Raw genomic sequence first — 121,896 nt, forward strand, 5'->3', positions numbered from 1 at the left:
GAATTTATCTGTGGCTACTGAGGGGATGCTCCCAGGATATGGAGATTTAAAAAAAAAAAACACATAGTATTCCTGATCTTATTTTGATATTGTCAGTCCATGGGAAGGCTTCTCAGTGAGGTCGTAATAGAACCAGGAAGGGAAGTGAAATTATCCAGCTCCTAGCCTGCTGTTCAGTTCTCTACCTGAATTCCAGAACTTCCCCTGTTTTTCTTTTGTATGGCTATCCTGGTTTACACAAATGGTGAAGCTTCACCTAATGCCAATAAGGGTCTTCTGGCTGAGTGAGATGCCAGTTATAGGGCAGTGCTCAGTAAAACTCCTGCCTCCTCAAGGCATAGAAAATGGGGTGGAGTGGTAATTTTAGAGAGGACGCTGGAAAATTGAAGGTGCAATTGGCAGGTCTGAGATCCATTTTTTTTTTTTTTTAACATCTTTATTGGAGTATAATTGCCTTACAATGGTGTGTTAGTTTCTGCTTTATAACAAAGTGAATCAGCTATACGTATACATATATCCCCATATCTCTTCCCCCTTGTGTCTCCCTCCCTCCCGCCCACCCTCCCTATCCCACCCCTCTAGGTGGTCACAAAGCACCGAGCTGACTGAGATCCATTTTTGGGCGAACTTCATTTCTTTCCTACGGCTCATAAACTGTGTGACAAATAATAACCACTCTGAGAGTGCTTTCTGTGTATCCTTAGATAAAAATAATGTTTGGCAGTACATAACATTTTCCCTGAGGTTTAGCTTTGTGATAGCTTCCTCCTTATAAGTATTTTATTTAAATCTTGAGGCAAGAATGACTATACTAAACTTTTTTGTTCAAGTATGGAAAAGATTGGTAATTGTCTTCCAATGTCCATTCTTCCTTTCTTCTTTTTAGTATTAGAAAGCATCCCATAGAATGTTAGAGACAAATGTAGTTTTCCTTAGAGCCAGATATGGCCATGTGATTTCCTTATCATTGGAATATGGACAAAAAAGACATGTGCAAGACATCTGCATAAATTTCCTAAATAAAAACACTTGCCCTCCACTTTCTGCCTTTTCCCTAACTGGGGCCAGGGTGCAGTTGAAGTGCTGGTGAGGCAGTTTTGAACATGTGGACAAAGACCACCTCCCTGGGGGAATGGATGATGTCATGGAAGAGAACCACCTGCCCATCTTGGAACCTCCACTTACCACTGGGCTATCATGTGAAGAAATAAATTTCTGTCTTGCTGCAGCCCCTGCCTTTTTGGATCCGTTTATAATAGCAGCTTAGCCTAAACCTTAACTAATAATACATCAGGGCTTATTTCAAAGTCACACATGACAATTGACTGTTTTGTGCAAATTTGTCTGAGAAGCTCTCCTGTAATCCCTAACTTCCCATCTAAATAAACAGACCAAACAAAATATTTTATTGAAACCAAACAAAATATTTTATTGACCAAACAAACAAAATATTTTATTGACCAAACAAATAAGCAGACCAAACAAAATATTTTATTGAAAATCAGGTTTTGTATTAATTTTATGTGCTTAAATGGAAACTGAAAAAAGAAATGAACATATATTCTAATATGTGTTTTTTGGTATTATTTCTAGGATGATTTTCTCATTCATGTGTTTTGCTTCCTCTCCTTTTTTTAAATCACTATTTTCCATACTTATGGTTCCCACACTGGTTGCACACCAGATTGTGTGCAAGATAGGACAGAGAAAACACTCATGACTTTATCCTCCTCTTCTTTACAGTTGTTCTCAATTATTCTATGTGAATTGTCAAAGTCAGGAAGTATATTTTCTGATTTACGAAAGAGGGTCGGTTTATACACTGTTGATCTTCATTTTAAACACATTAACTTAGTGAATGTGACTAAAATATAATATGCAATATGACAGAGTAGGAGAAATAGAATTCTTGGGAACTAATAATTTGAACCCCATTACTCATTGTTCAAACACTTATTGAACATATAATGCTGTAAGGGTGTGGACTCAGTGTTTCATTAACACTCAAGCCATGGTTTCTAGGAGAAATGCCTTTAATGAATAGAAGGGAAGAGAGTGATTTGCACATTTCTTGTATAAAATGATAAGTGATGGAGTAAAGGCTTCTGTAAAACAGCATCTCAGGAGAGCTCCTGATGCATTCTCCCCCAGCCTGTCACTAAAATACCTAGCGGCTTTGAAAAGGATTTTTAAAAACCACCAAAAATTAGGAGTAACAACTATTGATAGCATTGGAGGAGTTTCTAGTTACTACTAGTTCCATGCAGTCAGAAACAGGGCAAACCTGCCTGACTGGAAATACACAGGAAGCCCTCTGCCCTGTCCCTGCCTGAATATCCATGTGCAAAAAGAATGAAATTGGAATCTTACCTTACACCATAAAAAAAAAAAAGAACCCTCAAACTGAATCAAAGACCTAAACAGAAGAGCTAAAAAGGTAAAACTCATTGAAGAAAACATTGGAGAAAGTCTTTATGACATTGGATTTAACAGTGAGTTGAGGAAGTTATCCAGGGAATGACATGCTGTGTCAGAGGTGGTATTATTGCCACAGATAAAGCATTTTAAGTGGGGATAGAGACATGAGGCAGCCAAGCCCTTGGGCATTAGAGTTTCCTGAATCGATGTTCAGTGTCAGAGAACTGGATCATGGGGCTGGTGGTAGTAGGGGCAGGGAGTGGAGACTTCACTTCAGCCAGGTGGTTCCCTGTATTAGACCCACTCTCACCATCTACGGGTGTATAGGACTGACTCTTGATTTCACTCTCTATCTACTTGGACAAATTTCTTTCTCAGTACTAAGCCTGGATACTGTCCTTGTCCAAGTCCCAAGACTGGATAGATTTTTCCTTTTGTGCAGCTATATTGTGGGGAGGAAACACTTGATAAATTCTCCAAGAACTAAAGAGAAAAATGACTTAAGATAAAAATAAAGAGAAAGAGCACAATAGATAAAGAAGAAAAAATGACAGTGATTCAAGCTAAGAATTATGGATGTTTCTGATGAAGGAAAAAAAAAATTGAAACAAAAGAAACAAGAGTTAAAAACATAAGTCTATAAAACTTTCTTAAAGTAAAAAAACTGATTACAAATCTCAAAAGAATCACAATATTCTGAATTTTAAAAAACCTGTGAAAGAGGTTTGCTCTTAAACATATCCTAGCAATAACTTCTGAATTATGAAGATAAAGAAAAAAATCCTGTATGTATCCTGACAGAAGCGTAATAGAATATCAAACAGGACATTTTCTATAGTGTGTTAGTTTGGGTCTTCCAAGAAGCAGACTCCAAGATGGAATTAGATGTGGAAAGGATTTACTGGGGGAAATGGCTGTAAGAAGAAAAGGGCAGGGAGCCAGAGGAGGTAGTGAGAGCCTTCAGACTGTGATGCTGGTCTGACCTCTTTGTAGGAGGGAGGGAAGAGAAGTGGGCTGGAGAAGAAGAGTCCCAGACTGCAGTGCCATGTTAAGAAAACTTCTGGCAGGCCAATGAGAAGCCCTCCAGCCAAAATTGCCTATCAGCAGAGTCCTTCACAAGACTTTCATTAACATCACTGCCATGCTTGTCATTCATTGGCTGGGAACAGCCTACAGGGTGCATGGCCTCAGTGTTAACACTGTGGTAGACTCAGAGCAGCACCTGAGGCTGTCAGTCACTTGCACTCACTGAAGGGGGAGATGGGACTGATGCACATTTTCAGGGCCACCGAATGCAATCAGCCACAACCCTACACCTGAGGACCATAGATGATAAGTATCAACAATCTAAAAGTTTATTAGGCACATATAAGCAGGATTTAGTAAAGACAACAAAAGGAGTCTAGAGACTTCTACCGCAACCAGGCTCTAGAAGAGAAGGGTACAATTTGAAATTGAAAGTTGAAATCACTCATTGATCCATGGGCTGCCTAACGGATGTTACATTAGCAGGCATGAAAACAACATGAATCGCGTCGAACACCTCCACCAAAGCTCTTGGGGTGACCAGGCGCATTGTCAATGAGCAGTCATATTTTGAAAGGAATCTTTTTTTCTGAGAAGTAGGTGTTTATTATAGTGGGCTTAAAATATTCAGTAAACCCTGGCTTTGTTGTTCCTGTGTTGCTGAGCACAAGCAGAGTAGACTTAGCATAATTCTTAAGGGCCCTAGGAATTTTGAAGTGGTTAATAAACATTAGCTTCAACTTCAAGTCACCAGCTGCAAGGGAGTCGGACTGTCCTTTGAAGCTTTGAAGTCAGGCATTGACTTCTCCTCTCTAGCTATGAAAGTCCTAGATGACAACTTCTTCCAATAGAAGGCTGTTTCATCTACATTGAAAATCTGTTGATAATGTATAGCCACCTTCATTCATTATCTTAGGTAGATCTTCTGGATAACTTGCTGCAGCTTCTACATCAGCACTTGCTGCTTCACCTTGCACTTTGATGTTATGGAGACAGCTTCTGTCCTTAAACCTCATGAACCAAACTCTGCTAGCTTCAAACTTTTCTTCTGCAGATGCCTCACCTCTGTCAGTCTTCATAGAATTGAAGAGAGTTAGGGCCTTGCCCTGGATTGGGCTTTCGCTTGAGGGAATGTTGTGATCTTCTTTCCAGACCACTAAAACTTTCTCCATGTCAGCAATCAGGCTGTTTCACTTTCTTATCATTCATGTGTTCACTGGATTAGTACTTTTAATTTCCTTCAAGAACTTTTTCTTTGCATTCAGAACTGGCTGTTTGGTGTAAGAGGTCTGGCTTTTGGCCTATCTTGGCTTTTGACATGCTTTCTTCACTAGGCTTAATCATTTCTAGCTTTTGATTTAAAGTGAGAGATGTGCAATTCTTCCTTTCACTTGAACACTTAGAGGCCATTGTAGGGTTATTAATTGGCCTAATTTCAATATTGTTGTGTCTCAGGGAATTGGAAGGCCTGAGGGGCGGGAGAGAGATAGGGGAATGGCTAGTCAGTGGGGTGGTCAGAAGACACACAACATTTATTGGTTAAGTTCACCTTCTTATGTGTATGTGGTTCTTGGTGCCCCCAAACAATTAACAATAGTAACATCAAAGGCAACTGATCACAGATCACCATAGCAAATATAATAATAATGAAAAAGTTTGAAATATTGAGAGAATTACCAAAATGTGACATAGAGACACAAAGTGAGCAAATACTGTTGGGAAAATGGCACCAATAGATTTGCTTGATGCAAGGTTGCCACAAAAATTCAATCTGTAAAAAATACAGTATCTGTGAAGTGTAATAAAGCAAAGTTCAATAAAACAAGGTATGCTTGTAGTCTTTTACTCCAACATAATATTCATTTTTCAAAAGGATTCACATTTTTTCCCTAGCAGTTCATTTGTTAAATTTGCAAAGTAACAGGTAAAATTACAAACACTCATGGACTAAAACATCCAGAGAGTGACAATAAGTTTTAAGCTAATGTTGCCTGCACAGTGTTGGATTTTAATAAGTAATAGCTCTTGATCACTATCAATAATAAAATCTTACTATGATGCTTAGCTTTATAGTACTATGTATTTTTATTATGGTGAGATATACATAATGTTATCTTTATCTTTTTAACCATTTGTAAGTGTATAATTCGTGGCATTAAATATATTCACAGTGTTATGTAACCATAACCATTATCTATACTTAAAACTTTTCATCATCCCTAGCAAAGCTTTGTACCCAGTAAACAATACCTCTTTTCCCCCTCACCCCAACCCCTGGTAACCTCTAATCTATTTTCTGTCTCTGTGTATTTGCCTCTTCCAGGTAACTCATATAACTTCATACCATCATACAATATTTATCTTTTTGTGTCTGACTTATTTCACTAAGCATGATGTTTTCCAAGTCCATTCATGTTGTAGCATACATCAAAATTTCAATCCTTTCTATGACAGTAATATTCCATTTTATGTATATACCATGTTTTGTTTATATATTCATCTGTTGATGGACATTTGGGTTTTTTCCACCCTTTGGCTATTGTGAATAATGTTGCTACAAACACTGGTATATGAATGTCTTTTTGATTCCCTGTTTTCTATTTTTATGGATATATACTTAGGAGTGGAATTTACTTGGTCATATGGTAGTTCTATATCTACTCTTTTGAGAAACCACCAAAATGTTTTCTACAGAGCATCATTTTACATTCACTCCAGCAATGCATGAGGGTTCCAATTTCTCCACATCCTTGTCCACACTTCTTGTTTTTCATTTTTGTTTTTGATTTTTATTATAGTTATCCTAGCAGGTACGAAGTAGTGTCTTATTTTGGTTTTGATTTGCATTTCCCTAATGCCAAATGATGTTAAGCATCTCTTTAAGCTTATTGGCCTTTGCCTATCTTCTTTGGAGAAATGTCTATTCATGTCATTTGACTATTTTTGAATTGGGTTGTTTGTTTTTTGTTGTTGAGTTCTTTATATATTCTGGATATTAATCCTTAATCAGATATATAATTTTCAAGTATCCTCATTCTGCAGGTTGTCTTTTTACTATCTTGACAGTATCCTTTGATGTACAAAAGTACTTAATTTGTTGAAGTTCAGTTTATTTTTCTTTTGTTGCCTGTGCTTTTGTTGTCATATCCATAAAGTCATTGCCAAACCCAATGTTATAAAGACTTTCTCCAGTGCTTTCTTCTATAAGTTTTATATTTTTAGCTCTTATGTTTACATCTTTGATCCATTTTGAGTTTATTTTTGTATGTGGTGTAAGGTAAGGTTCCAATTTCATTCTTTTACATGTGGATAACCAGTTTTCCCAGCACCATTTGTTGAAAAGGCTGTTCTTTCCTATTAAATAGTCTTGGCACTCTTGTTGAAGTGATGGTTCAACCATTATGATGGTTTATTTCTGGGCTCTCTATTTTATTCTATTCTATTGGTCTATATGTCTATCATCATGCCAGTACCACACTGTTCTAATCACTTTAGCTTTGTAGTAAGTTTCAAAAGTGAGAAGTGTGAGTCCACCAGCTTTTTCTTTTTCAAGATTATTTTGGGTATTTGGGGCCATTTGCAATTTAATATAAATTTGAGGACTGGCTTTTCCATTTCTGTGAAATAGGCTGTTGGAAGTTTAATAGGGATTGCGTTGTATGTATATCACTTTGGGTGACCTTGACATTTTAACAATTTTAAATCTTCCTATTCATGAACATGGAATGTCTTTCCATTTATGTAGGTCTTCTTTAATTTCTTTCATCAGTGTTTTGTAATTTTCAGCACACAAGTGTTTCACCTCCTTGGTTAGATTTATTCCTAAGTATTTAATTCTTTTAGGTGCTATTGTAAATGGAATTACTTTCCTAATTTCATTTGCTGATTATTCATTGCTAGTGTATAGAAACACAACTGATCTTTGTGAGTTGATCTTATATCCTGCAATTTTGCTAAATTTATTTATTTATTTTTTTAACTAATAACTTTCTTGTAAATTCTTTGGGATTTTCTATATATAGGATTATGTTTTCTGCAAAAAGAGATAGGTTTATCTCTTCCTTTCTGATTTGCATTTCTTTTCTTTCTTTTTCTTGTCTAATAGCTCTGACTAGAGTTTCCAGTACAATGTTGAATAGCTGCAATGAAAGCAGGCATCCTTGTCTTGTTCCTGCTCTCAGGGAGGAAAGCTTTCAGGTTTTCACCATTGAATATGATGTTAGCTGTGGGTTTTTCATAAATACTCTTTATCATGTTGAGGATTTTTCCCCTTTATTCCTAGTTTTCTGAGAGCTTTTATCAATTAAAGGGTATTGAATTCTATCAAATGCCTTTTCTGCATCATTTGAGATGATCATGTAGTTTTTTTTCTTTGTTCTATTCATGTTCTATTCCTTTGTTCTATTACATCAACGGATTTTCTTATGTTGAAATAGCCCTGCATTCTTGGGATAAATCCCACTTGGTCATGGTGAATAATCCTTTTAATACTCTGTTGGATTTTGTTTGCTAATATTTTCTTGACTATTTTGCATCTATATTCATAAAGATAGTAGTCTGTCATTTTCTTTTCTTGTGATGTCTTTATCTGGATTTGTTATCAAAATAATGCTTTTATAAAGTGTTTCCTCCTTTTCAAGTTTTTGGAAGGGTTAAGAAGGATTGGTTTCAATTCCTCTTTAAATATTTGGTAGAATTCACTGGTGAAGCCATCTGGTTCAGCACTTTTGTTTGGGGGAAGGTTTTTGGTTATTTATTCAATCTCTATTTTCTATTTCTTTTTGAGTCAGTTTAGGTAATTTGTGCATTTTGAAGAATTTGTCATTTCTTTCGGGTTAACTACCTTTGTATTATTCTGTTATAATCCTTTTTACCTCTGTAAGATGGATAGTAATGTCCCCACTTAGGTTTCTGATTTTAGTTATTTGCATCTTCTCTTTTTTCCTTTGTAATTCTAGCTAAAGGTTTGTAAATTTTGTCAATCTTTTCTAAGAACCAATTTTTGGTTCCATTGATTTTCTTTATTGTTTTCCTATTCTCTCTTTTGTTTACCTCCACTCTGATCTTTATTATTTCCTATCTTCAGGTTTAGTTTGCTCTTATTTTTGTAATCCCTTAAGGTATAAAGTTAGGTTATGGATTTGAGATTTTTCTTCTTTTTAAATGTAGACATTTGTAGCTATAAATTTCCCTCTGAGCATTGTCTCATTGATTGCCATAAGTTTTGGTACATTGTATTTCTGTTTTCACTTAACTCTAAGTATTTTCTAATTTCCCTTTTGATTTATTTTTTGACTCATTAGTTGTTTGAGAGTGTGTTATTAATTTCCACATATTTATGAATTTTTTAGTATTCCTTCTGTTATTGATTTCTAATTTCACCCCACTGTGTTCAGAAAAGATGCTTTGTATAATATCTATCTTTTAAAGCAATTGAAACTTGTTTTCTGGCCTAACATTTGGTCTGTCCATGGAGCAGTCTCAGGTGTGCTTGAGACTGATGTTGTTTGGATGGAGTATTGTGTATATGTCTGTTAAACCTAGTTGGTTTATTGTGTTGTTCAAGTCTTCTGTTTCCTTACTTATCATCTCTCTGGTTGATCTATCCATTATTGAAAGTAGGGTACTGAAGTCTTCAACTATTATTGTAGAACTGTCTAGTTCTCCCTTCAATTCTGTCAATTTTTGCTTTATGTATTTTGAGAATATGTTATAGATGTGTGAATGTTTATAATTATTGTATCTTCTTGCTGTAGAAAACCTTTTACTAATATAAGATCCATTTTTATCTCTTGTAAACTTTTTTGATTTAAAGTCTATTTGTCTGGTATTGGTATAGCTGCTTCAGCTCTCTTTTGGTTACTATTGGCATGGAATATCTTTTTTCCTCCTTTCACTTTCAACCTGTATCTTTAGATCTAAAGTGAGTCTCTTGTAGATAGCATATAGATAAATCATGTTTAAAAAAATCCATTCTGCTAATCTCTGTCTTTCTGTTGGAGAGTTTCATTCTTTTACATTTAAAGTAATTACTTATAAGAAGGGATTTTCTTTTGCCATTTTGCTATTTGTTTTCTATATGCCTTAAATTTTTTTTCATTTCCCCCATTACTGCCTTCTTTTGTGTTTAACTGAGTTTTTAAAATTAATTAATTAATTTATTTATTTATTTTTGGCTGTGTTGGGTCTTCGTTGCTGCATGAGGGCTTCCTCTAGTTGCGGTGAGTGGGGGCTACTCTTTGTTGAGGTAGGTGAGCTTCACCTTGCAGTAGCTTCCCTTGTTGCGGAGCATGGGCTCTAGGTGCACAGGCTTCATTAGTTGTGGCACACAGGCTCTAGAGCACAGGCTCAGTAGTTGTGGAGCATGGGCTTAGTTGCTCTGTGGCATGTAGGATCTTTCTGAACCAGGGCTCAAACCCATGTCCCCTGCATTGGCAGGTGGATTCTTAAGCACTGTGCCACCAGGGAAGCCCTTTTAATTGATTTTTGTATGAAACATTTTATTCCTTTCTCATGTATTTATGTATATAAGTTATAGATATTGTCTTTGTGGTTTCCATAGGGATTACACTTAACATTCGAAAGTTATGACAATCCAATTTGAATTTATACCCACTTAACTTCAATAACATATGAAGACTCTGTTCCTATACAGCTTGATTCTCCTCCCCCCACATTTCTATTATTGATGTCACATCTTTATACATTGTGTGTTCAATAATGTAAATTAAATTTTTTACATATTTATTTTTTGAATCACATAGAAAATAAAAAGTGGAGTTACAAACCAAAATTACAATAGTACCTGCTTTTGTAATTACCCATGTATTTACTTTTACCAGAGATCTTAATTTCTTCAAATGACCTTGAGTTACTGCCTAGTGTCCTTTCATCTTAACCTGGGTTCCTGTTAGCATTTATTACAGGGCAGATATAATGGTAACATACTCCTTCAGCTTTTGTTTATCTGGGAATGTCTTATTTCTTCCTCACTTTTTTTTTAAAAATTTTATTTATTTATTTATTAATGGCTGTGTTGGGTCTTCGTTTCCGTGCGAGGGCTTTCTCTAGTTGCGGCGAGCGGGGGCCACTCTTCATCTTGGTGCGCGGGCCTCTCACTATCGCGGCCTCTCTTGTTGCAGAGCACAGGCTCCAGACGCGCAGGCTCAGCAATTGTGGCTCACGGGCCTAGTTGCTCCGCGGCATGTGGGATCTTCCCAGACCAGGGCTCGAACCCGTGTCCCCTGCATCGGCAGGCAGATTCTCAACCACTGCACCACCAGGGAAGCCCCTTTTCCTCACTTTTGATGGACAGTTTTGCTTGATATAGAATTACAGGCTGACAGTTTTTTTCTTTCAATACTTTGAATATGTCAACCTACTGCTTTCTAGTCTCCAAGCTTTCTGATGAGAAGTCAGCTGATAGTCCTATTGGAAATCTCTTGAATGTGACAAATCACTTCTTTCTTCTTTTGCAAGATTCTCTCTTTGTCCTTGGCTGTTGACAGTTTGATTATAATATGCCTTGGTGTGGATTTCTTTGAGTTTATCCTGGAATCTGTTGAGCTTGTTAGATTTGTAGATTTATATCTTGCAAAAGATTGGGAGAGTTTTTGTACATTATTTCTTCAAATAATCTCTTTGTCCCTTTCCCTCTCTTCTCTTTTTGAGACTCTCACAATCTGTATGTTGGTCTTCTTTTTTTTCTTTTTTTTTTAACATCTTTATTGGAGTATAATTGCTTTACAATGGTGTGTTAGTTTCTGCTTTATAACAAAGTGAATCAGCTATACATATACATATATCCCCAAATCTCTTCCCTCTTGCATCTCCCTCCCTCCCACTCTCCCTATCCCACCCCTCTACTGTTCTCCATAGTGGCTGTATCAATTTACATTCCCATATGTTGGTCTTCTTTTTTTTTTTTTTTTAATTTTATTTATTTATTTATTTATTTATTTATGGCTGTGTTGGGTCTTAGTTTCTGTGTGAGGGCTTTCTCTGGTTGCGGCAAGTGGGGGCCACTCTTCATCGCGGTGCGCGGGCCTCTCACTATCGTGGCCTCTCCCGTTGCGGAGCACAGGCTCCAGACGCGCAGGCTCAGCAATTGTGGCTCACGGGCTTAGTCGCTCCGCAGCATGTGGGATCTTCCCAGACCAGGGCTCGAACCCGTGTCCCCTGCATTGGCAGGCAGATTCTCAACCACTGCGCCACCAGGGAAGCCCTATGTTGGTCTTCTTGATGGTATCCCACAGGGCTCTTAGTCCCTGTTCATTTTTCTTCTTCTTTTTTTTTTTTCTTTTTCTTGTTATTCAGACTGGATAATCTCATTTGACCTATCTTCAGTTTCATTGATTCTTTCTTCTTCTTGGTTAAAAACTGCTCTTGAGCTCCTTGATTGAAGTTTCATTTTAGTTATTGTACTGTCAACTTCAAATTTTCTATTTGGTGCTCTTTTTAGAATTTCTGTCTCTTTATTGATATTATCTATTTCATGAGATATCATCCCCATACTTTCCTTTAGGTCTTCAGACATGCTTTCCTTTGGTTCTTTTAACATATTTAAAATAGCTAATTTAAATCTTTGTCTCATAAGGCCAAAGTTTAAAAGTCCTTAGGAACATTTTCTATTGACTATTTTTTCTGCTGTGTATGGGCATACTTTCTTGTTTCTTTTCATTTCTCATAATTTTCTTTTGTTGGAAACATTTTAAATAATGTGACAACTCTGAAAAAAAATATTTTCCTGCTTCTTCAGGGTTTGTTGTTGTTGTCATTTGTTTGCTTAAATACTTTTCTGAACTAATTCAGTAAAGTCTGTATTCTTTGCTATAGTAGCCACTGATGTCTATGTTCAGGTAGTTTATTGGTCAGCTAATGGTTAGACAGAGGTTTCCTTAAATACCTAGAATCAGTAAGTTTCCCAGTTTTTACCAAGGGGTTCTCTGTATGTGTTGAGGCACGCCTTCAACACATCCAGGCAGTTGACAATTCTGCCATAGTCTTCACATCTGCCTTGAGCAGTGCCTCAAGATTAGCTAGATGTGAGAGTTTAGGGCCTTCTCAGTTCTTTTCTGAGCATGTGTACAGCCTTAGTCATGTGCATAGCTGTATACATGCATGTAGCCTTCTAGATTTTTGGAATATGTCGGAGCTTTTCAAAGCCCCCCATAGATATCTAATTCCTGAATTTTTCCCTTTAAGCTTTCTGTTGAGCTTAATGTTTGTCTCGAATGTTTGCCCACTGCAGGCAGTTGCAATGTTAAACAATTGCCTATGATTGTTTTCAACCAGTACCCCTGGGGAAAGACTGTTTGCACTGAGTCAACTCTGAATCTGGTCAATAAAGACAGCCATGAGAGTAGCATCTTCCAGGGAATCACCAGATAGTTCAAATAATGACAGTTCTCTCAGAATGAGGCTTTAAAGGAATTTAACACTTTTATGCCTCATTGAGTGCCTGCCAGACTGCTGGTTTTCACCACTATACTAGGCTGTTGATTTTTAAGTCTACTGCAGAACTGAGGAGAGGAAAATGAGAATAAAGCAAGTTAAAATGCCATAAAGCTCACTGATTTTTTACAGAGATTTGTCTATTTTTCTTGAACAAACACTCCATTAATTGCTGCAAGATTTTGGTTACTTTCTTGAGTTCTGAAATAGTTAATTCTGACAATGTTTCCAGTGTTCACATTGGCTTCATGGAGGAGAAGATTTTCAGTGATCCTGGCTCTGCCTTCCTTCTGGATATCTGGTTTTTGACTCTTGATCAATTTATGATGTGCTGATTAAGGTCTGAAATTTTCCCTGGAGACCCCTAGGGTTAGTTTCTTTACTGATGGTTTACAACTGGATTTATGGGTCTGACTAACCTGGCTTGATTATTTAAAGAGCCTCCCTAAGAGTTTCTCCTTTGAGCTTTCTGTAAACAAGATTCCTTTCACAGACCTTGGTGGTTCAAGCTGGTGACATAGCATGGCTCACTCATGCAAATAAGGGCCCTTGGGTAGCTTGCACATGGGATGTCTCTCTGACTTCCAATGCTTGCCTGTATTCTCTTTCTCTTGCTGCACCATACTGTTTTCCTTTAAATAAAAGCTTAGATGAAAATACCCTGTGAAAGTTGGCGAATCCTTTCAAATAACCAAACTGGGGAAATCTTTGCAATGGTATGTACATAAACAATATAATAGCATGCAGCTGCAGAAAAGAATGTGAAAGATATCTGTGGACTGATATGGAAAGAAATCCAGGATATATTGTTAAATGAAAATGCAAGGTGCAGAATTGCATATTTAGTATACTATTTTTTAAAGTAGGAAAGAGGAGAAATACAAAGGTATATAATTGTATTTGCTTGATTTGCATAAGGAAATACTGAAAGAATACAAAAAAACTATGAAAATTGTTAACTGTGGAAGTAGTGGAAACAAGATACAAATTTTCATATTGTTTCAGTTTTTGAAACTTATGAATATATCACCCATTCAAAAAAATTAAAATTTCAAAGTAAATGAAGAAAAAAGGAAAATAAAAATTAGGTCATGTGACCCAAGGGTGATAATAAAGTGTTACAGAGGTTTATAATAAATACCAAGAAAAAAGAAGATGGAAAAATAATAGACATGCCAAAGAATAAGCATAAATAACAAAAGTAAATAGCGACACAAGATACCAAGGAGAAGTTTCCCTTGGGTAGCATATAAAAGGCTTGAATTATTGTTTAGCTTAGGATTTCTGAAGGGCAGCACTGGTGACATTTTGGGTGGGGTACTTCTTTGTTGGAGGAGGCTGTCCTGTGCATTGTAGGACATCTAGCAATACCCTGGCCTCCACTTACTAGGTACCAGTAGCACCACCCCTGCAACATTGTGACAACAAAATATGTCTCTAAACATTGCCACATATCCAGAGAAGGGGGCACCAAAAGTGATTCTCCCCAGCTGAGCATCACTGCTCTAGCTGATCTGAAGAGTGAGTAGATTTTCTGAGCAACTCATTAAAACTTTTTTTTCTTTTTAATTTTCTAGTGACGTTTTCCCGGCAACTGATCTGTGTCCCAGAACTACTCTTTCACTGAGATGTCAAATATTTCATATAAGAGTATTTTCTAGCTCTTTAAAAATTATTAACATAAGCATGACTCAACCAGTATGTTATTTTGCAACTTCTTTTGAGTGACATTAATGATTTATCAGAAATATTTTCCCTTTAATAAGATATTTAAATTGTTCAACCATTTGATGTAGTTTTATTACTTTGAAACTTTTTGTGTGGTAGCCAATCTCTATTTCTTTAATGATATTGGAGAAATGGAATTAAATAATCAGATCCACGTATACGCTTTTCAGTAGAGTTTTTTTTTTTTTTAAGGTTTGCATTTTTTTTAAATTTATTTATTTATGGCTGTGTTGGGTCTTCGTTTCTGTGCAAGGGCTTTCTCTAGTTGCGGCAAGCGGGGGCCACTCTTCATCGCGGTGCGGGGGTCACTCTTCATCACGGTGTGCGGGTCTCTCACTATCGTGGCCTCTCTTGTTGCAGAGCACAGGCTCCAGATGCGCAAGGCTCAGTAATTATGGCTCACAGGCCCAGTTGCTCTGCGGCATGTGGGATCTTCCCAGACCAGGGCTCGAACCCGTGTCCCCTGCATTGGCAGGCAGACTCTCAACCACTGCACCACCAGGGAAGCCCTTCAGTAGAGTTTTTAATTTAAAATTGAGGGGAGGGACACCTCTAGTAGTTTTGTTACTGAGCCCTTTTCTTTTCCTTCCTTTTCTTTCCATTTCCTTTCTTCTATTTCCTTTGTTTTTTAACCTTTCCTTGGGAGTCTGGAATCCATCAAAATCCTTCAAGAAATTGTCCAGGGAGTGGTAAGGCCAATAATTAATTAGCTCCATATCTGTGGCAATCCCCATCTGGCAATGACCTACACCCAGAGGGCCCTGCTAGCTCAGTAGCTCACAATTCTGACAGTCTGACTGGTGTTAAGTCCTGTAGAGGGAAACGAAAGGAGCTTCTCCTCCCTCAGCTCTACCCAGAATCTTCTGAGAGTAATGCATGTGGTCATAATTATTTTTAAATATGATTGTTCCATTTCTGAAGAAAGCAAACCAAACCTGTAATCAAGAGACTGGTCCACGGATTACAGCACAACCATCTGCATGAGCTTGGTGTTAAATCTCCTTTCTCCTCCCTGTCTTGTTCCGGAGGTCTTTTTGTTAATGTGATTAATTTCAGTTCGAGGAACTGGGAATATCACATTTCCCAGGAGAATCACTTTCGTTTACCCTGTCTCTGACCTCAGGTGGAAGGGTTTCCTCATTGGAATGGAGATAACAGTTCCAAGCAGAAAAGCGAAGACCATTTTATGGCTGCGACGGAAAAATTCTCTTCATTCTGAAAAAAACTGAAGGAGTCTAAAGACGGGATACCCTCAAATAAATCATCGGCCAGCAGCAGGATCTTTAATCACCTCTCTTCCCCAGCACCTCCTGAGTATTTGCAATGCCATTCTCATTTCACTCGAGTGCCTGCTCGCAGATTGGGAACTCGGCTCACAGGACGCGGAACTCTCCCAGAAGTATCCGATAAATAGCAAACAGATGCCGAGGATGCCAAAGACCTCGCCGACTAGGGCACCGCCTGGGAGATGAATTCCAGCCGGCGGTTTCCTAGTGGAAAAGGCTGGCCACCGGACTGTATTATTCTCTGTGCTTGAAACCAGTAGGTTTCGAAAGCAGGGCGTCCTCTTTCCCCGGGCAGGGGTGCGGAGAGCCAGACGCTGCCCCAGGACTGGAAACCCCATCCCTGGCAGTTGCGGATCTAAGAGGCGGCTTCCTGCCGTGCCCCTTCCCAAGGTAAAGCGGCCCTCCACTCTCCTTCACCTGGAGACGCAGACGCCACGCTTTCCGGTTTTTTGTCGTCCCGTCTTCCAGCTCCACTTCCCAAGCTCGGAAAAGGCTCCGGGACACCCCTGACCTTGTTCCCAGCCTCGCACTTGTTGCCTGGGCCACGCGAGGCCCGAGCTTATGCAGGAGGCGAACGTAGGGCCAAAAATTTGGCTCCGGAAGTCAGTTCAGACAGCGCGGCTGTCCCTAGCAGGTTCATTTCAAAGCATGTGCCCCAAAGTCCCGGTTCGTAAGCCCTCACCCCAACCCCTAGCGCACGAATCCCTAGGTAGCGGCCGGCAAGTGTGCAGCCCGCAGCTCATCACTACACTCAAGGAGTTGAGGGTGCTCTGTACCTGTCTCTTTTCCGACAACACCCGAAACCGCACCGGGTCACGCCCAACAAATCCCGTGAATCCAAATACCCCCCGTCGGAGGTGCCCAAATTCGAGTTTGGTCCGACCGTCCCCTCCCTGCGCCTACTCTGGAAGCTCCTCTGCGAGGTCTTTCCCTTCAGACCCAAAGGGGCGCGCCAGGTCCGCCTCTTCCCCAGGCCCTGGCGGGGGCGGGGGTGGGTAGGCAGGGACCTGGATCTGATTAGCTGGGAGGGGAAGCCAAGGTCCCAACAACTCTCTCCTGTCTCCCAGGCTCCTCGACGAGGAGGGAGGGACGGTACAAGAGAGGAGGGGTGGGGGTCCCATCACTGAGCACCCAGGCCGGGGGTCTGAGCCGCCGCTGCCGCCGCCGCCGCCGCCAGGCTCTCACCTTACCCCCAGCCCCGGGCTGCGGCCATGGGACCCCCTTCCAGCTCCGGCTTCTACGTGAGCCGCGTGGTAGCCCTGCTGCTGGCCGGGCTGGCTGCCGGGCTCCTGCTGGCGCTGGCCGTACTCGCCGCCCTGTACGGCCACTGCGAGCGCGTCCCGCCGTCGGAGCTTCACGACCGCGGGGGCCCGCACGCCGCGCCCTCCCCGCCAGGCAGGCAGGAGCCGGCGCGGACCCCGAAGCCCGGCCCCACTCTGGAGACGGAGGTGGCGCCCACCCCGCGCAACTGGCGACCCCCGGGGCCCTGGGACCAGCTGCGCCTGCCGCCCTGGCTCGTGCCGCTGCACTATGAGCTGGAGCTGTGGCCCCGTCTGAGGCCAGAAGAGCTCTCGGCGCCGGCGTTGCGCTTCACTGGCCGCGTGAACATCACCGTGCGCTGCATCGCGGCCACCGCGCGGCTGCTGCTTCACAGCCTCTTCCTGGACTGTGAAAGCGCCGAGGTGCGGGGACCACTGTCCCCGGACGCCGGAGACGCCACCGTGGGCCGCGTGCCGGTGGACGAGGTGTGGTTCGCGTTGGACATGCAGTACATGGTGCTAGAGCTCGGCGAAGCCCTGCAGCCCGGGAGCCGCTATGAGCTGCAGCTCAGCTTCTCCGGCCCGGTGTACCAGGACACCAGGGAGGGACTCTTTCTCAATCTCTACACGGACCAGGGTGAGCGCAGGTAAGGGCAGGCCGGCCCTGGCCTCCTCGGCCCCCGCCCCGCATTCCCCGCGCGCAGGCTGCGGGTTCAGGTGCTTAGGTGCGCGTCTCCTGCCCTTTGCAAAGAAACCCACCCCATCTTTCGCGAAGTTTTCTTCTAGAGTCAGAGGGTGAGCGCCTCCTTCCTCCCTTTCCCTCTTCCTTTGGCCAGGTTTCAGCCCCATCCCTGCCCATCCAGTTCGTTTCTATCGTTGCCCCTTTTAAGGTCGCTGCTACCCCAAAAGTTTATTGTTCTCTTCAGAGAACCCCTTTGTTCTCTAACCCAGAATTTACTCAGGGCAACGAGCAAACCCCTAGCTACTCAAAGTTTGGTCCAAAACTTTGAGTTGCTGGTCCGCGGTCCCAACGTAACATCTGGGAGGTTGTTAGAAATGCAGACTCTTAAGCCCCACCCTCGACCAAGGGGATCCGAATATGCGTTTTACCAGAGCTCCTCGGGTGATTCACCCGCGTTAGAGTTGGATAAGCACGGCGCTAGAGCACCGTTGCCGCCCTGCGATTCCTCCCCAGCGCCTCTCTGCGCTTTTCCTGCCCTGATTCTTTTGCCTGGGCGCAACGTAACTGCTGCTCTTGCAACAGATAGACCCACGTCGCGGCTGTTCGTTTCACAGTTTTTTTTCTTTTTGCTAAGGTTCTCCAAAACTTCAGAATCCCCTTTCATTCCCGCCCTCCCACCCCTGCCCAGGCCCCGCGTGTCGTTTTGCGGGTGAGCACCGGCATCCCCTCCCCTCCCCGCTCTTTGACCGGCTATGTGCGAGAGTCTCGGGATTCAGAAAAAAAAAAAAAAAGTAAAAGCGATGACAAGGGACCTCCCCTCTGAGTCTGCAGGCTCACATAGTGTACACGTGTTCTCTTTACACTCGTTTGCGATAGTGTCTCCCACACGGAATGCTTCCAGCCCAAGAATTGCCTCTTTCCACGCTCTGGGACCACATTACTGACCCCCGGCAAGCGCCAGGGAAATGTTCTTTTTTCAAACTGGTGAGCTCCTGCTTCTCTCATGCAGTGGTGGAGCCTTTGCGGTTTACACAACTGCATGTACTTTGCCCTTTATTATTAGAGAAAATGTTCTCAGATGTTCTCTGAGGGAAAGAAACCCACTAAATTACCCCCTAAATCTTCTCCTGCACTGTTTTCAAAACTTCAGGGGTTTAAAATAAGTTTAATAAGCTGGCCTAAGTGAAGCATAATCTGTAACTTTTGTTTTTAAGGACAGTATGCTTGATTTTTCTCTCAAAAATGCATCAACACCTGAGAAACAGTTTTGAAAAGTTTCTCATGAGGATAATGTGTTACTGGACTTATGGGCTCTGGAAACCTTTTGAAATAACTGTGTATTGTTAAGGTGCAGGATTTTTCAGAGGGGGAGAAAAGGATGCTTTTTTGCACACCTACCTGACAGTGTTTTCTGCTGATAGTTAGTAAATCTTCCTCTCTTCACCATCTCTTTCTTCTTCCTGTCTTAATGGGGCTGTGGCCTGGACAAACTGCCCTAGCAAACACGGGAAAGGAAAGTCCCTTTCCATTTTTCTATTGTGCTGCCAACTCTAGTAGTAACTAGAAACCATATTTTGAGAGCTTTCAAATTCAAATAAGCAGAAAATTTAATAAAGTCCTACAGATGTTCATAGATCTAGGTGGAGCTCCAGAACTGTGGCATCTTGAGAGAAGCTGTCGCCTGGAAGTTGTTCTTCTGAGTCTCTGCTTCTGAAACCAGGAAGAAGAGAAACCTGCAGCTGAGCTTGAAGCCAAGGTCACAAAGAACCTGAACAAAATGATGACTTATTATGAGGCAGATTTTGGAAGCCCAGCAGGCTTGAGTTTGGGCTGTGTGACTTGAGCCAGTCCCTTCACCTCTCTGAGTTTGTTGCCTCATTCATGGAATAGACATAATGTGTCAACCTTTAGAATGTTGTGAGAATTAAGTGGGAAAGGGGGCACTGTGACTGGCATATAATCTGTGCGGTGATGGCTACTATCATTAGCTTGGGGTAAAATTATCCTGTTATCTAAACACGGAAGCTGCCACGTTCCTGGTAGATATGATTCTGAGAAGGTTTCTATATGCAGAGAAATTGCCCACTGTTTTCACATTTTTCGTGGGGTGTCTGTAATTCCAGCTGCAGCGGTTGGAACATGTTTACTTCTGTTCTTTGATGGTCCCTAATTACAGTCCAGACAGGCTAATGTATTTAAATAATTTTACTCAACTCTAACGGAAGAGAGAAAGAAGGTCAGTCCAGAAAATACAAAGAGCATCACTATTTGACACTTCTAAGGTTTAGGTTACGACTTGCTAGCTTCACAGGTTGCTGGGGATGCTTTCTACCTGTGCTCAGCCTTTCTCTACCTGACAGGTGACTTCACATTTCTGCCATAGAGGAGCCATCTACTGGATACCTTGGACATGTGCATCTTCCATGTGTGGAAAGTTGAGAGCAAGATCCAAACGTTAATGTCCCTCTAAGCAGTATTTCCCAAACTTCATTCACTGGCATATGACTATTTTCAGATTTTGCCATATTCACATATCTCTGGCCCTATTATTTGCTAAAAAAAGTTACTTGATTTAAACAAAAATGTTAAGTAGATTTATTGAAAAGCAACTCTATACCATTATTATAGATGGAAAACCATTTGAAATTTATAGAAAGGAATGGCACAGACTAATACAATGCAAACAAAACCTTGTTAATAAGTTCTAGCTATCATTATTGTCTGCTGAAGGATCTGAAGGCTTTGAATCTGAAGGCTGCTCTCTCGTTCTTAAAAAAGGGAAATTAGAATTAGATGTTCAAGATAAATAACACCAAAGCAATGCTTTCTCTTGACCTAATCAGAATGATTCATAAATCTGAAAGGACTGACTTTATCATGTGTGAGTCTGATCTATGTAATAGTGTGTGTGAGGGCTACCAAAAATCCTTCTCCATCTATACTTTGGGAAATCCTGCATTAGAGTAGTGGTTCACACTTTAATGTGCATCAGAAACACCAAAGGAGCTTATTAAACATGTAGATTCCAGGGGCACACCCTCAGAAATTCCAGATCAGTACACCGATGTTCATAACAACACTATTCACAATAGCTACAAGGTGGAAGCAACCCAAATGTCCATTGATGGATGAAGGGAAGACACGAAATGTGGTCTATACATACAATGGAATATTATTCAGCCTTAAAAAGGAAGGAAATTCTGACATATTCTACTACACAGATGAATCTCGGGGACATTATATAAGGGACCTAAAGTAGTCAAATTTATAGAGACTTAAAGTAGAATTGTGGTTGCTAGGGGCTGGGGGAGTGAGGAGTTTTTCTTTTTTTGGCTGCATTGGGTCTTTATTGCTGTGTGTGGGCTTTAGTTGCGGCGAGCAGGGACAACTCTTCGTTGCAGTGTGTGGGCTTATTGCGCTGGCTTCTCTTGTTGTGGAACATGGGCTCTAGGTGCACAGGCTTCAGTAGTTGTAGCACATGGGCTCAGTAGTTGTGGCTTGCAGGCTCTAGAGTGCAGGCTCAATAGTTGTGGCACACGGACTTAGTTGCTCCGTGGCATGTGGGATCCTCCTGGACCAGGGATCGAACCCATATCCCTTGCATCGGCAGGTGGATTCTCAACCACTGCGCCACCAGGGAAGTCCCAAGTGGGGAGTTTTTGTTTAATGAGTACAGAGTTTTAGTTTTGCAAGATAAAAAGAGTTCTGGAGACTGGTTGTACAACAGTGTGAATGTACTTAACACCACTCAACGTTATACTTAAAAATGGTTAAGATGATGAATTTTATGTTTTTGTATTGGGTTGGTCAAAATGTTCGTTCAGGTTTTTCCATAAGATGTTATGGAAAAACCCAAAGGAACTCTTTGGCCAACCCATATTTTCCACAATTTAAAAAATTTTAAAAGCAGAAACTTTCTAGAGCAGTGAGTTTTGAGTGGCGTTTGGAAATTTACATATTTTAACAATTGCTGCAGATAAACATCTTTTCATGCTTATTTGCCATCTGTATATCCCTTCAATGAAATGTCTCTTCACGTCTTTTGTCCATTTTCTAATTGAATTGTTTTTTTATTTTTTTATTTTATATTTATTTATTTGGCTGCATTGGGTCTTCGTTGCTGTGAGCAGGCTTCCTCTAGTTGCGGCGAGTGAGGGCTACTCTTCATTGCGGTGCACGGGCTTCTCACTGCGGTGGCTTCTCTTGCGGAGCATGGCCTCTAGGCGTGCAGGCTCAGTAGTTGTGGCGCACGGGCTTAGTTGCTCTGCGGCATGTGGGATCTTCCCAGACCAGGGCTTGAACCGGTGTCCCCTGCATTGGCAGGCGGATTCTTAACCACTGTGCCACCAGGGAAGCCTGCTGAATTGTTTTTTTACTGTTGAGTCCTGGGATTTTTTTAATATAATCTACATCTGAGTCCATTGTGAAATATATGGCTTACAAATATCATTCTGCCAGTCTGTAACTTGTCTTTTAATCTTCCTAATAAGGTTTTCAGAGAGCAAAAGTTTTAATATTAAAGAAGTCCAATTTATCGGTATTTTTTATAGAACATACCTTTGGTGTAATGTCTAAGAATTCTTTTTTTAAAGACTTTGTTTTTTTTTTTTGGAGATGTTTTAGGTTTACAACAAAATTTAAGGGAAAGTAGAGAGATTCCTCATATATCCCCTGCCTCCACACATGCATAGCCTCCCCCATTATCAATATCACTCACTAGAATGGCACTTTTTTTTTTTTAACTAAGGATGAATCTGTATCGGCACATCATAATCACCCCAAATTCACAGTTTACCTTAGGGTTTACTTTTGGTGGTGTTCTATCTGTTTGGACAAATATATACTGACTTATAGCCATCATTATAATACCATACAGAGTATTTTCACTGCTCTAAAAATCCTCTGCTATCTGCCTATTCATCTTCCCACCCACCCACTCTGCCCAGCAACCACTGATCTTTTTATTGTCTGCATAGTTTTGCCTTTTCCATATGTCATATAGTTGGAATCATACAGTATATCACCTTTTCAGCGTGGGTTCTTTCACTTAGCAATATGCATTTAAGATTCCTCCATGTCTTTTCATGTTGCAATAGCTCATTTCTTTTTAGTGCTGAATAATATTCTGTTGTCTGGATGTACCACAGTTTATTTATCTATTCACCTACAGAAGGACATCTTGTCTGCTTCCAAGTTTTGGCAATTATGAAAAAAGCTGTTATAAACTCTGTGCACAGGTTTTTGTGTAGACATACATTTTCAGCTACTTTAGGTAAATACCAAGAAACATGGTAAACTTATGTTTAGTTTTGTAAGATACTGCCAAACTGTCTTCCAGAGTGGATATACCATTTTGTATTCCCACCAGGAATGAATGAGGGTTCCTGTTGCTCCATATTCTTGTCAGCATTTGATGTTGTCAGTGTTCTGGATTTTGGCCTATATTCTAATAAGTATCTCATTGTTTTAATTTGCATTTCCCTGATGACATACGATGTGAAGCATCCTTTCATATGCTTTTCTGTATAATTTCTTTGGTGAGGTATCTGTTGAGGTCTTTGGCCCATTTTTTAATTGAGTTGTTTGTTTTCTTTTTTAAAATTTATTTTATTCAAGTCTAGTTGATTTACAATGTTGTTAATTTCTGCTGTACAGCAAAGTGATTCAGTTAACATACATAGAATGGAGTTGTTTGTTTTCTTTTTTTTTAAGATTTATTATTTATTTATTTAATTTATTTTTGGCTGCATCGGGTCTTAGTTGCAGCACGCGGGCTCTTTGTTGTGGTGCGTGGGCTTCTCTCTAGTTGTGGCATGAGGGTTTTCTCTTCTCTAGTTGTGGCGCACAGGCTCCAGAGTACATGGGCTCTGTAGTTTGTGGCATGCAGGCTCTAGTTGAGGCACGCGAGCTCAGTAGTTGTGGCATGCAGGCTTAGTTGCCCCTCGGCATGTGGGATCTTAGTTCCCTGACCAGGGATCGAACCCACATCCCCTGCATTGTGAGGCGGATTCTTTACCACAGGACCACCAGGGAAGTCCCTGTTTGTTTTCTTATTGTTGAATTTTAAGAGTTCTTTGTATATTTTGGATAACAGTCCTTTATCAGATGTGTCTTTTGCAAATATATTCTGCCAGTCTATGGCTTGTCCTCTTATTCTCTTTATATTGTCTTTGACAGAGCAAAATTTTTTAATTTTAATAAAATCCAGCTTATCAATTATTTCTTTTATTGATCATGTCTTTGGTGTATTATCTTAAAAGACATCACCATACCCAAGATCATTTAGGTTTTCTCCTATGTTATCTTCTAGGAGTTTTATAATTTTACATTTTACACTTAGATCTATGATCCATTATGAGTTAATTTTTATGAAGGGTGTAAGTTCTGGGTCTAGATTCATTTTTTTTTGCATGTGGGTGTCCAGTAAGAGATTTTCTTTGCTCCATAGTATTGCCTTTGCTTCTTTGTCAAAGATTAGTTGACTATATTTTTGTGGGTCTATTTCTTGGCTGTCTATTTTATTCCCTTGATCTGTCTATTCTTTTGCCAACGCCACACTGTCTTGATTATTTTAGCTTTATAGTAAGTCTTGAAGTCATGTAGTGTAAATCTTCCAGCTTTGTTCTTCTCCTTCGATACTGTGTTAGGTATTCTGGTTTTTTTGCCTCTCACTATAAACCTTAGAATTAGTTTGTCGAAATCCATAAACTTAACTTGCTAGGATTTTAATTGGGATTGCACTGAATCAATGGATCAAGTTGGGAAGAACTGATACGCAGATAATATTGAGTCTTCAGATCCATGAATATGGAATAACTCTCCATTTATTTAGTTCTTTTTAAAATTTCATTCATCAGCGTTTTCTATTTTTCCTTATCTAAATCTTGTACATATTTTGTTAGATTTATACCTAAGTATTTCATTTTTAGGGACACTAATGTAAATGGCATTATGTTTTTAATTTCAGATCCATTTGTTCACTGTTGGTATATACAAAATAAATTGACTTCTGTATATTAACCTTGTATCCTGCAAATTTGCTATAATTGCTTATTAGTTCCAGGAGGTTTTTGTCAGTTCTTTTGGATTTTGTAGAAAACACAGATGATCATCTTATCTGTGAATAAGAGTGTTTTAAGTTCTTCCTTCCCAATGAATATATCTTTTATTTCCTTTTCTTGACTTACTGCATTTGGAAGGACTTCCAGTACAATGTTGAAAAGGAGTGGCAAGAGGGGACATCCTTGCCTTGTCCCTGATCTTAGTGGAAAGCTTCAAATTCTCACCATTTAGTATGAAGTTAGCTGTAGATTTTCTTGTAGATGGCCTTTATTAATATTAGGCAGTCCCTCTCTATTCTTACTTTACTGGGAATTTTAATTTTAAATGGGTGCTGGATCTTGGCAAATGCTTTCTTTGCATCTATTAATGGGTGATCATGTGATTTTTCTTATCTAGTCTGTTGATGTGATGGATAACATTAATTGATTTTTGAATGTTGAACTAGTCTTGCATACCTGGGATAAATTCCACTTGGTCGGGGTATGTAATTCTTTTTATGCGTTGTTGGATTTGATTTGCTAATATTTTGTTGAGGATTTTTGCTTCTCTGTTCAGGAGAGCTATTGGCCTGTAGTTTTCTTTTCTTATAATGTTTTGTTCTGGTTTTGGTGTTAGGGTAATGCTGGCCTCATAGAGTGAGTTAGGAAGTATTCCCTTTGCTTCTATCCTCTGAAAGTGATTGTAGAGAATTGGTATTCCTTAAATGTTTGGTAGAATTTACCAGTGAACCCATCTGGGCCTGGTGATTTCTGTTTTGAAAGGTTATTAATTATTGATTCAATTTCTTTAATAGATATAGGCTTTTTCAGATTGTTCCTTCTTGTGTGAGTTTTGGCAGATTGTATCTTTCAAGGATTGGTCCTTTTCATTTAGAGTATCAAATTTGTGGGCATAAATTAGTTCATAGTATTCCTTATTATCTTTTTAATGTCCATGGTATCTGTAGTGATGTCCCCTCTTTCATTTCTGATATTGGTATTGATATAATGGATTAATATATACCATATCTGTTACTGTTTTCTATTTTTTTGCCCTTGCTCTTTTTCCCATTTTTGTTTCCACTCTTTTTCTGCCTTTCTTTACTATGTTGAATTTTCCAGTCCATGAACGCAGAATATCTGTTCATTTATTTAAATCTTTGATCTATTTCATCAGCATTTTATCATTTTTGGCATACAAATCCTATACCTGTTTTATTATATTTATGCCTAAGTATTTAATTTTATTTGAGCAATTGTAAATGGTATTGTTTTGTTTTTTTTTTTTTTTTTGGCTGTGTCGGGTCTTCACCTCTGTGTGAGGGCCCTCTCCAGCTGCGGCAAGCGGGGGCCACTCTCCATCGTGGTGCGCGGGCCCCCCACCATCGCGGCCACTCCTGCACAGGCTCCAGACGCGCAGGCTCAGCAGTTGTGGCCCACGGGCCCAGCCGCTCCGCGGCATGCAGGATCCCCCCAGACCAGGGCCTGAACCCGCGTCCCCCGCATTGGCAGGCAGACCCCCAACCACTGCACCACCAGGGAAGCCCAAGTATTGTATTTTTAATTTTAGTTTTTATGTATCTGTTTCTACTACAAAGAAATAGTGAGTTTTGTGTGCTTATCTTGTGTCCTAGGACTTGGTGATCTCACTTGCAAGATCTAGGAGTTTTTGTTTTGTTTTTATAGATTCCTTGGGATTTTCTATGTAGATCATCATGTTATCTGCATACAGAGACAGTTTAATTCCACTATTCCAATCCATATGCCATTTCTTTTCTTACCTTCCTTTGCTGGCTGAAATTTCCAGCACTATGTTGACTAAGAGTGGTAAGTGTGGACATTCTTTTTCCCTAATGTTAGGGAGAAAGTTTTTAGCCTTTCACTGTTCAGTATGATTTTAGGTGGAGGTTTTTTGTATATGTTCCTTATCAAGTTGAGGAAGTTCCCCTCTATTCACAGTATTTCTGAGTTGCTTTTTTTTTTTTTTAATCACAAATGGGTGTTGGATCTTGTCAGACACTGACATTACCTGTTACTGGATAGAACATAATGGAGAATGGAGGATACAACAAAATTACCAAAAGAGTGCCTGAAGAAGATCTCAGAGCAAGACCCTTGTTCTTCCCTTTATGGTTAGCATGGTCTGCAACCAGTGTGGCTTCTAATTCATAGAGTAGAAATGGCTTAGGCCAATGGGCCCTGGATTGTGCATGTTTTAGTTGTGATCTATTTGAGGTCACAGGAGATCTAGAATTTTGCACATGGGATAAGAACATTGACTAGGGAGCTAAAGAGGGGCCACCATGCCAGGGATCGAAGTAAATGTGTTGCAGTGAATGCTGTGGAGTGGCTGTGCAAGATGTGGTCCAGAGGGAGTTGCATCCAGACTCAGAGGACTGGCCATGTGAGCAAGAGCCCAGATGAGTGCCATGTTATCAGTGGGAACTACTGAGCCTTGACTGTTGTGAAGGAATGGTTTACAAGTCATACCAGTCAAGAGAATGCAGTCACATCAATATGGCAAATCCAAGAAGTCCTCTCCTGTCAAGAGGTCTCCTCCTTCTCTGCCCTTCCGCAGTCTGGCATCTGGGTGTAGGAGAAAGCTTCTTAGTTCTCATGCCTGTAGGAAATAAAAGAGCCCTGAAAGGGAATTTGGATTTTAAATGACTATCCCCACAAACAAGACTGTTTTAAAATCAGTAACAATGAGTAACCTGTAATTGGCAAGCTTGCGTTCTTTTCCTCTACCATCAGTGAGAATATGGGTTCCAGAGTATGAAGTTATAGGACAGATTGCTTTACACATCTGAGTTCTGGTAAGTAAATTTTGACAGTTAATTCTCTTCATGTAAAATAAATGTTTCCTCCAACACTAATGACTAGAGCTTATAACATTCCAATTCATCCAAGCTTTCCAAACAATTATTACCAAGGACTCCATAAACCAGTGTACTCCAAAACTATATTTTGTACCAGTTGCTTCTGACCTTTGGAACCCATTGCAGAGAATACTTATGCTAAAGACCAGTTTCTTAGCTCATCAAGGTCTGATTAGTCACCTGGTAAAAGAGGTACTAGGAACACTGAAATAAAAAATATCTTGTGTTCTTTCCTTTCCTGATAAGTACAAGTCACTCAGATGGCCCTAGACTGTACAGAATGGCTAATAGGTTGTCTTTGGCCATTTTAAAGATGTAAGGAGGCCTTTTCTGAAATATCTTCCTGAGGGTAAAATTGGTTACAGCAGTATTGAGAATATTAGGGGACCATGCTCCACTAGTACATCTTGCAAGATGAACTTGGCCTTCCCTGAGACCCTTGTTCATAATCACTAACCCCAATTAATAAATACACACCTTTGGGGTCTCTTTCATTAGAGTGATATTATACCATTACTAGTTATGAGAATTTTTAAATATGCACCTCTTCATTTACTGTGTGCAAGATTTATGTACAGTATAGGATGGATGTGAGAAGTATGGGATCTAACTCCATGAAAAACAACTTAAAAACATGACAGTAATATCACAGTTTGCAGATGACATGATACTATACATAGAGAATCCTAAAGATGCTACCAGAAAACTACTACAGCTAATGAATAAATTTGATAAAGTAGCAGGATACAAAATTAATGCACAGAAATCTCTTGTATTCCTATACACTAACGACGAAAAATCTGAAAGAGAAATTAAGGAAACACTCCCATTTACCATTGCAACTAAAAGAATAAAATACCTAGGAATCAACCTACCTAAGGAGACAAAATACCTGTATGTAGAAAACTATAAGACACTGATGAAAGAAATTAAAAACGATACAAACAGATGGAGAGATATACCGTGTTTTTGGATTGGAAGAATCAACATTGTGAAAATGACTATACTACCCAAAGCAATCTACAGATCCAAAGCAATCCCTATCAAACTAGCAATGGCATTTTTCACAGAACTAGAACAAAAAATTTCACAATTTGTATGGAAACACAGCAGACCCCAAATAGCCAAAGCAATCTTGAGAAAGAAAAATGGAGCTGGAGGAATCAGGCTCCCTGACTTCAGACTATACTACAAAGCTACAGTCATCAAGACAGTATGGTAGTGGCACAAAAACAGAAATAGAGATCAATGGAACAGGATACAAAGCCCAGAGATAAACCCACGTATATATGGTCACCTTATCTGTGATAAAGGAGGCAAGAATATACAATGGAGAAAAGACAGCCTCTTCAGTAAGTGGTGCTGGGAAAACTAGACAGCTACATGTAAAACAATGAAATTAGAACACTTCCTAAAACCACACACAAAAATAAACTCAAAATGGATTAAAGACCTAAATGTAAGGCCAGACACTATAAAACTCTTAGAGGAAAACATAGGTAGAACACTCTGACATAAATCACAGCAAGATCCTTTTTGACCCACCTCCTAGAGAAATGGAAATAAAAACAAAAATAAACAAATGGGACCTAATGAAACTTAAAAGCTTTTGCACAGCAAAGGAAACCATAAACAAGACGAAAAGACAACCCTCAGAATATTTGCAAACAAAGCAACTGACAAAGGATTCATCTCCAAAATATACAAGCTGCTCATGCCGCTCAATATCAAAAAAACAAACAACCCAGTCCAAAAATGGGCAGAAGATCTAAATAGACATTTCTCCAAAGAAGATATACAGATTGCCAACAAACACATGAAAGGATGCTCTACATCACTAATCATTAGAGAAATGCAAATCAAAACTACAATGAGGGATCATGTCACACCAGTCAGAATGGCCATCATCAAAAAATCTACAAACAGTAAATGCTGGAGAGGGTGTGGAGAAAAGGGAACCCTCTTGCACTGTTGGTGGGAATGTAAATTGATACAGCCACTATGGAGAACAGTATGGAGGTTCCTTAAAAAACTAAAAATAGAACTACCATATGACCCAGCAATCCCACTACATATACCCTGAGAAAACCATAGTTCAAAAAGAGACATGTACCACAATGTTCATTGCAGCACTATTTACAATAGCCAGGACATGGAAGCTACCTAAGTGTCCATCAACAAATGAATGGATAAAGAATATGTGGCACATATATACAATGGAATATTACTCAGCCATAAGAAGAAACAAAATTGAGTTATTTGTAGTGAGGTGGATGGACCTAGAGTCTGTCATACAGAGTGAAGTAAGTCAGAAAAGAAAAACAAATACCATATGCTAACATTTATATATGGAATCTTAAAAAAAAAAATCATTCTTATGAGCCTAGGGGCAGGACAGGAATAAAGACGCAGATGTAGAGAATGGACTTGAGGACATGGGGAGGGGGAAGTGTAAGCTGGGACAAAGTGAGAGAGTAGCATTAACATATATACACTATGAAATGTAAAATAGATAGCTAGTGGGAAGCAGCTGCATAGCACAGGGAGATCAGGTCTGTGCTTTGTGACCACCTAGAGGGGTGGGAGAGGGAGGGTGGGAGGGAGATGCAAGAGGGAAGGGATATGGGGATAAATGTATACATATAGCTGATTCACTTTGTTATATAGCAGAAAGTAACACACCATTGTAAGGCAATTATACTCCAGTAAAGTTGTTAAAAAACAAACAAACATGACAGTACTAGAGCTACCTCCTTTCCTTATTGGCATAAGTCGATTGAGAGGGTTTAGACTGTGTTAAAAAAACAAAATTCAACTGAGTACATGTATTCAGTGATGCATAAATCAGGCAGCATCCCATATAGCAAATAGAAAGGTGCTCCCAGGAGCTGTACAAAGTGAAAGACTTTTATAGGCAGAAGGGGGCAGGACAAGGACGTTATACTAGCAAAGACTGATTGTTCACGGCAAGGTCACCTTTCTTTAGGGGTGACTGTGGTCTATCAGACATATAACCTCACTAGTGCTGACTAGGTAATTCCAGGTTGAGTGGTTTAAGATTCCATTCCTGGGAGAAGGGGAAACTGTAATTAAGTATCAAGTCTCGGTTTGGTGATGTGTGGTATAGTACCAATGACTCCATTTTGGGCCTGTTGTCTTGTTTTTAACAAATGAGATCTTTTAAGTTCACTGTGAAGAAAACGTCTTCCTTCTGTTTGAAAAGTCTGAAGATTGAATCTACATTAGAAATGGCAACCCGTACTTAACCTGCTCATAGCACTTTTGAGAGAATGTGCCCTACACAGGCCACACTCTATACCAGTGATCTCTCCATATTCCTGTTCCAGCTTTCTTATGATTACTACTTACATGATGTATCTTTTTCTAAACTTTTACTTTTAATCTATATGTGTCTTGATAATAAAAGTGAATTTCTTATTGAAACATAGTGTTAGGTCTTACAGTCTGACAATCTCTGCCCTTTAATTGGGGTGTTTAGACTATTTACATTTGATGTAGTTATTGAGTTGATTGGATTCAAATCTACCATCTTGCTATTTGCTCTCTATTGTCTAAACTGTTTTTTTTTCTCTTCTTTTGGATTGAGTAGTTTTTAATATTCCATTTAATATTAACTTGGCTAATTAGCTATGTCTTTTTGTGTGTGGTGAGGTGAGAAGTAGAGCAGGAGGATTGCTCTAGGTACAATATGTGTCCCAACTTATCACAGACTACATTCAAATGAAACTATACCCACTTTACATATAATATATAAATCTTAGAAGCACATGTTTCTGTTTTTCCCCTCCTATCCTTTGTGCTACAGCTGCTACACATCTTACTTTTACATAGGTTATTAACCCTACCATATGCTGTTATTGTTTTTCCTTTAAACAATTAATTACTTGAAGATAAATTTTTACAAGAGAAAAAATTTTTATTTACTTACATATATACCATCTCCAGGGCTCTTCATTCCTTTGTGTACATCTAAGTTTCCATGTTGTATTATTTTGTTTTCACCTGAAAGACTTTAACATTTCTTCAAGTTCAGGTATACTGGTGATAAATTCTCTCAGTTTTTGTCTGTCTGAAAATTTTTATTTTTCCTTCATTTTTGAAAAATATTTTTGCTCAGTATAGAATTCTAGATTGGTGGGTTTTTGTTTTTAATTTCAGCAGTTTAAGGATGTTATTTCATTGACTTATGGCTTGAATAATTTCTGAAGAGAAGTCTAGGGATTTTAATTTTTGTTCCTCTGTATGAGATTTGCTCTTCTGTGATAATCATATGATTTTTCTTTTTTAATTTGTTACTATGGCAAATTATACTGCTTGACTTTCTAATATTAAACTAAGTTTGCATTGCCATGATAAATCCCACTTGGTCTTGATGTATTATCCTTTTATATTTTGTTGCATTCAATTCACTAAAATTTTGTTTATAATTTTTGCATCTATGTTCATGAGACATATAGACTTGTGGCTTTTTGTTTTGTTTTGCTTTTTTTCTTGCAATGTCTTTGTCTGGTTTTGGTATCAGAGTAACACTGGCTTCAAATAATAAATTTGGAGGTATTCCATCTTTAATTTTCTGGAAATATTTATGTAGAATTAGTATTATTTCTTCCTTAAATGCTTGGTTGAGTTTCACCAATGAAGCCACCTGGGCTTGGAGCTTCTTTGTGAGATGGTTTTTAACTACAAAAGATGCTTCCTTAATAGATATAGTGCTATTCAGGTTATCTATTTCTTTATGAGTGAGCTTTGGTAGTTTAAGTCTTTAAAGGAATTTGTCCATTTAATCAAAGTTACCAAATTTAAAAGTATAAAGTTGTTCAAAATATTCCTTTCTTCTTACTATTTTAATATCTGTAGAATCTGTAGTGATGTCACCTCTTTCTTTCCTGATATTGGTCATTTGTGTCTTCTCTCTTTGGGGAGCTGGAGCCCTAGTTCTGTTACCACCCCTGTCACTTACTAGTTGTCTAACCAGTTGCATAAACTCCCAGGGCTTCAGCTTTTACATCTGTAAATTAAGAGAGTAGGGCTCTGCAAAGTCTCTTCCACTTCTGATAGTCAATAAGTTTGATCTGTCTGTCTAGAGATTTATCTACTTTATTAATCTACTTGTAGAACCAGTTTTTTATTTCATACATTTCCTCTATTGTTTTTCTATTTTTTATTTCAATACTTCATGCATTAATCTTTATTATTTCCTTTCTTTTTGCTTTGGGCTTCATTTCCTTTTCTTATTCTATTTTCTTAAGGTGGGTGCAAGGTCATTGATTTAAGGTCTTTTTTCTCCTCTAATATAGGCATTTAATGCTATAAAATTTCCACTAACTACTGCTTTAGTGACATGCCACAGATGATGTTATGTTGCTTTTTCATTTTCATTCAGTTGAAAATACTTTCTAATTTCCCTTTTGATTTCTTCTTTGACTCATGGGTTACTTAGAACTGTTCTATTTTGTTTCCAAATATTTGTGCATTTTCTCATTTTTTTAATTGAACCCCTGATATTTTAAATTTTATGTTGCTGAGTGCTGCATTTTGTTATATTGCTTTAACGAATGCTGGCCTTTTTTTTAATAGGCACATAAATTACTTTGTGATCCTTTTGATCCTCATTTGATCTCTTGAGACTTGTGTTTAAGCACTTTGAGAGTAAAGTCGCCTTTACTCTAGGACTAGTTTAGTTCACTATGCAGGCATTACCCTTCTGGTCTCTGTTGAAAAATCCAAATATTCTGGAGATGTCTATACTCTGGTTTCTGGGAGCTTGAACAACTCCTAGCACTATGTGAGCTCTGGGATTTGTTCAGCTTTCCCCTCCCTAGTAGCTATTCTTTCCCTGACAGATTTTCTTTGCTTGACCTTCTGAAGTGCAGATTACTATTTGACCAAAGACTCAAGGGGGATTCTATGCAGATTTCTGGATGTCTTTCTCTGCATACCTACTCCTCCCTTGTAGTCTACCCTGCAAATTCTAGCTATCTAGGTCTCCCTGAGCATCTATCTCTGCCTCCTCAACTTAGTGAGACAACTGAACTCTGTTTCAGTTTTCCCTCCCTGTGCTGCAGTTTAGAAATCACTTCCAGATAGAAAGACAAACTGATTGTAGAGTTCAACTTCTTTGTTTCTCTTCTCTTGGGAATCACAGTCCTGTGCGTCCTGTTATCCAACGTCTGAAAACAGTTGTTTCATATATTTCATCAGGTTTTTTTAGTTGTTTTCAGCAGAAGGCTAATTCTAGCCTATGCTGCTTCCTCATGCTGGAAATAGAAGTCTTATCATCTCTTGGTAATGTTATTGATTATAAAGTTAATCCTCAGTCATCTTCACGATATCTTACTTTAATTTTAGTATTTGTGACATTATATACTTCAAGCAGGCAGTGCATGGAAAGGACCCAGGGCTTGGGAGCTGGAGCCCTGGTTCTGGTACCATCCCTACCACTTACTAGTTATCAAATCAGTTGCATAAATTCCTGGGTATCAGCTTCCCCATCTGTAAACTAAGATGGTGGAACTCTCCAAGGTCACTTCCAATTTTGAAATTCAATGAAAGAGAGAATGTATGAGAGAGCAGACAACAGAAGCAAGAAGAACTACAATCCTGCAGCCTGTGGAATGAAAACCACATTCACAGAAAGATAGACAAAATAAAAAGGCAGAGGGCTATGTGCCAGATGAAGAAACAAGATCAGACCCCAGAAAAACAATTAAATGAAGTGGAGATAAGAAACCTTCCAGAAAAGGAATTCAGAGTAATGATAGTGAAGATGATCCAGGACCTTGGAAAAAGAATAGAGGCAAAGATCGAGAAGATGCAAGAAATGTTTAACAAAGACCTAGAAGAATTAAAGAACAAACACCTAGAAGAATTAAAGAACAAACAAACAGAGATGAACAATACAATAACTGAAATGAAAAATACACTAGAAGGAATCAATAGCAGAATAACTGAGGCAGAAGAACGGGTAAGTGACCTGGAAGACAGATTGGTGGAATTTACTGCCGCGGAACAGAATAAAGAAAAAAGAATGAAAAGAAATGAAGACAGCCTAAGAGACCCCTGGGACAATATTAAACGTAACAATATTCACATTATAGGGGTCCCAGAAGGAGAAGAGAGAAAGAAAGGTTGTGAGAAAATATTTGAAGAGATTGTAGTCAAAAACTTCCCTAACATGGGAAAGGAAACAGCCACCCAAGTCAAGGAAAGGCAGAGAGTCCCATACAGGATAAACCCAAGGAGAAACACACCAAGACACATAGTAATCAAATTGACAAACACTAAAGACAAAGAAAAATTATTAAAAGCAAAAGGGAAAAATAACGACAAATAACATACAAGGGAACTCCCATAAGATTAACAGCTGATTTCTCAGCAGAAACTTTACAAGCCAGATGGGACTGGCATGATACATTTAAAGTGATGAAAGGGAAGAACCTTCAATCAAGATTACTCTACCCACCAAGGATCTCATTCAGATTTGATGGAGAGATCAAAAGCTTTACAGACAAGCAAAAGCTAAGAGAATTCAGCACCACCAAACCAGCTCTACAACAAATGCTAAAGAACTTCTCTAAGTGGGAAACACAAGAGAAGAAAAGGACCTAGAAAAACAAACCCAAAACAATTAAGAAAATGGTAATAGGAACATACATATCAATAATTACCTTAAATGTGAATGGATTAAATGCTCCAACCAAAAGACATAGACTAGCTGAATGGATACAAAAACAAGACCCATATATATGCTGTCTACAAGAGAGCCACTTCAGACCTAGGGACACATACAGACTGAAAGTGAGGGGATGGAAAAAGATACTCCATGGAAATAGAAATCAAAAGAAAGCTGGAGTAGCAATTCTCATATCAGATAAAATAGACTTTAAAATAAAGACTATTACAAGAGACAAAGAAGGACACTACGTAATGATCAAGGGATCAATCCAAGAAGACGATATAACAATTATAAATATATATACACCCAACATAGGAGCACCTTAATACATAAGGCAAATGCTAACAGCTATAAAAGAGGAAATCAACAGTAACACAATAATAGTGGGGAATTTTAACACCTCACTTACACCAATGGACAGATCATCTAGACAGAAAATAAAAAAGGAAACACAGCTTTAAATGACACAATAGACCAGATAGATTTAATTGACATTTATAGGACATTCCATCCAAAAACAGCAGATTACACGTTCTTCTCAAGTGCACACAGAACATTCTCCAGGATAGATCACATCTTGGGTCACAAATCAAGCCTCGGTAAATTTAAGAAAATTGAAATCATATCAAGCATCTTTTCTGACCACAGCGCTATGAGATTAGAAATCAATTACAGGGAAAAAATGTAAAAAACACAACATATGGAGGCTAAACAATATGTTACTAAATAACCAAGAGATCACTGAAGAAATCAAAGAGGAAATCAAAAAATACCTAGAGACAAATGACAATGAAAACACGATGGCCCAAAACCTATGGGATGCAGCAAAAGCAGTTTTAAGAGGGAAGTTTATAGCAATACAATCCTACCTCAAGAAACAAGAAAAAGCTCAAATAAAAAATCTAACCTTACACCTAAAGGAACTAGAGAAAGAAGAACAAACAAAACCCAAAGTTAGTAGAAGGAAAGAAATCGTAAAGAGCAGAGCAGAAATAAATGAAATAGAAACAAAACAATAGCAAAGATCAATAAAACTAAAAGCTTGTTCTTTGAGAAGATAAACAAAATTGATAAACCATTAGCCAGACTCATCAAGAAAAAGAGGGAGAGGACTCAAATCAATAGAAGTAGAAATGAAAAAGGAAAAGTTACAATGGACACCGCAGAAATGCAAAGCACCAAAAGAGACTACTACAAGAAACTCTATGCCAATAAAATGGACAACCTGGAAGAAATGGACAAATTCTTAGAAAGGTATAACCTTCCAAGACTGAACCAGGAAGAAATAGAAAATGTGAACAGACTAATCACCAGTAATGAAATTGAAACTGTAATTAAAAATCTTCCAACAAACAAAAGTCCAGGACCAGATGGCTTCACAGTTGAATTCTATCAAACATTTAGAGAAGAGCTAATACCCATCCTTCTCAAACTCTTTCAAAAAATTGCAGAGGAAGGAACACTCCCATACTCATTCTATGAGGCCACCATCACCCTGATAACAAAACCAGGCAAAGATACTACAAAAAAAGAAAATTACAGACCACTATCACTGATGAATATAGATGCAAAAATCCTCAACAAAATACTAGCAAACAGAATCCAACAACACATTAAAAGGATCATACACCATGATCAAGTGGGATTTATCCCAGGGATGCAAGGATTCTTCAATGTATGCAAATCAATTGATGTAATACACCATATTAATAAATTGAAGAATAAAAACCATATGATCACCTCAATAGATGCAGAAAAAGCTTTTGAAAAAATTCAACACCCATTTAGGATAAAAACTCTCCAGAAAGTGGGCAAAGAGGGAACCTACCTCAACATAATAAAGGCCATATATGACAAACCCACAGCAAACATCATTCTCAATGGTGAAAAACTGAAAGCATTTCCTCTAAGATCAGGAACAAGACAAGGAGGTCCACTCTCACCACTCTTGTTCCATATAGTTATGGAAGTCCTAGCCATGGCAATCAGAGAAGAAAAAGAAATAAAAGGAATCCAAATTGGAAAAGAAGAAGTAAAACTGGCACTGTTTGCAGATGACATAATACTATATAGAGAGAATCCTAAAGATGCCACCAGAAAACTACTAGAGCTTATCAATGAATTTGGTAAAGTTGCAGGACACAGAATTAATGCACAGAAATCTCTTGCATTCCTATACACTAACAGTGAAGGATCAGAAAGAGAAATTAAGGAAACAATCCCATTCACCATTGCAACAAAAAGAATAAAATACCTAGGAATAAACCTACCTAAGGAGGTAAAAGACCTGTACTCAGAAAACTATAAGACACTGATGAAAGAAATCAAAGGTGATACAAACAGATGGAGAGATATACCATGTTTTTGGATTGGAAGAATCAATATTGTGAAAATGACTATGCTACCCAAAGCAATCTACAGATTCAACACAATCCCTCTCAAATTACCAATGGCATTTTTTGCAGAACTAGAACAAAAAATCTTAAAATTTGTATGGAGACACAAAAGATCCCGAGTAGCCAAAGCAATCTTGAGGGGGAAAAAAAGGAGCCGGAGGAATCAGACTCCCTGACTTCAGGCTGTACTACAAAGCTACAGTCATCAAGACAATATGGTACTGGCACAAAAACAGAAATATAGATCAATGGAATAGGATAGAAAGCCCAGAGATAAACCCACACATCTATGGTCAACTAATCTATGACAAAGGAGGCAAGGATATACAATGGAGAAAAGACAGTCTCTTCAATAATTGGTGCTGGGGAAACTGGACAGCCACATGTAAAAGAATGAAATTAGAACACTTCCTAACACCATACACAAAAATAAACTCAAAATGGATTAAAGACCTAAATATAAGACCAGACACTATAAAACTCTTAGAGGAAAACATAGGCAGAACACTCTTTGGCATAAATCACAGCAAGATCTTTTTTGACCCACCTCCTAGAGTGATGGAAATAAAAACAAAAATAAACAAATGGGACCTAATGATACTTAAAACCTTTTGCAAAGCAAAGGAAACCATAAACAAGACAAAAAGATTACCCTCAGAATGGGAGAAATATTTGCAAACGAAGCAACTGACAAAGGATTAATCTCCAAAATGTACAAGCACCTCATGCAGCTCAATATCAAAAAAACAAACAACCCAATCCAAAAATGGGCAGAAAACCTAAATAGACATTTCTCCAAAGAAGACATACGGATGGCCAAGAGGCACATGAAAAGCTGCTCAACATCACTAATTATTAGAGAAATGCAAATGAAAACTACAATGAGGTATCACCTCACACCGGTTAGAATGGGCATCATCAGAATATTTACAAACAACAAATGCTGGAGAGGGTATGGAGAAAAGGGAACCCTCTTTCACTGTTGGTGGGAATGTAAATTGATACAGCCACTATGGAGAACAGTATGGACATTCCTTTAAAAACTAAAAATAGAATTACCGTATGATCCAGCAATCCCACTACTGGGCATATACCCAGAGAAAACCATAATTCAAAAAGACACATGCACCCCAATGTTCATTGCAGCAGTATTTGCAATAGCCAGGTCATGGAAGCAACCTAAATGCCCATCGACAGACAAATGGATAAAGAAGAGGTGGTACATATATACAATGGAATATTACTCAGCCATTAAAAAGGAGCAAAATTGGGTCATTTGTAGAGACGTGGATGGATCTAGAGTCTGTCATACAGAGTGAACTAAGGCAGAAAGAGAAAAACAAATATCATATATTAACGCATATATGTGGAATCTGGAAAAATGGTACAGATGAACCGGTTTGCAAGGCAGAAATAGAGACACAGGTGTAGAGAACAAACGTATGGACACCAAGGGGGAAAGTGGGGAGGTGGGGGTGGTGGTGGGATGAATTGGGCGATTGGGATTGACATGTATACACTAACATGTATAAAACAGATAAGTAATAAGAATCTGCTGTGTAAAAACAAAATTAAATTAAAATTTTAAAAAAACCAACCGAAATTTAAGAAAAAAAGAGAGAGCGAATGTATGAATCCTATTCTTGTTCAGTATCCTTTAGGAATACTTGCATTTCTGATCACTCCATTTCCTTTTTAAAAGATAAGAAAAAATATGGTAGTATTTAGAGAAATGAAAATAGAAAAATCAAGAGGTGGGAGTGGCTTGTTAGTATGAAGTGCCTGAAGAAAATTAAGATCTTTATTTGGGACAAATTAAGGTGAAAACAGCATGATGAAGATCAATCATTTTGTGCAGGTGTCCAAAGAGTGAACAGTGAATTGAAAAAGACTCCCTTCCAGTCGCTGTTTATGCAGGAAATCTGGCACAGTCCTCAGGGTATGACACACAAGAGAGAAATTATATTAGGAAAGAATTTAGAAGTCTCAAAACAAGGTCAGTGAACTCAAGTGCCAAGCACATGATATCGCTGGTGTCACAGAGAAAAGAGGTCAGTTCATTACCTTATAGAGCTGTTGAACCCACACATTTTATGTGGCTGAGCAGTTTCCTCTGGGAGATGGTTTGCTCATCACAGGTTTAGATCCTGTATCTTTTGAAAACAAGTGTAACTAGCATATTGAAATACCACACCTCATAATTCAGTAAAAATGCAATCATTTTTCTCCCACTGTCCTTTTACAATTTAGTCTCTGGGATAATAGCTCCTGCTCCTGCATGAATACTCTAGCAACCCATAATTTCCTGCTAATTCTTAGGTAATAGATGATCTATGGTCACGAAGTTACAAACATTATCCAGACGCAAAAAACTTAGGAAATCCAGTTCTGGGTGATACTCAAAACTCTGAACTTAAGTTGCTGTTAAATCTCCCTTTTTCTCTCTCCAACCTCACTTCTCCGAGCTTGGGCTGACTTCAGGATAGAAGCCTGCAGTGACATAGAGGGTAGTGGTCCTTCCATCTCTCTGCCTCCTATTTCTAGTCCTCCCCTTCCATCTTGAGCTGTTATTTAAACCCTACCAGGTCCAGTGGGACTAGTAGAGACAGGGAGAGGCAACACACAGGGCAGCTCTTACTTGAACCAGTACTCTCATCGCTTGGTCTCACTCTGGTCTAGCAGATGCCTTTTTCCCTTGAGATGTCATTTTCCTGGATGCCTCAGAGCTTTCTCACTGTTTCTCTTTCTCCTACAATTCTCTTGTCCTTACAGGATGCTTCTCTTATTTCTCTGTTCTGATTGTCACTTGTGACTCCTTCCTCGGCCCCTAGACACACAGTAGTGCATCTCCAAGCTCCTCCAGGCAGCTCTATTGGACAGAATCTAAGATTCTGTCTCAGGGCCCACGGCTTTTCCAGGGAACACTCATACATCCCTTGCCTGGGACTGATGTGGGTCCCAGGGCAGCAGCACTCTCCTGGTTCTGGCTCCAAAACAGTATAGATTCCCACCTGATAGGAGTTCGACTCCAGCCAGTGTCAATTTCAGCTTTCTCAGGAGTGAATTGGGTACCAGCCTCTAAGTCTCTCAGCCTTAGGAAACACTTCCACTGCTCTCAGGGATTTTCTCCCCCTGTCTCAGGTTTAGAGGGTTGCACCTCCTCCCAACTCCCTGAGTGCAGGAGGACATGGCAACATAATGTCCCTCCCCACCAAGGAATCTTTTCTCTGATCTCTTTTATCTACGTTCTCTGACCCTTCTTCTATGTCCTCCATGTAGCTGAGAAACCCAAGAGTGGCTTGAAGGTTCTTGAGGCCATTTACTTTCAAAATCTTCATAACATGGTTTGGCACCTTTGTTTGGAATTTTACATCTATTATGTTTTGTCGTCTGGTGGAAACTTCAGTTTTAAGATCGTATTACACAAGTAATAAACAAACATGATTCACGGGCCAATCCAGTGGTGTAACATCTGTCTTTACTAAACATTTTGATTTCTGAGTGTTGTTACTGTGTTAAAAAAAATCAGGGGAGACAACTCTCCAAAGAGTCTTATTTAATCCTTGACCAGCTATGTTATTTAGCACTTCTTAACTAGAGCTGTAGGCGTATGGAGTTCATAAAATAATTTGGAATGAAATACTGTACTGAATGAATATTTTTTATGTGGTAGTAGATGGATCCCCAAGGGCATCACGTGTCTTGCCTGCTGAGACCTTTTCCAGCACAAGAAAGTGGTGAGCCCACCATTCTCTGGCTGTACAAGAGGGCAGGAAAGTGGCTTTGCAATAGTGAGCCACTAGGAGACAAATTCTCCCAAATTAACTCCCTCACCAGCTGACCACTCTAAACCCAGACTTCATAGGCACCATAATAACATGTTTCTGTGAGGTTTGAAGGGAGAAAGGATACCCTTACAGGGTTGCTTGAGTCCAAAGCAGAGAGAGAAGGGAAATAAATACCAGCCTTGGGTCCAGATGTGGCATAACCAGATTGTGTGTGCTGCCGGCTGGCCCTGACCTTTGGAGTTAAGATTGAGAGCCAGAAAGGCTGTGTGTTGTAGGGATTTTTCCCTTTTTGTTTGCTTGTATAACACTAGGGAGGGAAATAGTTGAGTAAAATCCAAGCGTTTCTTTTATTTCACTTCTCTGGAGACCTCAGTCATGGAATTGGAAGGACTTGCTTGATGCTTGATTTGTTAAAGCAGTGACTCCCTAAGCTGGTGTCTCCCCGCCTTTTTAAACCTGCACCTTTGGTGAGCATGAAAGTTTCTCACCTCCTTGAAGAGGCTGATTTTCTCCCTCCTCCCCACCTTGCCACCTCCTTGAGATTCACATGCTTTGGGGAGTTATGGCAGCAGAGATGTCATCAAGCTGTACTTTCTATAGTTTCCATTACAAAAACAATAGGCATGTGTTGGCTTTCCAAATATATAAGCATGTATTATATAATTGAATGCACTTTTTCACTTTACATTGCACTTTTCATGCTAACAGATCACCATTTGTACAAAGTGTCCTGTGATTTCAGAAGGCTCGCAGATCTGCTGAAGGCTACTCAGCATGAAAACTCCCAAGGGGGCTATTTCTCTTCATCCTAGATGACTCAGTCATGGCCACCTCAAGGGCTCTTCTCTCCATCCTGTTGGAGTCTTTATCTCTGTTGGAATCAGTTTTAGAGCTCTAAGTGGACTTAGAGATCATCTAGTCCCATCCTGCATTTCATAGAAACGGATGTCCGAAGAGTTTAAGCAACTTTCCCAAAGTTACACCCCTATGTTTACACTGCAGATCGTGAGCAACTACTCAGGTTGCTGAATTCCCTGCTCATTCTTTTTACTGTATTGTCAATTGCTTGAATCTTCTGTACTTTATCCCATCCCTTTAAAAGATACCAACCAATACTACAAAACAAACAAATGCCAATGTGGCAAACTCTGCAAAGTACTTCATGTTCTTCTGTACATACTAACATCAAGCTTCCTTTACTTTATAGTGCCTCCGAGGCTGAGAAAATACTTATTTGCTATGAACCCATATTTTAGCCAAGTATTTTAAATGATACAGAAGAAAAACTACGTAACCCCTAATTTCTCATAGTTTAAAATTAATTGGGGAGACAAATGTGGTTCATATTCAGCTTGTGGCCAACCTGTGATCTCTGGAAACTTTTTTTTTTTTTTTTTACAATGTTGTGTTTAATTTCTGCTGTACAGCAAAGTGATGGAACCTTTTTAAATGCATTTGTAATTTCCAACCCTCCACCCTTACTCTGTAACTTATTCTTCCTTGAATTCTTCTGTAGTTCATCCATATCAAGAATAATCTGTGAGATTGGAAGGAATATAGGCGAATTCACAGGGCGTTTATTGCTAAATGTAGTTACTAATAATATAAAAGCTCATCCAACGATGAAATATAGCTAGTGTCATTTTTTTCTAGATGGGGAAACAGGCTCAGCAAGACTACGTGACTAGTTCAGGGTTGCTCAGCTAGCGGTAGATGGAGCAGAGTCTTGCAGCCAAAGTGGCTGCTTGTCAGAGCCCACAAGCCCCCTTTCAGCCAAGAAAGCAAGAGTAGAATAAAGTAGGGAAAAGCAAATAAAGCAAAGTAGGCTTGTTGAAAATTACAGTTTTGTCACAGTGAGGTTATGAGCACATCAAACTAGCTGACTGTGAAAAGCTTTTGAACATGCCTGCTGTTCTGTGTGCTCTTCCTAAAGCTGTGTGAAGTTTTATGTGAGCAGGGCCCTTATCATGGTGGAGGAGGGATTTACAGAGGTGAATAATGGATAGACAGGGCTCTCAAGATATCTGTGTTGAATTCTCCTTTTATTTATCTAAGAACTGGGCCTGAGCTGGGGTAAATGCATGAGAGACATTAAGTCTCAGCACCTTCGGAGAAAAAAAGGAATTTAGCATCCACAGTTGTCATCTAAAAGCAGTTCCCAGGTCACAGAGTCTTGGAAAATGGGATAATGAGACTGCAGGTTTCTTTGGAGGGGAAAGTTGTTTGATAGGAGCCATGCTCTTGTCAGACTCAGGCAGTGTTTACAGAGGGTGAACCTGGAAATCTTCTTGTTTGCTCACGGTACTCTTGTCCCTAAGCTTTTCCCTATAAATCACCAGTGCATGGTGGGATCGTGTCACCTTTTGTATTTTTTCTTGGAGATGGAGGAAGGAGCAGTAGGGATTCGATAAATCCATCCATATGTAAATGAAAATTGTTTTGTTCAGTTGGGATGTGTCCATATTGTTTAGCCCCAAGGGTATGCAAAATAAAACTTTTTAAAGTTTTCAAGCAAGAAAAAGAGGAACATGTGAGAAAAAGATAAAAAACATACATTCTTCTTTTGAATTGCACTTTGATGGAGGATGAAAGCAATAGACCATCCCCAAAGAAGTAATCCTAGTTTAAAAAAATCCATGGTTCTCAAAAGCCTGGCATTGCATGTTTGTTATATTTGTTCCTATTTTGTTTGTAAAAGGTTTTAAAGGCATATGATGTAATGAAGTAAATGTTATTTTGCAGTTGAAAATTAAAGAGTTCTTTTGTATTTTAGGTCTTACAGGAATTCTCAGGGACAGTGAGAACTGGAGTGTGTATGTATTATGGGGAGGGCAGTGAGGAAGATGAGGGGAAAACATTACAGCTCCTTCCTGAAGATAATTATAAGCCATAATCCCTCAGTATATATATATTTTTTGCTTCCTCTGGTTTGAGATAAAAATAGATTTTTCCCAAAAATGTATTTCAGGGCCCTCTTAGCATCTCAGATGGAACCAACATTTGCCAGGAATGTTTTCCCTTGTTTTGATGAGCCAGCTCTGAAGGCAACTTTTAATATTACAGTTATTCATCATCCGAGTTACGTGGCCCTTTCCAACATGCCAAAGCTAGGTAAGTAATGTTTCCTGTCGTTGTATATGTATACATGTACCTATATGTATATGTGTATATAGATATACATAACATATAATTACATATGCACATATACATATTATATATAATGTTATATATTATATAATTATGTAATACGTTTATCTGATTATATATTTATATATTTGTATTTATATGAATTATATATGTGTATATAAATTTAACTCTGTAATAGATTTTTATATCAGTAGATTTTTCTAGGCAGTGTGTTGAGAGTGTGTTATGACTGTAGTATAGTATAACCAGGGAGGGCAGTCACATGGGATATGCATCAGTGCGCATATCTTGGTGATGGTAAATCCTGATTCTTTTTGTATTAGGAGCTGAGGACACTACACTGTTCTCATACATTGGCAGCCTGTCTGCCCATTAATCTGGGCCTCAACTATTGATCATTAGTGATAACAAGCTAGTGAACTTGGTCTGAATCTGGTACCTAGAGGTGGGTTTGGTTTGCTTTTGTTTTCTGTTTTGTTTTTGGCTCACAGTCGTTTTTTCTTTTGATTGACTTGGCATCCAATTTCTTTTAATTCAGAGATTCCTCATAAAAATAAAAATTCTTACTTTTTTTGGGAAACTCAGAACATCTGACAACACTGGCCCTGCACTTCCGACATGCCAGTGATAGGTGCCGCTGAGAAGGGGCTGCCTCCTGCAGACCAAGCCCATGCCTCCGCCTGCCGTGGTCCCCACCACTCCCTGTTAGTGTACACCAGCCCGTTCACATCAAGTACCCGGCCCTCCCAGGCGTCTGAGTTTGTGATTTCAGGTTTAAAACCCGCAGTGTGACTCCACTGAAGACCTGCCCGAAACCTGAGAATGGCAGAATTGTACCTTGTTGACCTCCCATGGGCCTGGGAAACTCTAGATTAAGTGCTGAGAGAGATGGGCTGGACTAGGAAACAGTCGTGGATGGGAAAGAGAGGAGGTAGCTCATGGGCCTAGTTTACAGTGCCCATAGATTTGCCCTCCATCCAGACCATGTTATTCAAGGTGCTAATTCAGGACCGAGATACTGTCCTTAGGCCTTCCTTATGTGGTTTTGATAGCTTGGGGGTAGACAAATCCAAACTGCTGCACTCTGGGGAGGAGTTGGGAAGAACTAGCTGGGTGACAGTCGACTTGACAAATTATTTCAAAGGTAGATAGTTGTGCTTATTATTGCTTATTTACAGTGATTTGGACTAAAATCAATTTCTCTAGGTCAGTCTGAGAAAGAAGACGTGAATGGAAGCAAGTGGACTGTTACTACCTTTCACACCACGCCCCACATGCCCACTTATTTAGCCGCCTTCGCCATCTGTGACTACGAGCATGTCAGCAGGACTGAAAGGGGCAAGGAGGTGAGTGAGGGAGACCCTCCAGGTAAGGGGACATTTGTACTGGCCGCGGACCGCTCAGGCACTCCTGCATCAGGGGCTATGCCTACATACCCCACCGTCCCCTCCTGGATCTCCCCCAAGCCCTGTTACCACTCTCAGCGCGGAGTTGCAGAACGGGATGCAACGGTTCCCACTGCGGTTCTGCAGATGGGTTTCTATGGAAAGGCTCCCCATTAAGCCCACTCGAGGCAGGTTCTGAGCCTCCCCCACTTCCCGGGCTTTCGCTGCCTTTCGGAGTACAGGAGAGAACAGGGAAAGCGGCCACACTAGCATCTGGAAGCTCAGGTTTACCTGTTGTTTACTTCGCCTACATCCTACTGCAGCCTTGAAGCCAGGGTGCTGCCCAAAATGTCTAGCAGCCACTATGACACAGACACCAAACAACCCAAACTGACACCAGCTGGGACAGCTGCTCTGGCTGAAATGCTGCAGGCAGGTTAAGCATTAGCCCTGTCAAGGAGCAGGTCCGCTGGGTTCCTCACCTCCGGGGCATGAACACTTCCCTAGAGTTGTGTAAATAGGTGCTCTGTCCTGAAGCACCCAGTTTTTCACCCAATTATGCTCTCTTTACATAATAATCCTTTAGGGAAATATCAAGGTTATTGTAACAGTACTTAATAGACTGGTTCACTCCCTACGCTAGAGTGTGGAGGTAAGTAGGGCCAGTGCCTTAGGCCCAGTTCTTCCTAGTAGGATCGACTTCACCAGGCTGAGGAGAGTCAGGCCCTACAGCAGGCGGAGGCTCTCTCCTGGGCCCATGAACTTCCAGGCTTGTGCCATTGACTTGTGGAGGCAAGGAAGCTGTGGATGAGCCAAGTCTGTCACCAGGGGGAGGATCGTTCAAAGCCCCTCCTCCTAAGGATGAATTAATAATACCATGTTAGATGCAAACAACAGCTCATTTTCCTCAGCTGTTGGCTCCAGCCTGATTTCCCTTATTGAATAATCATTGGTAGATGCTTCATATCCACAGATATAACATGAGCCAAGTCAGATGTTCATGGTATATATTGATAAAATCTACTCAGGCATGATGTGGAAGCCCATGGTTTGTACCTGGCATGAAGGAGTGGGCCCGGAGCTCACGAGTGACCCAAGGTGACTGTCAACATCCTCATCTCCAGTGGCTTGTTGCTCTCAATGCTGCTGCACAGTGAATAATTCTTATAAAGGATCATACCTGTTTCTTCATGAGAGATCACCCTGAAAGGAAAGCCAGCTGCCACAGAAAGCAAAGAGGAAATGGAACATGCCTAAGAAAGTCATGGTCTTAGCCAGAAACTTGAAATTTGGGATGAGTTTATCAGTGGAATGTTGCATTTGGCTCTGGCTCAGCTCTGGGAAGCGAAGGAGTCCACCATATACTCTACAGGGAACCAGACTGTACTCTTGGAATAACATCCAGACTCTACAAAGATGACTCATTAAGTAAGAGATAAAAATTTAGTGAAGTTGAAAATGCGGTTCATGCGTGGCATGAGGATAAACATAGGACACGCATAACTAAGGTTGGAAATAACATATTTTGAGTAGAATTTATCACACGTGGGCATGTGTAAAGATATTCCGCTCTTAGATGTTGAGGTCTGCTGTGTCTAAGGAGGGCCACAAGGACACACTGGTGGGCTAGGTGTGACTTTTTTTTTTTTAAAGATAGTAGTCATCTTTTCTTTTTAAAATTTATTTATTTATTTATTTATTTGTGGCTGTGTTGGGTCTTCGTTTCTGTGCGAGGGCTTTCTCTAGTTGCGGCGAGCGGGGGCCACTCTTCATCACGGTGCACGGGCCTCTCACTATCGCGGCCTCTCTTGTTGCGGAGCACAGGCTCCAGACGCGCAGGCTCAGTAGTTGTGGCTCACGGGCCCAGTTGCTCCGCGGCATGTGGGATCCTCCCAGACCAGGGCTCGAACCCGTGTCCCCTGCATTGGCAGGCAGATTCTCAACCACCGCGCCACCAGGGAAGCCCTAGGTGTGACTTTGAAGGAACTTTATGGCTGCGTTCCCGAAATGTTCTGCACCTGTTTGTGCTCCTCGCTGCCCTGCCTCTTCCCCCACAGCTCGGAATCATCATTTGCCTCCTTTTGGCTTAAAGAGTGGTTGTTTACGGGAGGAGCTTTGTAACCTGGAAATTTACATTCAAACATTAGTTGTTACTGCCTTTTTTTCCCCCAAGACTACAGTTAATTTGCACACATTATCCTGAACGTGGGGAAAGGTGACTGTTATTTCCAGTCAGTAGCGTGAGCTCTGGTTTAGATGTCTTCCCGACCTTGCCGTGGAGGCGAGAGCTTGAGAAGGGGCAGGTACGGGTAGCGTTAGGGGCAGGGCGGAGTCCTGGACCCCTCTTTCCCAGGATAATGGGGCCTGGCGGGGAGGAGGCTGCAAGGAAGGAGGGGCTCCAGGCAGGAGGCTTCCAGAACAGGTGGCTGCATTTTGTGAAACGGGAGCGTTCCTGAAGCCCTCAGGTAATTCAAAAGTCACTTGATTCAAGACAAATTCTCCAGCAGAAGTAAAAGCCAAGTCAGGTGAACGTGGTCTTAGAGGTCAGCAATCTGCAGATATTGTTGTGTTGCTTTTCGTTTTCTTTGCATTTTCTTTAATGTTTTGCAGAGAGCTCTTTCTCAAATTAACTGTATTCACATCAGTATAATTATCTAATTCCCTCCTCGCTAACTTTCATTCTAGGGTTATAAGTTTCATACGTGTTTTTTAGCTAACACTAACAACTCCATTTAAAAGTGCTCAGGTGGCATTGGGGATACCATGACTTCATATTAAAATACCAATGAATGTTAAAACAACATCACATTAGTCACCAAAGTCACACAAAGAAGTTCAAATGCCCAAATGACAGCACGGTTGTGTTAAACTAACTAAACACGGCAGGGATTTCTTTTCAGGTACTAAGGAGGAAGTGTCATAAACAGAGAATATAATTCACTTGCTTCAACAACTATAAAGTCATAAGACTTTTGATGAACTTTTTAAAATTAAGGAAATTAACCTTATTTCAAATTTGGAAAATAAGATGGGACTATTCATGTTTTCTTTAACAAACCATTTTAAATTTGCATGATTCAAATTTGCTTAATATGTTCTATACTGTTTAACCCCTACTAACTGCCCAATTCTGGTTTGAATCATTGGAAATATGTCCTGAAAAGGGAAGCAAGGATCCAAGGGACCCTTTTACTCCAGCATAGAATCGACATTTTCTGTGGGGGGTAGATACCATTCCCAGGATTATTTTTGAACTACAAAATTTTACGTGTTATTGCAGAAGAGTGAAATAACACACTTTCTGAGGAACCACTGTTCTCAACTTAGTGAAGAGCCTTAGTGAATTAGATAATTATACTGATGTGAATACAGTTAATTTGAGAAAGAGCTCTCTGCAAAACATTAAAGAAAATGCAAAGAAAACGAAAAGCAACACAACAATATCTGCAGATTGCTGCCCTCCAAGACCACGTTCACCTGACTTGGCTTTTACTTCTGCTGGAGAATTTGTCTTGAATCAAGTGACCTTTGAATTACCTGAGGGCTTCAGGAATGCTCCCCTTTCACAAAATGCAGCCACCTGTTCTGGAAGCCTCCTGCCTGGAGCCCCTCCTTCCTTGCAGCCTCCTCCCTGACAGGCCTCATTATCCTGGGAAAGAGGGGGGCCCAGGACTCCTTTCTCACTGTGTGGACACATTCAAACCTTTTATTATGCAGCTTCCTCTGAAAAGGTAAGCCTTTGGCTCCAGAGCATCAGGGAACTGGAGCAAGCAGGCTGCCACTTTCCAAAAATCACTACTGCTTTTCCTAATCACTGCCTAATTGTTTCTGTTTAGATACGCATCTGGGCCCGGAAAGAAGCCATCGCAGCTGGAAATGCAGACTTTGCTTTGAACATCACAGGTCCCATCTTCTCTTTTCTGGAGGATTTATTTAATATTAGTTACCCTCTTCCAAAAACAGGTGAGGCATCTTCCCTTACAATGCATTTGATTTCCTATTATGGGGGCCCTGGATTGAGATCAAAAGGTACCTAGACGGGCCTCCAAGGACCCATTGGCACTTTGCTATTTTTGCAGTTTCGGAGTTAGCCCCACTGGCTTCCCATCATTATGTCCTACACCTTCCTAAGCACACAAGGGCCTGTCTGTTCTTTCTCTGCATTGTTCCGTGTGACCAGTAAGTGCTCGGAGAGCTCCCTGGCTTTAGATCCCTCCTGGGTACTCACTGGCAACTTACATCCTCCAGACCCTGTCTTCTCTCTTGCATTCTGTCCTTTCCTCTCATAACGTGAGTGTGCAATTCAGTGTTCTGCATCCTTTTAGCCGCTTGTGTGAGTTACTCCAGTTCCCTTTAGTAAGGTTTTGTTGGTTTTTCAAAAACTATTCTTTAGCTGTGAGTCATTGGATTAGGACCTGGGGGTCCCATCTGTGAATTTTTGTTGTATAAAATTGGGATCATGTGTGAACATAATATGATCCTCGAAGGAATATGTAAACATTTTATTTCTCATAGATCTGTATGGAATGTCCTTAAAATTATGTGAGCCACTCAGCTCAGAAAGTTGTTCCATGTTTTTCCTATCAAAATTAAGGGTATCACGTAAGTGTGTTTTGTTCCTCTGACAGGTTAGTTAGTTGAAGTCTTGGGGAAAAGTATGTTTGGCCTTTCCTGGCATATAGTAGAAGGAAAGTGGGGAGTAAAAATTGGGGAGCTCAAGCCTCTTGAACCCTGGGAAGCCAGGGGCTCTGCAGCTCAAGCCTTCTGGCTGAGGAGGGATAGGGAGTGCAGGAATGGTGACTAGCCTTGGCCCCCTCATGGATCCCAGAGGTGATACCCGTCATTTAGAAAGTTGGAGGTGGCAGGAATCTGGGCATGGAGACCAACTTCTGGCACTTCTGCGGCTGGAAGATCTCAAGATAAACCTTGTCTAGGCAAGCAAATTTCCATTTGTCTTTATTTAGATAAGGAGAAGTCCAGAGTTATTCTTGATATCCTGTTCTGTCAAAGCATCTCCGCCATCCAATTAGTCACCTCCTTATTATCTCCACATCCATCCACTTCTTCCTATGCCCCTCATTCTCCCTAGTTTACGTCACCAACAGCTTGACCACAACAGCTCTAACTTAGTTTCACCACCTTCGCTCTTGTCTCCTCCAATCCATCTTCCACACTGAGGCCAGAGGGATTTTTCCAAAGCAAAATCTGATCATGTTACTGTCCTCTAAAACCTCTCTGTGGCTTCCCATTTGAGGATAAAGTCCAGGCTTTTAACAGTTTCTCAGAGTAGGAGGGATGCTCTAACACCATCTCTATCCTCTCCTACACTTTCATCTTCCTCTCCTCTCCTTCAGGCTCTTGCACATGCAGTTTGCACATCCTGCCATACCTTTTACCCAACAGGTTGATTCTTATATTTCTCAACTCAGGGCCCCCTCCTCCAGGAAGTTTCCCCTGACTCCATCTCTCACGCTTCCACAGCATCCTGTGCGCCCCTGCATTCAAGCTCTTGACCTACTAGATCCTAATCATCTCCCCCAGTAGGTCGAGGGCAAGTTGCGGGTCAGGATCTGGACTGTCCTTTTTAAAGTACTCTCAGAGCCTATGACAGTGCTTCTCTCAGAGTGGTAAACAGCAAACATTTTTTTTTTTTTTTTGGTGGAGGAATAAACATATGCAATGAGTTCAGTAATTCCATGTAAATTCTGGCTAGATTACCAACTCTTGGAAGTCAGGGTTATATTGGCACTTTGTTTGTATCTTTCATAGCATCTCAGCCAATGTTGCTCTATGAGCACACACGCAGGTGGTGCTTAGTCAAAACCGCATTTTGATAGATGATTAAAATAAAGGAGTTTCTCTATTACTGCATCTTTAAGAGAAAGATAAACTAATGTTTCCTAATTACTTTAACTTTTGGTTGAGTCATTTAAAAACAAAAACAAGAACAAACACACAAAAAAAGCAAGAGAGCCAAACCTTCCCTATCGGCATTTCCCACATACGCCTTACCCTTTACTCTCAGTGAGTCAGGTGAAAAGCCTTTTTATTTATTTCTTCCATGGTGTTCTTTTAGCTTACCTTCTTGTAGCTTGCTCAGTTGAATTCTAAGCCTCAGAATCTAAACCATGTGTATATATCTATTACATAGAATAACATTTTTTCTTTCTTTCTGCTCTTTTTTTATTTAAGTATAGTTGATTTACAATGTTTCAGGTGTACAGCAAAGTGATTCAGTTAGATACATAGCTATTCTTTTTCAGATTCTTTTCCATTATAGGTTATTACAAGATATTGAATATAGTTCCCTGTGCTATACAGTAGGTCCTTGTTCTATATCTATTTTACATATAGCAGTGTGTATCTGTTTATCCCAAATTCCTAATTTCCCCCTTTCCCCCTTACCCCTTTGGTAACCATAAGTTTGTTTTCTGTCTGTGAGTCTATTTCTGTTTTGTAAATAAGTTCATTTGTATCAATATTTTAGATTCCACATATATGACAGTTGTCTTTCTCTGTCGGACTTACTTCACTTAGTATGACAATCTCTAGGTCCATCGTATTGCTGCGAATGGCATTATTTCAATTTTTTTATGGATGAGTAATATTTCATTTTATATATATATATATATATATATATATATATATATATATATATCCACACACACACACACACACACACACACACACACACATTCATCTGTTGATGCACATTTAGGTTGTATCCATGTCTTGACTATTGTGAATAATGCTGCTATGAACATTGGGGTGCATGTATCTTTTCAAATTAGAGTTTTCGTCTTTAGAACAACATTTTTTTTTCTGGTGTTGCTATCATTTTAATTCACTCTGTTTAAAGTCAGAAGTGGACTGAAATATCAAAATATTACAGAGATGATAGAGTTGGCTGTTTGGGTTGTTGTAAGTTTTGAAAGAAAAAGTGGCATCATGATGCTTTTAGGAATAAATATGGGCATTTGAGATTTGCAAACTTTTAAAATGGCAACTTCCCTTTTAAGTTTTTATTTTACTCTTAACTTGTAACTATACCAGGCTAATGATATGTATTGTACATCCCAGCATGATCTGTATTTTTATAGTAGTAAAACTCAAGTACAATATAAATCATAAAGCAATGAAATAATGACCATAATCAATTAGAAGCTACTGAGTAAATGAGAATCACCTGTTACTTTCCTAGGTGCTCTGTGAATGCAGAAGAAGTAGATGGCTGAGGCTCTGTTCAAGTAGCTCAGTTAGGGAGATAGCTTCTACGTGTTAAAAGCAAAAGCAACAAATTGCTAAGTATGAGATAACGTACTGGCTAAAAAAAACTCTTAAAAGAAAGAGGATTGATAACTGGTAATGGGAGTAGCCCAAATATATAAAGAACACCTACAAATAAATAAGAAAAATAACAATAGAAAAAAACAAGTAAAAGATATATGAATAGCTGTTTTACAGAAAAGGAAACAGATGTGACTAATAAACTTATGGAGAGATACTTAGCCTCATTAAGCAATCTGAGAAATGAATATCCAAGGCCACAGTGAGGCACCATTTCATACCACTCAGTTGTCAAAGAGTAAGCATTCTGACAAACGCCAGTAGAAGGTGACATTGTTGAAGGGAGTATCAGTTGTTACAACTTTGAAACTTATTTGTTATCTTACAATGTTGATCATTAGAATACCTTAAAACTCAGTAATTCCATTGCTAGATATACCCCAAGAGGAATTTGAGCACATATGTGCCAGAAGACATGTGCAAGAATGTTCATAGCCACACTTTTCATACTAGCCCCAAACTGAAAGCAACCAAAGTGGTCACCGATAGGAGAATGGATAGATAAAGTGTGGTTCATTCACACAACGGGAAACTATCCAGCAATGAAAATGAAACACTCTTTCTAAAGTTTAAAAACAAAAGAAACCTAAACAATGTAATATTTAGGCAATATTATATATAATATTAGGCAACTACATATATATTCCCTTGCTTTTTCTTAAACAATGGAATGATAAACACCAAGTGCAGGATAGTGGTGAATCTCTGGAAGAATAAGCTAAAGGATGAGTTGAGAAGGAACACAGAGGAAGATGTAAGTCAGCTGTTCCCAAATGTTACTGTGTGTTGGAATCACTTGGAAGGCTGGTTAAACCACAGATTGCTGCTCCTGACCCCAGAGTTTCTGATTCAGTAGGTCTGGGGTTGGTCCCAGAATTTTTATTTCTGATAAGCTCCCTGGTGGTGCTGATGCTGCCAGTCTGGAAATCAGAATACAAGTTATTAATAATAATCTAAATTAGGCACAGGCAAGCAATCAAATCTGGCCCACTGCCTATTTTTGTATGGTCCATGAGCTAAGATTGGTTTTTACAATTTTAAATGGTTGAAAAAAATCAAAGGAAGAATAATATTTTGTGATACATGAGGATTGTATATAAAACTCATATTTCAGGGTCCATAAATAGTTTTATTGCACCACAACATGCTTATTTGCTTACATAGTGTGTGTGGCTACTTTTGTGCTGGTATGCCTGAGCTAAACGTGTTACAGAAAACATATAGCCCGCAAAGCTGAAACTATCTACTAATCTGGCCCTTTACGGAAAAAAATTTGCCAACCCCTGTTCTAAAGGGTACGTGGTAGAGTCATGGGTTTTGTATTATTATTTTAAAATAATGAATTCATCATTAAAGTAAAATAAAACAGGGTCATGTGTGAAGAAACAAGAATTCTTCTTACTCCAGTTGTATGCATCTGAAGTAAAGAAAAAACAATTTTTTTATAATAGTCATCAGGGTTGGTTAGAAATGGCTTCTTAAAGTTGGTTAGATTGGACCACAAGTATTGGTGGCATTCATAGACTGAGCAGAGGATTTCCTGGGATAGCAAACAGCTCCAGCAGAGAATGACTCAGTGGTTGTAGAGAACAAAAGGGATTGGCTTGAGTGGAGTAGAGCAGTCTTTTGTGAGGAAAGTGGGTGGGTTGCTGGGTAGGATGGGTGCTGGTGGAGGAAAGGATAGATAGGAAAATGGGAGACCTAGGCTGAGGCAACTAAGTATACCCAAAGATAAAAGAGCATTACCTGGTGGAAGCTATGTATCCACTACCTGGATACGCTTTACTACGTACTGTCAACTTCAACCAAGTGTAAAGTCAACTTAAATTACTGAGCATAGCACAGCGTAAAACATTCATTAGGCAAATGTAGCATGGACTATAGGAATGATATTTCTTACATTAGCAAAAGAAAATTTTAAGACTTGTTCTAGTTTTAGAAGCAATAATGATCACACTGTCGAAAATGTGGAAAGATAGGGAAAAGCACAAAAAAGAGAAGCAAAATCTCCTGTTTTGCTACCATGCAGAGATAATCATGGGTAACATTTTGGTGTATATATTTCCAGTGTCTGTCTTTGTCTCAATCTCCACCTTTCTTTGTATTTGCTTCTTTGTTTTTAACAAAAATGTTACCATGGAATTGATACTATTCTTTGGCTTTTTTTTTTTTTAAGTTAACAGTATATAGCAACATGATCCAGATAACTATTCTTTTTTATTGTCATTTTAAGACATAGGATGCCTATGTATCAGTTTGACAGAATAATTTATTTAATCCTCAGTGGTTGAACATTTGGACTGATTTTCCCTTTTTGGTGGCGGGTGCTGCTTTTAAAACACTAAAGAAAACATAAGGAAATGTTTACAAATATCCATGCTACTTGCCTTAGTAGAAATTCCAAAAGTGGAAAGGGTAGGAACATTTTTAAAGGTCATGAAGCATCTTGCTGGATTGCTCCAGAAAAATTGTACCAGTTCACACCCTTGCCAAAAGGCTATGTGTCAGTTTTCCTATACTTAATTTATTAATTCTAGCCAATACTAATTATTAATCTTCTCATACATTTGAAAGATTAAGTTATATGATTGTTTTAATTTTTGTTTTTGATACAAATGAAGCTGAACATTTTAAGTAAGATTTTTGGCTGTTTGAATTATTTCTTTCTTGAGTTGTTCACATTTTTGTGTTTTCTTTTTTATTCATCAGAGTTCTTTAAATATTGAAAAAATATTGTCTAGTTGTGATATATGCTGCAAATATTTTTCCCAGTCCATGTTTTGCTTTTCAAATTTGTTTGTGGTGTTTTTTGGTGAACTAAAATATTTGATTTTAAATAGACTTTATTTTTTTTTTTTTTTTTTTTTAATGAGGATCTTGAATCAGATGCGTATGTTTGATTGATTGATTGATTGATTGATTTTGGCTGTGTTGGGTCTTCGTTTCTGTGCGAGGGCTTTCTCCAGTTGTGGCAAGTGGGGGCCACTCTTCACCGCGATGCGCGGGCCTCTCTCGTTGCGGAGCACAGGCTCCAGACGCGCAGGCTCAGCAGTTGTGGCCCACGGGCCCAGCCGCTCCGCGGCATGTGGGATCCTCCCAGGCCAGGGCTCGAACCCGCGTCCCCTGCATTAGCAGGCAGACTCTCAACCACTGCGCCACCAGGGAAGCCCTAGACTTTATTTTTTAGAGCAGTTTTAGGTGTACAGAAAAATTGTGCCCAAAGTGTAGAGGGTCCTCATATACCTCCTCTCCCTCCCCTTGTCCCCAACCCCAGTTTCTCCTATTAACGTCTTACATTGGTGTGGCTATTTTTAAAATTACAATTGATGAACCTGTATTGATATATTTTTATTAACTAAAGTCCATAGTTTACATTAGAGTTCACTCTTTGTGTTGTACAGTTCTGTGAGTTTTGACAAATGTATATAGTAATGCCATGTCTCTACCATTACAGTATCATACAGATAGTTTCACTGTCATAAAAAATCCCCTGTGCTCTACCTATTCATTCTCCCTCTTTTCCCCAAGTCCCTGATAACTACTGATCTTTTTACTGTCTCTATGGTTTTGCCTTTTCCATACTGTTATATACTAACTGGAATCATACCATGTGTGGCTTTTTCAGACTGGCTCCTTTCACTTAGTGACATGCATTTAAGTTTTCTCTGTGTCCTTTCATAGCTTGATAGCTCATTTCTTTTTATCACTAAATAGAACTCTGTTGTATGGCTGTACTACAGTTTCTTTATCCATTCACCTATTAAAAGACATCTTGATTGCTTCCAAGTTTTGGCAGCTATGAATAAGACTGCTATAAATATTCATGTTCATGTTTCTGACATAAGTTTCTGACTCATTTGGGTAAATACCTAGGATCTCAATTGCTAGACTGTATGGTCAGCCTATGTTTAGCTTTACAAGAAACTGCCAAATTGTCTTCTGAAGTGGCTGTACCATTTTGCATTCCCACCGGCAATGAATGAGCGTTTTTATTGTTCCACATCTTCTCCAGCATTTGGTGTTTTGTTTTGAATTGGTGTGTCATGGTATCTCATTGTCATTTTAATTTGCAAATTCCTAATGACATATGATGTTGAGCATGTTTTCATCTGTTTATTTGCCATTTGCATATCTCTTTAGTGAAGTGTCTATTTAGATCTTTTGCTAATTTTGTAAAGTTATTTTCTTATTGTTGAGTTTCAAGGGTTCTTTGTATATTTTGAATACAGGTCCTTTATCAAAAGTATTTAATTTTCATATAGTCAAAACAGTTTATTTTCTGGCTCTGTCTTTGGTATGTCTTTAAAGCCTTCTTTCCCCTTAAATTATAAATATTCACTTGCATTTTTCTTTCAGTAATTTTATGATTTCATTTTGAGATGTTTGTATCTGGAAGTCTCAAATTTTGAGGAAGAGATGATTTCATTTTTCCCTCCATTTAAATCCACTTAGATATAATTGCTTTGCCTACTTTTGACAACCGTGCAATGGAAAACTGGGGACTGTTGATGTTTGATGAGTCATTATTGTTGCTGCAACCAAAGGATAAACTTACAGAAAAAAAGACTGTGATCTCCTATATTGTCTCCCACGAGATTGGACATCAGGCATGTGGTAAAACGTTCTTTCTTATTTCACATGAAAATATTCTCCAGCTGCTGTACCAAAAGTAGCGACCCCCCCAAACCCTGCTGTACACCAAAGTTTAAAAATTATTTGAAAAGTGGGTCGCTGAAAGAAAACAAGGAAGGATCTGTGTAATCAGATCCTGGGTGGATTTGAACTACTGGTGATAAATCACAGTGATGAGAACTTAAAGAACATTCGCAGGTCATATATTTATATCCAAAGAGTAACTGTGTTCCACAAAGTTCTCTTCAGGAAAAGTAAGCCAAGCAGAGCTATGATTATTTGCTTTCCATTCCATCTTAAAATAGAGATATTCAAAAAAGTCACTGCAAGATATCCACATTTCATTAGCAGATTGTTACAAACTTTTTTTTTTTTTGAGAGAAGTTACAAGTTAAAGGATTATAGTCAATATACTAGTGTCAGTGAGGTGAGCAGTAATTAATCCTGGAGCTGCATCCCCAAAGGTGATGTAAACAGGATTTATTTCATTAGATCTATATGCTTTTATGCTGTGATTTTAGAAGTTTAGTTATTTGATTTGATGGAGATTCTCACATCTGCATTTTGACCTTTATAAATCAAGTTTGTCAAGAAAGAAGTCATCTAAACTATGAAATTGTTATCTTTTTGTTATATGGACTCCTAAGAAGTTTTGGAGAAGAGTGATTTACTGGGATTGAATAACACCCTGTTACACAGTCAACACATACTTTCACAAGTTTTGATCAGTCACCCAAAGTGTCATTTTTTTTTATTATAGCCTAAATGACACATTGTTTTGGAATATAGGCTGCTATTAGTACGTCACAGCTGTTATATAAGAATTTGGTTAAATACCAGGATGTGGATTTGTTGGTTTTGGAAATTATTGTGTTTTTCTTTCCTGATTCTGTTTATCATCTGTTTGACACTTTCTTTCTGTTAAGCTCAAATAGAAAATAATTATAGCTGTACCACTTTGCAGAACATATGAATACTTGAGTGATTTTTACATGGTGCAGATCAAATCATGTCCTGAAAACACAATCACTGCTTACAGCAAGATCCTAATGTAGTCTGTTTAGAGTATAAGATTCTGTAATTAGTAGGTGCTAAGTAAACTTTCAGGACTTCTGCCTTAACTTAACTTTGGGGCAAAGTGGACAATTTAAGAACTGCTACTCTAGCTTAACTTATTTTTTAACATCACAATTTTAAAACAAAAATTGCTTTCAGTCATTGGATGTGAAATGATTATTTTAGAAGAAATGCATGACTGACATCTCTTCATGTTAAAACAACAAAGTCATTTTGGGATCCTGTTTTCAAGTTTATCATTGATAGCAAAAAGCATTTAATTTTGTCTTTGACCTTACATTTATTTCACATGCAATTACAATAAATATTACTTAAATTGAATTTAAGAATTTTTTTTTCCCAACTCCAAAAGTGGTTTGGAAACTTGGTTACCATGAATTGGTGGAACAATATCTGGCTCAATGAAGGTTTTGCATCTTATTTTGAGTTTGGAGTAATTAACTACTTCAATCCTAAACTCCCAAGGGTAAGTAGTTTGTTAATTATAATTTTTTCCCCTTAATTATAAAAGTAATGCCTGTTTATTGTTGAAAGTGTGTAAAATACAGTTATTGTATTGTTCATCTGTGTTTGTTTGTTCTTTAATTCTTCTAGATCTTTGTTAAACATTTCTTGCACCTTCTCGATCTTTGCCTCCATTCTTTTTCCGAGGTCGTGGATCATCTTCACTATCAGTATTCTGAATTCTTTTTCTGGAAGGTTGCCTATCTCCACTTCATTTAGTTGTTTTTCTGGGTTTTATCTTGTTCCTTCATCTGGTACATAGCCCTCTGCCTTTTCATCTTGTCTATCTTTCTGTGAATGTGGTTTTCATTCCACAGGCTGCAGGATTGTAGTTATTCTTGCTTCTGCTCTCTGCCCTCTGGTGGATGAGGCTATCTAAGAGGCTTGAGCAAGTTTCCTGATGGGAGGCTCTGGTGGTGGGTAGAGCTGACTGTTGCTTTGGTGGGCAGAGCTCAGTAAAACTTTAATCTGCTTGTCTGCTGATGGGTGGGGCTGGGTTCCCTCCCTGTTGGTTGTTTGGCCCGAGGCAACCCAATACTGGAGCCTACCCAGCTCTTTGTTGGGGCTGATGGTGGACTCTGGGAGGGCTCACACCAAGGAGTATTTCCCAGAATCTCTGTCACCAATGTCCTTGTCCTCATGGTGAGACACAGCCACCCCCTGCCTCTGCAGGAGACCCCCCAACACTAGCAGGTAGGTCTGGTTCAGTCTCCTATGGGGTCACGGCTCATTCCCCTGGGTCCTGGTGTGCACACTACTTTGTGTGTGCCTTCCAAGAGTGGCGTCTCTGTTTCCCCCAGTCCTGTCGAAATCCTGCAATCAAATTCTGCTAGCCTTCAAAGTCTGATTCTCTAGAAATTCCTCTTCCCATTGCCGGACCCCCAGATTGGGAAGCCTGATGTGGGGCTCAGAGCCTTCACTCCAGTGGGTGGACTTCTGTGGTATAATTGTTCTCCAGTTTGTGAGTCACCCACCCAGTAGTTATGGGATTTGATTTTATTGTGATTGCACCCCTCCTACCGTCTCATTGCAGCCTCTCCTTTGTCTTTGGATGTGGGGTATCTTTTTTGGTGAGTTCCAGTGTCTTCCTGTCGTTGATTGTTCAGCAGTTAGTTGTGATTCTGGTGCTCTTGCAAGAGGGAGTGAGAGCACGTCCTTCTACTCCGCCATCTTGAACCAATGTCCCCTTATCATTGATTCTTAATCACTCTTTTCTGAGTGTACATTTCTCAATCCCATGTAGAGCTGAGTGAAATGTAACCCTTGCCAGAAGAGTATCAGATCCTGGAGCTTGAGAACATTGCCATGAGCTTTGTTTTTTAAAAGCTTAAGGCCCTGTTTCAATGATCTTTGAGAGATCAAATCTTTGGCTTCCTTTTAATCTAGTCATTAGATTGAAATTGAGTAAAGAGCATCACAGAACCATATGCAGAAACAGATTTCCATTTTTTCTAACTGGTCTAATTTCAGCTGAAAATTATTAAAGTACGAGATGAATGGGTCATGGTCAAGGATTCAGAATATTTCAATTGGTTTCTTGGTCTCTGAAGCTCCAGCTCTGACATTGCTACTCACTGACGTTTTTCCGCCCCTCTTCTGCCTGGTCCAAGGAAGCAGCAGTCTCGGTGGAGGGAAAGGGCACATAAGGGCCTTGCAACCTGTCAGATCTCGCTATGTTTTTATGATCACTGTAAGCTGAGGCAAGTAGCTGAACATTTCTGAGCTTTCATTCCTCATCTGTAAAATAAGTTTTATACAGTCATTCAATAGATTATTGAGTATCTAACAGGCACTGTTGTGACAGCCACCATTTTACTAAGCACTCATTATGTGCTTATAGAGTATTGCGTACATTATCTGACTCAAGGCTCCAAACAACTCTGAAGAAATAATAATAATAATATAATCACAGTAGTGGTTAACCCTTATTGAGAATGCTCTATTTGCCAGTCACAGTGCTAAAAATTTTATGTAAATTAATTTAGACCTGATAATAATCCAGTGAGGACAGTGTTGCTTCCTGCATTTTCAGAGGTGAAACTGAGTTTCAGAGTGATGAAGTTGGTTGCCTTTTATGAGTCACACAACTCCTAAGAGGCTGCGGTAGGATTCAAACCCAGGCAACTCAACTCCAAAGCCTGTGCTTTTAACCACAATGATATTCCATACAAATTTATTATCATAAATACTGTTATATTTCTTAGGATAATAGTAGATTTAATAGAAACAGGTTTTGTTCTCTGGGATCTCACACCTTGCAGGAAGAAAGTAATGGTGAGTGTCTAGACTCGCTTTATCCAATCACTGTATGCAGTAGCTAGATAATGTTTTTTAAAAAGCTGGTATCACTTTTTACGTAGAGTTTCCCTTCAGGAGTGGAACAGGCTGGGATAAGCATCACCTTATGGGAGGCCCAGAGTAGAAAAACCTGAGGGATGTTGAGGAAAAGGTGTTCGTCTCATTAGTCACAGTTATCTTGTGTGATTCTGATGAAACCAAGAAGATTATGTAAAACCTTATACCAGGCAAGCAGAAGAGAGACAGACAATCCATTCTGAGAGAGAAAACCCCCACAAAATATGGAAAACGCTGTATGTACAAAAGTGTTCATTAATATATTTTTCATAACTGCAGAACAAAACTGGAAGCAACTTAAATGCCTGACGAATAGGGAAATGATTGTCAACTATGGTCCATCGACATTATGGGGTATTTTGCAGCTGTGTATTTATTTATTTTAATGTTTTGCTTTTGCAAAAGTTGTATCTGCAGTACTTTGAAAAGAAGAAAATCATCTGTGATTTGACCACCCTGTGATAACCATGATTAAGGTTTGGTTTATTTCTTTCCAAATTATGTTTATTTCACTTACAATGCAGTGGCCATTATTAGGAATAGTTACAAAGATAAGACAGCAAAATTTCTAAATGAATACTATAATAAGTAAATTAAAAAGGTTGTTTTTACAAATATGAGAATAAATAAATAGATAGGAAAAAAGATTGGAAAGAGCTGGACTAAACATTCTAATGGGAGTTATTGTAGGGTGTGGGCTTATGGGTGTTTTTTATTTTTGCTATTTTCTTCATTGTGTTATGGGTCAACAGTGCACGCTCTCAAGAGCTCTTGGGTGTTAAATTAGTAAAATCTATACTTAATGAATAAGGTCAGACTTAGGCAGATGTCTCCTCTAAATCCTTGCTTCTCAAAGTGTGATTCTCAAACTAGCAACATCAGCATCACCTGGTAGTTTATTAGAAATACAGTCCCCAGCCCAGACCAACTGTTAGAATATGAGTTTGACAAAATCCCCAGGGGATCCTTATTGACATTAAAGTTTGACATGCATTGCCCTAAATGACAGGCTTTCTCATTTGGGGAAGAGCAGAGTTTGATGATAGCTTAACCAAAGTATTAATAAATCTAAACATAATGTGCTAATAGGAGAGGGTTGATTGGAACATTGGCAAATGGAAGTGGGGCAGAGTTTGAAAATTTATCTGACACTGCTGAGGAGTGAGAGGGTCAACTTGGGGACCCCAGCAAGAGTCACTAGGGAGCTGAGACTTCATGTAGATTACCAAGTGCTCGCCCGGCTCTCCAGGGTATGAGTAAGCTGTCCCTGTAGCTTCTCCACTGCCCTTTCTTTGGCTCTGTCTTCCCAAGTACCTCTTGACTATTCTTTGGTTTTCCTTCTAGCTTTCCTTCAGAAAGAAATGGCCCTTGTCATGTGTCTAAGAGAGATCTAGTCTTTTGGGGAGTTCTGTACTTATTAAAATATAAATAATTGCCATCTCTTCATGCATGAGTATCCAGTCTGTGGATTTATTTCTAATAACTAATATTACATCAGCATCATTGTGAATTTGTAAATCTGGCATGCTTTTGGTTTATAAATGTCCATGTAACAGAGACTGATAAATTTTAAGGGATTGCTAATAAAATTACCAATAAAATTCTAGAGGGTTAAAACCACCTAGAGATGCTGTTCCCTGGAGGACCTGTCTGGGTGGCCAGGAACCTCCTTAGGGGAATGTAGATGTCTCTCTTGGCAACCACATTAACTTTTGTAATTGATTTTTTTTAATTGAAATAAAAAAGGATACCAAATGGGAAGGAAAGTATCCTAGAGTTTTGTTATTCAAGGAATCCTAACTTATTTGGCCCATTGTAGCCCAAAGAGTACTTCTCAATTATTGATTTTTCCTTTCTTCAGTGTTAGTTTTTGAAAGTATTTTAGGAACATTGAACTTGGTGTTTCTGTGACACCTCAGAAGTTAACGTGGCTCAATGTTTTCCTTTTAGAATGAGATCTTTTTTTCTAACATTTTACATGGTGTCCTCAGAGAAGATCACGCCCTGGTATCTAGAGCCGTCTCCATGAAGGTGGAAAATTTCACAGAAACCAATGAAATAAACGAGCTCTTTGACCTATTTACTTACAACAAGGTAAAATCAGTTACACATTTACATTTGTTCTGCACTCTTGCAGAAAGCTACATAAAATGGATTCTAAGGGTCCTAGACTAATGTACTACTACACAACTTTGGTACAAAAACCTTAATATTATTCAGTAGATGGATTTCAGAAAATGTGGTTAGATCAGTTCTTATCTAGTAAAGATTAATCAACTACGATAGGTGCTCAGTATCATCTACCTTTATTAATATAGACTTAGCTTGCTACTTTTAAGGTGAACCCATCTGCTTGGTGGAAATTTGTTCTTGTATCGACTGAAAGAAGAACACACGACGTAAAAGTTGTGAGTTAAGTTTTATTCAGGAATCTTACTGAGGACTATAGCCCAGGAGACAGCCTCTCAGAGTGCTCTGAGAAACTACTCCAAAGAGATAAGGGAGGGGCCAGGGTATATCTGAACTTTTTTGCTGGGAAAAACATGCAGTCAAGCATAAAAAGATTACTGCTAGTCACAAGGAACAGACATCTCAAGTTAACAATTTTAGTGCTTTTCTGTACATGGAAAAATGTAAGACTCTGGGGTCATTGAAATTTTTCCTTACATATGCATCTTAACTATCTAGGAGCCAGTATATTCAAAGCACAGAATGCTTCCTGTTTTTCTCCATCCTGAATTCCCCCCAGGGTGCCCTCTCAGTGGGCATCTGCAGTGGCTAATGGCTGATCCTTGTAGAACTGGAATGGCAGGCAACATTTTTTTCTTTACACTTGCCGTATGAGTATCTCAGTTTAAAAACCATTCTGCGCCCTGAACTCTTTATATGTAGGACATTTTCTCATCTTTTACCTATTAATTAGTGACAATCTCCTATTTTATTAGCACATTTGGGGATAACCCAGACATTCAACTAAAGTGCGCAATGCAATCAGGAGCACAGCCCAGAATCTTGCTTATCAGAATGGAATGCGTCAATATTTAGATACCGAATTTTGTTTAAATAATGGACAGCTTTTTATGTCTTAGGGAGCGTCTCTGGCCCGGATGCTTTCTAGTTTCTTGAATGAGAAAATATTTATCAGCGCACTTAAGGTGAGTTTACAAAATTGTTGTTACCTGGAAAATAGTATACATAAATTGCTTTGGCATGTTATTTATCTTAACCTTAACTTTTCTATTTTAACAGTCATATTTGGAGACATTTTCTTACTCAAATGCTGAGCAAGATGATCTATGGAGGCACTTTCAAATGGTAATTCTCTCACTTCCTGCCATGTTTTTGCTGAGTTGTTTTGTAAGATCGGGAGGCCATGTGTGTATGGTGATGCCACAGGAAAACCATCTTTCCTTGTTTGTGACACTCCTTTAAGTCAGGGGTTGCTTCTTTAGTCTTTACCACTATATTCCCAATGCCCAGAAGAGAGCCTGCATATGTTAGATCCATAAAAAATGTGTTCAGTGAATGAATGAATGAGTGAATGAATGAACTAAGGAACCATTCATATAGAGAGAGTTGAACAGAATTAAATTTGGTCCAGAATATCACCCACTGGGAATTATTGTACTATATAAATGAGGAAGAGAATAGCTATGTAGTTTCTTTTAGGAGATTGCTACCTCAAAAGATTTTGATGATAAATATCTGCTTTTGTGATGATTTTTTTAAAACAGGCCATAGATGACCAGAGTAAAATTCTTTTGCCAGCAACAGTAAAAAGCATCATGGACAGTTGGACACATCAGAGTGGTTTTCCAGTTATCACCTTAAATGTATCTACTGGCGTCATGAAACAGGAGCCATTTTATCTTGGAAAGGTTAAAAATCAGACCCTTCTAACCCACAGGTAGGTAGATTTACTCCTCTGTCTTCACCTTCCCTGGGATTGAGCTCTGATCAAATGGAAACCAGCCTGTGGGTGAGGCAGCATAACCCCTGCTGGATACACACCCTTCCATGAGGTGATTCTGGGATGGTGACTGAGCGCTCCATGCAGGATGTCGCTGGCGTGCTAGGATGGGGCAGAGCCCCTCGTGTGCTGAGCAAGGCCAGAGACCTTCATTTAGGGATTCAAGCAGTGCCCCTCCCCTGGGATATAGGGCCACACCCATGACCAAAGCTTTGGGTGTTATGCATTCTCTTCTGTCCTTTAGACAGAGGTCATGAATTAGTCGGAATTCTGTGTGAAAGGCAGTAAAATAGAGCCTGAAATGCCTCCTGTTAGTTAAGAAGGGGATCCTGTTGCAATGTTGTCTTCCCTTCCCTAGAAACGGAACTGAATGGTGACTGTATCCTTGAGGAATAATTCTGTGCATGTCTGCCCATGCACTTATCTGTGCTTCTGTAGCCATACCTAAAATGTTAGAATTATAGATCCCAAATTCAAACCTTAGGTAAGTCTTATTCAAAATCTCTGAGTTTCAGTTGCCTTATCTATAAAGCAAATGTAGTAACATATATCCCAGGGGATTGTTGTAGAAGTGAAATGGAATAATAAATATAAAGTGGCTTAGCATTCATCACTTTCTCCTTCCCTTTCCTCCTCTTTCTTGTTAGATAATTTTCAACTTTTTAAAAAAAATAAATTTATTTATTTATTTTTGGCTGTGTTGGGTCTTCGTTGCTGCACGTGGGCTTTCTCTAGTTTTGGGGAGAGGGGGCTACTCTTTGTTGCAGTACGCGGGCTTCTCATTGCGGTGGCTTCTCTTGTTGCAGAGCACAGGCTCTAGGCTCGTGGGCTTCAGTAGTTGTGGCATGTGGGCTCCATAGCTGTGGCTCACGGGCTCTAGAGCGCAGGCTCAGCAGCTGTGGTGCACGGGCTTAGTTGTTCCACGGCATGTAGGATCTTCCTGGACCAGGGCTCAAAGCTGTGTCCCCTGCGTTGGCAGGTGGATTCTTAACCACTGCGCCACCAGGGAAGCCCTTCCACCTGTTTTTGATAAAAGTTTTGATCCTCAGATCTCATTATATTAAGTATCAGCACAAATGAGTAATTAATTTTCATATATCACCACCAAAATTTTCAAGTTGTCCTACTCTTTCTTTAAAACCCCAGGGGAGGGAACAGGAGACCTGCAATTCCCTTCTCCCTGTGATATTTCATGACTTGTGAGAAGAGGTGGCCTTAGCTATCACATAAACAGAGACCCTCAGTTCAAAGTCTGAGAAACCAGACTTGTGAGCATTTGAGCAAGATTGGAAATATTGCCCAAATTCCAAGTAGTGTGTCTCTTCAGATGACTAATGTCCTCCCTGTGGTCAGCGACTTCATCCATGTCATGTCCACCAATGTGGGAAGAATGCCAGCATTCAGTTAATATGAGTAATCTGGCTTATTTTTGTTGAACACTTTTCAGACGAGGAGAAAGCTTGAGGTGGAGAAGCATTTTGAAATGTTTGTCAAGCATTTTCTTCTTAACTGATTATTCAACTCTCTTGGCACAGATAGCTTTGGGTCTGTCTGTAGCATTTGAATGACCCCTGAGTAAGGCCAGGTGGCTGTAATTTAATATAAACAGGCCTTGAAAGTTTCAAATACAGGAGAGTCTTAGTAGCTACCTTAAGTTATAAAAAGAAGCAAATCTATAAGACACAACAAGAGAGTAAACAAATAGCCAAAGCAAAACTGACTTGTGAAACAACAGTGAATAATTCTAAGAGCAAAGTCCTGCATATCCACAGGGAATGACCAAAGAATTTGAGTTCTGTTATTTTATCATCTTATTTAATATTGGCTCAGAGCTGATATTCTTATGTGTGAACATTAACTGAATTTTTAATTTTTTTCCAAAAAGTGACACGTGGATTGTACCTATTCTTTGGATAAAAAATGGAACTACACAGTCTTTAGTCTGGCTAGATAAAAGCAGCAGTAAGTAACAAATTTTTAAAAATATCTTCACATATATATGCAAATATATATACGTGTATGTATATATATGTGTGTTTAAACATATATATATATATATATAAAGGCAGAGACTAAAATGTTGAAATGTCTATCTTTTGAAAAGCTATCTTGTTTAAAACTAAAATATTGTATCATTCTTGTTGAACATAGAGCTTTAAAGAAAAGTTTCTAATCAAAAGCCATTATATGTGAAAAAATATAATTATGTGGTAAGATCAATACGTATTTTACAATATCTTTACTTTTTGTTTTATTGGACTTAGTGTTTAGAATTAAGAGGGTGTAGTACAGACATGTAGTAAAATATTTTTAAAATGTACCATTTCAAACTTTTCACCTGTTTCTTTGTAGAAGTATTCCCTGAAATGCAGGTTTCAGATTCTGATCATGACTGGGTGATTTTAAATTTGAATATGACTGGATATTATAGAGTTAACTATGATAAATTTGGTTGGAAGAAATTAAATCAACAGCTTGAAAAAGATCCTAAGGTAAGGTTATTTTTTTTACACCTTTTATTAAATATCATTAATATTGCACTCTCTAGCCTTTTAGAGGTTGAGCTTTCATTAACCTGTCTGGTGGGAACCTGACCCCTGTTGCCAACCCTCACCCCAAGGCATACTGGATTTTTTTTTCTTATTCTTAGAAGGGAGAGGTTTTGGTTGAATGCATCGTGTTTTTGAACATTAATCTCACTTTTCCACAATAATTTTACCTTTCTAGGTAAAAAAAATCAGAAGAATTTCCTATTAACCATTAACTTTGTGATCTTAGGCAAGTTAAATGTTCTGCTTCAATTTCTTCACTTTAAAATGGGAATAATATCATATCTTTCTTATTCCTTACGAGGATTAGAGATGATGTAAGTAAACATATACTTAAAATTTCAAAGCCCATAATAGGTGCCAGTACGTATATGCTAGAAAATGTTAATTTTCTAAAAACTGTATTTTCACCCTCCCCCAAAGGAGAGAATTTAATTCACAAGGTATCAGTAATAATCCAATATTGCTTTAAGTTGTAAAACAACTGTAAATTATTATGCAATATAGAAATATTAAAACATTGGCTAGCTCTTATCAGTCAGATTTTAATTGGTTGAATTAAACCAAATCTCCATTGGTGGAGATGGATGCTGGCTTAGAGGTCTATAGAGTTGGCTCTGCTGTGAAATCTTGGGCTGTTCATTTAGTCTCTATTCATAAAGCTAGAGAGTTGAACTAAAAGATATCTTAGGTGTCTCTCTCTTCGAAAGTTCTGTGAGTCACACAGCAGCCTCTCTGGCAGGAGAGGCAGTGCACAGCATACTGGTCCAGAGCTCGGGTTCTGGGTGAGGTAGACTTGTGTTCATATTTTTGTTCATCATTTACCAGATGTGTGACCTTGGGCCTGTTGTTTGCCCAGTGATGCCTTGGGTTCCTTATCAGTATAATAATGGGTGTAATAGACCTTAAAGGGTTGTTGTGAAGATTAAATAAGGTGATGTGTGTATTATGTTTAACAGAGGCCTGATACAATTTGGGCATTCAGAACATGATCAGTAATTTTAAAAAATTATCATTGGTCTTTTGAATAAAGGTACAAAAAACAGTTATAATAATACTTTATTAAAAAATCTTTTTCAGAGTAGCTAAATTCTTTTTAATTTCTAAGGGCAGTCTTAGCCATGGAAGCACTAGGTCATGCCATTATAGCTATGATTTCTTGAAACCCGTGTAGATTTACTTATTGAAAAACTGGGGTCAATTATTCCTACAACATAATTGCTGAGCAAATAAAACATTTCTATTATTAATATTAATCTAGAAAATGTAAGTGTTATTATTACTGCCAGAAAAGATATGCGACTACAACAAAGGAGAGAATTAAGCTTGGCTTGTTCAGATGCTTAAAGGGATGTTGTGAAGATATATTTTCTGGGACCACATATATGAACATACTGGGGGGGTATTGAAGGACTGCTGTAGGAAACTTTGGGCACCCTTAGGACACAAGCTGAGACAGAGACCTGTGGCCTGACAACGCCAGGGAGCTCAAACCGAAGCCTGAGGAGTTAGGTTGGCAGTTGACTCCTGCCTTTTCATGATTCAAAGGGCTCTGTTGGTGGTATTGTGTCAAATTAGTAAACTCTTGAGAAGAGAGATACCATTGAAAAAGAGTACCTCACTATTGCCAAAATAGTGCTAAGTAATATTCTTTAAGGCTTCCTATGCCAAAAAGTCCCCTGACAACAATTTGGACATTGTGATACAATTTAATGTATACTTTCTGTTTTGGAGAGGCCCTTTAAACTTGGCTTCCTGTTTTATTTTTTAACATGCTGTTTTTCACAGAGTATTTTGGCAAAACTCTCAGCCATATTTAAGCCTTATGATTGATGTCCAGAGGGATCACTTATCAAAAGCAGATGTATAATGAATAAATTATGGGGACTATCCTTAGAAATGATCATTTCTCTGTACATAATTCACATGAAAGTGCTTTGTAAGCAGCAATGATCTTTAAATGTTGTTATTATTTTGAAAATGATTTTTTCACTAACAATGTTCTCATCTTTTCCTGAACATTTTTGGATCTCATTTGCAGGCTATTCCTGTTATTCACAGACTTCAGTTGGTTGATGATGCCTTTTCCTTGTCTAAGTGAGTATATTTTCTTCTTTCATCATTTTAGCGTGTACCTTGAGAAATTTATAAAAATAATAACCTCATCACTATGAACTTGGTTCTTTAGTATACACAGGCCCTAACTTATTAAGATTAGGATCAAATTCTGTGGTTATTGTGGAATTTATGATATAAAAGTTGCTAGAATATGCAACAACATGGATGAACGTTGAGGACATTAAGCTACGTGAAATAAGCCAGGCACAGAAAGACAAATACTGTATGTTTCCATTTACATGAGGTACTTAGAATCAGAGAGACAGAAAGACTGGTGGTTGCCAAGGGCTGGTGCAGGAGAGTGGGAGGGGGGAATGGGGAGATATTGTTTAATGGGTATAGAGTTTCAGTTTCACAAGATGAAAAGAATTATGGAGATGGATAGTGATGATGGTTGCACAACATTATGAATGTATTTTTAAAAAAATTTTATTGGCGTACAGTTGATTTACAAGGTTGTGTTAGTTTCTGCTGTACAGCAAAGTGCATCAGTTATACATATGAATGTATTTAATACTAGCGAACCATACACTTTAAAACGGTTAAGAAAAAAAAAAAAACGGTTAAGAAGACAAATGTTATGTGTATTTTGCAACAATAAAAAAATTAGAAAAAAAGGCAATTCAAAAAAGTCATTATCAGGATAAGAGCAATAACATCCACTACTATTAGAAATGAAAGCCACAGAAAACAATGTTTTTTACAACAATTTGACAAGAAGGAATATGTTCTTTCTCAAGTCAAAACTTGGTAGTTAATTATATGAAAATCGTATATTTTCAATCAAATTAGCTTTGGTATAATAAGGTTTAAACTGATTATGGAGAAATTTTGAAAGACTCTTAAAGGAGCAGCAAAGAAAATTCAATGTTTTAAAAGGAAGCCCTGAGGGGAAGAGGATGGGGGGGATAGATTGGGAGTTTGGGATTGACATGTACACACTGCTGTATTTAAAATGAAACACCTGGGACTTCCCTGGTGATGCAGTGGTTAAGAATCCGCCTGCCCATGCAGGGGACACGGGTTCGAGCCCTGGTCCGGGAAGATCCCACATGCCGCGGAGCAACTAAGCCCGTGCGCCACAGCTGCTGAGCCTGTGCTCTAGAGCCCTCGAGCCACAACTACTGAGCCCATGTGCCACAATTACTGATCCCGCACACCTAGAGCCTGTGCTCCGCAACAAGAGAAGCCACCGCAATGAGAAGCCCGCACAACACAAGGAAGAGTAGCCGCCGCTCGCCACAACTAGAGAAAGCCTGCGCGCAGCAATGAAGACCCAACACAGCCAAAAATAAAATAAATAAATTTGTAAAAATAAATAAATAAAATAAAATGCCTTTCCATGAGAAAAAAAAAAAAGGAAGCCCTTGAAGGAAAACCTTTAGAAGGATGCAGTAGAGATGATGTAAATAGAAAAAAGTAATAGTGTTTAAATATTTATAGGATTACTGCAAAATGTATAAGAATCATTATTTTTAAAATCTCGATCAAGAGTAAAAGCTTAGGTAAAATACAAGTGATTCAGACTTGCATTTGTAAAGACTGTTAAATGTTAAAATGGATAAATTTAGGAAGATTGTAGAAGATGTGATCATATTTTTCTAAGATACTGGAAGTTAAGGAAATAAAGTAATTGATGTATCCAAAAAAAAAAAGTTTCTGGAAATAAATAGACTATCAATTAAGATTTTGAAGTGATTTTTGTTACCCAAAAATGATGACTGTAGGTATAATTTTAATGAGCCTGAATTTTAGTGTAATACAGAATTATTGATTTCATTTATATTGGATTTACTCAATATAAGATCTGCTGATAAGTTTCTAACCAGGAAAATGAATGTATGTTCAGAACTTAAATTCCAGACAGTAAAATTAAAGAGTACACATAATAAATGATGCAGTGTGTTCTCTCTTTCTTTGGCCTGTTGTATTTCTTGAATGAAGGTCTGCATGTTTTATCCCTCGTTTTTTTACTACTTTTCCCCATGTGATGTACAGCACATTTCCCCGCGCACTACTTTGCTGAAACATTTCTCTAAGATTATCATGACTTTATACTGTTAACCACATCCTCCTGCAAACTTCTCTTTTGACTTCCTGGGGCTCCAATATGCAAACCTAGCTTTCCTCCAGGATCTGACTTCTCTTTTTCCTGCTGCCGTGAGCATCCTTAAGACCAATCATGATTATGTTACTTTCTTCTATCTTTCCTCTGGATAATTCATGCCTTCTGATGGTTTCAGTGATCATTTTATTATGTACATGTACAGTGCCTAGCAGCTATAAGGTACGCAATAAATGTTTATGAAAGGATATGTTGATGACTTCTAAATCTAGATGTCTATTTGTCTCCTCCTGTCTTCTGTTTATCCTGTGGTCATTTAAATTCAGTACCTTAAACATTGAACTTTATTTCTGTCTCTGAATTGCTCCTGCTATCAATTTCTCTCTGTCTGTCGAAGCTACTACTACTTTTCCCATCCCCACACTTGAAACATCAGAGATATCGTTGACTGCTCTCTCTCTCTCCATCTCCCATCAAGCCATCATGTCTTATCTATTCATTCTGGGGTTCTGGGGAATGTCTTTTGGATTCTCACCTCACTTACCACCTTCACTGCTTCCATGCTAAGCCAAGCTTTCATCACCCTTTGCCTAGCCTATTGCATTAGCTTCCAGCCTTTAGTCCTTTAGAATTCTATTTATATTAGAATTCCATTCTGTTTTCTGCAGCACAGTTGCAACAAAATTTTAAGGCATTGATTTCATGATGTTACCCCGGTTGTTTAAACACCTTCCCACCACATGTAAACTCTTCATCCTGATACTCAAGGCTCTCCACACTTTTGATTCACCTTACCTATTAACCCCCATCTCTCACTACACATAAAAGAAATTCCCTGCCTCGGTTAACTTGGTCTGCCCATCACACTAATTCCCACTTTATCTTCTTGCCCATCACACTAATTCCCACTTTAAACTGCCTTCCTCTATCTCTCTACTTATTCCAATCCTACACTTCCTTCACTGCTTTTCTCAAGTTCCTTCTCCAGAAGGCCTCCTTGCCTCTCCCATCACACGCATATATTTTTCTTCTTTGCTACTTTATTGTATTCGTTGCCTCTGCTAGGGCCTTTTATTAACACCTTCTTATGTGCAAGTCTCAGCTCTTCACTAAGTAATAAGCTGCTCGCTGGTAAGCAAGAGGAGTGTCCTATTTGTGTTCACTTGTTTTGTGTTCCTACTAGTATCTGGCAGAGCATTAGATAGAGAATGACTTTTAATTAATACTTGTTGAATGGAAATTATAGTCTCTTAAGAATGTATACTAAATGCACAAATATTCTAGTGCCTGACAATCAGCCCAACACTTGGCCTGGATTTTCTACAACCTCCAAGAATTTGGGCACTTGAACCTAACAAACTGAAATTGAGGGTCTGTCCACATTGCTTGGGTTCCACTTCATCAATGAGATGGGACTTTTACCCTCTAGCTTCTTGATTTCATATACCTTATTGAAGTCAGGCACTGAGGCATGGACCAAATATGAGTTTTTGAGTCTGTGGTTTTTTTTTAAACCAAACAGAAACAGTTATATAGAGATTGAAACAGCACTTGATTTAACCAAGTACCTTGCTGAAGAAGATGAAATCATAGTGTGGCATGCAGTTTTGGTGAACCTAGTGACCAGGGATCTTGTTTCTGATGTGAACAACCATGATATATATCCACTATTAAAGGTAATTTCATTCTTTGTTAGATGGGTTTTTTTTTTAATTTCTGTCTTCCTCCTTCCATATTTTAGATAGTGTCTGTGAAAGCAGTCTTTCCCAAAATGATAGTCTATTTGTTCTGTATATATTCATTTTCTCAGGAATGGTTGTTTACTCTTAGAAGAAAATACCTTAGTCATAGACCTGGTCTAGGAGATGAGTATGAGAGAAGCTTGGACAGTTTCTTAATTCCTGGTGAGGTATAAATGTGTCTTAAGAAACCAGAAGTGGATGGAAATGGTATGCCTTTTTTTTTTCTTATAAAAAAAAGGATAGTATCTATTAACAACTGTTTCCCTAAAAGATTGTTAGTCAAACAGAATGATTTTTCACAATTCTATATCCATGATTTATATACTCTGATTTATAGGGCCGGCACTTAAAACCAGAGAGTTATATGCCAAAAAAGTAAACATTTTGAAGCTGCTTTTGATATTGGGAAGAGAGATGGGGAAATTAGAGTTAATGAATGAAGAAATAACCATGCCATCTTGTCCTTATAAAAGGGGAAAATAACATCTATAAAAGGGGAAATTTCTGTTATTACATCTTTAACAGTGATCATAAGAAAGATGGCACAGGTAAAACCAAAGCCAAAGTTTGGGAGCAGCCCCTTGGAGAGTTAAGGGCCACAGACAAAACAGCAAGTGTGTTCGGTGATGATTCCAAGTGAGATTCTGGGACAGTCTGAAGGCGAGATCACAAGCACTTCGGGGTTCCAGACTTTCTTTTATCTAGTGTACAAAGTGCTGATGGGAACGTACTTGAATGTGGCATGGCGACCAATAGGAGAAGGCACTTGTTGGTGGGATCGAGGTGGCTCACTGATAACATCTGATCACTGGTTTTGAGTAAAGAAGTAAAAGCTAATGTTTGTTTTTAAAAATTTCAGTGAATAACATTAATTTATTCTGAGGGATGTATTGGTAAGTGTATGACTATTGTAATCTTATTATTTACCAGCCGATAGCTCAATTGAAGAAATTTTATTTTGGAGTCAGAGCTTAAATTAGTCCAAGGCATAAATCAGTATTCCTTGGTTTTTTAGAGATATATATACTAAGCATGGAAGTTTCAAGGTAGAAAGTTTGTTTTATGTTTCTCCATTTTTTCTCTATTTTAAAGACAACTGGAAATGTTTGGATGATAGTAAATGATAAGAATGGTTAATATTTATTGAGTTCCTACTATGTGCCAAGCAGTGTGCTGACACACATCATATTGTTTACGTATTGCTTACGTTTGAGGAAACTGAACCTATAGAGGTTTAAAAAGTTATACATTTAGTGACAAATAAAGATTATTTCTGAAGAAATATCTGTCACCTCTCTGTTAATGTCTTTTCAGACAAAGAGAAAAGCAGTGTAAATTGGGTGTTGTGAGCAGAACTAACAGTGTATTTTCTTTATTGTTTATAGAAGTATCTGTTAAAGAGACTTATCTCAATATGGAATACTTATTCAACTATAATTCGTGAAAACGTGGCAACATTGCAGGATGACTACTTAGCTCTGTAAGTACTTTTTGAGCAGTGATCATTGAATTAAATAATTCATATTAATGGATAGGCTTCCAGATTCATAAAATAAGATACTAATAGTTATGATTCACTGAGATTTGTGTGCCATTTGAGAAAAGTAGATTTGGGATTGGTGAGCTACATGTATCCTAATAGGAAATAGTAGTTTGGGAATCTTAATTTACCTGCAAAGCACATACAAGTACACACAGGAATTTATAGCTTGATATTCTCAAATCTTAGGCTACTGGTTGAAATCTTAAGTATGTGGTACTATTGATGAAGGGTTGTGCTAAGCAAAACCAGCCTATACAAACAAATTGAAGGGTATGGGAAGGACAAAGGGGGAAAAAAATCCCCTCTGTATATTCTTGATGACAGAGGGAAAAGTTCCATTATTTATGTCAGACAGAAATTCTAACATTATGCAGATATGATTAGGGAGGTTGACAGTGAACTGTATCAGTCATCTGTGTGTGAGCATGACCAAGTATTGCAAACGATTTCCCCATCATTGGTTCGGTTAAGGGACTATGCCTGTTGTCATGCTGCTCTGGGAAGGGGGTGAAAGGCAAAACAGGGCTGCAGTACCTCTGCCCTCCCTGTGACACAAGGTTTGTGTGTGTAGACTGGGCTTCCAGATTTAGCGAGGGAATATGTGACCAACAGTGAATGGTACAGGGATTATATTTACAGCTCTAGTCAACATCAAGCCGAAACCAATTAGACCAAGTAAGAAATACAAAAGGTGGTTATTCTCTCTCACGAGCATCCTTCTGAGAGGGGAGAAATTTTAGAGCTAGGGCGTGTGAATGGACGAACATAGGGTTGGATTTACAGATGGATGGAAGACAGTGGGGATGAGCTAGGACGGAAAGTGGGTAGGCAAGTTGTATAGGCAAACAGAAAGGCCCAGTCAGGCAGCCCCTTTGTTAACCAGCCATGGCCTTGGCTCTCCTAAACTGGCCTAAAGTGACCTGCTTTTTGTAGCATCCCTGGGCCAGTTCTCTTCAGAGCAATCTCAGGGAGTTAGACTGTGCTTCCAGAGAAGTCCATCTTGCTGCTGCCAGCTTGGGGTGGGTGGGGAGAGGAGTGAATGTGTAAATGAGTGCTCAGAACTGTCTCTCAGAAGGTCTCCCCCCTGGAGATTCTACTTCTGCTTATCAGAAGGTCAGGCCAGGCTGGGATGAAACTGGAGGGAGGGTGGAGCAATGGAGATTTGGCTCTTGGCATTTTCCAGAAACTTCTGACCCACTTGAATTCCTTTACCTCTTACTCCAAACTGCATCACCTCAAGGCACCGCTCATTTGGATTTATCATTGTTCTTCTCCATGTTCTTTTGAACTTATTTCATTTGCAATCATAATGTGTACCTCTGCTCAGCTACAAAAACAAAGCAGAAACCTCCGTTCTTTTTCTGGAGACAACGTTAATAGCCAGGAGGAGTAGAGGAAGAAACAGAAGCTTAAGCCAGGGGAGGCTCGCTGTCGAAGGAGAGAAATAAACCATCCCCTCTGTTCTCATGTGTAGAGAAAGAACTTTGTTTTTAAGTGTGTTATATCAGATACTTAAAAGTCATTTTTTTAAATCTGTAAGGGAGTTATTGTATAAGGCAGGAAAAATAAATTGATAACAGATGTGGCGTGTGTGTACACCCGTGTATGTTTGAGGGAGATGAAGGAAGGCAGTAATTTATTTCTTACTTTCAAAAAGTACCGGTCTTGGAGCTTATTTGGTGCCTGAGAGCCTCTCAGCAAATATTTCCCTGAACCTTAAATACAGTTGCCATCCACAAAGGCTATTTTTTAGCAAACCTGATGTTATTGGAAGGATGTTTTAAAATACCCATCTTTTTATGAAACACATATTCTTGGCGGCAGAAAAAATAAATGTAGTAATGAAAAATACATGTTTTTCTTTGATATTTCCTTCAAGAATATCACTGGAGAAACTTTTTGGAACTGCGTGTTGGTTGGGTCTTGAGGACTGTCTTCAGCTGTCAAGAGACCTCTTCAGAAACTGGATGAACCATCCAGAGAATGAGTAAGTGTAATATTGTAATTGCCCTTCTTTTTGTCCTGTTTCAGCACCAACAATTTCTCTGCCTTTTGATGCTCTTACTCTGGGAATGAACATTTTGTTTTTACTTAGATAATCTCTCCCTCTTACTATTTTTTTCAAATGTCCTTTAAAAAAACACACACACAATTGTCTCATGGAGGTCTGTGCATAGCAATAGATTAGAATTTATACATGGAATTCTCATCCAGGACCTCTCATTGCCAGTGCACTCCCTAATAAGCACCTGTGCTTATTTCGAGTCTTATTTAGGTTGTTCATTACAGTTATTTATTCACATATATAAAAGTGCATCAGTGCATCTCTTTCTGTGTAAGTTTGCAGTCTCACTGACACCTGAGACCAACACTCTGTCATTTTGGTGTTATTATATTACCTTTAAAATATGACCTCAGATGGTCTCTTAGAAAATGTGATAATAAGATATGAAACCAAACGGAGTTATCAACATACACTGTTTGTACTGTTCTAATTTACTTCTCCCTCAAAACTCCTTAGTTTCTAAGCTAATTTGATGATCTCAAGATGTTAATATGAATGACAGTTTTCACAATTGCTTCTCTAGATTCCTACTTTTGATATTTATATCTAAGATCACAGACATTTTTTCTAGATTTATACTTCTAAATATATGACAACCTAGATTAACATATAACTTAACTACTATAAAAAATATCATTGCATGTTATACCTTACAGAATACCTTATCCAATTAAAAATGTGATTTTATGTTATGGCATTGCCTTGGGAAATGATAAAGAATGGGATTTTTTGTTAAATATCTACAATAATAAAACAAAGGAAGAAGAAAGGATTCAACTTGCTTATGCAATGAGCTGCAGTAAAGATCCATGGATACTTAACAGGTGATTATTACAACTTACCTTGAAAGGGTTCTTGGTGGAAGAATGCAATTAATAAACCAAAGGGAGAAAAATAGAAATAAGCTAATATAAGAATTAATATGAAACATACTTATAATTCAGTAACTTAGAACCATATGGGATTTTAACTCCATTTATTTACATTTACTCTTTCCATTGGATAATGTTTACGTATTTATTTTCTGCCACATGCGCTTTTACAGATATATGGAGTATGCCATCACTACATCTCCATTAACTTTTAATGAAACAAATATAATCGAAGCTGTGGCAGCCTCTGAAGTTGGCCGATACGTTGCAAAGGACTTTTTAATCAACAATTGGCAAGCTGTGAGTGAAAGGTAAGGAGGAAATGTGAGACCTCTCTTTCATTTAGGTCATTGGTTTGGTGCTAGTGGCTCAACTTTAGTTTGGCCAGGTCACTAAAGTCCTTTGCATTGACTAGAAAACTGATAAATTTTCCTGCGTTTAGTCTCACCACAAACTAACTGTGTGAAAGATAAGGTCACTTATCCTCAGTTTTGGCTTTTTTTGTGAATGTAGATTTGCATGGGGTACTTATCTACCTCAATTTCCCACTGTGCCCACTAAGAATCTTGTCTTCGGAGACACAGATTAGAGCAAGTCATGTTTTTTGGTATGAGTGCACATCATCCATTCATTTCTTTTGTGAAGTACATCACCATATCTTTAAGAAACAGCAATGTTCATTACTACATAAGCTTGGATATTGCTTGTGCCTTTTGTCAGATTCCCTTTATGTATCTGGCTTCCGTGTTCTCAAACTTTTTATATTTCTCACCTTTTAAGATTAAATCTGCTTGCTACTTAGCCTGCCAGGTAAAATAGACGTTGAAATGCACAAGTCAGGCAGCATACCCTCGATAGCTGCTCTTTCTAGAACATGACTTAACCATACGTTCGTTTTGCGAGGGGTGGGAGGGTGGATCAAGCCATTTTATTGAGGGGCTTCAGGGGAGGGTCGAAGGGCTGGGAAGACAAGGAGGTCTGACAGCATCCTTCTCCAGGCCAGGATCTCCCCAGCTTCACAGTCTCTGAAAGCCTGAACCATACATTCTGAAAAGCCTCGAATAACATGTCCTACAACTATTCGCATACTGAAGAGTTAGCAGATCAGAGTAGCCAACAGTTCAGGTACATACACAGCTGTAAAGTTGGAAGATACTTTTTGCAAATAAATTTAGGTCTTTGGAACAGAGGATATATTTAGAATATAAATGTTTAAGAATCTGAATATGGTTCTCTTATACAGCAAAATAATGGAATGTTTTTCTTTTATGGACATGTATTGAACGCCTTTACAATACACCAAAAATGTATTTTTAAATCAGAAATTTTAAACATGTAGATAAAAGCTCTTTTGTACAGTACCGTTTTTCTGGCTCATCAGGGGGACATGCATAGCGTACTAACATATTGAGGAAATTGTCCTTATCTCTTGTTTTAAATTATCATTCTAGGTTCATTGTTCAGAGAGCCTTATGACCTTGGGGGTAAATGATGTCTTCCATTTTTGTTTAAGTCATTAAAGGTAATGCCCTCCTTCCCAGGTCCTACTTCCCAGTGGGAATTTGGGAGTTGGGTATACATCAGAAGTATTTACTCAGGTCGCCTTGTTCCATGAGGTTTCAGAGGTTCCAGCCTCGTAGGGCTGTCTGTTACTTTCTGTTCTCTCTCCCTGGAGCTTGTATCGAAAGCTCTGACCCCCATGCCCTCTCTCGGGCTGACATGCCTGGCTTTGCCAGGACTGGAAGCCATCTGCCCTCTTGCTGCCATGATCATTTTGCCCAAGATCATTCACTTCAGCTACAGTCCCTGACTGTTTTCTTCCAGAGCATCCTGTGGAACAATCTAGCAGCAATTTTGGAATTAAACTGCTGAGAGAACAGCTCCTTTAAAAAATAAGTGATGATTTTCCTGAGGGCCCAGCTTGTAATCACCACAGCCTATCACACTCTCCATGCCTTCGGATGCCCTGCCGGGCCCTGAGAAAGACGCAGCTTCACAGTTACTTCCCAGGCTCAGGGCTTAGTAGTGCCTGGCACTTAGTGTGCACTTGTACGTGTTGAGGATTGTTCATATTGTTGTTGTGGCCCAAGGTGACATGGTACCTGTCAGTCCCGGGCCATATCCACACTCAGATGGGTGAGCCTAAGCACAAGCCAGACACTTTCTAATGTTGCAGAGCTTCGTAATTACCTGGAGTGGTTCATACACCTAAAGACTCCCAAGCCCACCCTACCCCTTGAAAATCAGAATCTGCCAGAATAGGGTGCAAAATCTGTACCTTTCTCTAGCACCCCAGGTGACCCAGGTGTAGTTTAACATGGAAACAATTGACACTGGATTAAAAAATTATCTAAACCTGCATTGCTCAATATGGTACCTACTAGCTAACATATGGCTATTTAAATTTAAATTAAGTACAATTAAATAAAATTTAAAATTCAACTCCTCAGGGACTTCCCTGGTGGTCCAATGGTTAGGACTCCACGCTTCCACTGCAGGGGGCACAGGTTCAATCCTCGACCCCTGGTTGGGGAACTAAGATCCCATAGGCCTCGTGGCACAGCCAAAAAAAAAAAAAAATTCAGTTCGTCTGTTGTACTAGCCTTGTTTTAAGTGCTCAGTGCGGCCAGTAGCTACCATACTGGACAGCTCAGATAGAGCGCATTTCCATCCTCGAGAGAATTCTACTGGACAACACTGCTCTAAGGGGTAAAGCAGCCCCTCAATTTATTTTTCCTCTCTTTCTATACCATACACAGCACATGTAACTAGTTAAGCCCCCCAAATGGCTTTGAGCAACCCATGGGAAAGATTGCTCTTAATTTAAGTGTGTTTTAATTTTTATTCCTCAGAAGAACTTTTTTCTGCAGTTGGAGAACAGAAACATGTTTGCAACGCTCTCTAAAAAGTCCATTGTCTAGCAATTTGTTTAAATGATTTAACTGTATCAAATACGAGTCTAGAAGGACTTCCTTTAAAAAAACAAACAAACTCTAAACAGGTATTTCATTATCCCTAAGAAGGTCTTAGAATTGTAAACGCATTCACTTTTAACCATGGCTTAAATGTTTTTATCTTTTATCAACAAAATGCCATGCTCAGAAAATAGATGCCTTTCCTTTTCTGTTTATGATAAATGAAGCTCAGTTCACTCCTCTTACACATTCTGCTACAAACAGTCTTTGAGACTCAAATAAATTTGCCTTCTACATCTAAAACATTTATTTTTAGGATTCAATTTATAGTCACCAGTCTTGCTGAATTTTGCAAATGATTTTGAATAGACAGTAATATGATATATGGATTGTTAAGAGGAAATAAAAGTTCAAATTAATAATTAAAATGTTATATACATTAAAACGGCACAGGAATGCTTACCTTATTCTTTGTACATCAGAATATTTACTCAGCACTTATTAAACAATTATATTTGACATAATATTTGTATGTCACCAGTCTTCATAAAATGATAAAGGTAGTATAAAAGTGTAAGTAAACAAATGCAATGACAAATTAAATTTTATGTTATTTAAGTGAAAAGGATTTATTTTAAATTTGCTATAATGTGACTGATCACTCGCAAATTAGCTTTGAAACTGGTATTTCTCCAGTGTGTTTCACTGAGCATTATTCATGGAGACCCTGACAAGCCTTCTGTGAACAAAGGAGACCGTAGCCCATCGGTTTGGAAACTGTCTATTTTAACCTCCACAAATTCACAGTATATGTTAGCATCATAAAGCTCCAAGAAGCCCGTCAGAAGGAAATCTAGCATCTAGCCCAGCGTCTTGTCACTGTAATCCTGCTATGTACTGTCTATGCTAATGTAAACAAAGTGTCATTCTGCCAGTAGATCAGTTGTTCCAAGCGAAAGACAGATGAGAAACTAAATTCTCTAACCTTCTCATCTGGAACTTTAACTAGAACAACACTTATTTATTGATGGCCTATTAGTTAACATTTAGGCCTTGGCTTCCTCTTGCATAAAATGAAAGATGTTGTATGTGATCAGCTGTCAAGTTCTTTCTGGTAATAAGAAGTTCTTGTTTTTCTATGCCAAGGCACAGTTAGTTCAAGCTGTTGTTGGGAGTTATAAAGTGATTAAGACATGGTCTCTGATAAATGTGACAGAGGACAGATGGAGAGTGCTCTAGGGATTCAAAGAGAAGAAGGGGGATTTGAACAAGCAGGTGGAAAAACTCACCTTCTACATGGAAGGGAGGACACCAGTAATTGCCTGGGGGCCAGGCTGAGAGTCCGACTTGGGACTGATCGTCATAACTGGCTGGAGCTTAGGGCCCTGGAAAGGAGGCAATAGGGCTGGTCAAGCGTTAGAGTTGAGACACTGCCAATAGCAGTCCAGGAACATCTGCTCGCCTTACCCAGGCCCCAGATTCTTCCCAGGGAGCCTAATCTGAAAATATATTTTGGAACACTTGCTTGAGTAAAACAACTTTGGTTTGATCCTGCTTCTCAGTCCCACGTGCAGGGCACTGCACTGGTGGCTGTGGGGTATTTAGTTAATTGTTAGATGAGAGGTGATCTTTTGGATACTGATCCCAGTGAGGGAGCTTCCACTAACCATAAAGACATCTTTCAGGTTCCAGAGAAATCGGTATGAACCTGCACTTGTGCATAGCTCCTATGAAGAAATGTGTGAATAGACACGAAACAATAGGATTTTTGTGACTTTTTATTGGATGTGGTAGAAATGATGTTTGTTTCATGCTTGTTATGTTGCTTTTGGCTTTCATAAAATGATGCAGGCTTCACCACCTACAGGAATACCCTAGCTTTATTTGAATATAGAATACAAGGTATCATCACTTTCAAACTCAACCGATCCAAAACGAATCTTATCCTCTTCTTCACCAAACCCCTTATTTCTTCTCCAAATATGTGATACTGGCTAAAGTCCTACGCTTGAAAAACTTACACCCTTTTTTTTTTAACTTTTTATTTTAAATTGGAGTATCGCCGATTAGCAATGCTGTGATAGTTTCAGGTGCACCGCAAAGCAACTCAGCCATACATATACGCATATCCATTCTCCCCAGGTTCCCTCTCCCATCCAGGCTGCCACATAACGTTGAGCAGAGTTCCCTGTGCTATACAGTAGGTCCTTGTTGGTTATTCTTTTTAAATATAGCAGAAACTTACACTCATTTTTACTTCTACTCTGTTGTATTTCATGATGGGGAACATAGAGTTGAAAGGGTTAAATTGGAACAAACTGAGAGAATTAAGATGTTATCAGAGTGGTGTGCCCAAGCACTGGAGGACCCATTTTCACTGGGTCAGGCGAGATACCTGCCTGCCTCCATGCTTGCCTAAGTGGCCAAGCTTGCTGCAGGAAATCAGACATGGCAGGGGAAGGGATGGGAGGGGAGGGCAAACGTGAGAAAGGAGAGAAGCGGAAGGTGAGATGGACTAGTGTCCCAAACCACGCTGACTAGCACTGAATGTTATCAATTTCTTGAAAGGGCAACTATCCTGACAAACATTGGCTCCTGTCTTCATGTTAATACTTTTGACTACTGGTGGGCTAAGCTGTCTGTAATGTATATATTTTTGTTAAGTACTATTTCAAAGAGATTGGTCTCTCAAGCAGAATGATAAATCATCTGTCTCAAAAATATCTCCTCTTGAAACTTTCAAGAACAGGAAGGAATGAAGCGTGCCAGGCACCCTGATAGGCGCTTCAGTGTACATTATCTCATTTAATCTCCATACCAATGCTTCTAACTATATGTTATTCCCCATTTTTACAGTTTATAAGTTGCCCCAAGGTAACTTCAAACCCAGCCCTGCCTCTGGGGTAACCTTTCTCCTGTATGTGGTAGAAAAATCACACATTTAGCAACGTAGGTAGTTTTCTTTTGTTTCCTACTTTTTTTTAAGTCTGGAACTCAGTTTCTTTGCAAATTTTGTCAAATTTCTTGAGTCACTTCACAGGCTTTTTAAACCTGGCCAACCAAAATGAAGAACTAAGAAATATTTCTTCTTTCCCCAGAGAAACAGATTTGGTTGCCTGAATTATATGTAGATGGTCTCTTATCCTCCACTTTGCTGAAGCAAACTCAGCTTAAGTTATAGCTGGGAACTTAAAAAGGACAAAAGCACTGTTTTCTCTCACCTTTGTCTGCATATCATGCCAATGTTAACTCTTACAAGTTTTAATTTCAAGTATACATTTTTGAAGCAAATCAATTGTGTGTATTAACTATCAACTATCAAGACAGTATCCTGATTCAACCCTTTCTTGTCCAGGCCATTATATTAACCTTATTTTAATTTTCTTTCTTTTTTAATGCATCCAAAAGTCTTTCTTTACTTTTTTCACTACAGCAACACTTTGAGCAGGTATGTATCTGCTGTTTTTCCATAGCAACATTTCATGGCTGTTTTTCAGACAATTCTTGTCAGTTATTCAAGGTCACTAAGCTAAAGGGGAAGTTTCAGTTACCGTACCTGTTTGAGGGAGCTTAAGGAAAGCCAGAGTACTTAGCCCTCAGGGATCGCCAACATTTTGAGAATCTCTTTCCAAAAAGCATATGCAAATACAGAAGTTTCAATAAGCTTTCAGGGTATTTTAGTCAGAGTTTCTGAAACTGATTCTATATTAACTACACTTTTTAAGGGGTATACTTTGAGTATTTACCTATTCTCTTTTAAATTTTCTTAATTTGGGTATGTGACATCTATTCTAAGCACTTCATTTTGAAAGATAAAAACAGTTGTTACTGTTTTTAAGAACAGCTTTTTATATTTAAATGAAACTTTTAAAACTATGTGTTACACAAATCAATATTAAACTATAATTACTTCTTTGTGCTAATAGGCTTTTCTATAGCATGAATTTTCTATGAAAAGATGAAGCTAAACAAGTTCATATATGGTTTTGCTTAGATTTGGGAGTTAGGAATTCATAGGGGCTGTATACTTAGCATTTATGTGCTCTGTAGCTTTGTCTTGCCAAACATGTTCCACTCCTGATTAGCATCTTGTTGCTTTGTAGGTATGGAACGCAATCATTGGTTACTCTGTTATACGTAATAGGGAGAACCATAAGTACGGATTTACAGATCTTAGAGGTAAGTACTATAGATAGTGTGCATTATAAAGACAATTTAGAAGCCATTTTTTATGTAATTTGGAGTTGCTAAAATTAAAAATAATATGCTTTTCTGAATTGTTACATTCTATGCTCCATTGATGCTGTTATCACTGCAGGAAATGTCTTTTAATTCTGTCTTGCTCTTGAAATAGAGACCATTCTTGTTCATGGAGGGTTGTGCTTCACCTGAATTATTGCAGTAGACTATGGCCCGGGCTCCCTGGCGCAGGCTGTTCTTCCCTCCATCCCATCCATCGCATCACTGCCGGTCATTGCCCTGCACCCAAAGTTTCAGTAGCTCATCATAGTTTTTAGAAGAAATTTTAAAATCTTTCCATTAGCACACGAAGCCCTTCATAATCTGGCCCCTGCGTTACTCCCTGGCTTCACTTTTGCCCACTTCACCAACCAGCGTCAGAGAATAAGAGGCATAGGTACCCCCGAACACTTTTCCTCTAGTTACACTGTACCACGTAACAGAACTTCTTAAATTATCATGTTGTTGCACATTTCCCAGATTTCAGAAACACTCTACCTTCTGTCTGGGGTGCCCTCCTCATGCCTGTCCTTGGCTGGGTAATTCCTAATCTTCCTTTAAGACCCTGCTCCAACCACATATTCTAGGACATTTTTTTTTTAATAAATTTATTTATTTATTTTTGGCTGCATTGGGTCTTTGTTGCTGCATGCAGGCTTCTCATTGCAGTGGCTTCTCTTGTTGCAGAGCATGGGCTCTAGGCGCGCAGGCTTCAGTAGTTGTGCCTCGCTGACTTCAACCGTGAGCGGTTGTGGCTCACGGGCTCTAGAGCGCAGGCTCAGTAGCTGTGGCGCAGGGGCCCAGTTGCTCCGCGGCATGTGGGATCTTCCTGGACCAGGGATTGAACCCGTGTCCCCTGCATTGGCAGGCAGATGCTTAACCACTGCACCACCAGGGAAGTCCTCTAGGAAATTTTTAGCTAACTAATTTACACCCTCTCCTCCTCCACGCTCCCAAATCATCCTATGTAGTTGTTACTATGAGAGAGACAGGAAGAACTGGTAATTCCTGAAGGAATGATCTTTGTTTGGGTTTTGGCTTGCCTGAGGCTGAGCTGTCAGGACCTGATTTAGCAGGGATTCCCCAGACAAGAGAGTGAGGGGCACACCCAAAAATCCTGGAACGAAAGCTCTTAGAATCAAAACTGAGTTTGTGTTGATATCTTCAAAAGTGCCTCTGTTCATCTTTATCGCTACAAAACCCAGTAGTTTTGTTGTTGTTGAATGAATGAATGAAGTTTGTATAACTTTAGCAGTCCCCAAAGTTCCAAAATTCTATAATCACTGACAGTTCATTAAAAAAAATGCAAAAATGGATTGAGCAGTAGTTAAATTATTGTAATTTTGAAAACAAGCGAGTTAGCTACCATGAATATCTTTGTCAACAAGCTGTTAATGACCAACAGTCCTACTGCAATGTATTGGTTCACATGATACTATTGAAAACAATTACTAAAAAAGGTAAATGAAAAAAAAAAGTCATATGAATCCCTTTTCCCTCCACACCAGCACAGTTTTTATACACTCTCCGAATCTCTTGCTCTGGTCTTTCTACTCCACCCTGCTGGAGCTTGTCCTCACTCGTGCTCTCAAGCACCCGTGAAGCCCCACACACACAGTCCCCCAGACCCACACTCCCCTCCCACCCACTGCAGGTGCTCGATCGGGGGCGGTGCTGCTGGTATGTGGCTCTCACTGCCTGGCAGGAATGCCCAGGTGTGGGAGAGAACGGGAGGTTTGCTCCTGGCCCCTTAAGCTACTTTTTCCTAGAACCTTATTTGTCTTTTGCATTGTAGTTAGACTTGACAACCCTATTACTACCTAATTTCAAGTACATTAGGGTTTATGTGACCTTTTGTGAGCTGGTAGGGTACACTATCATTTTATGGTAATGTGTGTTCTGAGTTATAATCCAATGACACAGAAATAGACTTTTGGAATATGATTTATTCAATTCAATTATTATTATCCCAGTTATTCAATTGGGATCTGTCTGGCTTGAATGTAATATTGCAACAAACGTTCCCATAACTGAATGCTTGACCTGACTCAATGAAGGAATTTAGCCAATGGATGAATCCACTATAAATATTCTTAAATAAAGGGTAGCATTTGTAAAGACATGGATGTTGTATACCAGTTTTGAGCTTTGGAAGTTGCAAAGTTTCTTTTGAAATAAGGAAAGGTCTCAATGTGTCTCTGTCTACAAATCTTGTATAATATCCAATATGCATTCTGGAAATCTTTATTGAGCACCTACTACGTGCTTGGGGAATAGAGCATTGAATAGAATAAACAAAGTTCCTACTTCCTGGAGCTTCCAGTCTACATCGGATTCTTCAGGACAGGTGTGGTCTTCATCACATTTTCTCAGTCACAGTCTCCTCAGGGACACACCATATAGGGACAGACATTTCTACTCATTCCATCTGTCATCATCCATTCACAAGATCATGTCGCTACTTACCATGAACTTTGTCTTACTGTGCCTAAGTGAGAAGTTCAATTGCACTGATGGACCAACCGTCTCTTTGTCCTTTCAGCTGCAGCAGTTTTGCAGTAACATGTTGGAGGAGCACCAGAGACTCACAGTTCAGGCCAAATTACAGACAATAAAGAATGAAAATCTGAAAAACAAGGAGCGAAGTGCCAGGATAGCTGCGTGGCTACAGAAAAACACATAATTTAGTGGCAACTTTCGGCCCTTCTCTTGCATATTATAATGTGCTCACGGTTTTGTCTTCCAATATTCTGTGAGTCTGGAAAACCACACGTTTTGTTATTCGTATTTCAGTCACATTTACTACTCAGAGTCCTGTTCTTCCCCTCTTGTCACGTTTGGCCCTGAAGCTCAGTGATTGTTGAGGATTTTGCCAATAATGCTGTATTTCTGGGGAAGATTTTGCTTCATGTTGGGCTATAAACCACATGATTTACTTTAAATGCCTTGGCAAAACAAATTTACCGTAGAAAATTTTGCTTGTTCTGTTGTGAAGGCCAGTGGAATATTACATCATTGGGTAATGAGCACATTCTTTTCTGAGGGAAATACAGATTTGCAATACTCTAGGGTTTATTTAGTTCAATATTTAAAAGAGTAATGAGCAAATGACACAACAGCGTAAAGAAATAGAAACCAGAAAAATAATATTCACTAGAAGACAGACAAGCCAAAGAAATGCAAGTTTTAAAAAAAGAAACAGACAATTTTGTGAGCCGCGTTAAGTGCCCCAAAGGCAAGAAATGTGTCTCCTCCTGCCCATTTCTCTCTCCCCAGTGCCTGCTGCATCACGCCACGCTTTACTGGCTACTAACTTTATGGTGTCACCAAGAGACCTGGGATCGTAGGATCCATGAAGTACCTGTAGGATTGCTGTTGTGGAGACCAAATGGAAAGCAAGGCTCTGCCCTGAAGCTCTTGACTGTAATTCACCTGTGGGACAGACACTCTTTCAGCCAAAGTTTAGCAGCAAAAATGATGATGTCAACAGACAATAGCAATTATGGGCTAATCTCCAACGCAAAGGATAATGGTCAGATAAAGAGTAATAGAACTAAAAGATTAACCAGAGCATAATCTTTATAGCTTTGCACTCAGCAGGTTAAGTTTGAAATGTGGTTTCATTTGGCCAAATTGAACCTGCTTGTAGTTTGGACAACTTTAAATATTTTCATCAATCACAATGTACGGAATTAGCTTAGTTTTGTTACCCCTGATTTAATCAGGACAGCTAAGGCAAATCATCCTACTCTAGACTTTGTGTGTATACCATTTAATTCTTGTTTTAATTTTAATTTTGTTTTTACAGAATGGGGGTAAAACTACAGATCTTCTATCTACCTCAAAGTGGTACTGTAAAGATTAAGAACTATGTCAATGGAAAGCCTTTAAATATGTCATATAAACTCAAGGCAATGTGATCTAAGGGTTTTTTCCTATTTCTTCTGTAAGTTAATGTACCCACAAATTAAAATGCAAGACAGACGTTCACTTTCATATTCACTTCACAAGAAGATACTCCCTGAGAGGGAATGGGAGGCTATGGGACTTGGCCATGAGGACAGACCAAAGCACAGCCTGCACAGACTTGACCATGGGCCATAGGTCAGAGAGATTTTTCTTTAAATTTAACAATTTAAAATATAAGCAATAAAACGTCTCCATGTCTTCAAATTGTTATGTGTGCAGTATCTTCCTGTGTTTTCTTCAACGTGCATTCTCTGTTTCCTGTATCTCCTCCAATCATCCAACTCATCGTTCGATAACCATGTCACGTGTCCTCTCAACTGCTTTCTCCTCCTTTCTTTCTCTCCTCCACTTCCACTCCCTTCCCCTCCCTTGTGTTCCCCTGTCTTCCTTCTCCCTTTCCAGTAACCTCTTCCTTCCTTCTGCCTGGTTGTCCATGTCCCCTCTCCTTGATCTTCCTCCCCTCCTGTGCTCTCATTCGACCAAGTGTGCTTGGAGGCTGGCACTCGGGATGCTGAGCGTGCCCTGATGCCTGTTATTGGGTGATGCCAAGCCCTGATCCCACCAAAGGAGCACACTGGGCTCTTCAGACCATTTGTTGACAATTAAAGTTCCATTATATCTTAGCTTCTGTAGTAATTAAACAGCACCAAAAATGTTTATCCAAAATCAAATGCCCAAATATTTGGTTAATAGTCCTTCCTCTAAATATGAAGAAGAATTTTGAATAATGTACATTTTTTCTTACTTGGATGAAGCCAGTTACTCCAGATAAGCATTACATTTTATTATATTGTACCTTATACTTGGTATAAAAAGAAGTAATTATTGATTGATTACTGTGATAGCAATAAGTCAGGGAGTGATACTGAGTCAGATTTGTCTAAATGGTATAAATACTTTATTAACCAATAAACCAGCTTATTTATTAGCACGCCAACTGTAACACAATATTTTCGACCCATCTAGTTTATACTGTTCATCCTAAAGCAGGTTAACAAGATATACAATGTATTCATGATTTTTTTCAATTTGATAATTAGAAATTAAAGTTTTCCTTATAATCTTATGCTTTTTTCCTCCTCAAACCCATTCAGTGACTTTTCATTGCTGACCTTAAGTGAAAGAACAAATGCCTTAGTCTTGAAGACTCTAGATGCTTTGTAATTCAGAGCTCTGGGACCAATCTGTACAGCAATTTATTCTGAAGAATGAATGAAGAAGCTTTAAAAAGGATTTCTACTTGATTACTTTTCCTGTTTACTCCAGTGAATGCTTTTTTTCCATCCAAACTCTAGCAGGATTAATATGTCCAATCCCAAGCCTTAAAGGAGGTTTACAAGTGAATGTAACTGCTTCCCCGGATACAAAGAATTATGTAGCATAGTCAGAAGCATTTGAAGCTACACGTATATTGCCTCCAGCTCAGTCTTCTCACCAATTCAACAACATTCAGCAAGTATGTTCTTCACAGCACAACTCTTATTTAAGAGTTATTTGAACTCTTCCTCTTCCCTTCCTTTTATAAACAGGTCAGTCCTAAAGGTGAGGCAGAGCAAGGTAAGCGTCTACACCAGTGGGAGCTGAGGGGCAGCTGAGGAGGCCCAGGACCTGGAACGAGGTGTAAGAGCTTGAGTGGGTGAAGAGGGAGTCCACACATCAGGGAGCAGCTTGGCACAGGATGTCAGAGCCCATGAAGGGTGAGTAGAGTGGCCCTACGGTGCAAGGAGGGAGCTTACGACATGGACAGTCAGAGCCCAAACAGGGTGAGAATGGGGAGTCCCATAGTGGGGTGGAGAGGAGGCTCAGACTGGATGAGGGTTCAACATAAGGCATCAGAGCCTGAGGCGGGAGAGGAGGACATCCACATGGGGTGGGGGAGAGGCAGAGATGGGAGCTTGGTTACCACAGTGGGGTATGGTTCAAATAAGAAAATTTACAAATGATAATAAGATTCAGGTTTCTCACTGCTGGAGAAGGGAGTTGCAGATATTCAAAAGGAAAAACTAGAATGAACCCTTTTTTTTGTTGGATTGGAATTAGAGGTATTGATGTTAGCAGTTCTCACTGTTCTCAATACATGGATAGATTTATACATATAGATGTAAATGTGTGTTTGTAAACATATCTTGCAGTTTCTCTCTAGATATATATAGACATAGATGCAAATACAAATATAGATATAGATATAGACTTTAGCTTTCTAACTGAGAAAGCCTGGGAGCAACAACACCTCAATGACAATGAGCACATCCAGTGCCCAGATCTTGGCTTCTAAATGCCATGCTCTGCTAAAAGAACCAGGGCTTCTTGAGGAAATGGCTGATTTCAGGGATGGGGCAGGAAAGGGACAATTTGAGATAGAACATCTCTTTGTACTAAAAGATAAGGAAGTACTCAAATAATGATGGGTACATATCAAAGGGTACAAAAGCCAACCACAAAAGTAGCAGGATACTAAGTAAGACAGGTCAAAGGCTTCCTCTCTCTTTACTTCCCCTCACAAATAATGCCAAGAAGAATAAAATGAAAATATCACCTTCTCTGCTTTCAGGCTTCTGCTGAAAGTGGGCTAGTTTGATGACTTGAAGAGTCTTGGACCCTGGGTGTTGATAGATACATATCAGAGGAGTAAATGAGTACTAAGCATGGAGTTTGCAAAAGTTTCTTTTTCTTTATCCTCATGCAGTGATCACTCTATCATTTACAATGGCCCCTCAATCTTAGCATATCTTACCTGGGATCAACACAGTCTATTAGTCCCATCAGTTTCTATGAGCCAGAACAGTCCTTAGTGAGTCCAGGGGTCTCAGGTCTCATTTTAGGAGATTGTCCTAAAAATGCTCCATAGTAGAGAGTAAGTATGATTTCTTTCAGAAATGATTACCACAATAAGATTAGTGAACATCCATGGTCTCCCATAGATACAAAATTAAAGAAATCGAAAAAAAAATTTTTTTTCTTGTGATGAGAACTCTAAGGATTTACTCTCTTAACAACTTTCATATATAATGTACAGCAGTGTTAATTATATTTATCATGTTGTACATTACATCCCTAGTATTTACTAGCTTGTCTCCGGAAGTTTATATCTTCTGACTACCTTCATGTAACCCCCCATCCCATTCCCCCACCCCACACCTTTGGTAATCACAAAGGTGACCTCTTTATATGGGTTTGTTTGTTTGTTTTTGAAGTATAATTGACTTACAACGCTATGAGAGTTCCTGGTGCAGAACACAGTGATTCAGTATTTCTATGCATTACAAAATGCTCACTACAATAAGTCTAGTTACCATCCGTCACCATACGAAGATATTACAAAATTACTGACTATATTCCCCATGCTGTACATTTCATATCTGTGACATTTATCTTGTAGCTGGTAGTTTGTACCTCTTAATCTCCCTTACCTATTATTCTCCTCTCCAGAATTCCCTCCCTTCTGGCAACCACCTATTTTGTTCTCTGTATCTATGACTCTGTTTCTGATGTTTGTTCATTTGTCTTGTTTTTTTAGATTCCCCATATAAGTGAAATCATACTGTATTTGTCTTTCTCTGTCTGACTTATTTCACTTAGCATAATACTCTCTAGGTCCATCCATGTTGTTGCAAAATGCAAGATTTAATTTTTTTGTGGCTGAGTAATATTCCATTGTATTTATCCATATAATATTCTTTATCCATTCATCCAATAATGGGCACTTAGGTTGCTTCCATATCTTAGCTATTGTAAATAATGCTGTAAAAAAACATAGGGGTGCATATATCTTTTCTAATTAGTGTTTTCATTTTCTTTGGATATATACCTGAAAGTGGAATTCCTCAGTCATATGGTGCACAAGAGTTCCCTTTTCTCCAGATCCTTACCAGCCATTGTTATTTGTTGTCTTTTTGATAATAGCCATTCTGACAGGTGTGAGGTGGTATCTCGTTGTGCTTTTGATTTGCATTTTCCTGATGATTGGTGATGTTGAATATTTTCATGTGCCTGTTGGTCATCTGTATGTCTTCTTTGGAAAAAATGTCTATTCAGGTCCTCTGCCCGCTTTTTAAATGGGTTTTTTGGGTTTTTTTGATGTCGAGTTTTATGAATTCTTTATATATTTTGTATATTATCCCCTTATCAGATCTATCATTTGCAAATATATTCTCCCATTCAGTAGGAGGCCTTTTCCTTTTGTTGATAGTTTCCTTCACTGTGCAAAAGCTTTTTAGTTTGATGCAGTCCCATTTGTTTATTTTTTATCTTGTTTCCCTTACCTGAGGAGATAGATCCAAAAAAAGATTGCTAAGACTGATGTCAAGAGTGTACTGCCAACTTTTCTTCTAGGAGTTTTATGGTTTCAGGTCTTAGTTTAATTTTTTAATCTATTTTGAGTTTATTTTTGTATATGGTATGAGAAAGTAGTCCAGTTTGATTCTTTTACATGTAGCTGTCCAGTTTTACCAACACAATTTATTTAAGAAGCTGTTGTTCCCCCATTGTATAGTTTTGCCTCCTTTGTCATAGATTAATTGCCCGTATAAGTGCGGGTTCATTTGTGGGTTCTCTATTCTGTTCCATTGATCTATGTGTCTGTTTTTGTGCCAGTACACTACTGTTTCAATTACTGTAGGTTTGTAGTATAGTCTGAAGTCAGAGAGTGTGATACCTCCAGCATTGTTCTTCTTTCTCAAGATTGTTTTGGCTCTTCAGGGTCTTTTGTGTTTCCATACAAATTTTAGAATTATCTATTACAGTTCTGTGAAAAATGTCCTTGGTATTTTGATAGGAATTGCATTGAATTTTTAGATTTCCTTGGGTAGTATGGTCATTTTAACAATATTAATTTTCCAATCCAAGAACACCGTATATCTTTCCATTTGTTTGTGTCATCTTCAATTTCTTTCATCAATGTCTTATAGTTTTCCAAATATAGGTCTTTAACCTCCTTAGTTAGATTTCTTTCCAGGTATTTTATTATCATTAACACAATTCTAAATGGGATTGTTTTTTAAAATTTCTCTTTCTGGTAGTTCACTGTTAGTGTATAGAAACACAACAGATTTCTGTATATTAATTTTGTGTCCTGCAACTTTACTGAATTCATATATGAGTTCTAATAGTCTTTTGGTGGTGTCTTGTAGCATTTTCTATATGTAGTATCATGTCATCTGCAAACAGTGCCAGTTTTACTTCTTCCTAATTGCAGTGGTCAGGACTTCCAGTACTATGTTAAATATAAGTGACAAGAGTCTTGTTCCTGATCTTAGAGGAAATGCGTTCAGCTTTTCACCATTGAATGGGATGTTATCTGTGGGCTTGTCATATATGGCCTTTATTATGTTGAGGGCTGTTTCCTGTATACCCACTTTGTTAACTGTTTTTATCATAAATGGATGTTGAATTTTGTCAAAAGTGTTCTACATTTATTGAGATGATTGTAGGATTTTTATTCTTCAATTTATCAATGTGATGTATTACATTTATTGATTTTCAGATACTGAAACTTTCTTGCATCACTGGGATAAATCCTACCTGATCATGATGTATAATACTTTTAATGTATTACTGGATTTGGTTTGCTAATATTTTGTTGAGGGTTTTTGCTTCTGTGTTCATCAGTGATATTTGCCTGTAATTTTCTTTTTTTGTGATATCTTTGACTGATTTTGCTATCAGGGTGATGCTGGCCTTGTAGAATGAGTTTGGGAGCATTGTTACCTCTGCAATTTTTTGGAAGAATTTGAAAAGATTAGGTGTTAACTTTTCTTTAAATGTTTCATAGAATTCACCTGTGAAGCCATCTGGCTTTTGTTTGTTGGGAGTTTTTGAATTACTGATTCAATTTCCCTACTGGTAATTGGTCTATTCAATTCAAAAAGAAATATTGGTATTTCTTCCTGATTTAGTCTTGGAAGATTGTACATTTCTAAGAATTTGTCCATTTCTTCTAGGTTGTCCATTTTATTGGAGTATAATGGTTTGTAGTAATCTCTTATGATCCTTTGTATTTCTGTGGTATTGGTTGTAATGTCTCCTTTTTTATTTGATTTTATCAATTTAGGTCCTCTCCCTTTTTTTCTTGATGAGTCTGGCTAAAGGTTTATCAATTACATTTATCTTTTCAGTGAACCAGCTTTAGTTTCATTGATCTTTTCTATTGTTTTTTTAGTCTCTATTTAATGTATTTCTGCTCTGATCTTTATTACTTCTTTCCTTCTCTAACTTTGGGTTTGTTTGTTCTTTTTCTAGTTCCTTTAGTTGTAAGATTAAGTTGTATATCTGAGTCTTTTTTTGTCTCCTGAGGTAAGCTTGTATCACTATAAACTTTCCTCTTAGAACTGCTTTTGCTGCATCCCATAGATTTTGAATCATTATGCTTTGTCTTCATTTGTCTCCAGGTACTTTTTATTTTCTCTTTGATTTCTTCAATGACCCCTTGGTTGTTTAGTAGCATATAGTTTAGCCTCCATGTATTTGTGTCTTTGCGGTTTTTTTCTTTTAGTTGATTTCTAGTCTCACAGCTTTGTAGAAAGCATAGAAAAGATGCTTGCTACTATTTCAATTTTTAAAAATTTACTCAGACTTGTTTTGTGGCCTAGCATGTGAGCTATCCTAGAGAATGTTCCATGTGCACTTGAAAAGAATATGTATTCTGCTCCTTTTGGATGAAATGTTCTGTATCCATATATTAAGTCTATCTGGTCTAATGTGTCATTTAAGGCCAGTGTTTCCTTATTGATTTTCTGTCTGGATGATCTGTCCAATGATGTAAATGGTCTGTTACAGTTTCTTACTATTGTTGTGTTACTGTCAACTTCTCCTTTTATGTCTACTAATATTTGCTTTATGTATTTAGGTGCTTGTATGTTGGATGCATATATATTTATAATTGCTATATTTTCTTCTTGGATTGATCACTTATCATTATGTAATGTCCTTCTTTGTCTTTTGTTACAGTCTTTGCTTTAAAGTCAATTTTATCTAATATAAGTATTACTACCTTGCCTTTCTTGTTATTTCCATTTGCATTGAGTACCTTTTTCCATCCCCTCCCTTTCAGTCTCTGTGTGTCTTTAGATCTAAAATGAATCTCTTGTATACAGCATATAGATAGGTCTTGGCTTTGTATCCATTCAGTGACTTTGTGCCTTTTGATTGGAACATTTAGTCCATTTATATTTAAAGTAATTATTGATAGGTACATACTTATTGCCATTTTGTTCATTGTTTGGGGGTTGTTTTGTGGTTCTTTATTGTTCCTTTTTTCTTCTTTTGCTCTATTCCCTTGTGATTTGATGACTATCTTTAGTGTTATGCTTAAATTCCTTTCTCTTTTGTGTGTGTTTATCTATTATAGGTTTTTGGTTTGTGATTACCATGAAGTTTGCATATAGCAATTCATATAAATATGTGATTATTTTAAGTTGCTGATCTCTTAAATTGGAACCCATTTTAACAACCTTGCACTCCTCCTCCCTCTCACATTTACTGTTTTTGACATCATATTTTATATTTTTTTGTTTTGTGTATCCCTTAACTACTTACTGTGGGTATAGATGATTTTACTACTTTGTCTTAACCTTCCTACTAGCTTCTTGAGTGGTTGATTTCCTACGTTTACTATATATTTGCCTTTACCAATGAGATTTTTCCTTTTGTAATTTTCATATTTCTAGTTGTAGCCTTTTCTGCTTAGAGAAGTCCCTTTAACGTTTCTTGTAAAGCTGGTTCCATGGTGCTGTCTCTTAGCTTTTGCTTGTCTGGTAAACTTTTGAGCTCTCCTTCAAATCTGAATGCTAGCATTGTTGGGTAGAGTATTTTTGGTTATAGGTTTTTTCCTTTCATCACTTTAACTCTATCATGACACTCCCTTCTGGTCTGCAGAGTTTCTGCTGAAAAGTCAGCTGGTAGCCTTATGGGAATTCCCTTGTATGTAACTTAGTGCCTTTCTCTTGCTGCTTTAAATTTTCTTTATCTTTAATTTTTTCCATTTTAATTACATGTCTTGGTTTGGTCCTTTTTGGTTTGATCCTGTTTGGGACTCCTTGTGCTTCCGGGACCTGGGTGTCTGCGTCTGTTTCCTTCTTTAGGTTCAGGAAGTATTCAGCTATTGTCTTCAAATATGTTCTCCGCCCCTCTCTCTCTCTCTCTCTCTCTCCTTCTGGGGCCGCTATAATGTGAATGTTAAGACACTTGATGTTGTCCCAGAGGTCTCCTAATGGTCCTCATTTTTTAAAATTATTTTTTCTTTTTTCTTTTCAGCTTGAGTAATTTCCACTGAGTTGACTGAACCATTCCCCTTCTGTGTCATCTCATCTACTATTGATTTCTTCTAACGTATTTTTTATTCCAGTAATTGTATTCTTCAACTCTGTTTGGTTCTTTATATTTTCTAACTCTTTGTTAAACTTCTCATTGTGTTCATCCATTCTTTTCCTGAGTTCTTTGAGCATCATTATGACTATTACCTTCAACTATTTATTGATGACATTGCTTATCTCCACTTCACTTAGTTCTTCTTCTGGGGTTTTATCTTGTTCCTTCATCTGGAACACATTCCACTGTTGCCTCATTTTGCCTAATTCACTGTTTTTATTTTTATGTATTTGGAAGGTTGATTATGTATTCTGATCTTGGAGAAGTGCCCTTATATAAGAAACATCCCATGGGGCCCAGCAGCTCACTCACCTCTGCTCACTGGTGCTGTATGCTCTAGATGTGCCCTCTATGTGGGCTGCATGGATCCTTCTGTTGTGGTGGGCTGACTACTGTGGGTGCAGTCGGCGTGGCTGGCCCCTAGTCTTGTTGGTTGCCAGGCCCTGCCTGGTGTGGAGGCTGCCAGCCACTGGTGGGCGGGGCTGGATCCTGACATGACTGGCTACATGGCCAGGGGAGTCCCAGTGCTGGTGCCAGCTCAGTGGTGGGCAAGGCTGGGTCATGACACTGCTGGCTACAAAGCCCAGGGGATCCCAGGGCCAGTGCTGGCCCACTGGTAGGTGGATCCAGGTCCCAGGGTGGCTGGCTGCTGGGCCAGGGTTCCTGGAGGCACTTTAGCCTGCTGGTGGGTGGGGCTGTGGTTGCAGAGTCTGGGGTGCTCCAGAACTGGGGTCATTCTGCTATTGGGCAGGGCTGGGGCCCAAGACAACATGGGATGCTACCAGCCTGCTAGTGAGTGGACCAGGTCTTGACACAGCTGGCTGTGGGGCCTCAGTTGTCCCAGGGCTTGTGTATGCCTGCTTGTTTGTGGGGTCGTGGGCCCAGAAGCTCCCTGGGCTGGTTTCCACCCACTGGAGGTTGAGGTCAAGTCCCAGGGCTAATGCCAGCCTACTGGCAGATCCAGGTCCTGGGGTCTCTAGCTGTGGGGCCCCAGTGGCCCCAAAGTTGGTGTTGGCACACAGGTGAGATAGGCTAGAGCTAGTGCCAGCCCACTGATGGGTGCATTTGGGTCCTAGGGTCTCTGGCTGTGGGGACCCAGGAGTCCCGGGTGTTAGTGCCAGGCCTCTGGTGGGTGGGGTTGTGTCCTGACCTGGCTGGAGTTCAGGGGATCCTTCAGCAGGCTGCCTGCTAATCGGTGGTGCTGTGTCCCTTCCCAGCTAGCTGCTTGGCCTGGAGCGATCCAAGTCTAGTGCAGACTGGCTGGTGGGTGGGGCCTGGCCCCAGCACTAATAAGCTAAAGGGAGGATTCTGAAATGGCGTTTACCACCACCAGTGTCCTCGTGGCTGGATGAGCTCCCACAAATGGCTGCTGCCAGCGTCTGTGTCCCCAGGGTGAGTCCCAATTGCCTCCTGCTTCTCTGGGATAAGCAAGTGGGTCTGACCCAGGCTCCTTTCAAATTACTGCTTCTGCCCTGGGTCCCGGAAAGTGTGAGACTTTTGTGCACGCCCTTTAAGAGTGGAGTCTCTTTCCCACAGCCTTCTGGCTCTTCCAAAAGGAAGCCCCACTGGCCTTCAAAGCCAAATGTCCTGGGGGCTCATCTTCCCAGTGCAGAACCCCTGGGCCGGGAAGTCCAATGTGGGGCTTGGACTCCTCACTCCTTGGGGAGAACCTCTGCAATTGTGATTATCCTCCAGTTTGTGGGTCACCTATGGGGGTGGGGACTCTGGGCAGCTGGTGCTGATATCTCTGAGGGGACACATTAGGCTGGGTCTAAGGGATGGGGGTGGGATCCTGAGAACTGGAATCCAACAGCCACTGTCAGGAGCAAGAATCATCGCTGAGGTGTTGCTGGCAGAAACAAGAAGCAAACAGGAAGGAGCAAGCCCTTTTGCTCCTCCAGCCTTCTCTTGTCCCTCAGCGCCCCCTGTTGGCAGAGCTTGCAAAATCAAAGCATGGTTTGCAGGGTCCCTAACATTACACAGCTGAGAATAAAAAGGTGGATTTGGAACTGACAGACAATGGCTTAATAACCTACTCAGGTCAGTATAATTATTCTGATTTTAACACATGGGGAAACAGAGGCTTAAGGCCACAGTGCTGGGAGAGGCAGAAGTCAGAATTTAAGATCAACTCGTTTACCGCCAAACCCCATTTGCTTTGGGTTTTTATTTTAACTGTCAGCTTAGGACATGGTTAATATGCTGAGAAGGCACAGGTGAACATTTTTAATCCACACGCACCTACGGTAAGCCAGACAGCAGGCAGCTCTTAGAAATAACAGGCAGTGCTTCATGTAGATATGGTTGTTCAACACAAAGGAAAACTTTCTAAAGATGACTTTTTAAAGAAAGTTAAATTTGGACTTGTACTGAAAAGAAACTTTAGGTGAATGCATTTAAATAGGTTGTTGCTTCTACTTTGCAAACATTATTTAGACAGATTTTTATGGAATTGCAAATGTTCTAAAAAAACTGGCTTCATGCTGTCAAATCACTATTTATTATGGTTTATAATTTCATTTTGAAATACAGACTGTACAGGAAGTACAGCTTAAGGATACTTTATTGATATAAGTAAACTTTATTGATACAAATGAATATGCTTACATTACCCAAGAATATGCTATGTTACTCATGAAAGCTAGCTTTAGCTGAAATGCTGCGTTCCTGTAGTTTGCATAAACCATAAAAAGGATTTTTAAATCATAAATCATAAAAAGGATTTAAGTGAATCCTAAGTTAAATATATCAGAAATTTAATTCAACATAAATTCTAATTGCAGATGTCAAATGTGTGGAATCTATTAGTGTTGAATTTACTGATGCATTTTGAATGTCCTTATTGATGTTTTTCTTTTAAAAGCAATTAATGACTTTTTTTTGTTGGTTTTATATATGTTCTCATTTCATATTGGAAACTCTCCTCCTCTGAGCATCCCTTTTCTCAGCAACAAAGTGAAAGTATTGCACTGCATTAGTGGTTTTCTCTAGGGCTTCTTAGACTTATTTTATGGATTGCATAGCTGTTGATTAAGTATAGCCAATTCTTGATTATGTCAGCCACGGGTGAGGGGGTGGGTTAGGGTTGGGGAAGCTTGGACAAAGAGAATGCTTAGGATGGCTCTTGTCCCCAATCCCCACTTCAATTAGGATAGCTCCAGTTTTGTTGGCTTCATATATTAGGGTTTATTTAGAGAAAAATCTAAAAAGCAGTGTGTGAAAACTGATGGACTATATGATCTGCAAAGCCCTTTGCAGGTGCGACATCACGTTGACACTACATAAGTCATCTTGGGCTGCAGACTCCACACATCCCCTCTTCAGAGTCCCCTTCTTTACCTCTGAAATGACTCACATTTGACTGTAGAAGTCAAACAAATTACATTGGGTGAACACAAGAATTCTAGAGCCAGTGTGCATTTTGACTGATCCTTGGTCACTAAGAAACATCCCCTCTACATGGCATTCTTGCAGTAGTAAGGGTTATTGTTTTTTAAATCTATTTTAATTCTAGATTAAGGTTTTGCGCCATCTGCTGGAAGTATTTATTTTTGCAATACTATGAGAGAACTGTACATTTATTCTCAGAAGTATCTTTAAAAATATTTATTAATACTTTAAAAAATTGTAAGGTACATGTTTATTACAGGAAATGGATAAGTGTAGAAAATAATAAAGCGTAAGACAAAAATCTGGAGATACCTACCGTCAATAGCTAGCGTTTTTTCTTTATACATACAAGAATATGTTATCATGAGGTTTGGTTTGTGTTTTGTGTTTTGGGGGTTTTTTTGTTGAAGTATAGTTGGCTTACAATGTTGTGGTAGTTTCAGGTGTACAGCAAAGTGATTCAGTTATACATGTGAGATATATATATATATATATATATATATATTCTTTTTCAGACTCTTTTCCATTATAGTTTATTGTAAGATATTGAATCTAGTTCCCTGTGCTATACAGTAGTTCCTTGTTGTTTATCTATTTTATATACAGTAGTGTGTATCTGTTAATCCCAAACTCCCAACTTATCCCTCCCCCCCCCCCCAGTTTCCCCTTTGGTAACCATGAGTTTGTTTTCTATGTCTGTGAGTCTGTTTCAGTTTTTTAAATAAGAAAAACACAAGTTTGAGATCAACACTATGCTGATTCAGGTTACAACAGTAGTAGAAAGAGAGGACACATTACAGATGTGAGATTCTTTGGGAGGGAGTGCTCTCAGGCCCTGTTGTGTGTGAACCTTAAGGTTTGCTTTGCCAATTATGCAAGGCAGGGATCTTACCCTCCAACTTAACTGGGCAGGGTGGGATAGAGATAGGGTTGAGGGAGTGGGTTAGACCCTAGGAAAAGTGCAATATATTGCTCAGATTCCCAGGAAACAGATCCCCAGATTACTATTTCCAGCAGTAAATGTGGCATTGCTCCTTTCTGTTAGTGTCTGTGTATTGAACACCAGTGTGCTAGTTGCTGTGACACATGCTATAGAATGAAGAAGTCTTACAGATGCTGCTCTGAAGTGAGAGAAGTCTATCATGAGAGATAAGTATGTAGATGATTAACTACAGCACAAGCTTGGAGACATAGAAGCAGGGGTGCTGACCCTCATTGGGCAGGGGGACTGGGAGGAAAGCATAAAGTGGGTCCTGGAGGTGGGAACATTCCTGTCATTTAGTGTCAGGTTAATGAAGGATGCAGTGACAATAAGGCTGGGAAAGTAGACGTAGGTCATGTCATCAAAGGCTGAGGATCACAAAGCACCACCAAGTTGTTGGAGGAGGAAAGTGACGCAGTGTAAGAGGATTTTAGGATGACAACCATGGTAGCGACGTGTGGAGATACGAAGAAGGACAGAAGGCAGAGAAACCAGGTTAGGATCCCAAGTTGACCTGGTAACTCTGGGGGGTCTGAAACAGATGAAAATTCCTTATTCAATGTACTTAGGAAACAGAGCACAGTCAGAAAACCACATCCCATGAATAATTACTGCTAAATAAAGTAAAATTTGGACCCAATTGTGAAAGCAATCTGAGAGCGAATATATGTTTCTGTGGATCACTAACAATATGCAGAGCCTTCCAAAATGAAGTAGCAGACCTTGAGGGAAACTAGAAACACTTTCCTTGGAATTGAAAACCTCAGACAGGCTTCCAGCACGTCCCTGGGGCCTGAGTGACAGAGAAAATGGGGCAGAGTTTGGTGACACACAGACAAGCTACACTTGCTGTTGGAGTGGTAGGATGGGGGAGACAGGGTGGGTGGCAATCAGCCCTGCAGGTACTAGTATTGATCAGTAAAAGAACCAGGGACATTCCAAGCTGAATTGCAAGTCAGGAGCACATGTGAAGCCAGAAAGAATGGCCTCCATGCAAAGACCAGAGATAATCAGGAAGGATCAGAATGGAACCTCTGCAAAGGCACTAGGAAGAAAGAAAAACCAAATAACTGATAAAAAATACATAGCAGAACAAATACACCATAAAGCAGAAGAAAATATGAACAAAGTTCTCCATGGAATAAAAAAAAATTAGGAAACATTTCCTCTTTGAAACAAAAAATCAAATCAGAGATAGGATTCAAAAGAGATATGATAAAAGGAGAGAAGAAGAGAAAAAGTAAACTGAGCTGGCTGAGACAAACCTACTGAGATTTATGTCCAAAAATGCTTATATTAGAAAAATAGGAATCAAAATAAATGAGCTAAGCATACATCTTAAGACAATGGAAAAATAAAATTAAAATATAACCAAAATAGAAGGACATGAAATAGAAAAGAAAGAAAGAAAGAAAGAAGGAGAGAAAGGAAGAAAGACAGAAAGACAAAGAAAGAAAGAAAGAAAGAAAGAAAGAAAGAAAGAAAGAAAGAAAGAGGAGAGAGCTTTTCTTTGACAAGATGAGAAATGTTTGAGAGAGAAGTAGTAAAACACTAGTACTAGGAATAAAAAGGGAGAGATAACAACAGATGCTGCAGACATAAAAGAAAACTTGATGCTATTATGAAAAAATTTATGTCAATAAGTTTGAAAACTTTGGAGAAATGGTTAAAATTAAGGTCCTAGAAATACGTGACCTACTAAAACTGTCTTAAAAAGGGGGAAAAAATCCCTCTAGAGTCTCATTTGGAATCTACTTCTTTAACAGTAAAGTATGTGTATCTTTTGTCTTATTAACAAATACAGTTCCATGATATCATTTTAATGGCTACATTGTATTATATAATTTTGTTTGATAATTAAGTCATTAAATTTTTACTCTCCCAACCTAGGAACTCTATAATCTAGCAGTTATACAAGATGTGAACTTTTGCAAAGAGCTTTGTCTTTTCTTAGAAGAAATTCCCCAAAGAGGAATTGCTGGGTCAAAGATGCCTGTTTTAAAGCTTTTGTTACACAACAAATGTCTATAATTTTTTTAAGGTGTGATGGGAAGGCATTCCTGGAAGAAAGAGTAACAGGAACAAATTTAGGTACAGCAAATATGAAACGTGTTCTGAGAATGAAAGAGTTCATGAAGTGCTCTATGACGTTAGTAAATCAAATTAGTAGAGCAGTATTAGCATAATATTAATTATGTTCTAGTAATAACAAATAAAATGCTAATAACAAATAATAGTAAATATATAATAATAGTAGTAAATATAATAGTAATATGGTAAAACAATTCAATGTTTTTAAAAAGAAAATTGTTCACCTGTACAACATGTACACTTATACTGATCTCTATTCAGGTAAGAAATTGTGTAACACCATCTTAATGGTTTTCCAAAACGGAGCTGCTGGGGGTCCTGAAGTTGCATAACTCTGCTAATTCTCCTCTCCCTTGCCTCATTTCATCTGCCCACCAACCGCCCTATTTTTGTCATTGGCAATGACATTCATTAGAGTCTATGTAAATACACAGATGCTATTGCAGTGCACTTGGAGTTCAGCCTTACCGTAGCCAGCACAACCCCTCCCACCTCCCACTAGTCTCTTCTCCTCCTACCTACAGCTTTTGCTTGGAGCAGCTCCATCCTCCTAGAATACACACCCCACTCCCTCTCTACCTGAGTTTTCCCTGTCCATTTTTTAAGATTAACTCAATTGCCACCTCTCCTTGGGAGCCCTTCTTTTTTTTTTAAAAAAATTTTTATTTATTATTTATTTATTATGTTTATTTTTGGCTGTGTTGGGTCTTCGTTTCTGTGTGAGGGCTTTCTCCAGTTGCGGCGAGTGGGGGCCACTCTTCATCGCGGTGCACGCGGGCCTCTCACTATCGCGGCCTCTCTTGTTGCGGAGCAGAGGCTCCAGACGCTCAGGCTCAGTAGTTGTGGCTCACGGGCCCAGTTGCTCCGCGGCACGTGGGATCCTCCCAGACCAGGGCTCGAACCCGTGTTCCCTGCATTGGCAGGCAGATTCTCAACCACTGCACCACCAGGGAAGCCCCGGGAGCCCTTCTTGATACCTCTCTTCCCAGGGAAAACCAGCTGTTCCTCCACTCCCTCCACTGGCCCTGGCAGTGTCCTGAGCACGTGTGATACACATCTTGTATTTATTTGTTTACATATCTCCTTCTACTAGACTTGAGCTCTTTGAGGACAAGAACCATGTCTTATTTGTCGTTTTATTAGTGCCTACCAATAGCGGTATTTAATCAATGCTTGCTAAGTGAATGATCTGAAGAGTAGTCGTAAGAGATCCCAGTGAGCACCTCCAGTGATGGAACCACTGGTCCTAGTTCAGATTACCAGCTTCATTCGCTTCTGATCCTTCATGGTGTTTCCCACTAGGAAGTTTGTTCTTTCAAAAGTACAACTCACTAGAGCTTCACAATGTAACAGTACCTTAATCAAACAAAACCCACAGTGAACCTGTAATTCACCAGACAGTAAGGATTTGTCTCTTTGAGATCTTTCCAGTAGAGGGTTGGATAAGCCCAGTGAGAGCTTGTTCAGTAGCTGCTTAGAAGGCTGCTAATGCATTTAAGAAGTTAAACTACAGAGTTTCCTACCACAGCCCCTCCCTAGATCTTCATGACTCTCAAAGTCAGTGACTTTTTAATTATTTTATAAGCCACACCCTACATCACATTAAGTTTATTAAGATTATTTGGCTACAAGTAACAAATTTTCTTATATCCTCTTCTTTCTTACATGAGGGTAGTATACCTTCTTACATGAAGGCTAAATACTCTTTTGTACTATGTTATTTTCATTTAATAGTATACTCTGGAAATCACTCTATATCACTTCATAGAGATCTTCCTTATTCTTTTTTCACAGCTGTATAGTACTCTATGTTTATGGTACATGTGGATGTACCATACTTTATTCAGCCACTCCCCTGTGCCTGGGCATTCCAGTATTTCACAGTTTAAACAATACTACAATAAATGAGCTTATGAGTGGTGTTATTTTTAAAGTAACAGTTGACCCTTGAACAATGTGGGGTTTGGGGTGCTGACCCACTATGATGGCAAAAATCCAAGTATAACTTGTAGTCAGCCCTCCATATCCAGAGTTCCTCTGTGTCTGAGGTTTTTCACAATCCACGGATTCAACCATCAGCAGATTCAACCATCCGTGGCTAGTGTAGTACTGTAGTATTTAATATTGAAAAAAAAATCCCGTGTATAAGTGGACCTGTGCATTTCAAACCCATGTTGATCAAGGGTCAACTATACAGTGTATGTTACAAATTCATACACAGATAGCTACAAACTGACAAATTAAATTATGTAACTCATGAGCATAAAGAATTTTACTCTCCAGGAATTAACAGGTAACTGAGGAATGTTTTAGTATGTGAATCCTTAATTTTTAAAAAGCAACCAATTTTAAATTACATCAACTTAAGGTCTAGAAAACCTAAGAACATCTGAAGAGGAAAAAAAATTTTTTTCTTAGTCAAAGTCATGTCAAAGTGCAATAAATTCAGGACTAGCAAATTTAGCAAGGTACTATGAACTTTAAAAAATACTCTTCCATCATTTAAAATTTTACTGTTATCTTTTTAAAAAATGATGTAAAGTTCCTCTGAAGATTTGCTACTTAAATCATTAGTTTGAAAAGCTATTAGATTTTTTTTTTTTTTAGCCAGGTCTCTATTTTTTTTTTAATTGAGGTATAGTTAACTTACAATGTTGTGTTAGTTTCAAGTGTACAGCAAAGTGATTCAGTGATGCATGTATATATATATATATGTTGTTTTTCAGATTCTTTTCCATTACAGGTTATTACAAGATATTGAATATAGTTCCCTGTGCTATAAAAAAAAAAGGCCATTAGATTTTACTTGAGAAACTTGGAAATAACACAGGAAATTATTTTATATAATTTATATTCTTTTTTCTTTTTTTGGCCGTGCTGGGTAGCACGCGGGATCTTAGTTCCCCAACCAGGGATCGAACCCGTGTCCCCTGCATTGGGAGCGCAGAGTCTTAACCACTGGACCACCAGGGAAATCCCCTATATTCTTTTCTAAATTGAAGAAATAAGAGGAAGTAATAACTTTTGAACTTGTGGCACATTTATTTCTTAGCACTTAAATTTTTGAAAAAGGTTTTCAGTTGGGACTCTTCTTGGTTGGTCACAATCCGTATCCTTTAGAAGATTTTCCTCCAGTTTTAAGAGGATTACTGCCTTGTATTTGGCCCTTGATATGTTTGTTCTTTCTGTAGCATCTTGTGTGGCAAGATCCGTGAAAAGTACCTTCTCCTGTTAAGTGTGTAAGAATATTATTCAGCCATAAAAAGGAACGAAATTGGGTCATTTGTAGAGATGTGGATGGACCTAGAGACTGTCATACAGAGTGAAGTAAGTCAGAAAGAGAAAAAATATCATATATTAACGCATATATCTGGAATCTAGAAAAATGGTACAGATGAACCAGTATGCAAGGCAGAAATAGAGACACAGATGTAGCGAACAAACGTATGGACACCAAGGGGGTAAAGTGGGCGGTCAGGGGGTGGTGGTGGGATGAATTGGGAGATTGGGATTGACATATATACACTAATATGTATAAAATAGATAACTAATAAGAACCTGCTGTATAAAAAAAATTAATTTTTTTAAAAATGAAAAAGAATAAAGCTAAACATTGGCCAAAGCATGTATTTTTGTAAGGTGTGATTGACTGTGGAAAAAGTCTGGTAGGAGTTTTACATGATTTGAGGTTTATCAATCCTTAATTGGCAAGATGGAATTGGCAATTCTTAAATGGCAAGATGACAAATTTTTTTTTTTTTTAAGAGATATGCTCCCTGTACATTCACAGTAATTATTTTGGAATCTAGTCTTTGTTTTCAGATTCCTGGGGGATATTTTTCATTTTTTTTTTTAATTTTTATTTATTTATTTATTTATGGCTGTATTGGGTCTTCGTTTCTGTGCGAGGGCTTTCTCTTGGTGCGGCGAGTGGGGGCCACTCTTCATCGCGGTGCGCGGGCCTCTCACTGTCGCGGCCTCTCTTGTTGTGGAGCACAAGCTCCAGACGCGCAGGCTCAGTAGTTGTGGCTCACGGGCCCAGTTGCTCCGCGGCATGTGGGATCTTCCCAGACCAGGGCTCGAACCCGTGTCCCCTGCATTGGCAGGCAGATTCTCAACCACTGCGCCACCAGGGAAGCCCAAGATGACAAATTTTTGATGGGCAAAATTTACTGCGTAATCTCAAATATATAGTCTTTGCCTAATGGTTATAAAGCTCAGGTCAAACATACTTAATTCTGGTACCCCCTTAAGGTTTTGCATCACTGCCGGATGGATTGCAAGCTCTTAAAACTGAAGGTTTTGTTTCCTCTCCTTGTTTTTGCTGCAAAAGTAATTAGGAATGAAATGGCTGTTTTTACCCTATAATTCACAAATGAATGAGGTGGGTATTAACCTGCCTGGGAAGTGGTTTTAATGACTCACAGCACAATAGCTGAGCCCTGGTGGCAGAGGACAATGATTAGAGGGGCTGTCATTTAGAGATTAATATGTCTTAGTCACAGCTTATAAACGTGGTTTAGTTTTCTCCTGGGACAACCCAGTTTTTTCCTAAATGGTTTTTAGTTTAAATATATATATGCAATATCATGTATATTTTTTATATGCAGTACTTACAGTGTAATCTCAAAAACATAGCAGTTCCTTAACGGATATAAAGTTCAGGTCAAATAAATTTAATTCCGGCACCACCTTCAGGTTTTATATCATTGCCTGATGGGTTTGAAGCTCTTGTAACTGACGATTTTGTTTCCTTTCCTTGTTCTTTGCAAGAATACTACATATATGTATCTATAATGTGTGTGAGAGTGTGTGTGTATATATACTGGGCTATTTACACTGAAGTATAAAAATAGCCAGGCAACAATTGGCTGTTAACATTAGTTGAATATCTGAAGTCGAGATGTGACACTGAGCAGTACAGTCAAATCGTAAACTCTAGATTCACTGCTTATTGCAGATGCAAGATGGATGAGCAGATGAATGATCATTTCCTGATTTCATATGATTTTCGATAGACTCGTGGTGGAAGAGAGAGTTAACAATTACACCCACCTCCCACCCCCTCCGTTTTTCCACCTCTCCTCCTCTCAGCCACTATTACGAGAGTTAAGGAGCACCTTAGGGGCCTTCTGACTTTTCCTCCGGAGGGTTCTATGGTTTCTCAGCAAAACAAAGGAAACAAGGCAGTACAGTTTCTCTTTTTGTCCAGTGTTCTTCCCTTCTTTGTCAACCGACTTAAAGGTATGTGTACTTTCTCTTTACAGCCCACCGCTTCAGCTTGGCAAGGCAACTCTCATTAAGAAGTAGGCACTAACAAAACTGTGAAAAGCATCGTTGGAAAGACGCTCCTTTTCAGATGATGCACTTAAACTTGATTTCCTCTGAGGCTGGTAGAGAGAGAAGAGGCAAAAGCAGGTCACGGAATGTTGACTCTGAATGATATTGCCATATTAATGTGTTGTAGTTAAGAGCAGAAGAAAGTTGGGGTTCTTTTTGTTGCAGGCATGAAACTGAAAACTAAGAAATGAGCATAAAAAGACGTTAGGGATCTAGAACAAAGGACCTCCACACTTGAAGTATGGGATGAGTGGTTTTGAAGTATATTTATCTAGGACAATGCTGAATGTATATTTATCAGCAAAAGGCTGAAATGTCCCAGGCTGCTGTCTCATAAAAGAATTTTCTTCCTTCTCTGCTTTCCATCGATGGGGCAGAGTAAGCAGACATATTTCTGTTTTTTATAATCCTTAAAGTTGCAAGGAAGAATCTAAATGTATAATTCAAGAGATCCAGATTATAAGTGAGGTGTGAGTAGAGAGGCCCTCGGGGATGCTGATCTGTAACTGACCCAGAAGAGCCCTTCAGTGGCTTTGGTTTCAGAGCGACCCCAGACTGTAGCCTTCCCAGCGTTAGCAAAAAAAAAAAAAAAAAAAAAAAGCAATGATATGGTTACATAGCTTATCAGATTCTCTGCTGAGTGCATTTCAAATTATTTTAAATATATGATAGCGTTTTCACATTATTTTACATTGAGCCACAGAAGGGTGGGTGTGTGTGTGTGTGTGTGTGTGTGTGTGTTTTGGCAAATCCAGCAATAAAAGTGTTCCTAAGAATCTTTACACACTGCAAATAAAGTTGTTTCTAAAGCATTAACATTGTTTATCTAAAAACACTCTCAAAGGCTTGGATCAAAATTACTTTTAATTCTTACAGACAAATGGCAGTGGAGACTTTGTTGGAGGTTACGGAGTTTTGTGGCTTTGAAAACAGTTGAATCATCTGGGAGGGAGCAGCAAGGGAATGATTGAATTGATCACCAGCACAGCAGTTGTTTCTCTCCCAAATATGTCCCTGGTGGGATTTGGCTCACCTGCCAATTATCTCAGTGATCTGTCATTTTTACCAAGCATGGGAACTGAGGCTAGAGACAGAATGAGATTGAAATAGCTTGACTCTCTACTGCAAGGGCTTTGAATGAAAATATGCGTGTGTGTTTTACTTCTAAATATTTTCTGAGGGGTGTCTGACAGGTAGTGTCTCTGAATAAACCCCTTTATCTGCTACTGAGTAAAAGTGGAGACCAACTTTTGAGCAAGAGTTTAAACTGAACGCTTTTCCTCTTTTGATAATTTGCTAGTGTCCTTAGGGATAAAAGTAGAAAAAATACTCCACCTTGTGCAAGATACCATCAGCTTACATAAATTCAACCTTACGGTGCTGGAGGCATCCTGAAGATAAGGGTAAGTGCTTACCGTGTGAGTCATTTTACTGCATTTCCCTGGGTGACCTGTGCCTCAGAGTGAGCAGGAAGGTGGGGCTCTGGACCCAGTGCTGTTTCTAGGGTGACCTAGTTCCTGAGGCCTCATAGAGCATGGAACTTGCCAGGGTGTATAGATCTGGGGTTTAAAGGTAAACATACTTCAACCATGCTGGCTCCTATATGTGTGTAAGTCAACTACTTCATCCGATTCCTAACCTGAGAAACTGGAGAAAGGCCTGGCTGTATAGGGCCTTTCCCAGGCAGCAATTTCTGAAGGCATTTTCAAGGATGACTTTCTTGTGTGACTTTCATCTTTCCAGCTGACTTCCAAATCCAATCCTGAGGTCAGAGGTGGCTCATGTGTCTGAGATGGGAACCTTTTTCCCAGCGCACTTTGGAGGTGTATGCTATGACAGAGGAACTGGATGAGGCAAACTTGAGATGATCATCTAAATGCATCTTCCCCTGTTCCTAGTCCGGGCTTCATTCTGAACAAGCTCTGTGTGGCTCGGGTTGATTATATCCCATCGCTTAGCAATAGCCTATGTAGAGATGATGGTCATCATTAAAATCAGTCTTGAAGCAGTGTAACATCCCCAAAACGGCTTAGTTGGGGAGGTCAGACAAGTCTGGATTTTAAACGCCTGTGGCCTAAATGATCTTTCTGGGCCTCAGTTTTCTCATCTGTAAAATATTCAGTAGAAATAACAGTATCTAGTTCAGAGTGTTGCAGTGGAATTAAATGAAATAATATATGTAGAATGGTTAGCAAAGTGCTTGGCACATAGTAGGTGCCTAATAATTAGCATTCTTAGCATAATATTTATGAAATATGAATTGAGTACTAACAAAGTAGTAGTTCTAGGGGGAGATAAAGAAAGGTATAAGACTGCTTCCAGAGCTAAATTGCTAATAGAGGTAGGAACTTGCACGTGAAAGTTGAACTAACCACAGAAGGAAGATGAGTGTCACAGCCAAAATGCACTCCAGTGCTACTCAAAGTTCCTGTTCATGGTGAATCAAGGTTGGGCCAGAACGGAAATCAGTGAACTGCTTCCTCCAGATAGATAGTCTTGCTCTGGAGAAAAACATCAGCTAAACTATCCAATGTACCCAGTGAAGTGGTTGACATCCATTCTGGCCCAAGCCTGGTGCTAAACTGTTGCCCCATCCTTGGGCCATACTTTAAGGACGGCTGCTCTTGGAGTCTGTGTTATGTCTGCCACTTGGGTGAGCCGCTTCTCTTTGGGCTAGACTATATTGTGGATTTTTACAGGCAATCTGACATACGTTAGGACAAAACAGAGAGCTGGTTAATTTGATGTCATACACTTTGTGTTTCATTAAATGCAATTCCCCAGGATATACCCATGTTGCTTCCAGCCCTATCCTTGAAAATGAGCATCTTCTACAGCCAGGAACAGTTGTTTCTCATCACCATGATCAATAAGGTGGCAGCAGTAGGTTCTCCCTGCCTCTTTGCAAGGGTTCTTAATCTTATTTTTGTGTGTCATGGACTCCTTTGGTCAGCTGTTACATCTATGGACCATTTCTCAGGATGATTTTTTTTTTCAGAATGATGTTTTTAATCATATAAAATAAAATCTGTAAGGTTACAAAGGAAACCAATTATATTGAAATACACTTACCAAAATGTTAAAAACAAGTTATGATGGTGATATATGTTTTATTATCAACGCATCAAATAAGATCTAGCGGCAGGTCTAAGAACTACCATCATTTTGAAGATGAGCGTCAATAACGTTTTGACATATCTACAACAACTGTAATGGGTTATAAAAACATCGGTCAAAAGTGCTATGCAGACTATTGTGGTTTGTTGGTTGCCTTATAATAAAAGGCAATGCCAGAATTTCAGTTAGAGTTTAGTGAAAATAAATATGTGTTCTTTATTCATCCAAGTTCAAGGGCCCCCTGCTTTCCTTCCCTGGTTAAGAACCCCTGCCTGGGAAATGCCAAGCAGGGGAAAAAGGGAGTTCTGAACCATTTTATTACTTTTCCTAGGACAGATATTTTGGGTTCCTAATAAAATCCAATTACAATTTCAGGCCCTGGTGAAATTCTACTATAATTTCCATTTGCTTTATTCAGAATATGAATAAATACGAGTAAGTTTTCCCCCAAATCTATATTTGGAGACCTACATTTATTTCATGAAGGACTTAACCAAAGGCATCTTGGGTGGAGGATTTGCATAAAATATTCATTTCTCCTAATGCAGTTAAATGGATGCTCTTTCAGAAGATTTTCTTGCTTGCAAAGATGATCATAAAGTCATATCTATTCCCATGTGGAAGAAAATTTGTTACATGAAGAAGCTAGAAGGTTTAGGGCCCCGCTGGGGGCAATTTTCTTGAGGAAGCTTCAAACAGAGCCCAAGAGAGAAAGGAATCTTGGAGGATCAGAGAGATGGGGAGGCTTCTTGGAGCAGAGAGATAAACCAGAGTTCAAAGGGGAAGGAATGAGCTGGGTAAGAGATGGGGGGATGGTAACAGGAGCGGGGAGGTCAGTAGCTTTGGCCCAAGGTAAGGAATGCAGGGAGGTGAGCCTAGACACATTGCTGGAGTCGGTTGTGATGAACCTTCACTGATACACCAGGGATGTGGGATGTTTTTGACAGAGGGGAGTCACGGAAGTCTTTTCATAGGAATAAGATAAAGACATTTCTGGTTTAGGAATATCAACATGACCACAATGTTTTGGATAAATTTGGGGTAGGAAGAAATTATGGGCAATAGTTTTAGGATCAGATGGCAAAACTGGATGAAGAAAATTATACCTATCCTAATATCTCCCATAATTGCCTATGGATAGGATTCACCTGGAGAACTTATTAATTATACAGATCACCACGATTTTCCTCTGCAAATGATAACCCCAGTAGGGCTGGCATTTGACAGGGAATTTATCATTTTTAAAATAGCTCCATGTGATTTTATCTCCAGACAGCTTGGAAAATGCTCCCTGGGAATGTTTGGCTGATCAGATGTGAAATTGCATGTGACAGTGTCAAAGCAAAAACTGCACCAGATCAAGTGAAACAGGCAAAGTAGATTTTATTCAAGGCTATCATAGGGAAGGAAAGCCAGAACTCAGTCTGAGCTCAACTCCACTGAAATAAAAGGTGGGAATAAAATACTAGAGGACTTTAGGGGAGAGATTGATCCCTGGGATGTGTTGGGCACATTGAGTAATTCCTGAGCTTGCAAATGTTTTTCTCTGTGATTAGGTCACTTGTGTTTGCTAATTGGCACTCACCAATCCACCAATTAGCAAGTTAGGCTTCTGCCTTCCCACAGAGACTGGCAAATAGGAACCCAGTCTTTCTGGCTGATTGCATTTCAAAGGGATGGCTCCTAGTCCTTGAGAAAGACCTTCTGGGGTTATAAAACTGGCCGAGGCTGGGAGAAGATTTACATCTCAATGGAGCAGAGAAAGAATTTACGATGACATGTTTTCTGAAGTAAAGGATCTAAGAAAAGGGAGGTCAAGGCAAAGAGTCAGGAGAAGGCTGAAGTTTAGTCAAACTGAGGGGAACGATAAGCCCATCTTGGTCAAGGGTAAGGTACTACTACTACTATTACTACCATGACTACTACTACTGCTATCTTTAGGGTGGCTTCTCCCTGATACAGAATGGAAAGGAAGAATCAGTGTTAGGAATGTTAGGAAAGAAAAATCAACACGTCTTCCTAACCTAATGTTGGGAACTGGAGCGGAGGATACAGAAGAGTAAACAATCCATGTCTAGCGGCCCTAGACATAGGGAGAATGGAGAGGCCTTGGTGGAATTGGAATTTCCAGTTGGCAGGCAGAGCGGCGGTGCCAGATGAACTGGTCAAGCCTAACTGCTCAGGTCCTTTGGTAGAAACAGCGCCCTGCACTCAGCACAGGTAGTTGACGAGAGACGGGAGAGGCAGCAGGGCTGCGGAAGCCTCCTCTGGATCGTGGTCCTTTCTGGCAGAACACTGCAGAGCAGCCTGGACTGTGCATTTGTGATTGTCAACCTGTGTTAGCTTCACCTGACACACACACACACGCACGCATCTTGTATGTGTGTGTGTATGTATATACATATAGAAGTATTTAAAAGTAAATTACAGGCATTTAAGCAGCTGAGTTTTATGGAAAACTGATGGCATCCATTTAGCACAAGTTGTGTTAGAAATTTGCCAGAAAACTTGGTTGAGGAGGTTGGAGCTTTCAGAGGCATCCTGGGCAATGATTTCTGAAAAGGTTATAATGAAACCATGGGAGCGGAGAATGTTTTCACAAAGTTACTGGGGATGTACTACGACATTAACGTGTCTTATTCTCTTTCAAGGGAGTAAGTGTAAAGGGGGAAGAATGGAAGTCTAAGAATTCCTAGTCCTCCTGAGCAGGAGTGGCTGGTCCCAGGGTCGCCTGCTCCAGCGAGGTCCCTGATGCTAAGAACTGTAAAAGGTACAGTTGGTTTGCTCATGGAACACCAGGCTGAGAAGAGCATCAGTAAAGTGTTCTGGGCGGAGTCAGATGCAGGATTTAAGAGTGAGTGGTCAAAAAAAGGAAACCAGGGGAGCAAATGGCTTTTCTAGTAAGTCTGGGTTTCAAAGAAAGTAAGATGTAGGGAGAGAGCAGGAAAGTCACAGGATTAAGTTACTTGGGATATGTGATATTAATGTGTTTTACTTTTCTCCAATTACTTTTTTTAGTGATCGGAAATGAGTGAACAATCAGAAAAAAACAATTCCACGCAAGAGAGACATGCAGGTCAAAGTTCTCCTGAGAAAAACTGTCAAATCGGACAGAAGCAACTGGTATGGCTCGTGGATACTATGATTCCATGGTATTTGGGGAGTTCGCAACTTGGGGATCTCTGAGATGCCCCAGATTTGGGTGGGAAGGTAGGCCCCATCAGGATTCCACAGGAAGGATCTCTGCCCCTTAGTGCTAATGGGGCTTCTCCTCGTCTTCACCCCACTTTCATGAAGCTGGTCTCATCTTACCTATCTCCTCTGTGCCTCTCAGTACCCAGAGTCCTGTGCAATAAAATCCTACCCTTGGAGTAGAAAATTTGTAGAGAATATGGTCAAATATTTTTATTTAACAAATCCTTGGGGTTTTTTTCCCCATGATATGCTAGTACCTGTTCTAAAGCTTGGTATATGTTCATTCACCTAACCCTTATCACAAGATACTGTTGTTAACCCATTTTGCAAAAGGAGAAACTGAAGCTTAGAAGAAGTAGGAACTTGCTCAAAGCACTCCAGTAACAAGTGGCAGAGTCAAGATCTGAACAGAGGCATCTAAACTCTTGCTTTGCTACTGAGAATAATAGTAGATCATGCTAAGTTGTGTTTATTGCGCAGCTATACCTAAATACAGAATCATTTCATAAGGTTGTTTGTAAAACAAACCCATACACACAAACCAAAATGAAATTTTAAAGAAACATACCTATATTATTTTAGACTGACTAGACTATTATTAAGCTAAAGAAACTGCAGAAAAGCCTGAGATTCTGTTACTAATTTGTTACCTTGAAATTCATACACTGAACGTTTCCCTTTGGTTTCGAAATGTAGTATTTCATATATGTGTTAGCCTAAGTGTTTTGGGGCCACTCAGATTATTTTCTTCTAAAATCCTTCAGAGGAGCATTCCCTTCACTTCTGACATATGTGCTGCATGTTCAAAATTAATTATCAGGACTGATTGAAGTATCTTTATTGCTTGTCTTTCCAATTAGGCCCCATTTAATTTCGAATTATAAATATCCCAAAACAGAGACTTGTGAACATTTCCACTAACACGCTATTTTGTCATTCAAGCCAGGTTTTCTTGTTGCAATCTGGTTTTGACTGAGAGGGGATCCTTCAGGTGGCTGCATTCTGCATCAGAGCCCTGATGGGGTCCACGCTCCCAGGGCAGTGAGTGCTGAGATGCCGTAGAGCGCTGAAGGGGAGGGTTGTGTGTACTGTGTGTTCTCACTGTGTTTTGAGATACTTTACCTGGGCGGAAGGGCTTTTACTCCCTTGTCATTATCCACCATAAAATGGTAATTCTGACTTTCATCCCCAGCAGATTTGAGAAGCCAAGGGGTGTTTTGCAGGTATAAAGGGAATTCTTCTGTTCCCCCTTGATTGTTTTTTATTTTTTTATTATACATAGTTTTACACTATGTATTTGTTTATTCAGAAAGAATGACCTAATTTGAAAAATTTTACATCATCTTTTGAAACTTAATCTGATTAAATTGTTTATTACTCTAGCTAAAACAACTAAGCTTTCATGCCATTATGGTAAAAGTTACAGAAACTTCATTTTGATGCTGTGTAAAGCAGATAAAATTATCTAGTTCTTACTACTAATACATTTTATTTGTTTATTTGTTTCATAGCAACAGATAGAGCGACAGTTAAAATGCTTGGCATTTCAAAATCCCGGACCACAGGTAGCAGACTTTAATCCTGAAACAAGGCAGCAGAAAAAGAAAGCACGAATGTCAAAGATGAATGAGTATTTTTCTGTAAAGTACAAGTAAGATCATGATTTATTATATTTAATCTGTGGGACTACAAAATGCATGAATTCTCCTTGACAAAGCAATTAAATGTTGCCACTTTTTTATTATTTAAAAATGTATTTTCTAAAGTACAGTATCACCCCTTATGTCTGGAAGTTAGCAATTTCAAGAAATAGACTATAATCCCCAACTAGGCATCAGTTTTTTAAAAACAGGCTTCAGAAGTCCTTGCACTAGAGTAATGGCTGTAGTAGGAGAGATGATTAAAAGTACGAAAGATGTGCATTAGAAGGAGAAATAATATAACCATGGGAATGAATTCAAGTATCAGATGGGCACAGAAGTATCATAAATTCAATTATTGCTAGCACACCAGAGGCATAAATTAAGCAGACCATCAAGGAAAAGGTTGATATATTTGACTACATTAAAATTAAGAGTTTATGCCCTTTAAAAGACACTCTAAAAATAATGAGAGACAAATCACAAGGTGGGAGAAGTTATTTATGATCTAAAAGATCAGTATCTAAAATATATATGAATCAATAAGAAAAAGATAAACATCCTAAGAGAAAAACGAACCCAACAATGAACAGGCATTTCATAGAAGAAAAGGCTAGTGAACACTCAGGACGCTAAACCTTATTCATTGGTACAGTATGGGGAAGTGCCCCCCGACCAGATGGGCAAAGAGTTCAGTCTTCTGGTATCACTGTTGATGAAGCTATGGGACATGAATGAAGTGTAAAATAGCACAGCCTCTGTTTTAAAACAGCTTGGCATTACCTATGTACCTTATGACCTAACATACTCACTCCTGGGTGTATATCCTGGAGAAACTCATACATGTACAATAGGAGACGTGTTCAAGAAATTCATAGCATCCCTGCAATGGCAAAGAAAATAAAATAGTAATAACCCCAACGCCCACCCATAATGGAAAAGTTAAGTAGCTGGTATATTTGTACAGTGGACTACATATAGATGTGAAAATATCTGAATACAGCTACATGTGCCACCATGGATGAATCTCAAATCATGATGTAGAATTAAAAAAGCAAATTACAGAAGGGAAAATGCGGTGCGCTTGGAGATACATACACCTATGGCATAATGAAAAGTAAAACAAGGAGATGATTTTTATGATATCAAGGTGCGGTTCCTTTTGGCCGAGTGGAGGGATGCAATGGATGGAGCACGAAGAGGGTGTCAAAGGCGCAACACCCCTTTATTAAGCTGGGCAGTGGATACGTGGAAGTGTGTTTTATTCTTTATCTCTGCATGTATGTTTTGTACACTTTACGTACATATGATAGCTCGGAACTATATAGAATATAGCATCAGATGGGCAGGAAACTGTAAGATTTGTGTCTTGATGTCTGAGTAAAGACAGGGAGTATCTGGGTGAAGGCACAGGGAGAAGGACAGAGTCTGACCTGGGCTCTCCGTTGGCTGCATGACGCCCCATTCCCATCATTCCCATCATAGATTTCACATCTCCTTGTGTGTTGACACCTGCATTTCCTGGTGGGTGTAGGAGCTCTCATGCTTCAGATGAAGTGCTTCAAATGTAAATCCTCATCGGAAAGGCTGTCCTGCTCCAGTGAGATAATCAGGCAAGTCTGCATAATGATCCTTAACCTTCCCCGCTTTATTGGGAGAGGGAAGAGGATGGAACAGCATTACCTAACAGGAAGGGAAGGAGGTGTTACGCCTGCTTGGGGGCCAAGGGTGCAGAAGGTCGTAACTTCACAGCCTTTTCTGACTTCAACTGGTCCTAATGGATACAGGCTCTACACAGGTACTTTTGTCGTTCTCAGGGTTTCAAGCAGCTCAGTACTGAAGGATTTATTTCAAGACGGTTTGGTTTTGAGAAGGTGGCAGAGTCCTGGTGAAAGCCTTTCGCTTCCTGGACTTGTAGAGGCTGACAGGGGCAGTGTCGGGGCACAAAGCACGGTGTACTCACTGGTACAGAACTTCCTGCCGTCGCTCAGAGTTTATGACACCTTCTGCCCCCCACACCGGGTAAAAAAACAGAATCAGAAAGGGGCAGAAGCAGTGGCATGAGGAGACTATTAGTAGAGGAATTTTCAGTTTGCTTGTTTTTGCTTTTAATGATATTGGTATAGTAACGCACAGTTCCAATGCTTATCTTGAGTCATTCAAAATGTGACTGTATTCACTGTAGTGCTTCTTCTTTTCTCTCTCTTTTTTTTTAATTGAAGTATAGTTGATTTACAATGTTGTGTTAGTTTCAGCTGTATATAGTGCTTTTTCTTAAGAAAGGAAAAATGGATGTAATTTATCAGGGGAAATTCCATCAAGGATGGTTATATTTTTAAGTAAAAAATTGTAGAAGGAAATTTTAATAGCCTTTAATCAGCTACTCCTCAAAATTTGTTTAGGTGGGATACTACATTCCCCAGCATGCTGGAAAAAATGAAGCCTTACTCTAGGTGACAACCCTGACTGCCTTGGTAATTGGTGCATATTGACTGAATTTCCCAGGACATGTTGCCTAATAGCATTCTGAAGTGTTGCTGGGTCATCTTTAGGGTACTGCTTCCTCAGAGTAAAGGGAGCCTACTTAGGAAGATTGCTACACAAGAATCTATTCTCAATGTTAAGGAAAACTGCACTGTCCTGTTAGTGTCATTCTTTTCCTTTGCAGAGTTCTGAAGAAGTACGACAAAAGCGGCAGGCTTATCTGCAACGATGCTGACCTGTGCGATTGCCTGGAGAAGAACTGCCTGGGCTGCTTCTATCCCTGCCCCAAGTGTAACTCCAACAAGTGTGGCCCTGAATGCCGCTGCAACCGCCGCTGGGTCTACGACGCCATCGTCACTGAGTCTGGGGAGGTCATCAGCACGCTGCCCTTCAACGTTCCTGACTAGGAGCTGCCCTTGTGGGCTGATCGGTTTCTTCTTTACATTTAAGGCAACCTCTTTCTCTTGGGTGAATTTTAGGGCTGGGGGAAAATGTTTTAAAAAAATGTACTTAAGACTCATGTTCTGCGAAGCCATAGAACAGTGTGGAATGGGCCATCCTTCTCTAACCTTCCTGCTGTGACCTCTCAAATTCCTCTCCTTGTAACCCAAGAGAGTGCCTATAGATGGATATCAGCACCGACACCTGCATCGCTACTTTGGTCTCAGATTAAAAATCCCTTTCCTCTTTGCTGGTATCTTAGGAAATGGAGTCTGAAGATCTTCAGAATTCTGTAGCTGGGAGCTTGTCGTGACATAGAACATAGAATCATACGTTTATAATAGCTAGTTCCCCTTAGAATCTTACACATCACTAGTTCTAAATCAGAATTGTTATTTGGCTTAAAAAAACCAAAACCTTGTGACTTGGCGTGCATACCCACAGTCTCATTTTTTTATTGTTGATATTTTAATAATATTAAAATGAAATGTAATACTTGGCAATATTTTTATTAAAAACTTGTATTTTATTTATGAAATGGAAACATTAGGACTGGAATATCCTAAAAGCCAGTGGTTTACATTGTTTTTTATTTCAGGATTAGTATTTCAGAATATTTTTTCAAAAGGAGGAAACTTAAGTTATTATATGAAAGCACATTGTTGTGTGTTGGCTAATTGAGTGCACTGATACCTAGTTGACTAGAT

At 39.2% G+C, this 121,896-nt stretch overlaps 2 protein-coding genes across 8 annotated transcripts; both read left to right on the top strand.

Moving 5' to 3' along the window:
• Window positions 1-16,958: 16,958 nt before the first annotated feature.
• LVRN (laeverin) lies at window positions 16,959-90,161 on the top strand. Of its 3 annotated transcripts, XR_009007316.1 has the most exons (21): window positions 16,959-17,817; window positions 44,620-44,762; window positions 46,005-46,144; window positions 50,020-50,146; window positions 57,983-58,137; window positions 59,592-59,705; window positions 64,049-64,192; window positions 65,188-65,253; window positions 65,348-65,413; window positions 65,833-66,005; window positions 67,954-68,030; window positions 68,421-68,560; window positions 70,659-70,714; window positions 74,323-74,476; window positions 75,928-76,022; window positions 77,965-78,072; window positions 78,807-78,974; window positions 79,196-79,333; window positions 86,041-86,116; window positions 88,719-88,928; window positions 89,453-89,574. XR_009007316.1 is itself a non-coding variant. In XM_057541789.1 (20 exons), exons 1-20 carry the CDS (start codon window positions 17,123-17,125, stop codon window positions 89,750-89,752), a joined length of 3,135 nt encoding a protein of 1,044 aa, XP_057397772.1. In that variant the 5' UTR covers window positions 16,959-17,122; the 3' UTR covers window positions 89,753-90,161. The 3 variants fall into 3 exon arrangements, 2 of the variants coding, with proteins under 2 accessions (XP_057397772.1, XP_007192186.1); XM_057541789.1 differs by lacking the exon at window positions 88,719-88,928 and having other exon boundaries at window positions 89,453-90,161; XM_007192124.2 differs by having other exon boundaries at window positions 88,719-89,594.
• Window positions 90,162-91,753: 1,592 nt separating this feature from the next.
• Window positions 91,754-121,625, top strand: ARL14EPL (ADP ribosylation factor like GTPase 14 effector protein like). Of its 5 annotated transcripts, none has more exons than XM_057538912.1 (5): window positions 99,818-99,901; window positions 116,081-116,199; window positions 116,448-116,552; window positions 118,136-118,275; window positions 120,933-121,625. In XM_057538912.1, exons 3-5 carry the CDS (start codon window positions 116,457-116,459, stop codon window positions 121,153-121,155), a joined length of 459 nt encoding a protein of 152 aa, XP_057394895.1. In that variant the 5' UTR covers window positions 99,818-99,901; window positions 116,081-116,199; window positions 116,448-116,456; the 3' UTR covers window positions 121,156-121,625. The 5 variants fall into 5 exon arrangements, with proteins under 5 accessions (XP_057394896.1, XP_057394895.1, XP_057394906.1 ...); XM_057538902.1 differs by lacking the exon at window positions 99,818-99,901 and adding an exon at window positions 110,965-111,715; XM_057538913.1 differs by lacking the exons at window positions 99,818-99,901; window positions 116,081-116,199 and adding an exon at window positions 91,754-91,842.
• Window positions 121,626-121,896: the final 271 nt, after the last annotated feature.

The sequence above is a fragment of the Balaenoptera acutorostrata genome, chromosome 2 (genome assembly GCF_949987535.1).
Source record: "Balaenoptera acutorostrata chromosome 2, mBalAcu1.1, whole genome shotgun sequence".
In the NCBI taxonomy this organism is placed as follows: Eukaryota; Metazoa; Chordata; class Mammalia; order Artiodactyla; family Balaenopteridae; genus Balaenoptera; species Balaenoptera acutorostrata.

What these genes read in the sequence shown, in the direction of transcription:
- LVRN (XM_057541789.1), top strand. Translation starts at nt 17,123, where the DNA reads ATGGGACCCCCTTCCAGCTCCGGCTTCTACGTGAGCCGCGTGGTAGCC. An exon ending in ACGGACCAGGGTGAGCGCAG is followed by an intron (nt 17,818 to 44,619) that starts GTAAGGGCAGGC and finishes AATGTATTTCAG; the next exon opens with GGCCCTCTTAGCATCTCAGA. An exon ending in CGGATTTACAGATCTTAGAG is followed by an intron (nt 86,117 to 89,452) that starts GTAAGTACTATA and finishes CTCTCTCCCCAG; the next exon opens with TGCCTGCTGCATCACGCCAC.
- ARL14EPL (XM_057538913.1), top strand. Translation starts at nt 116,457, where the DNA reads ATGAGTGAACAATCAGAAAAAAACAATTCCACGCAAGAGAGACATGCA. An exon ending in AAATCGGACAGAAGCAACTG is followed by an intron (nt 116,553 to 118,135) that starts GTATGGCTCGTG and finishes TTTGTTTCATAG; the next exon opens with CAACAGATAGAGCGACAGTT. An exon ending in TATTTTTCTGTAAAGTACAA is followed by an intron (nt 118,276 to 120,932) that starts GTAAGATCATGA and finishes TTTCCTTTGCAG; the next exon opens with AGTTCTGAAGAAGTACGACA.